Genomic DNA, 144,179 nt, shown 5'->3' with positions numbered 1-144,179 from the left:
GTAAATGGTTTCACAATAACCGAAGCCCTCATTAACAATCGTATAATAACGGAATTTATGAATTTTTGCTTTAAACAGATTATTTCACACTTAAACACTCGATATATTATTGTTTGTGTAATAAGGGTTTCGGGCTCGTACACACTAGCCACCGTAGCACCACGCAAAGTGACATCACATTTTTTTAAATAAGGGGGTAAACGAGCAAACCTGATGGAAAGCAATTACCGTCGCCCATGGACACTCGCAACATTAGAAGAGCTGCAGGTGAATTGCCGGTCTTTTAAGAGGGAATGCGCTCTGTTCTTGAAAGTTAGGTCGTATTGGTCCGGAAATACTGCTGGTGGCAGTTCATTCCAGAGTTTTACAGCTACAAAAATGCATATGAATCAACGCGACACAGTCGCCTTTTTTGCCTCCGTTCAAACTCAAACTCAATTTTTTTTTATTCAGAATAATTTTTTGCAAATATTCTCTGAACGTCGGGTCCACACTGGTGCCTACCACCGGTTCGGGAACTAATCAGGCGTGAAGAACCGGCGTAAGAAGGCGTCGTTTTTAATGGAAATGCCGCTTCGACATCTATCTTGGCTTTCAGATAATAAATTAGTGAAATTAGATTCCTAAATTGAAGGGTCGAAACACATAACCGCGTTGCCACACTACAACGACAAAAGTGTCGAAATGCTTCAGTTTTTTATCATGAGTTTTGACCGATTTTACTGCCGATTTTGTCGGTGCGATGCCGCAACATGGTTATGTGTTTTGGACCGACGGCAATAATAAATATTATGTATATTCATTAACAGCAGTTTATCAAATAGATAAACTCTTATCAAAACCCTCATAACAGGACCTTAACGGTGCTAATGTTTTTTCCCGCTCATTTTTAATTTCGAACTTCGCAGTTGCAATTGTCGAAAACAACTTGTCTACAGTACTTATACATATTACATAGCCATGTACTTCATACTGTATAGCCTTAGACAAGTTGTTTTAGACATTCACCAAGTGCGCAGGGCTCTCATGGCAATATTTATTCATACACACGATCAATTACAGTATTCTGTCGGTACATATTTGCGCCATACGTTTTAAAATTAAACCGTGCATCGGTAATGTGCAAACATGGCCGACCTGTGTTCTTGCTGTATGTTAGACGATTTAATATTTTATGTTGTATGCACATCTATCTACATGAATTTTAATTCGTGTTGTTAGTCTCGCTCAAACTCGAGAACGGCTGAACCGTTTTGGCTAATTTTAGTCTTCGATTAATATACAGAATGTCACATAACTAAGTGATACTACCAGGGCTCGGAACCGGTTTGAAAATACCGGTTTATTTCGGTTAAAAACCGGTAAATATATCGTTCTTTTATTTAACGGTTAAACAAGCGAACGGTTTTTACGTAACCCAAATGGTAAAGGTTACCGGTTACTAACACACAAAGGATTTTGAAAACCCAAATTAACCGGTTAATTCTTCGATCGCGCTTCTTGGAAATCTATTTTTATCACTTATCGCGGCCCGCTTGGGCCGCTTGGGAGTTGATAAGATAATTTCGCAATTATTTTCACTTATCTTTTTTTAATTTTAGAATGTTTTTTTTTTTTTAATTTTTTTATTAAAAAGAAATGTTAGATTTGAGATACAGAGATCTAAGGGCCGGGACAAAAACACGATACGATGTTGTATCGTGTTTTTGTGTCCCGGCCCTGAGGGCCAACGCTAAAACACGGGCAGATACGGGCGCGGGCGCACGCGTCGAAAGACCGCCGCGGGCCACGAATCCGCGAGCGTTTTTAAGTTAGAAATATTAAAAAACGATTATAAACAATGAAATATTGTTATTAAGAAAAAAAATTGTTTCTGAAAATCATAATATTTTCAAGAGCATAAAGTTAAGAAAAAATTTTTTTTAAAAGCATCGAAATAGTCCATTTGTTTATACAGTTTTTATAAACAAATGGTAGATTTTTTTTTAGTTAATACATGTGTCTTTCATTGATATAAAAACAATTATGTGATGATTAATGAAACCAATTTTTTATTGACAATATTACTTGGATTTATAGTTTTTTGTTCAAGTTAAAAAATTATTATAAACAAAGCATTAATTTTTTTTAAACTTTTATGGCGTGATCTTGTTAAGTATGTTTGTATAATATACTAGATGTCACGCGCGGCTTCGCCTGCGATAATTAGGAATTTTACAGAAACCTTATATTTTCCCATAAAATATAGCTATACTCCCTTCACGTAAATATTGCCATAAAAATTGTTCCAGTAGTTCGTAAGATAAACCCTTTCTAATATTTCCCCAGTTATTTTCACATTTTCCTGAGTTTCTTCAGTCGTATTAGGTTAGCGTTATAATATATAGCATTATTCGATAAATGAGCAATCTAACACTGAAATAAGTTTTTAAATCGGACCTGTAGTTCCTGAGATTAGCGCGTTCAAGCAAACATACTCTTCAGGTTTATAATATTAAAGTATAGATTTTTTAAATTATCGCTTGATAAATTCGAGTCTCGATTCAAAAGACTATGAAAAGTACCAATAACAGGGTCATAATAGGCTCATAATCATGGGACGATGCATGGTATAATATGGTAGTGATGATGATGATGATGAATGTAATTTGCATAGTAGCATATGCTTTCCGTTCTTAAAACAACGCCGAAACTCCCAAACTTGTATCTATAAAGAATCAGGAGTTCTCTCAGTACCTTCCGAACCACGGTATACCAGGTATACCTCGGTGCAAAATCTTACTTTTTTGTAGCATATGCTTAGAATACTTCTCACGAAACCGAAGTCACCACATGTTTTCCTATAAATTTTGAGGAGCTCCCTCGATTACTTATGGATCCTTCATCAGATCACCACTTTTGTGAATATAATACCAAATTGAGATGATACCCTATATACCAAAAGAAAATTTTTGAAAATTCGTTAACAAGCGGTGGAGTAATCGTTGAACATAAAAAAACGAACATAACATTCCCCATTTTGAAAGTTGGTTAAAATTGTAGCCTATGTGTTATTCTGATGTATAAGTTATATTATTGTAAAGTTTCATTAAAATCTGTTCAGTAGTTTTTGCGTGAAAGAGTAACAAACATCCATACATCCAAACAAACTTTCGCCTTTATAATATTAGTAGGAAGTAGGATGTTTAGGGGCTCCACGAAGTGAAAATTTTTTACGAAAATTATTTTAAATTTTTTTTTTATGTACAATGAGGACGGAAGTTCAAAAAAATTTCGTTAGTTAACATTTGTCTAATTTGTTGAAAAATTAACTTTAAGTTAAATTTCCAACGGGAGCAAATTCTTTAAAGTGTTCGGAATACACCATAAGTTTTTAAATTTTTTAAATTAATGTTTACAATATTTCGCGGTCCGAAATTCGACCTTTCGCGGTCCGCACACGGACTGCGGTCCGCCTGTTGCCTGCCGCTAACTTAGACTCAGGCGCGGTCGCAGCCTGAAATTTTTGGGGGGGGGGTCACTCCACTACTTTTTTTTATCTGCGCCCTCAGACGGTTCTGGGTTTTATTTTATTTTCAATTTTACCTTAGATTTTGGGGGGGGGGGGGGTGTCATGTTCCCTGTGACCCCCCCCCTCCTTCGGACCGCGCCTGCTTAGACTATAAAACAAATACACTTTTTAAGTCGAGTAAAATAAAAAATAAACACTACATTTTTAACTGATAGTTGTTAAATACCTAATAGAAAACTAATTACCTATTAAAATCTGTATAATCATTTTGTAAACATCAAAATTGTCTGAAACGAGATGGTTGCCGATAACAGGCATAAATCATAATATTCATCCTACAGCACACATACATACTACATAGTAATTTCAATGGTTAATTTTCAATACCAAAACCGAAATTAAAGAAAAACCGAAATTCTGCGTTTACCGGTTTTTACCGGTAAAGTGCAACCTTTAACCGAAATCGACTTCGGTTTGGGGTCAATAACCGAAACCGGTTTTGTTCTGCAACCGGTTTCCGAGCCCTGGATACTACTTTAAGCTGCATATGAGTTCCGTGTATAAAGTTAACTGTAAAAGTAGCAGTGCTGAAAGATCAAATTTTTCTTTCACTTTTGTATGCAGGAACGATCGTGCCCCAACAAATCACAAAAAATTTTGGTCTTTCAGCGCTGCTGCTTTCACAGTGAACTCTCTACAAGTAACACGTACACACCCTAAAGTATTATCACATAGTTTTGTTAAACCCTGTATATAAAATATTCGTGGAAATCCAGGGGAGGTTTATATTAGAAGGAAAGTGCATGGGCGTACCCAGGTTCTGGGCCAGGGGGGGGGGGCAAATTACCCAGGTTCTGGTGCCGGGGGGGGGGGGGGGGGGGAAATCACCCAGGTTCTGGGCCAGGGGGGGGGGGGGGAAATCAGATTTTTCATAAGCTAGGTGTTTATAAAGAATAAATTAATAATTTTTGGTTGTAAAAATATTGTATTGCAAACAAATGGCAAAAATTCGTTCTTAATTTTTAATTTTTATAGATAAAAGTACTAGATAATATACTTAGTAGGAACGTCAACATGATCCGGGGGGGTCTCGGGATCTCGGTACGCCCATGGGAAAGTGGATCAACAGTGGGCCTAGACAAGTGGCAAGCGATTATCGTAAATGCCAACAAAATGTATGGGATTTGACATTAGTACCTATTCGCTAGCGAAGCGATGACTTAAGTCAAATCGCATACATTTTGTTGGCGTTTACGATAATCGCTTGCCACTTGTCTAGTAAGGTAGGTCATCTAGTATGAAATATAATAGTAAGTCAGAACTGTACAAATAATAATAATGATGATGATGATGATGATGAAGTTAATGAAAAAGCTAATATTTAACCAAATATTTTACTCTACTCGTAATAAAGTTAGCGGAAACAAAAGAGGCAGAAGAGCCGACAATTATGGCGGACTCATAGCGGAAATAAAAAAATAAAAAAAACTTTCCGCCTCCATTTTTGTATTTGTTTCAGATTTACCTTACCGGTCTTTGATACAAAATGCTTAATTGAAGCCCGTGTACGCTTTGTAACAGATATAGGGTGCTTCACGAATACAGGATGCTCCAAACGCAACGGATATATGGTGCTCCAAACGTAACGGATAGTGTTGTCGAGGGTTGTCACTTTACGGATGCGATTAAGGTGGACTTCGGTTACGGATTACTTTTGAAGCATATTTCGAAGATCTCATTAAAAATAGTGACATTAATTAAACATTTACAAGTTTAATACGGTGAGCAACAGAAAGCCAAATTATGACGTGTAATTTTTTTTTTCAATTAAACTCTTCAATTTAGCTGTACAGTGTGCTAGAAAATTTATTATAATAAATGTCATATTATATTATTTTTAGAATTTATGTCATCAATGATGTTTAAATATGAAAAACGCAAAGTATGTCATGCTGTTGAATTAAAATAAACGCAGTTTAATTAATAAATTCATTTCAAACTTTTACGAGTTCTTTTTATTCCACAAATAATGCCGAGGGCATTATTTGCGGAATGCGGATAAGGATAAATCCGAATGCGAACCCTATTTCGGTTACGGATGGGAATTACTTCTCTGTTGTGTACAATTCATACAGGATGTTCGCAACATGCTTTGTGTTTTTGTATACTATTTTATGAATATTTCCGAGAGAATAAAGTAACACATTTTTTATTTCGCTGAAACTGTATTGAATACTTTATTCGAAATGTTTTTAACTATGTTTTTTAAATCTTTGTATAATATTGTCTAGCGTAGTATTTACATTAAACTATTTGAGTTGACTTTCGAGCTACGTTTCAGCTGTGTTTGAATCATTTAGGGTTCCGTACCCAAAGGGTAAAAACGGGACCCTATTACTAAGACTTCGTTGTCTGTCCGTCTGTCCATCTGTCCGTCCGTCCGTCCGTTCGTCCGTCTGTCTGTCTCCAGGCTGTATCTCAAGAGCCGCTATAGCTAGACTTCTCAAATTTTCACAGATTAATTCGATACCAATAATGGTTAATTATTATACGTCTCTTTCAATAATTTAAAATATTATTAAGATAAAATAAAAATTTAAGGGGGGCTCCCATACAAAAAACACAATTTTTGGCTATTTTTGCTCTTTAATGGTACGGAACCCTCCGTACGCGAGTCCGACTCGCACTTGGCCGATTTTTAAATATTTATCATACTATCAATAACATTTCTGAAGTGATGGCCGGTTTACACTATTCCAATCTAATTAATCCAATTCAATCCAGCGCTGGATTGCTACTGTAATTTTAGTGGCGTCACGAACGTTCCCGTATTGTAGAAGTGAATACATTACAGCAGTCATCAATTATCACCACGCAGTAGCAGAGATGTAACTTCCTGTTATAACCAACCAATACGACCTACAAACCTTCAAGAGGAGAGCATATTCCCTTTTAAAAGGCCGGTAACGCAGCTCTTCTAATGTTGCGGGTGTCCATGGGCGACGGTAGTTTCTTTCCATCAGGTAACCCGTTTGCTCGTTTGTCCTCTTATTTTATATAATAAAAAATCGCGCCGGCGGTCCACTCTCCTTACAAATTTTTATACATGTAAAAATTAAGTCACCCATCCCAAAATCCCAAATTATATACATAAATTAAGTCACCCATCCCAAAATCCCAAATTATATACATAACTACAATTAATGTTAATATTAATTAAATAATATACATTTTTGCAAGTATTCTGTGAGTATTTTATGAGTATTTTGTTAGTATTTTGTGAGCATTTTGTGAGTATTATGAAAGAGTCGTGAGTCTAAGTCGAGGCTGTTATTAGCCGGAGGGTGGCGCGAGCAAACCCGATCTTCATAATATACCCAAGGACGCGTTCACAGCGACAGATTTTATTGAAAATGCATATTTTTTTGCATAATTAAAAAAATATGTTGCATATTTTTTAGTTCAGCGTCCTTAAAAATACATGTTGTACTATGATATTGTATTTATGATCAGTATATTATTTCTCTATTCAATTATGCTTAAGTAATTACTGTTTGTTGGCTTGATGTAATACATGTTTTACCTTTTACATACGAACAATAATGCGTCAGCAAAATGAGAAGCCACATGTCTCTCAAGTCTCAAGTATTAGTTATACATGTAAACTTCATATTGTCCATATTACATTTTTTTCACTTAGGTTGACATCTAAAGGTTGTGTGTAGTAAAGAGAACACAGGGACACACACACATTAATATAACATTTACTTTGTCTTTGTGTAACCGTGTAACCAGAAGATCATTAAATACAAAATGTATGTGCATACAGTTTATTTCACTTTACAGTGTAAATTGAGGGTGCATTTATTTACTCCTTATGCACATGGCGTTACGAATATGACATAACCGAAATGTTCGGTGCGAGCGGGCTCATTACGCCAAGGGTTGACTCCCACCCCGGGGGTCGTTTTTTACCGTCTGAAGTGCAAGGGTTAAGTCTATACCAGCTATACTCAACCTGCGACCCGCCGGGACTTTATAAGTGGCCCGCTTAGACATTTTGAGTTTCACGTCCACCGGTTAAATAGTGTGTCGTGAATTTTTTTCCACTTTTAAATCGCTAATTTTCAAGAACGGAACTATTTTAAACCTAATTTTTTTTGGTTGCGGCCCGCGACACCAAGATTAAAACGTGTTGAGTACCACTGGTCTATAGCCTCCTACTAATTTAATTTTTTTTGTCAACCAAGAAGTTTTCATTCAAAGTTGTGAATGTGCATTCTGAAGTTTGCATTAACTTTTGTCTAGTATCTAGAGTCAGTGTTTTTAAGAGGATACCACAGCGGCTAGAGAAATGAAAAAAAAGTACGTGTAATATCTATAGCTGTCTCCCTTACCTCAAGCCTATACCGCAGAACGCGATAGAGACAACTGCAGAAAATCCAGAAAATCAACGATTCGTTGTCCCCTGATTCCTTCTCCAAAACTTAACCGATTTAAGTACTTTTTTCATTAAAGATTAAAAAAAGGCTTCAGCTGTGTTCCTATGTTTTGCTTTTTTTGTATAATCTATCCAAATCTGTTTTCTGGACGTTTGAACACAGTGGAAAATCTGGCCATTTTTTTGGGTTTTTGAACGTTCATATCTTATTTAATAATTAAATTATGAAAAAAAAGAAAACATAGGGACATTGTATTAGTGGCCGTAGATATTCAGGAAAAAAATTATAACTCTACTTGCATTATCCAGGGAGGAAACAGGGGACAGCGTTTGTATGGAAAAAATGGCGGTGTGGAATCCTCTTAACAAGTGTAGTACGATTTTGAAGTCGAAAGGATATCGTGTCCAACCGTACATGTGTGCAGTGCGCTATACAAATATGACAAAAATCTAATGACTAAAATATGCAAAATAATTGTTTATACGGCCGGCAACGCACCTACAGCTATTCTGATGTTGCGAGTGTCCATGGGCGACGGAAGTTGCTTTCCATCAGGTGACCTGTTTGATCGTTTGCCCCCTTATTTCATTAAAAAAAAACTATCTGTTCGAAACGCAATGTGCAGGTATTGTGATTGGTTTACCAAAATCACCCTCGATATTATTTCAGTTGCAATAGAGACATAACAATTTGTGCGCATTTGCGTTTTCTTACATTGCCTTCTCTCCGCGTTTGTCTATTATAAGTATGCGGTTGTCTATAGAATTCACAATAGATATAGACGAACTAGATATGGTTCGTTAATCCGTTGCGCCATTTTTTTTATCGAGCGGGAACCGTTAAGTTTTCCGAAATAAATATCCTATGTCCTTTCCCGGGACCCTAAGTATCTCCATACCAAATTTCAAAGTGGTTTGGGCGTGAAAAGGTAACAGACAGACGGGTAGACTTTCGAATTTATTATATTATGGATATTATGCTTCTCCCTACGTTTGAAATAGCTTGTATTGGTCTGCTAAGGGCCAACGCAAAATAAGCATTTTGCTGTAATAAGTTTTCAAAGGCTCTGTCCTTTAGTGTGAGCTAACCCTTAATCTATATGACGTCATTATGTAAACCATATTGATGTATTAGCGGTGCACTAATCCCTCCCTCACCCCTCCAACCCGGCGAGATTTCCCCGGGGAAGGATGAGTTATAGCACTTTTTATAACGACTGTACCTGCACTTTGGTGAGAGGTGGTCTGCTTTCCACGGATGAATTATTATAACTAGAGATCGCCCAATGGTCGAAATTCGACCTTACTTGCAACGACATTAGGACTACTACCTATATTTTGTAAAAAATATTGACTTCATCATAGTTTTTTTCTATTCTTGTCTCTGGGACACGGCTGATCTCAGACTGGCCGTTTAAGCATTGTCTAATAGTATCTTAAATTAAATAAAAAAAAAACAATAATCCATTTTCAATTTGTCAACTTGTTGTCAACAGACTTCAACCATAAATAAAAGAGTATAATTCGTATGTATGGGCTTGTCACTCAAAAATCTGTCATTTTTCCTAGTAGTAGTGTCGTAGTGTGTGTAACGTTTTATTTGGTAATAATATATATGATAAAAGCATAATTTTAAAATAATATTAGCTCGATGCACTCCTTTACCATATAAACTATAACTGTGCGAAATTTCATGCACCTACGTTTCCCCATTTTTCGTAAAAAGGGTTACAAAGTTTTTCTCTCACGTATTAATATATAGATGTCACTTTTTATTATGACTGTATCTACACTTACTAGGAATTTTGTACCATTTTCTTATAATTTCAATTTTTCTAACGGCTGTACCTGCACATTGGTACTGTTAAAAAGTGAAAAATTAAATGATTACCCATCAAATGTTATATCACTTTTTATTAGGACTGTACTTCACCTAGAATTTTGTACTTTATTAACCGACTTTCAAAAAAAGAGGAGGTTCTATATTCGGCTTAATATTTTTTTACTGCTATGCGAAAAATAGTTACGTTATTTTTCGGATAAGAATTATCTTTCGCCTACGTCGCTACGCCGTAGCGAGTGTAGAGGTACTACGTCATACAATTAAAAGTCAGATTTGAATTAATTTAAAAATGCATCCTACTGCGTTTCATTATGAACTGATCCAAAAATCATATTAAATCACATACAACTAAATTCTTATAAAAGTCCCCTAAACAGCTCATTCGTGCCGGTAACAGGAATTCATTTAATACTACCGCTCATTTCGAGCGTAAATAATAATATAATATATAATAATAAAAAAAATATGAAAAAGTGAGGCAATTTCATAAAACAGGTTAATTACACAATGTCTTCAAAGACAATCTCGAGAGCGAGACGGATATATTCATATCTACAAGAGTGAAAGAGATGGGAAGACTTTTTTAATTAACTGCTAGCAATTAGTAAATTCCCTTCAGTAATTAACGGTAATTTAAATTTACTTTCATAAGGGCCTAATTGGGAAAAATGTTGATTGCCCTATAGGGCCATAACTTCGCTATTAGCAGAAGGGCATGTTTGAATCCTATTAAATGGTAAAGGGCAACGAGAAAACGGATCGCCTGATGGTAGTACGAAGCTACGAATAATTAATACTACGGAAAAGTAATTGAGTCGAAAAATAGTTCGACGAAATGTATTTACTTTTAGTACGAAATGTATCGTACTTTTAGTTGCTCGAGTAAATTACGATAATTAAAGCTATATTTGAGTAGTTAAACGCATAAGGGTCAATTCAGACCGCAACGCGACATAGATGCATTTCTAAATTTGTACTGAATTAACAGATTTCAATAGCGTGAGAGTTGAGACTCTACGAATAATAAAAACTAAGGAAAAGTAACTCCGTCAAAAAACATGCTCTACAACAGTTGTCAAAAATGTGTACCAGGTACACATTTCAATACATTTGCAATATGTAGGTGGCCTCGAGCGGTATCAGGTTGACGTTACACTACAGTTCGAAAGGAACCAAAACGGTAATAGTATGGGAGTTACGTTTCCTTAGTTTTTATTATTCGTAGGCAATGTTCGTAGGTGAGACGTCTTGCAAATCTGTTAAATGCATCTACGCGTCGCCTTGCGGTCTGAATTGACCCTAGTATCTAAACACACTAGGCCGAAAAAACGCGGCTGAAGTTCACCATGATTACGCCTGCAATGTATTTTAAATTAATAATCACACACCATGCCGAAATTACGTCGCGTTATATTGTATGCGTAACGCATTGCTGGCGAAATCATGCCGAACTTCGGTCGCGTATATTCGGCCTAGTGTGTTTAGGCACTTAGAGCAGAGTACACAGAATATGTCTATTGTGATCATAGTAAGTTATATAAGCGTACAGAAATCAGCAGTTTTTGGGGCTGACCAAAATTCAAATTTAGAAACAGCGCTCACATTTTTTTTCAATGCCTACTTTAATAAAAGCAGCAGTTTTTGGGGCTGCCCAAAATTTAAATTTAGAAACAGCGCTCACTTTTTTTTTCAATGCCTACTTATATAAAAGCAGCAGTTTTTGGGCCTGACCAAAATTCAAATTTAGAAACAGCGCTCACTTTTTTTTTCAATGCCTACTTAAATAAAAGCAGCAGTTTTTGGGGCTGACCAAAATTCAAATTTAGAAACAGCGCTCACTTTTTTTTTTCAATGCCTACTTAAATAAAAGCAGCAGTTTTTGGGTCTGACCAAAATTCAAATTTAGAAACAGCGCTCACTTTTTTTAACAATGCCTATACTAGAATGTAGTATACGACATCGTCATAAGGGGTCTTATCTAATTACCTGGTCTGGGAGACCCCCTGCATCATAATGGGCAAACGCTAGACTCTTTGTTTTGGGGTTGCTTGGGGTTTACAAGCACTCGTATTTAATGATGCATTTTTAAAATGACGCCCGCTGCTCGTGGTGTATTAGTTATTTGTATGTTGGGATTATTAGTGGTATGTTTTGTCTATGATTTTAATATTATAACCCGACAAGGTCGAGTTTTGAATATATTTAAGGGCATTCCTTTTGATAGCACTATCGAATAAATTGATTCATAGGCAGTTGACGGACCTACGTCATTTGGTTTGTATTATGTCAATTTAATAGTCGCGGTCTACGAAATATGTTTTGATGTAATAATATATTATTTAAGCTTTTCGAGTAATATGATGTACTATGTATGTGTTTTGGCACATTATGAAGTCTTAATATCTAGAGCCTAAACTAAATCTTCTAAGGTTGTGTTTAAATTTTAGAAGAATATTACATCTACAGTGTGTAACAAAAACAAGTGATAATACTTTAGGGTGTGTACGTGTTCCTTGTAGAGAGTTAACTGTGAAAGTAGCAGCTCTGAAAGACGAAATTTTTTTTTCACTTTTGTATGGGCAAGGGCCCGAGCGTCACGAGTTTCCCCATACAAAATGTGAAAAAATTTTTTGGTCTTTCAGCGCTGCTACTTTCACAGTGAACTCTCTACAAGGAACACGTACACACCCTAAAGTATTATCACTTATTTTTGTTACACCCTGTATAATATTCAGATTCCTATGATAAAGAGTGGCAAAATACAGCAAAGGATAAAGACATGTGGAAGGAAAGAGGGGAGGCCTTTGCCCAGCAGTGGGACACCATCGGCTATTATTAATAATAATAATAATATTCAGATTCGTCTTTTCTGTGAAAGTGATATTGGTTATAATTAATGATTAATAATTGAGACAAGGAGTTGCACATAAGAAGGCGCATAAAATTCATGTTATTAGGGTATTTGATGAAGGAAAATTTTAAACTCTTTCAGTGAACTTTATATAAGGGACACATACAAATCTAAGGGCCTGTTTCACCACTTTCTGATAAAGTGTGCCGAATAGGCTATTCAGAACTTTTTTGACAGATTCTCCATACTTGATCTGTCAAGTTAATTTGTGGATAGCCTTTTCGTCACTTATCAGGAAGTGGTGATACCGGCCCTTAAAGTATTTTACACCCTGAAAAATGTACTGCTAAGTAGTAAGAAGACAAGTTTATCGATAGACGTTAAGATTGAAACAAACAATACATCTTAGTTTACAGTGGCTAATAGATAGCAAAACATAAGCTACGAGTACAACTAACAGTCGCTGACCTTAATCGAATCCTGTACATAAAGCAATATATTCACTGTACGACATATAAAATTTCCTCTTAAAATACTGTACGATGGTTTGGTTCCGTACAGAGTAAAAGACAAGTTATGTTCAATACGTTTATTGAAATCTTTACTTATTGTTCATACATTTCAACTGTCCCGCTCTAATTTCATGAAAAATATCGCCATCTCACTCACACGTATGAAAACCTGACAAGCGTGGCCTACTAGATGTCATGACGTCATCCGCGACCAACTCGGTTATAGGAAAATTCTAGAAGGAAACAAAAGAACGAGTGGCGGTTCAGAAGAAAATTATTCGACCTAAATATTCAAACCAAGAAACCACTGATGAAATACTCAAACCAGATATTATGTTACCACCGCGCACGTTGTGAAGCTTCAAATACGGCCCAATTGGGCCGTCTGTTGTTTAGTCTGCATCGAGCGCAGTCACGAACGTGCCGCGTCTTGTCTTACCTAAATAAATTGAAAATGACGTCGTGCGTGTTTCGAAAATGTACTAATAGGCTACTTGACCTATATTCAATTTCATTGAACAAATACATATTTCTAGTAGAACTTGGCCTAGGAAACCGTATTTCACCCTTATCATCAAATAAAAGCTTATGATTGATAAATAAAGTCGATTTGAAAATATAATTTTATGAAAATAGGATTTGTACTGACGAAAACGCTTTTGCGGTACTTCCGAATTGGATGTGACGTCATTCTATTCGTAATTTAATATATTTTATTTATCGCGCTCGTTATATATAAGTTTATTTTTACATAAATAATAAAAATAAGCCTAGAAATATTTGTAAAATATTTTTTCTTGAATAATTGAAATAAAACATCAGTTTTATAAATTATCTCCATTTATTGTAGACGGAAAATGAAATAGCCAAAACTTTTCTCCAAAAGTTTTCAACATTACAAATGGTTTCTAATTTATTATTTAATTGTTTTTTAATTTTTGGGCACTTTTAGACGCGTACATTTAGCATATAAAAAAATGTTCAATAAAGAGAGCTTAAAATACAAAACGTATGACGTCACACTATGGCGGACAGTGTTTTCGGCGCCATTTATAAGGCATATTTTTCAATTAACATGTTTATGGGTTTCTACTGTGTAAAATATTAAAATATTAGTTTTTTTTTGTAATAATGAATGATTAAGAAGCGATTAGCATGAAGAAAAAAATGAGGTCAAGTAGCCTATTATGACTCGAAAGTAAACAAAACACATGGAATCTCTTACCACATGTCTTGATTGCAATAAATACCTCGAATATTTACATTTTCAATTATTTTTTTCGAACAATCTCGAAAAATCGAATTTTCGTCATAGCTCAGGCGAAGTAAGAGACAGCGATACGATTCGACGTTCAAAAATAGAACTGTCTTTTTTATGTAAATGGTTTTCGTATCTTTTATTTTTTTCTTATCTGTCAAATTTGTCAATGTCTGCAATTTTGAATTTGAAAATTGTTCGGAAGAGATTTAAGCCGGAAAATAGTATAGATGTAACATATCTGTATAAGTAGAATATCATTGCAAGAAACGCGTTTTTTTCACACATTGTAATATACATACGTCTGTACATAGCATTTTTATTCGAAGACAATACTTAAGGGCCGCGCTACACCGCAATGGCGGCGGCGAGGCGAGCACTTTCAGTGTCATATGATTTTAAACTTTATCTTCATTATTGTAATGCATAGTATCGCTTGAGAAGGCCGCCTGCGGCCACGATTTTTCAAGCAATACTTTGTATTACAATAATGAAGATAAAGTTTAAAATCATATGACACTGAAAGTGCTCGACTTGCAGCTGCCATTCCGGTGTAGCGCGGCCCTAAAACTTATGCTAAAATGGTTTAATGGTAAAGGTAAAGAGAGCACGCGAACCGATTGGCGGCTTGACGCGAACTGGTTAATTGCTGGTTAATTAGAGTAAATTATAATAACGCGTTGCGGCGTATACGCTGACAGTACGAAAAGTATAATACTATTCCATAATACAGTGTGTTTACTAAATTCAAAATTTGTTTCTAACCCCCCCCACTAAAAAAAGGAGAGTATTATAATTTTGACTTGTCTGTCTGTTCGTCTGCGTGTGTGAGTGTGTGTGTGTGTCTGTTCGTCAAATCGAAGCATCTTTTTTTTTTATGAAAAAGGGAACCTGATGGAAAGCAACTGCCGTTGCCCATGGACACTCGCAGCATCAGAAGAGCTGCAGGTGCGTTGCCGGCCTTTTAAGAGGGAATACTTACTACTTCCTACCCTCCCCTATTACCCATAGGGGATAGGAAGGAAATAGGGGAGGGTAGAGAAGGAAATATGGGAGGTTAGGGAAGGGAAAAGGGTAGGATTGGGCCTCCGGTAAACTCACTCATTCGGCGAAACACAGTGCAAGCACTGTTTCACGCCGGTTTTCTGTGAGCCCGTGGTATTTCTCCGGTCGAGCCAGCCAATTCGTGCCGAAGCATGGCTCTACCACGTAAAAACGTAAAAGCTAAACGGATTGTACGATTTTGATCTGATCTTTTTCTATGAAAACTGACAAGATCGAGAGTGTTTTAGCCCTATTATCGTCATCAGCTTGCTGGAATGGAATAAAATGCTCTACAATATTACTAATAAGGGGTGACAACGTGCGAGTAAGTACGTGGACTTATGACTCGACGATCTTAATCGCCTGTGTGTCAGCAAAGAGCCACAAGCCGCGAGCCGCGAGCCGCGAGCCTAGGGGCATCATGGTAATCCAGTGTGAGCGATTCTCGTGTGTCACCGACGCGAGCCGAGTAAGTTCGCGAACCTAAAACCCACGTGCTTTAAGTTCGTACGTCTATCAGGCCTTTAAGTCAAAACTTGTTGGGTATCCTCACTTTCTATCGCATGGCGATCTACACTCTTGGAAGTATTTTCTAATTCTTGCCTCGAGTCGCACCTGAATAGCCGCCTTAAATATACAGGTTGATAAATTGAGGCGGAGTTGTATCTACAGGGTGTTTCGTTTTGCACTCAACATGATGGATCGGCCGCACAGTCGCCAGTTAGTCAGACTAAGTCGTTTGTCACGGTGGTACCGTCGGCAGAATAACGCCTTCTCAAACGCGTCTTAAAGTTCCTTAACTTTAAAACGCGTTTGAGAAGGCGTTATTCTGCCGACGGGTCGTAAACATATTTACTACTTACTACTAGATGTTCCACGTGGCTTCGCCCGTGTTATTTAGGAATTTCATGGAAACCGTACATTTTCCGCAAAAATGGCCTATGTCCCTTCACGTGGTCTATTCTTCATGTGTGCCAAACAATATAAAAAATACTCCAGTAGTTTTAAGATAATAAGCAATTTCAAATAATTTCTCCCGTTTTTTCCACATTTTCCTCCATTTCCTCGCTCCTATTAGTCTTAGCGTGATTAAATATAGCCTATAGCCTTCCTCGATAAATGGGCTATATAACACTGAAAGAATTTTTCAAATCCTGAGATTAGCGTATTCAAACAGACAAACTCTTCCGCTTTATAATATTAGCTATCAACCGTTTTATGGCTGTTCAAATATTTGTTAAAGTTATCAGTTTATGTTACATGGAGATCTACAATTATAGTAGATATTTTCATAATAATGGATAATATCATAGTAAATATCGCTCTTTCAACCCGATTTTCTAAGAGACCGTAGGATTGCTACTTATTAAGTTTTATTCCTGCCGAAACACTTCTCTGTTCCGGCAGAAAACGTAAAAAAAAAATATACTTAGTTGACTTTTTGTGTAACTCTTTAATTTGCTATCCATACATCTTTACATTTGGCTAAATAATTACTACCCGGCAAAGTTGAGGAGACAGGAAAAATCACTTTTACAACAACAACAACATAACTGATGTGTGTTTCTGTAATTAGTTGCATTTTGCAATTTGTTAATGTTAGAACGTAGTCTTACATTAAATTTTAGCGTTTCACTACTGCATTTTGCTCTAAACTATTTATACTGGCAATTTTTAATTTTTAATTCTTTCGTAGTACATAATATTGTTAATTTATTTAGAAATAATAACTATTAGGTACCTTGATATAATCCTGAGTGTGTCCGGTTATACAGTCACACTGTTAAAAACTCCGAAGCAAAATAACTACGAACATTTTTTTTTATGCAATAAGGGGGCAAACGAGCAAACGGGTCACCTGATGGAAAGCAACTTCCGTCGCCCACGCACGTTCATGGACACTCGCAGCATCAGAAGAGCTGCAGGTGCGTTGCCGGCCTATTAAGAGGGAATAGGGTAATAGGGGAAGGTAGGGATGGAAAGGGAACGGAATAAGGGAGGGAAGGGAAGGGAATAGGGTAGGGGTTTGGGCCTCCGGTAAACTCACTCACTCGGCGAAACACAGCGCAAGCGCTGTTTCACGCCGGTTTTCTGTGAGGACGTGGTATTTCTCCAGTCGAGCCGGCCCATTCGTGCCGAAGCATGGCTCTCCCACGTCGAACATAGTACTCCTTAGCCAAGACGTTCTCTTTGTTGCTTCTTTATAGAGTCGCCGATCGGAATGTATGGAATTAACATAACACGAGTCGAATTTCGACTTCATATTATTATCGAAAGCTTATGTCAATTCCTTACATTTTGATTGGCGATTCTATAAAGAAGCGATAAAGAAAACGACTTGGCTAGGGGCTAAGATTACAGTCCTATAAGAATAAGACGTACGTACATACAAAACTTAGCAAATAAGTTTCACTTGTCGTAAACTATTTACGACAACCGAACGGGCCATCGTAAAAACTTGTAGTATTCGTATTTTTTCTATCAATAAAATACTTATTGCCTAAATCATTGTCGGCCATGTTACGTTATTATTTGATAGTACTTTTTAGCTCTTTTTTGTGGGTTGTAAAGGGTGGTCAGTTGTCATATATTTTTATGAGAAATTTTATGTTATGCATTACGGATTTGTGTTTTATAGATTCTATGATTATGTCGGTTGTAAAAATATATTTCACACCGTATTTTGGACTGGACTTGTACACATCTATTATACATATAACTGTTGGGCCTAGAAAAATGTAAAAGTGTTCCCTTACTGGGAGCATTCGCGTGTAATGTAACATTCGACTTTGAGTATTCCATAGTAAATTGACTTTACTGTCACGTAGCATTGATGTTACAAGTTGTATCAAGATATTATTACAGTGCTCCTAAAGTGATAATGCGCATAGAAATTTTCGTAATTTTTCGGCAACGATCGTATTTCCCGAGCGTTGGAAGACGTCGCTGCAAGCGCTGTTTTAAACTTAACAGCGCTTTGCAGTGGCTTAGAGGCGCCAGACGTTGCTTGGACGTTACCATGGTAACGCCGCGATGGCTTCCCGGCACTTATTGACGGACCACGGAGCCACCGGCTATGTGATATTTACTTCTATTTCCTTTGAACAAGGTGCAAAATGCAAGTTTCATAGATTCGGGTGGTTTCGTGATTACGACAATTAGCGATTCCATGCGCATTATTAATTTGGGAGTACTGCACTAATTGTATCATTACAAGGCGCACATTGTAATGCTCGGTTCTCTTCCCTCACTGATTGAATGCTCGACTCTGTAACGTTACAACTTTCATTACAGGCGAATGCTCCCGGTGAGGGAGCACCGTAATGAAAAAAAAAAATGAGCAATATAATCCCAGAAAATGTTGAAATCTTTCTATTGGTAAATAGAAGGAAGTAATGAATTTAGGAACTTTTGTTTCAAAGCTGTAGGGTCTATTAGTTTATCAGTTATGAGTTATGACACACTTTGGAAACTCAACACTCATAACACTACTTTTACATAATATCGTCCTCGCCATTATGGTCACAATCGAAGAAAAAACATCTATATCATCTGGCTACACATGAAAAGTGTGCATTTCATGTGTAGCCAGATACATTAGCCAGGTGATAAAGTAGATACCTAAGTTGCTAGGTTTGTTCAAATTATAAAGGAAAAAGTGAGTAAATGAGTATGTCACAAAATGTTATATCTACTATACTAATCTAATCCTACTTCCTACTAACATTATAAAGGCGAAAGTTTGTTTGGATGTATGGATGTATGGATGTGTGGATGTATGGATGTGTAGATGTATGGATGTTTGTTACTCTTTCACGCAAAAACTACTGAACGGATTTTAATGAAACTGTACAATAATATAGCTTATACATCAGAATAACACATAGGCTACAATTTTAACCGACTTTCAAAATGGGGGAGGTGTTATGTTCGTTTTCTTATGTTCAACGATTACTCCGCCGTTTGTTAACCGATTTTCAAAATTTTTCTTTTGGTATTTAGGGTATCATCCCAGTTTGGTATTATATTCACAAAAGTGGTGATCTGATGAAGGATCCATAAGTAATCGAGGGAGCTCCTCAAAATTTATAGGAAAACATGTGGTGACTTCGGTTTCGTGAGAAGTATTCTAAGCATATGCTACCAACAAGTAAGATTTTGCACCGAGGTACACCTGGTATACCGTGGTTCGGAAGGTGCTGAGAGAACTCCTGATCCTTTATAGATACAAGTTTGGGAGTTTCGGCGTTGTTTTAAGAACGGAAAGCATATGCTACTATGCAAATTACATTCATCATCAACATCACTACCATATTATACCATACATCGTCTCATGGTTATGACTTATGAGCCTATAATGGCCCTGTTATTGGTACTTTTCATAGTCTTTTAGATCGAGACTCGAGTTTGTCAAGCTATAATTGAAAAAAATCTATACTTATAATATTATAAACCTGAAGAGTATGTTTGCTTGAACGCGCTAATCTCAAGAACTACTGGTCCGATTTAAAAACTTATTTCAGTGTTAGATAGCTAATTTATCGAGTAAGACTATAGGCTATATATTATCACGCTAAGACTAATACGACCGAAGAAACTCAGGAAAATGTGGAAAAAACGGGGGAAATATTAGAAATTACGAACTACTGGAGCAATTTTTATGGCAATATTTGGCACAGATATAGAGTAAATAAGACCTATTTTTTGTGGGAAAATGTACGGTTTCCGTAAAATTCCTAATTTACGCGGGCGACGCTGCGCGGGACATCTAGTATATTATAAAAAATAAAAATAGGTCAGGTTTTCCTTCCTGAAGCTATAACTCCAGAACGCTCAAACCGATTTCCATGGTTTTGCATTCGTTGGAAAGGTCTCGGGCTCCGTGAGGTCTATAGACAAAAAAAATCTGAAAAAACTTAAAGAGAAAAGCAGGAAAACAGGGAAAATCATTTTTCACATACAGCGCCATCTCTGATACATAGCATGTTCTACAACGGCGCCAGTACGTGGTGTGTGAGTATCCCTCATGAAAAATAAGTACGTTTCATTTTCAAACGCGATATAACCGATATCCACGCGGGTGGAGCCGCGGGCGGAAAGCTAGTGTTATATAATATCATGGTTATATCTATCATGGTCCATGGACCTTAAAAATTAAGCGCCACTCAGATTCTCTTTGTTACTTAAGCAGCGATCTAAGGGGCCGCTTCGCTTCATTAAAAACGTGTTAAGTATTTAACTAAGATCCCGCCGCCCGCGTATAACTCAGGGGTAAGCAGGTGGAACCGCGGGATAAATCAATTTCCGAGATTTTAATTACACCTATAAATATACGGAGAAAGGGGAACGCACCTTGGAGTTAGGCTGGGGATACGCGGAGGGAAGGTAATACTACAATAGGGAATATTGCGCAAAGGGCGCAGAGGGCGCTACTTGCACGTACAGTAAATAATTCGACTGAAATTCGACATGTTGCAGTCACAATAGACATAACTACCAGTAGTTCGACTGCAAAGAAACGGACAGGTTTCAATATCTGTCCAATCCGTCGGGTTTCACTAGGATTATGAACGGAATGTGCCTTGCGCTGGCTGATATAAGTTATTTTTAAATATTTAAAATAAAGATTTCAAAATTGGACTCTGACAATTTTAATCGCATGTGTCAAAACCATAGACTTAATATATACTGTAGCATTATAGGTTTATGGTCAAAACACAAACAACAATACGACCAATGAGGAGCACGTCCAGCGAATATGTCATAGTTTTGAATTCGTAGTTAACAAGTTAACAACCCTAGCGACGATTTTCGTCATAATACGTCAAATTTAAAAATTCCAACATCAGTTCTAAGTCGGCATACTCTATAATTCTGTCTACTCTGTTGCAGTTGTGTAGTTGTCTGAATATTGACAGAAACGTTGTCAAACTTCGAACAAAACTTTTTTTTACCGCCTCCATAGTCGACGCTGCGAACTGCGAAAACTCTGCGAAATATCAATAGAGCGAGATGCAATATAACGCATTGTCGTGTGGCGGATGAGACAGTAAATCGGTTCGCCGCTGTTTCGCAGTTGGCAGCGTCGGTGGACTAGAACGTTACTCTCTGTGCTGGTGCTGCCTGAAAAAAATGCAGCAATAATATGTCCTATTACACTATGTAAAGAGGTAAAATACAATTCTAAAAAAAATTAAGTTAAACCGTAGTAATACTTTAATCTGCAATTCTGTAGTAGCACCAAAACGTTCAATCTGCCTATAATGATCGAGATGTCACATAAGTAGCAGCCTTCTGAAATAACACTACATTTTAACCTTTTGGTTATAATAAAATATATTTATTTTTAAATTTAAAACACAATCCCCCTTACTAATAAACGCTGTATAAGCTTTGAATAGTTATACAGTGTTTTGTCTTCTTCAATCCAATTAAAAATGTCACTTGTGTGACAGGAACAAAATACTGTATAACTTATTCAAAGCTAATACAACGTTTATTAGTAAGGGGTATATACTATAAAAATACAACTACAAATAAATAATAATATACTACTGTTTCAATTAATTTTCAACTGAATGTGAATAAAAATTGGAAATAGACTAAATTGTAATCTCTATATTTTTATTTCGCGGTTAATAACTTCGATTGACAGTATAATGAGCTATATTTACATTTAGTTCAAACGAATTGAAGCAGTATTTAGTAGGTCGTGTGCACATCGCCTAACTTTAATCAAGTGTATACGCACATAAATAAGGATATCAGGTAATCTCGGCCACGGTGTGCGTTGTACCCTCCCCCGCTTCCGTACACTAACATACATATTTGTTTATCACACTAATGTATACAAAAAAATCTATAAGGTATAGCGAGATGATTTTATAAGAGAGAATATAATGTATCCCCCAACGATTTCGTTGATCGTAGCAGGTTTCATTGAAACCAGCCCAGGCTGCAGTATTTTTATGGTTTCCAAGTACGTGTAGTACACTTATAAGTTACAACCCTTTATTAGTGAGAGATTTGGAGTAGGAGCGACTTTTTACATGCCCAATCGACGCATGGATCATCTTACTTGTCAGGCAATCAGGTGATCAGCCGATACGACCTGCAAACCTTCAAGAAAAGAGCGTATACCCTCTTAAAAGGCCGGCAACGCACCTGCAGCTCTTTTGATGTTGCGAGTGTCCATGGGCGACGGTAGTTGCTTACCATCAGGTGACCCGTTTGCTTGTTTGCCCCCTTATTTAATAAAAAAAAAAGCCTGCATTGCATACATTACAATTGCTCATGTAAGCTTGTAGTAATGAAATACACTATTCCTTGGAGCATACGTAGAGATGTTTATTTGTCCACTATTTATGATTAATAAAGTACAGTGAGAGACAAAAGTGGTACAAACAAAAACAGAGCGTAAATCAGGAGGGGAGGGGGGACAAGTTATTCAGATGTGATCCGAGATTATGGGCCGGACAGAGTTAGTTATTGTCATATTATGCCGGCGTAATGTATGTCCGAGCGGCGCGAAATATGGCAAATATATGCGAGGAGTGGCGCGTGGAAAAGTGACATTTTTATGAATTTAAGAAATTAGGTGATTCGGATTGGCGGATCGAAACCATATCGTTCGATTTGAATTTGGAGTCGAGAAAGATATACGCAACATTACGAATAATAAAAACTAAGGAAACGAAACTCCCATACTTCAACCGTTTTAAATTTGGTTCCTTTACGCACACTAAAAATGGGAATAGCAACGAAATACTAACACTCAAATTTACGAAATAAAGCTATTGATTGTCATTAACATATTAATAACTGACATTGATGAATTGACATAAATTGTCACTTCTATATTTACACAAAATTGTGTACCGAATACATGCATAAAGTATGCATGTATTCCGGTCACGCTTTGAAGACTCGTGGACAAATTATTAGACACTGTTACTCTTCACAGTAATAATATACACTTTTCATGCACTTTTTCCACTTTTATTAATAACAATTATGTTTTACACGACCGGTTTCGATAAAATCATCATCAGGTGTAGTGCAGGTAATTTTAAATTTTTAAATAATGAACCGGTCGTGTAAAACATAATTGTTATTAATAAAAGTGGAAAAAGTGCATGAAAAGTGTATATTATTACTGTGAAACATGAATTTCCACCAAGAAGTTACGGTACATTCAATATCATATACAGTTTACTCTTCCTCAGTTTTTATTATTCGTAGACGCAACAGCAAAGACAAAACAGTAGTCAAGCTTTGAGTATTTCCAAATTATTTCATTTTGAGTGACACACTACATTTTGTCACTCAAAAATCAAAATGAAATAATATGAGATCACAAGGTGCCTAGAGCATCTGTACAGACATAGCAGAATTTTTATTGCTCTCCAAATCTTTTCAGCCGCGCTTACTACGCAGAAAATTGTCTATTTATTTCTTTGAGAGGCAGATTTATCATATTATATAAGAGGTTTTTGGTTTTGTCTAAGAATTTAGTCACAAATGGAATACCTTATACGACTTACAAAACTTCATGAAGAGAGCGTATTTCTCTTTTCTTCTTTGAGGGCCGGCAAAGCACCTGTAGTTTTTCTGATGTTAGGAGCGCCCATGGGCGACGCGGACGGTGCGCAGTTGCTTTCCATCAGGTGACTCGTTTGCTCGTTTGCGGTGCGGTACGGTTTACAGTAATAAAATTAGGTTTGCCACCTAATTTTATTACCGTGCTTACATATTTAAGACAGGTATAACTTCAGCATCTTAGTCAAAAACTAAAAGCGTATTTTATCAACACTTTTATACACACCAGTACGTGAACTTAAGATAATGTGAAAAGGAATAAAAATGTTAGATCGAAGCGCTAAAAGTGTTTAAATCATACGCGGGCCTGATTTATTCACCCCACGCCACACCACGCCACACCACGCCAGCCCACGTTTCCACACGACCCTGATGTGAACTATACAATATACTTTTATAGGTTTTTATTCAATAACTTTGGGATTTTTAATTTTATAGCATAGTTACTCATAAGCCTTATCGCACTGTTTGCGGGCAGGGCGATTGCGCGGCACTCATAGGCTATATTTACTATTACTACACTGCCTGGCTGACTTCATACTAATCTGACCTATTCTTCATAGGAAAATCGTTATAACTTCTAAACTATCTCACTTAGAGCATTGAAGTAAAGTATTTCGACGGTCCCTACGTATAAAGCGACATGTCAAAAGTAGTGGTTTTCAGGATAGCGTTTTTAAGATTCAAACTGTTACTGTAGATTATCATAAAACATTAACACAATGTTTTGGTTGATTTGTAAAGCTTAATGTAGGCCGTTTCTAATGATATAACACAATTTTAAATATTTTCAATATTTTCGCCAAAATTACAAGATGACCGTTTTTACGCTGAAAATTCAAGACAAATTCAGTCTTGAATTGTCTGCGTAAAAACGGTTAAGTCGTACATGTCCGTTTTTACGTTGAAAAAATAAAAATATTATATTAGGTCCTAAATTCATTCAGCACTTTATAAAATGATTCTTATTGTCATAATTTATAAGTTTATAATGTATGAGTAATATAAATTCTGGCTCTTCAGTAAGAAAAACTAAAAATACTGACATATCTTTTTATACGCTGCTAATTTAAGAAGTTTTTTCTATGTTATAATGAACGAATAAAAGGACATGTCATCAATAACTATAGGTCTAAAATGAAAAATTCTAATGAAATGTGACTATTTGATAAGTTATAGATTTTAAAAGTCTACAAATTTTAGTATCAATGTGTTAACTAATTCTGTTTTCACTAAAGGGTAAAACAAAAACATCATTTCTTCTTCTTGGTCTTTTCGGATACGTCTTGAGCAAGGTCAATTTCTTTTCCAATTTCCCTTCCCTAGGTGACCATTGACGACCTTAGACTTTTATTGCATCTTACATGAATAAATTATTTGAGGCTTCGTTATAACTTCTACAAATTTACAGTGGACAAGTCTGGACGGTAAAATATTATAATTCTGAGTCTATTATTATATTCAGCTTTTACTGACTCTTTGGAATATAATCATGAAGGTCGTAATTTTGAGCATTACCATTGAATACAGAGCAACTTTCGTCGCCCATGGACACTCGCAGCATCAGAAGGGTATATGGGAATAGAGGGGAATAGGGGAGGGTAGGGAAGGGAATAGGGTAGGGGATTGGGCCTCCGGTAAATTCACTCACTCGGCGAAACACAGCGCAAGCGCTGTTTCACGCTGGTTTTCTGTGAGAACGTGGTATTTCTCCGGTCGAGCCGGCCCATTCGTGCCGAAGCATGGCTCTCCCACGTAAATTATCTATTCTAATATTATTGAGCTGAAGAGTTTGTTTGTTTGAACGCCCTAATCGCAGGAATTACTAGTCCCATTTTGAAAATTCTTTTAGTGTTAAGTAGCTCATTTATCGAGAAAGGTAATAGGCTATAAATTATCACGCTAAAATAAATACGAGCAAGGAAACAGAAGAAAATGGAAAAAACGGAGAAGATTATTTGAAAGGGCTTATTTACCATCGTTAATTTGTCTATCGATCGAACAAGGAGTGTTATTTATAGTTTTTAATTAATGTTACATTATTTATTAACTGTTTTAAATAAAATAAATAACATTTCATTTAATACATAAACAATCTAACGCCTTTTGTTCGCAAAACAAATATGCAGTCGAAACTCATACTCAATGTTCTTGCAAAGCCGCAAACATAAAGATATTTTATTTAATTTTTTAAATAAAGTAACATCTATACATATAATAAAACTGTAGAAATGACAATTCTGTACATTAAAGATATCCAAAAAATAATAAGCGGGGGCTGTTACTACATCGCTATAGAAGCCAAAACTGTGGTTAGGTTTTTGTCTGTCTGTCTGTCTGTATGTTTGTTCCAGCATCACACGAAAATTACTGATCCGATTTGAATGCGGTTTTCGCAGATATATTTGTCTTCTCCCAACTTAACATCTGGTGTACAAAATTTCCCCCCCCACCTCTCCAAGGGGACCAAAGAAGGGGTCAAATTTTGTATCAAACTATTTTCTTCAATGGACTAACTTCATATTATTAACTGTATTTTTCAATTTAACATCTGGTGTATGAAATTTTTCCCCCACCCCTTTAAGGGGGCCGAAGAAGGGGTCAGATATTGTATCAAACTTTTTTTTAACATGAAAACTACTGATCCGATTTGAATAATTATGGTTTTCGCAATATATTTGTCTTCTTCCAACTTCATATCTGGTGTATAAAATTTTTCCCCCCCAACCCTCAGAGGGGACCAAAGAGGGGGCAGATTTTGTATCAAACTTTTTTCTTGAATAAACTTACATCATATTATAAACTGTATTTTCCAATTTAATATCTGGTGTATAAAATTTTTCCCCTCACCCCTCTAAGGGGACAAGAGAGGGGCAAGATTTTGTATAAAACTTTTTTCTTTAACACGAAAACTACTGATCCGATTTGAATACGGTTTTTGCAGATATATATGTCTTATTCAAACTTAGCATCTGCGCCCCCCCAAACCCCCCCCCTCCCCCCCTCCTGGTAATGTTGCTAAGCAAAATGGTGTTGCGTCGTTAGTGTTGAGTTTTAATTCTCCTTCTTTAGAATCAAAGTAAGTTATTTATTAAAAGTGAAATTAATGTAACCAAAACTAAACATGCAGATTTTGCGTGTCGTTTGATTAATATGCGGGAGACTTTGCCCCTGCCCTTACTGGTAATGTTGCTAAGCAAAATGGTGTTGCGTCGTTAGTGTTGCGTTTTACTTCTCCTTCTTTAGAATCAAAGTAAGTTATTTATTAAAAGTGAAATTAATCTAACCAAAACTAAACATGCAGATTTTGCGTGTCGTTTGACTAACGTGCGGGAGGCTTTGCCCCCGGCCGGTACTTGGGGGGGCGCAGCCCCCCCAAACCCCCCCTCCTGGTAATGTTGCTAAGCAAAATGGTGTTGCGTCGTTAGTGTTGAGTTTTACTTCTCCTTTAGAATCAACGTAAGTTATTTATTAAAAGTGAAATTAATCTAACCAAAATTAAACATGCAGATTTTGCGTGTCGTTTGATTAATATGTGAGAGGCTTTGCCCCTGCCCCTACTTGGGGGGGCTGAGCCCCCCCAAACCCCCACCCCTCCACCTGGTAATGTTGCCAAGCAAAAACGTGTTGCGTCGTTAGTGTTGAGTTTTAATTCTCCTTTAGGATCAAACAAAGTTATTTATTAAAAGTGAAATTAATCTAACCAAAACTTTACATACAGATTTTGAGTGTCGTTTGATTAACATGCGGGAGGCTTTGCCTCCGGCCGGTACTTGGGGGGGCTATGGCCCCCCATACCCCCCCCCCCTCCTGGTAATGTTGCCAAGCAAAAACATGTTGCGTCGTTAGTGTTGAGTTAATTCTTATTCCTTAGAAACAAACTAAGTTATTAATTAATAGTGAAACATGTGAAACATACAGATTTCGAGTGTCATTTGATTAATATGAGGGAGGCTTTGCCTGGATATGGACAGACGGACAGGCTGATATTATATCTTTGTAATCGGGTTCCGTTTTTTACCATTTGAGTAAGGGACCATAAGAAGGAGAGAATTATCCATTTCCGTTATTATACTATTGTAACGCCTACGGGAAACAGCTATCCATACTAATATTGTAAATGCGAAAGTGTATTTGTTTGTTTGTTTGTTTGTCTTTTCTTCGCAGCCTAACGAAGCAACCAATTGACTTGATTTTTGGCATCGACTTAGTTAAAAGGATAGAGAGTAACATAGGCTACTTTTGGTCTTGGAAAAACATCATGTTTCTAAAGGAAATTTGCAAAAATATTCGTATTGTACACGATTTTCGAATTCCACGCGAGCGAAGCCGCGGGCAAAAGCTAGTAATATAATATTTTTAAGCTTTTGGTTTCCGTGATTAATAATTGAAAATGGGAACCTATCAGACTTCGCTTTCTATATGTGGTCCGTCCGTCTATCGCCGAGGTTCATCTCAAGAACCGCAGTAGTAGAAATATTCACCAAATCACGTTTTTTTGTTGTCGCTTTAAGAAATATATTTAAATCAAAATAAAATAATGATTATTATGGTGCCTCGAACAACAAACGAGATCTTTTTGCTCTATGTCCATACCGGTAAGGCCCTAATGGTTGTTCATGAAAAGAAGCCTCAGCTTCCGTTGCAGCCATTATTTCACGTCACTGATTATTTATAACACTTAAATATTGATATTGGTTAAAATTTGATTGAATGTGTGGCACTAGTCCCACTGAAAACAAACAAAAATCTCATAATAACTGAACGTAAATGATAACAAGTCTATAAATAATTCTCTACCTTAGAGGTAGAAACGGACATGTCCGACATGTCGCGGGACGGTGCGTAATTTCCAACGCGGTACAAGACGGCAAGTATAGATATCCGCATCTACCACAGTAAAATCTAATAAAACGCCCAACTTGTCGTCATTTACGTCTTTTTATCTTTGAAATTACTTGTGATAGAAAAAATAATAATGTAGGAATATGCGTCCCATTATATGGAAGTGCATGATGCAATAAATTTTTTTTGCTATTTTGGACATGACCTTTTATACGTAGGGACCGTCGATTTATTTAAGATGATAACATTTTGTTTTCAACTTTGGTTTTTCTATGTTTAACTCCACGAAATTTATAACATATTGACTGTGAGCCAAAGACTTCTATTTAAACTAAATAGAATTCTTTGGTGTAAGCATAGTCCGCAAGTTTAGCTATCAAATGAGACCTTTTTTATCTTCATATTAGGATATTTACATGAGGAGTAATGGTCAGATTAGTGTGAAAGTCCGAGAAAAACTAAAATGGCTGCCATTTTACAACCGTAAAAGAGAAAAAAAAATTGAGAGCCAATTTGTCGATAAAATATGCCATAGATAATGACATTAAAGGATCGGACACCGGTGTCGGGACACATTGTATATGCGTCCGCGAGAACCAACGGTTTGGTAGCTACACTTCGATATCACAAAAAATAGTATGTAATGATTTATTTAAATAGTGGCGTCTGTAATCTCGCGGCGCCAAACCGCGCGTTCGGACGGACGCTTAAAAATTGAGCCTAAGTGAGGGCCGCGAGTTCGGCGCGATCAAACCGCCTATACTCTACAATTGCGAGTGTGATAAGGCCCTTAGCGTTTGCGACTGAAGAGCAAGATTTTACACATACGTACAGCATACAATCGACGACAACCTTAAGCAATTAAAGATGAATATTTCTGTAGTTTCGTAGTCGACTGTTTCGTAATTGTCCATGATGGACCTACGTATAGGGAAAATTTCCAATTTCACAGTCATCCTATTGTTGCCTTAGATTTTTGTTTGAAAATACAAGGAAAGTAAGTAATATAATTTTCTGGAGTTCATCTCTTCAAGTGCCAATAATAGGGTGTTTTATCTTATTTAGCGTAATATTTAGCTAAGACTGATGACGATCGTTAGCCGTAATGATGCAAGCGACTGTCCTCAGGGCGAACTCGTGTAAGACGAACGTTCGTAATTAACCAAAACAAATCTTCTTAATTAACGCGATTCGTTAAACAATTTTAATTTGCAGTAATTCATCGCTAGCTTTTAAAGCCACGGTTCAAAATTGGCGCAAATCATAGGCGGCGGCGAGAGCGAGAGCGTTTTATTTATATTGCTCCTTCCTAAAGAAATACAAAGTAAATTACTTAACAAGGTCTGCTTGGCATGTTAGAAAGACCAAAAGACAAAAATCTTTATACGCATAAATATTTGTATTCAGACTAAGAAGGTACATATTATTGTTAGACAATATCGTCCTCGGCTACGCTGGATGTCGCTTGAGATACAAGGACCAAAAACCTCAAAAAGCGGATAAAAACCACACTCTTATATCAAGAGCTTTTCTTAACCATCGAACCAAGGCAGAGAAATTACTCTTTATTGGTACGTGGGTTCAGCTGTATTGCCTGTATTATATAAACTAGCTGTTTGACCGAGCTTTGCTCGGTATCCGATGAAAATGACATTTTCTAGAAATGATTCCTAGCTAGATCGATTTATCGCCCCCGAAACCCCCTACATACTAAATTTCATGAAAATCGTTGGAGCCGATTCCGAGATTCCAATTATATATATATATATATATATATATATATATATATATATATATATATATATATAAAAGAATTGCTCGTTTAAAGATATAAGACTAGCTATTTGACCGAGCTTTGCTCGGTACTCGATGAAAAAGATATTTTCTAAAAATGATTCCTAGCTAGATCGATTTATCGCCCCCGAAACCCCCTATATACTAAATTTCATGAAAATCGTTGGAGCCGATTCCGAGATTCCAATTATTTGCTCGCTTAAAGATAAGATATACAATACACCTGAATCAAACTTAAGCCGCACAATCCCATCACTTGGACCACACAGAGCGTTTTCAGTTACATCATTGGAATATTAATTTTTGCCTTTGGAAGCGTTTTGTGATGAATTTTATTATCAACGTCGTTTCACGCTGAATTCAAATAGAGTCATTATTTTAAAATTGATAACACACGGCCGGGGCCCCGGGTCACTGGTGGGGCCACGTCGGTGGGGCCCCAGCGCCCGGGGCCCCGCGGCCACATGCAGTGGCCTTCATGAATGAGGAATGAATTAATTATTACTTTGACGTTTGTGCAAAGTTACGATTTGAGTATTTGTCGTTATCGCGAGTAACAACCTTAAGAGGATTCCACACCGCCATTTTTTCCATACAAACGTTGTCCCCTGTTTCCTCCCTGGATAATGCTAGTAGAGTTATAATTTTTTTCCTGAATATCTACGGCCACTAATACAATGTCCCTATGTTTTCTTTTTTTTCATAATTTAATTATTAAATAAGATATGAACGTTCAAAAACCCAAAAAAATGGCCAGATTTTCCACTGTGTTCAAACGTCCAGAAAACAGATTTGGATAGATTATACAAAAAAAGCAAAACATAGGAACACAGCTCAAGCCTTTTTTTAATCTTTAATGAAAAAAGTACTTAAATCGGTTAAGTTTTGGAGAAGGAATCAGGGGACAACGAATCGTTGATTTTCTGGATTTTCTGCAGTTGTCTCTATCGCGTTCTGCGGTATAGGCTTGAGGTAAGGGAGACAGCTATAGATATTACACGTACTTTTTTTTCATTTCTCTAGCCGCTGTGGTATCCTCTTAATATTTTAGTATGTGCGACTGTCTTTATAGCTATAAAAATGTTTATATAGGTAGACTATCGTACCTTTCTTAAAATACATGGAATACTAGATGCTGCCCGTATAATATTGGTACTTTTGGTAAGATAATATTGGTAGAATACGTTTATCACACGAGAACCTTATATTATCTACGAAATCGGTTAGCGGTTTAATTATAAAGAGAATATATAACAATCAGATAAAAACACTTTTTCTTTCAAATTGTATTGATTTATTTTATCAAAACGTAGATAACTTATACAAAACTTTAAGCTTTTCGTAGCAAAGACTTAAAAATTACAACCAAATTACATTACAATACCCCCTTACTAAAAAGGTTTTTACGCAACTTATTCAAGGTCCTCTGCCTTTCTCCGTCACTTCCGATGTGCCAGACAAATACAAACAGAACTTGTGTATTTCGTATATATATATATTTTTACAAGAGCCTCTTATATGAGTATAATGTTACTTGATTACTTGTTAGTAATAGCCCCGCATCACAAAATGTACATTACTATTAACGATAATTTGGTGTAATGGTTATAATATATAATTAATAATTGGATACATTACATAATCCCAGGGTAATGAAACTAGCAGTATCATTTAGATCACTGATAATGATATTATGTAACTTAATGGATAATAATCCATTAAGTTATTGTACGACTTGTTATAACTATATACTCAGAAATTAACGTCATTATATTGTAGTAGTAGAGGGTGCTATTTTTGTAGTCACTCGAGCGTCATGGAAACTTAGTAGGTTTTGTACATTAGATAAAACTGATTAAAAAATAATAAGAGCGTTTTTTTTTTATATGAAATAAGGGGGCAAACGAGCAAACGGGTCACCTGATGGAAAGCAACATCCGTCGCCCATGGACACTCGCAGCATCAGAAGAGCTGCAAGTGCGTTGCCGGCCTTTTAAGAGGGAATAGGGTAATAGGAGAGGGAAGGGAAGGGAATAGGGGAGGACAGAGAAGGGAATAGGGTAGGGGATTGGGCCTCCGGTAAACTCACTCACTCGGCGAAACACAGCGCAAGCGCTGTTTCACGCCGGTTTTCTGTGAGAACGTGGTATTTCTCCGGTCGAGCCGGCCCATTCGTGCCGAAGCATGGCTCTCCCACGTATAACGTTAGTGGGGGGTTTAGAAACTGCAGCCATTTTTAAGTTTTGAAAAAGAAAATATATACAGAAAATTACTTATTTAAGTCAGTTATAAATATATTTTAGACAGCAAGGACTAAATCATTTAGTTTAGCGCAAAATAAAATATCTGCGAAGCTTAGTTAGGAAAATATTATGAAGCTTTACTTTTTTATATTTTAAAATGTACCTACAGGCTTACCAAACCTTTGAATCGTCAGTGCTTTATATGGAAGCTTCTTTGGGGTATGCTAAACAACTAAACATGTAAAAACAAAATGTAAAAAAAAAAAAAATTAACCCACCACATGAGAAATCTGATTTCTATACCATGACAACTAGACACATGTCGGAAGCCTATGCAAGCTTAATCTGACACGCTGGAGCTACTCCCAAAATCCCCTACTCCTAAAATCCCCTCTTCCCCTCCCCAACTATTGTATTAATATGACGTCAAGTTATCAAGTATTTTTACACAGAACTAGTGACCCGCAACTCCGTTGTATCAACATATTTTATTTATCGCAGGAGCCGTACTATCCGGAAATTAAATTAATAGTATCCTATGTCCTTACCCGGGACCTAAAGTATCTGGTTGGGCGTGATGATGTAGCAGATAAACAGACAGACACACTTTCGCATATGGATGAATTTTTTACAAAATATCCGCGTCTTCATGACGCCTATCCAAACGATACATGGACTGAATTCAGCGTCTCATTGACCGCTCTCTGATCGTCGGCACCTGCACTGAAATGTGTGAAACATTAGTGCAGACCGCTACGCGTTATTCAAAAATACTTCCTACAATTCATACATCTCGGGCCATCAGTGCAGACGGTACGAAACTGAACGGCGTAGGACAGTCTTGGAAGGAGTTTTCGAAAAATATTTTTGAACTTTTACTATGTTAGCTTACAATTTTCTCAAAGATGATGGACCGTTACAAGCGATCACTCGAGTGTCCAATACTGCAAATCCGTTATTGATTTTCCATGTTTGACGTTTGTTCGAGATTCGCAATCGTAGTGCCTATCAATGTTATCCATAATGGCTAAACGTGGAGAAGAGCCTTCATAATATTAAATCCTAAATATATTTCGATTTCATATTTCTAACAGATCTTTAGAGCATTGATGTCTAGGGCGGATAGGGCTGGTCTAGGGCGGATGGATGGGAAGAGGCGCCATTCAATTTCCTGAATCTCATCGCTTATTCAAAGGCCCAATGTTGAAGTTATTGATACAGGTATAATATTCCCTTTTGCGTAAAGATGTAGGGAGAGGATTGAAATTATCAAATAATGTGACTTGTAAGGTTTAGTAAAACTAATTTTATTAATATTACTTTAGGGTATCAATAATAATTTAGAGTGTGTACGTGTTCCTTGTAGGGAGTTTACTGTGAAAGTAGCAGCGCTGAAAGACCCGGGAATGGAACATTTTTTATCCCGGAAAAAATGCACGGTTTCTGCGTGATAATCGAATTTTGGCGCAACGGAGTTGCGGGCATCTTTCAGTAATAAAATAAGTACAAAATAAAAGTTATTATCAATTGCTTTTGCACAACCCTACTCTAGGGTCACCACTTACCGCCCTGTTTTTGTTGTGCAAGGACATTTCTATTACACGGCGTCGCATAAAGAGCATACGCACGAAATACGAGGCAATAACACAGAATACGCCATTAGCATGCAAAACACGTCCCGACTAACAATATATCAACGTGTGCGCAGGGCTGCCACTAGTTATGGGACATTCATTTAATGCTGAATATTATTTTATAGCTACTGGTATAGTTGATAGGTCTTAGGGCCTAGACAAGCGGCAAGGGATTATCGTAAACGCCAACGCCAACTCCAAATATTGTATTTGATTTGACATTAGTATTCGGTAGCAAAGCGATGAATCGCATATCAATCAATCGCAAAACAAAATCGCATACATTTTGTTAGCGTTTACGATAATCGCTTGCCACTTGTCTACTAGGCATTGTTTTATAATAGAGCATAGTAAAGGTCGGAGCAGAGGGCAGTACTAGCACATACAACAGAATCCTATTTGTTGCTCACATCATGTCAGAATATTGACAGAAACGTTGCCAAACATCGAACAAAACTTGTTTATTGTCTGTGCGGTGCTTCTAGCGTGAAAACGTTTTAGTAATATATTATTTTTGATTTTGAATAATATTAAATAGGGCAAACGTTGTTTCGCCCATATTATTTTATTGAAGTGACTAAATAAGTATGTCACCATGGCAACGTCTATCGCTATCCCATCGCACAAACAATGGTCGCCATCAGTCTCGATTTGTATTAATTTACTATTATTTATTAAAAAAATATACTTATCAATATAAAAAGTAGCCAGTAGCCGATTCTCAGACCTATATAACTGAATCTGCATATAAAATTTGGTAAAAATCAGTAAAGCCGCTTCGGAGGAGTACGGCAACTAACATTGTGACACGAGAATTTTGTAAATAAGATTTTAAGTTTAATAACAAACTGATCACGACTTAATATGAAATGAATTATATACGTTGGATGGACATGTAAAAGTCGGTTCTGCGGGGCTAAAATGGTCGCTTTGAAGAATCATGATATGAATCATAATATGATTCATTTTTCTAACATCGCAAAATGCAACTCTGCTTGCAATTCATTTCTGTATTTTTGTACTGATTTGACATTTGTCAGTTTGACAGTTTTGACAATTCATTTGCTGAATTGTTTGCAAGGAATTGCTAAATGTGACCATTTTAGCCCCACTGAGCTGTGCTCTTTTGCCAGTCGGGTCGGTTTTGGTTTCGACAGTGGAAAAGAATACCGACACGAGTTCGATTAACCCATCAATCCCCAAGCGGCAGCCGGCCGCATAACAATTGAAAATCTATTGTATCTGCGATACCCACGATGGAGGTGTTAAACTACTGAACACATTTAGATGACTACAGGGAACCTAGTAGTCCCTGGCATAGATAGTTTTCCGGAAAAGTGTCAGATCCTGCCAGATAAATGTAGTGAAAACTATAATTTTAGAAACTAGCTTCTGTCAGCCCTATCGGCAATGGTACCGCGGTGCAAGTGCACACAGATAATCGCCGAATACTAATCCATGATAACTCTATCTAGGCTACCTTTTGTGGGTAATACAATAACTTGGACAAAGCTATAATAACCACTAACTAGCTCAGACTGAGTAACTACTTTAGCTTATTCAGGTACAACACACTGTAGAGAGCGATTTTGTATAACATTTCTGCGATTTTCGAAAAGTTGATGTTATTATAGTAAGTTCGTATGTTTGTATCATAAAGGTAATATGCCTAGCGGAATAGAGAAACAATGGCCTGAGCAAGAGAGATGTCACTATCTAGACGTGTGGTACATGACAGCAGCACTCTTTTTTTGACGTCCAGTCGGCACGTGTCGCACGTTGACAATTTAATCTCATAGAATTCATGTTCAATCATGCTTGTGTAAGTGTATACGTACACATATTTTTCACATAGATGAAAATCAATTTTGGTTTCGTTTGACAGCTCGAGATTGTTGCTCTATTCCGCTAGGTATATTAACTTTATGGTTTGTATACAAGATGTTAGTGTTATGCGACCCGGCCCAGCAATAGTGTGCTATAGCGCATTTTGCGCTGCGCTGAGCCCCGATCCGCCCCGGCATGCGCCGACAAACTGTGCGCGTACCTTTATACAGTGTGTTAGTGCAAACACCGTTAACACACCATGGTTTCAAGGATAACGGTGTTTACACTAACACACTATTTAAACATACACACACACACACACACACTATTAGATTTATGTTTGTATATGTGTATGTGCAATGTAGGATGTGTAATGGGAGGTCTTTGCCCAGCAGTGAGACAGCAATAGCTGTTAATAATAACAATAACTGTGTATTAGTTTTGTTACACCCTGTTACATAAATGATTCTATTTGAGTGTTGTTAACCGATGGCAATTCGGGTTCATAATATAATATTACGGCTTCAGCAATTTTCTCCTATGATCGAAAACGTTACGTTAACATTTTCGATTGATATCAAAAATGTTCTCACATTTGTAAGATATTTCGGTAAACATATTCCTTTACAGCTGTCATTATTTCTTTGTTCCTAATGTGTCTATACGTGGGAGAGCCATGCTTCGGCACGAATGGGCCGACTCGACCGGAGAAATACCACGTTCTCACAGAAAACCGGCGTTAAACAGCGCTTGCGCTGTGTTTCGCCGAGTGAGTGAGTTTACCGGAGGCCCAATCCCCTACCTTATTCCCTTTCCTACCCTCCCCTATTCCCTTCCCTTCCCTTCCCTAACCTCCCCTATTACCCTATTACCTCTTAAAAGGCCGGCAACGCACCTGCAGCTGATGCTGCGAGTGTCCATGGGCGACGGAAGTTGCTTTCCATCAGGTGACCCGTTTGCTCGTTTGCCCCCTTATTTCATAAAAAAAATGTGGTATTTAAGGGTCAGATTGCATCGAATCGTGACGCACCGAGAGTATGCGATGATTTATCAGATCCTGCCAGATAACCATACCATAGCTGGTACAAAATCAAGATATGCGGCGTCGCGTTGTTCCATCGAAGAAAGCGATAGGCAGTTGGTAGACCTAATTTATTTGGTCGGGTTATGTCAATTCAATATTAGGCTGGATTTGGCATAACGCGACGAAATTATGTGGATCCGTCTTTTGCCTATAAATAAATTTCTCTGATAGTACACTTTGTGCATATTATACTATACCAGCAGAGTACTCGTTAATATCAATAAGGTATTAATTATTAGGAGCTTTACGTAGAAATACTGTACCCAGAATATTAATTAATTTAACAATACCTAATATAAATCATATTGGTAATAGAATTAGTTGTAAGCAGAATATTATGGTACTTACCTAATTGAATATTAGAATATGTTAGTACCCGGAAAATGTGGTTTTGCCATACGTTGTGGAAATGCTTGAAAGCTGCAATGTAAGGTGCTTCAAAGTAAGATATTTTGAGTTAAGACATATAAATAGCATTCAGCTAGTTTTCGTCTTATTTACGGCCATTCCCAATATTTGATCTATCTCTGGTTTTGCCCTACTAGAGATAGGAATAGCTCATAATTGACATAAACTAAATGTCTCTAATGTCTAATGTGAGTTATTCCTATCTCTAGTAAGGCAAAACCAGAGATAGATCAAATATTGGGAACGGCCGTTAGACGGTGTTCGGCCCACCACACATTCCCACCACTGTATCTCCTGTGAGTTACAGTAGTGGAAATGTGTAGTTAGGGAGAGCGGTGCCGCTGCGGCGCCCTGCATATAAAAATGGGCCCAAAAATCTGATTTGCACCCCCCCTGGCCCAGAATATGGGTAATTTGCATGATGAGCACCGCACCGTGTGGCATACACGGTGCGGTGCTTACATTACATAATATACATTTTTTTCACTTTTGTATGGGAAAACTCGTGACGCTCGGGCCTTTGCCCATACAAAAGTGAAAAAAAAAATTCGTCTTTCAGGGCTGCACGTACACACCCTAAAGTATTATCACTTATTTTTGTTACACACTGTATATTATAATATTATAATTAAATACGTAGAATATTCATAAATAATATTATTTTTCTGAAATATAAACTTAATTATGTTCTTATTTCATGTTAATTTTATGTTTGATAGCATTTTAAATAAAATAAAAAATATATGGCGAATATTCGAATAATGAAATCGTCGAATATTCGAATAAAACGAGTATTCGAATATTCGAATAACATACCCTAATTGCAAACAAATGGCAAAAATTCGTTTTCTTAATTTTTATAGATAAAAGTACTATATAATATACTTAGTAGGGACGTCAACATGCAGCTGCCCCCCCCTGCCCCCCCCCCTCCTGCTCCCCTGCCCCCCCCCCCCTCGGTACGCCCATGTAGTTAAAACCTCGGCTTCACCGTACAAACGGATTACTTATTTATACATTTTGGGTCGGTATGAGCAACTAGAAAGTTAACGGCCGCGCCGACTTAACAAAGAAAAGTTCCTTCCCTAACGAAACTGTCACCGCCAGCGATCGGGGATTGGGGCACACGAGTTGTGGATATTACCCGACTACGAAAAAAGAAGAAAGGTTTTTCAAGGGTATTTGGCATACATTATGAGCTGGTATATTATGTTCTTAAGGTATGATGTGATCAGTGATGCCAACTCAGTTACGTCGAAATTAGCCTACCGCGCGAGAACCATACATTTTTCCGCATTAAAAACTATGTGTTTTCCCGTCTCTCCAAGTATCATCATACCTTTGTCAAAATTGTTTCAGTGGCTTAATGAGCGTAAAGAGGTAACAGACCAACAGGTATACTTTAACATTTACAATTTTAGTAAAGTAATTCATTAAGACCTTTCTAAGTTTGTTAAAGAAAGTGTTTTTTTCCATGTCCACAATTTTCGTACCGCGCACTCGTCCGAGGCGCGAGACAGACCAAATTGTTTCTCTAACTACCCTCTTTGTTTTAATAAAACTTCAACGTGGTTTGAGGATATTTTTTTATTTTAGTAACTAGGTAATATAGAGATATTCGTCGCGACGAGTGTTATGTCTATAAGATATCTATTATTTATACATAAGTTTTCTTTGCACATTAGGTTCAGTTATCATTTTAAAATGAGTCACCAAAGTATGGGCGGCCCACTACCGTTGGCGGAAAATCGATTAGTTTAATGTGTATTTTTCCCTTAAAGCTGGCCGCATACACACGTTTTCCGCATACGATTTCCGAATTCTTTTTCCATATTCCGAAATCCGAATGCATAGAATCAGTAGAACGTTCGCTTTATTCTAAACGGCACGGATTCCGCACGTACGCTTCAAGTGCAAACCAGCGCGTTCGCGTGTTAAAAAAACGAATTCAAATAGAACCTTATGTGCTAAGAAACCTTCATAAATTTCTTGAGACACAACATTATACACCCTATATTCTATTCTTCTCAAAAAAGGTGTACTTAACTAAGTACTTCCTAAGCTACTTATCACTTCAGACGCCATAAAGAATTCATTGCGGTGGCAAATTAAAACCCAAATGTCCAAGTGCAGGTCCACTAAGTAGCCCGAGAGCTGGCTTAGTCCAGGAGCGCGGCGGAAATGGATGAGGTAATTTATTGAGTGTGTTTACTCAGATATGTATGATCTTATTATAAAAGATCTACTTGTGAACTCTTTGTTCTGTACTATCAAAAATAACCACGTATAACTTTTACTTACACTTTGAAATAGTAACCAATAATAATAGTAATTACAATAAAATTTCATCAGCTATTGATGCTGCATATTAAGTAAGTTTTGACTTATTATTTGATAATGATCTCTTAGAACTTCTGCTAACACTGACATCAAAGTATATATTTTTAAATATTTTTACAAGGCCAAACATAAACTAGGAAATCTATTTTTTTACACACCTCGATGGGATTCAAACCTGTGACCGTCGCTTTATCTTTGAAGGGCTAGCCAACTGTGCCATTGTCTCAAAGTAAAACTCAAGTAAAATTATTAACTTTCGTCTCACATTTTCGTATATTCACGCTTTACACCACAGCGTCCGCAGGCGAAATTCAGCAATTTTAGGCGGTAGCAAGATATACTCAGAGGTCTTAACAATTTGGTACACCTCTTCCACTCATATAATTGTAAGAGAAAATATTTGTTGTTTCTATATATTACTCGTATATAGGCTTAAAAACTAGATTGAATTCTATTTTTGGCACGGTTCTTGCAGGATTTTATGTATGACGTTTCGGGAAAAACTTTTTCTGTTACTAAAATTACTAAGATTGATAGCTGGTAATGAATGTAATTCTCTACCTACATGATATTATGATTTGTACATTCCTAATTATGAAACATTGAATAATTAAATATTACAATGAACCAAACGTTCAAAATTTTAACAAAAAAATACACAATATTATATGCAGATCATAATAATATCTAGACTATCATTGAAGATAATGAAATGGGTCATATCTAGTATATAGATATGAAGCAATGAAGGCAAAATAATTGCATTAAATATAATACAGATGCAGGGGGAGTGTTAGGACGAGGTCGCCCCGCTGGATATCTAAACTCCCACGATGTAGGAGCAACAGACAGACAGAGTGGATAGTCTGTAGTAAACAATATCTATGAGAAGGTATTTCCTACTCCTATCTTATTCTAATTAATTTCGTTGCGGGTCCCAAGACAGCTGTTAGGTCACAGCACATATAAACTCGGAAAGGGATCGTCACCGTATCGCCTTTCGCCTCGCCGTCAACCAGGCGTCAACCTCGCGTATGCACGTCAACTCGGCTACGGCTAGGCGACTCCTCGCTTACGGCTCGCCGACCGCTGTCCCCTTCCGGGGCGAGGCGATTACGTTACGGTTCCGCTTAGTGTGCGTTGCAGTTGGGAGTTTCATACAAACAATATTGAACGGCTCGAGGCGATACGGTGTGTTGTGTAAGCTGTGACCTTTAGCATGTCCTTCGGGCTCCCTGAGATCATATTAAAGGGTTTTCGTGGTTGGATACCGCTGTCGATCCTGGCGACACAGGAGATACGAGTAAAGTGGTGGGATTATATAATATCGTAAAGTATGTGGTGGGCCAAAGCCCGATGAAAAATACAATATTTACGATACTGGAAACAAAATAAAAGCATTCGAAATTCGAATTCTAACTCTGTTTGAAGCAAAAATACGCTTTTTGAATACTTAAGTAAAATACTCAACTACTAGTAAGGACCCTGAGCCATGTAAAGCCAATCTAACGGGAAAATGCTTGTTATTCGTTTATTAACCAAATAAATTAAGAAAACAAATTATCAAGTAATGCTCTGTTTCATAAGGTATCATATTATAAATCTCTTTTTAACCTAGCTTCAATAGCCATTCAATAAACTTAAGTTTTGCTAAGCTCTTCCAAATGGCCTCGCAAGGTACACAGCTCCAAACAAGGCCAATGTTATACATCAGTCGCTTAACTTGAAAATAGAGTTACAGTTATTTATTTATTTGCTTTTACTAAAACGACATTATGATTTCTTTCAATTAAGCAACACATTAAATGCTCAATATATTTATATCATCTAATAAAACTATAACGAACATTGCTTGAACATCATCTTATAACTAAGAATATTATGGAAATTCTTTAAAAATAGTAGCAATGAATATCACATTGACATATTATAACTAATTGCCAATGCGTTTTATAATACGCCACGCACGTGCACGCAACTTATAGGCAGAATGTTGGATCCATTTAAATAATATTGTAAGACCACATTTATGCAATAAATTATCATTATTATTATAATTATTAAAATACAATCAATTTTTTTTTATCTAAAATGGCCTTCTTATGGGCCCGTTCTTTATAAGGCCATAATGTTCAATATGCGTGTATAAGTTTAATAATCCTAATAAGTAAAGATGTTTTAAAAAACAACATTATTGTAATTGTTACGGTACGCATTTATAATTAAAAATAATTGTTTATATGATAATAATGTTTAGATGTTCCTTGTATAGTTTATATTCCCTAGCTAGGCCAACTATCAAATCTTTGGTTGGGCCTTATAAGGAACCACCGGCCTTCCTAGGAACATTACCAATATGTTAACGTAAATCGAGGCAAAAGTAGATTTTCTTTTATTAGTACCATACATATATCCCTATACGATAATCCCCTGCAATAAAATTTGAGATAGATATAGGTTATGTAACTAAAATTGTAGCCTCGACGACCAAAGTCTACAAACAGTGAGATCTCACTGCCACAATAGCGGCGTGATCGACTCGCCGCCGCGTTTGTGGCCATAAGTTTGATGGATCTAAGTGTGTAGTAGAAGGAAAATTCTATTCTTTGTAGCATTGCTAAAGTATTCGAAAAACTTATCCATCATGAAATTTATCAATTCGTCAGATTAAATATCATTCCAGAACAACACGGTTTTATAAGGCAAAAATCTACATCAACTAATTTAATAATTTTTACAAATTATCTATTTAAAAACATGGATACTAGATCACAAACAGACGCAATTTATACAGATTTTAAAAAGGCCTTTGATCGAGTCGATCATAAAATTCTGTTAAACAAGATTTCGTATAATGGTATCAAAGGAAACTTATTTCGCTGGCTTCAATCTTATATTAGTAATCGTATTCTAACTGTGGTGTGTAATAGATTTCAGTCAGACTCATTTTTGGCTACTTCGGGTGTTCCACAAGGATCAATATTAGGTCCATTACTATTTATCTTGTATATTAATGACATCAACACATGTTTCCGCAATAGCAGGTTCTTGTTGTACGCAGATGATCTCAAAGTGTTTAAAACCATTAAATCCCCAGAGGATTGCTGCCAGCTTCAAAATGATTTAAATAGATTGACCGAATACTGTATTGAAAACAACCTCAAGTTAAGTATTAGTAAATGCAAATACATTAATTTCACAAAAAACAAAAAAAACTTTTCAATTTCACTATTCACTATGTAACGAAATATTAGTTAGAGACACCCAAATTTGCGATCTCGGCGTCATTCTAGATTGTAAGTTACACTTGAATCTACACGTCGATAAAATAGTTGCTAAAGCATTCCAAATTTACAATTTCGTTATGAGAGCATCATCTGATTTTAAACTCGAAAATACCTATCTTTATCTTTTTAACTCTTTGATTCGCCCACAAGTTGAATACGCATCTATGATATGGGACCCGTATTATGCTAAATATGACAAAAAAATCGAGAGAATCCAGCGAAAGTTTGTTAGAACCTTGCAATATAAATGTCATTATAAAAATCATCATCAGACTATATTACCGTATGAGGAATCATTAGCCAAATATAATTTACTAACTCTTAAGTCAAGACGTTTGTTGCTTCAAACTATGATGCTGCATGGGTTAATAAACAATAAAATTGATTGTCCAGAATTGGTTAGCAATATTTTCTATATTGTCCCTAGGACAGTAATAAGACGAGAGACGCGCGCTTACCCACTGTTTGCAACGTCTACATGTTTAGTATGTAATTTCTTTTGTGATTTCTTAGTATACTTGTTTGTTTTCCTAATAAAATAAATAAATAAAATATCTTTACATGACGATAACTGCGGCTTTTTGTTAGTTGGCCTTCAAAGGAACATGGCCTTACATGGCTCAGGGTCCTTACTTAACATTATTTTATCGAAAACCATATTATAGATATAGATTTTATTATACAAATCCCAATTAATTCACCCTGCAAACATAAATGTACAAAAAATCCATTATAAATGTACTTTTATGTCAAATCTAGAGAAACATAATATGATAAATAAAGTGACTTTAATCTCGTCTTAGGTACAAATAACTACATAATATTGAGGTCTCTCTACGCCATAATCTTTGTCGCGCATAAAAATAAGTGCATAGACGATGTAAGTTAGATTGGCAAATGTAGCCAGAGGGACCTTGTGCAAGGCCAAGGCTTGTACTTGGATAATATCAAGGCTGCTCCACTTATTTTATTGCATTAAACACGCATTGTTTTCTACTAGTTGCCTGTGACCTTGTTGTGCAATTATCGCGCAAGAACCGTACGTTTTTGCGATAGAAACTTTTCGATATCCTTCTTCGCAACTGTCTTTATAGCAAACGAGCTTTTGCCCACGGCTTCGCTCGCGTTAAGAAGTATTATTATATACAAAATTTCATCCCCTATTTTAATCACTTGGGAATGGAATTTATCAAAATCCTTTCTTAGCGGATGCCTTCGTCATAACATCTACCTGCATGCAAAAGTTTAGACCGATTCGTCCAGTGGTTTGGGCTGTGCGTTGATAGATCACCATGTCAGTCAGTCACCTTTGAGTTTTATAATATAGATTTAAGCAAGACTAAGCAAATCGATTTGAGTACGAATAGGTAAAAAACAGTCATGCAAAGTTATTTATATGCACACCAACACTGGTAACATTATTTCGAAAATTAGTATAAAGGTGGTAATAAAATATATTCTACGAGTATTAATTAGCTTCTTAAATATTCTGAAACCCATTATTCGCTTTTATTAACTCACAGTATTTCTAGGCACCACATTAACGTAATATAACATCGACTTTACAATTTACAACATAACATATTTTCTTCTCTAATTAGCATAGTGGTTTAATTTTGAGCTCATTTCCAGTATGTTATATGCCGGCGCGCTCCCCGCCGCCTCTTGTCAAAACAAATGCCTATTTTTCCGTCGCAGCCTCCATCTCGTGTACCCTCAGGTTTTTACTTCAAGTACAAATTAAAAAAGGCTTGTGGGGTTATTCTGGAAGCCTTCGATATTTAAGTGAAAATATCGAAGGCGTCCAGAAGGACATAATGCTAAGTTTGATGCTGCGATATTATCGATTTAGTTTCTTTTGAATTTATATGTACACTAAAATACTTTTCATTTTCTTACTCCATGAAACATTATATTTTACTTAAAGTACTTTACTTAAAATAGTAATGGTGTTAACTTAGCTTCGGCAAAAATCTTAGGTACCTATTATTTTTATAAGTCTGATGGATTATTATTGCGTTGCCATTATAATTCAACCATGAGGCCTAATTGGTATTTTATTTGAACATTGCCAAGATAATTTTGTTAGACAAGCTAGTACTTTTTTTTCCTGTAGAAAATTTAAATATCTTTTACAAGTCTTTATACCTACGTTGCGAAAATTTTTTTTGCTATTCCTCTGTTACATTTATATACGATAAGAAAAGGTACCTAGTGATGTCCTATTTTGTGATCGACATAATATTATAATGTTTATAATTAAATAGTTATTTTATTATAATTAACGCTATTTTATATTATTTAATAATAAATAAGAAAAGAAAAGAGGTAAAAATAAATCACAGTCAAAATAAAATGAGTGACTAAAATTTATAACATTTAGATTTATAACTATAGTGTAATTAAAATCACAAATTCATTACTAAAAATACAAACTCATCGACACATTAATTCCACTCAGTGTCGAGTGTCGACCAAATAATTACACGAGGGGTTTAGACAAAATATCGACCGGTGAAATCATATCGCACGCTTTCGGAATAGCCCCCGAGCGCGGTCCCTCATGTAAGTTACACCCTTCGCTAATGAACAAGAGATTCTTTTTCGATTTTCATTCGAAACAAACGGGGCATTATTTCGGCAGACGCGCGTCATATTACTTTTTACTGCAACGCGATAGCTGTTATTAAAAAATACATTTTATATTTTAATAGTAAAAATAAATTAAAAGATATGAACGTGAACATATCTGATACAAAGTATTTACGCTGATAAACTGGGTTTTCAGACAAGTTGCATTCGATAACTAAGTCTGTAACCCAGGGGTTCTAATAGTTCTTTTTAACTACTTTATCAAAAATAACTTTGTATATTTTACTAAAGAACATTTTCTTTGATTGAATAGTAAAAGTATATTGAGTACTAAATATTTTCTATTTAAGCTCGACAACTCGAAAAACTTGCCAATTTATTTAAGGTAGATTGATTTTATGGAAAAACTAAATTAACAATTTAAATACATTGAAACATTTCATTTATCAAGTATACTACAGCCAAGACCATGGACGAGACGTTATTTATATTGACGATCTTTCAAAAACCCTGTAAATTCATTAAAATTGATTTTAAACAAAGTCTTAATACTTAAGGGTATGTAATTATGAGTCCCTTGTGAGCTGTGTAAAGTTCAGTGTGAAAGTAGCAGCGTGGAAAGAGTTACTTTTTTGTCGGATTTCCATGAATTTTCCCATCATACTAAAAGATACGATGGGCAAATTCATATGGGCCAAGATGCCTGAAAAAAAATAAAAATATTCTTCGTTTCAATTCATTAATGTGGTGATAGTGCAGTATGCCTATTGCCTATACCCCAGTGGGTGTCGGCGAGCGATCAGTTCTCGCAGTAATTAGCCGGATTGCATTTATATAGATTCCATATAAATCCAGACCCGAGTCAGGGGAGACGACGGTAGGGCCACTAAAATATCGGATAGTCAACTAAGATAATATAATCAAAATAACGAGGAACAGAATAAATATCAATAAAATTTTGGCATCTTTAAATTATTAAGTTTTTTGCCTCGGTTTGCCATAGTTTTAATTAACGTGCATATTTCGTGATAAGTGTTTGTGATTTTTTACTACCCTCTCTTGTTTTGTGGTAAAATATTGTGAGTTTCACCTTAAACCCAACTAATCTCAATTATGATTTAACAAAAAAATATATTATATTTACATAATTAACCCTTCAGTAAGTGCCAAAATCTTTGCAAAAATGTAGGGTACGTGATTTGCAAAAAAAAAATGGCGCTCGGCCTACCCTCTTTGTACAAATAATGTAATAACCTTACATCTAATCCATATTTTATGTTTGTGTGAAAAATATTATAATATATGTTAAATTTTCTATCTATCAAGCCATCATAATATAGTATTTAGTCAGATGTGATATTTGTCTCATCACTGTAAACTTTGAAATCTATGTTTCTAACTATTTCGCAACAAATATATTAATACATTATTATAATCTCAATAACACAGAGCTATACAAACTGTTTATGTAAACAATTCTTTGAAATAACTTAACTTGTTATCAATAAACAGATAAGAGATAAGAGTAATAAAAACCGGTTTTGGTATTATACACAAGCAAACTTCGTCCTTAGTGCAATACAAATAAAGTTCAAAATGGCCGCGGCCGGCAAAAAGCCGTTATAAATAGGTAATTTTTATCTTGATTATTTTACTAAAACGATACTATTATATACTATTACTAGGATCTAAATCGTTTTGTACACGATAATATACGCTTTTAACGTCAATTATTTACAAAAATATTAAACAAATCGCGTTCAAATCACATAAATAACAACCAAATTTTCTCGTGTAAACTAGAAGTTATTACGATGTAAGTATTTCTTTCAAATGATTATCTAAAACTATTTATAAATTATAATTAATAAATTAAACTATTTTACTACTTACATTCGTTAAATCCATCAATAATATCAAACAAACAACACAACATGGCAGAACACACACGAAACATTCACGATTTTCAAATGACTGACAAATATTCGTCGACCACAGATTGTATAATATTTTGCATTCAGAATGTGGCAAATTTATCGTAGATCATAACTAACCAAACTTCTTCATACAAAAGTAGTCTCTAAGTCAACGAAATACGTAATTCAATCGAACGAAAGAGCGCGGCCACATCCGGCCGCTTGGGTGTAGACGGAATGGCTGCAGTATAATCTGTGGCGGCCGGATCCGGCCGCTTGGGGATTAAAAGGTTAATAACAGGCATAACACAAAATAACAACAGAATTTTATGTCGCAAAAGTAAAAAGTATTTTTATCTAAACGACACCCGCAACTTTGTTGCTTCGAAGTTTGTTTATCGCGAGAAACCATATTTTTTTTCGAAAAAAAAACCATCTTAATCGATTCAGTCATTTGTTTTGGCGTGAAGAGGTAACAGACAGAAAGACTTTCGCATTTACTATATTAGTAAAAGAACTATTTCTCATAACACCGAATCCCGCGTATTTCATGGCCCCGCCACGTACTTAGCGACATATCTTTTACGTGATTTAGTTCTATAGTCCCGTAATTAACGTTTCCTGGTCCCGGGTTCGATTCCCTGAATGTATTTGGAGTTGGGATTCTATGTTAATGAAATATAGTGCGTTCAATTTAAGGGAGAGAACAAGCATAAGGGTGTGCATTTTAGATGTTGTAAAATTGAGAGCGTATTCGTAACGTTATAAAATATGTCGTAACGTTATAAAATATGTTAGCTGATACGGCAAACATTGTTTTGCCATACATAGCGTGGCCTCGCTCAGTTATATCATCCTTTGAGGCTCTCAAGTATATTGATACTCAAAGGATAAGGATCAGGTTCAAAGATGATCTAACTGAGCGAGGAGACTAATTATAGACGTGAAACGTCACGGCGATATTAGAAACTTTGATAGCGTGATTGAGGATAGGGCGCTGTTAGTCTGCTACAACGTTATTTGGGGTAGGTATGAAAAATATATTTTCGCCTATTCTCAAATATTAAAAAATGTACACCAAATCGGTCGAGCCATTTCAAAAGAGGTTGGCAACGAACACCTTGACATGCGAATTTTAGATATACTAGAGATCGCCCAATGGTCGAAATTCGACCTTAGTTTCAAAGACATTAGGACTACTACCTACTTATATTTTGTTACTTATGTTTGTATAAAAAATATTAACTTTATCTTTTTTTTTTCAACTCTTGTCTCTGGGACTTTATCTTTTTTTTTCAACGAGTCTGAAGTTCCAGTCTGAGATCACTCAGACTGGCCGTGTAAGCATTGTCTAATAGTATCTAAGATTCAATAAAAAAAACTATAATCCATTTTCAATTTGTCACCTTGTTGTCAACAGACTTCAACCATAAATAAAAGAGTATAATTCGTATGTCTAGGCTTGTCACTCAAAAATCTGTCATTTCTCATGTGTGTGTATTGTAGTGTGTGTAATGTTTTATTTGTTAAAAAAATGTATGATAAAAGCATAATTTCAAAATAATATTAGCTCGATGCACTCCTTTACCATATAAACTATAACTGTGCAAAATTTCATGCACCTATGTTTTCCCATTTTTCGTAAAAAGGGTTACAAAGTTTTTCGTTCGCGTATTAATATTATGATTTAAAGTAGTTGACGCCCGTAACTCTGATGTGTTGATATTCGTTTATCACGCGCTATGTCCTACCCCGTCCCTTATAGTCAGGGTTCCCTAGAACAAATTTTTTTGTTTACTATCAAGCTAATTTAACCTTTAAATTACAAAACTATTAACCTATTAATATACAGAAAATCATCTTATAAGGGTTCCGTTTTAGGGTTTAGTAGTCAACCTAGTTTTGTTAATTACAGAACCCTAAAACGGAACCCTAATCAGCAGATTTTTTGTATATTGGTAGGTAAATAGTTATATAATATAAGAGTAACATTGTTAATGGAATCAGGCGTTACTTTACGGAAATCCATAGTTTAAATTTAATTTGTTATTATTTTTAGCAATATTCCGCGAAAACAACTTCCACCTTTAAGTAAATGAGTGAGTCCGTTAAGACTTAACGGACGTTGTTCGTAGAGTCCACATCCTGAGGATGCTCCGGTGTTGGGGCGAAACGCGCGTCGAGGTGTTCAACCTGCATGGTGGTGAGGGGCCTTGCACGGATTTGCCAACATTATTGCTTGTGTGGTGGTGGTGTTTGCAAGTTCTTGCATGCGAGTGTACGCATAGGCAGTGTGGGAGGAGGGAGGTGCTGTATGCATGCCTATGCGTACACTCGCTCATTTACTTAAAGGTGGAAGTTGTTTTCGCGGAATATTGCTAAAAATAATAACAAACTAAATTTAGAGTAACATTGTCCTACAAATATTACAATCCATATTTTAGAACCATCAAATCAAAGTATGAAATTCATTCTATCTCTGTTATACCACTTTCGAGATTTTTTTCAAATAAAGTTGTTGTTCGTTTTATCAAAATGAAGCTCCTCACAAAAAATTTACTTGATAGTAATAAAAAAAATATTGTACTAGCGCTCCCGGACTATTACAGTATCTCCATGCCAATCTTTTCATCTAAATCTGATAAGTTGTTTAAGACTGGATTTCCCAAACCGCTTTTTTGCGTGGCAAGGCTAAAAACTATCTTATTTTTTCAAGATATCGTTTTCATTTTTGATTTTAAAAGTAAAACATAACGCTTATAATTTGGGCCTATCCTTATTTTTTAAAAATAATTATTATTTTCCAAGAAAATAAACATAAATAGGCGATTTACAATTTTGGTGGCTTGTCGCCGAACTATTTTACTTCATATCTAGACCGATTAACAGAAAACTTGATACTGGATTTGATTTTTATTTTATGTAGTCGTTTTATATAGTTGACTCTTCATAATATATGAATTTTATTGTACTAACCTGTAGTTGAGTTTTTATGACACAGTTTAGGTCTGTCGCCGAGAATTTTTAAATTTTGGTGGGATTTACGAAATGTTGTTTCTACAAAATACGATTGATCCCTTAAGCATGAAAAATACGCCATTTACTTCATTCAGCCACACGCTGACCAGTTTAGGAGGTGGCTGTGGGCTGGGTCGTACCAGTTTCCAGACAGAAATGAAAGAAAACCGTTTTATCACAAAACCCCCGATTTTATGCAATTTTGGTGTACTTAAGTTATCCTACTTGTGACAATAATATCATGTTGTTATTTTGAATATCGATAGAGTTTTGGTTTGTTTATAGTTAAGTTAATGTGCTAAAACTTTAGTGCACGTAGTTTTTCTTTTAAGATTATTTTTCTCGGAAATTACTTTATAAATTTTGGTGGGTAAGAGGGTGTGTAAAATATTATTTTTACAAAATACCATTGATTCTTGAAGCATAAAAAATACGCCAATCACTTCATTCTGTCACAAGCTAACTCTTCTTGTCTAGGTGGGGGTTGTCGTACCAGTTTCCCGTAAACACCTAATCCCCAATTTCGGTGGAAACAAATATTTCCACCAAAATTATATAAAAAATGACAAAATGTTGAAATCCACTCTTAACCGTAAAGAGCTCACAGACCAACACATTCGCATTTTTATATCACAGTTAGGATATTTCTAAGATTTTTCTTGCTTTTAGTTACTAAATCTAAAAATAGCGTTTGAAGTCAGAAAATACGACGTTATTCTCAATAAGCGGAGCGGGTCACGGACCATGTTAACTCATACCCGTCGCACACAAACGACATAATTATAGAAACGAAACGCCCGCGGCTACGGGCTGGAGTAAGCGCACACTATATATTTTGTGTTAAAGTTTGTAAGGACAGGTGGCTGGATGGTAAGCAGAGTGGTACCTAAGCTTATTAGTTAAAATAACTTAATAGGTTACACAATTTGCGAACTTACGTGGGAGAGCCATGCTTCGGCACGAATGGGCTCGACCGGAGAAATACCACGTTCTCACAGAAAACCGGCGTGAAAAAGCGCTTGCGCTGTGTTTCGCCGAGTGAGTGAGTTTACCGGAGTCCCAATCCCCTACCCTATTCCCTTCCCTATCCTCCCCTATTCCCTTCCCTATCCTCCCCTATTCCCTTCCCTTCTCTACCCTCCCATAACCCTGCCTTTAAGAGGGAATAGGCTAACTATTCCCTCTTAAAGGCCGGCAACGCACCTACAGCTCTTCTGATGCTGCGAGTGTCCATGGGCGATGGAAGTTGCTTTCCATCAGGTGACCGATTTGCTCGTTTGCCCCCCTTATTTCATAAAAAAAAACTTAAGTTAAAATAACTTAAGCTTGCAAATTGTATAACCTATGTTATAAACTTATGACTTATGATAAATATTAAGAATCTCTTGATATCTCATATCATCGCACTATCATCAACAACGCGCTACGGCGACGCAATCTATTTTTTTTACTGTCACTTACTTACTGTTCGTATAAAAATCAAATAAAGATAGAGTGTCAAAACATAAAGAGTGCTAATAAGTAGTTGAAGTCGGCTAAAGTCTAAAATTATATAAAAAGATGCTTTGTAAAGAATTTTCTATTTTTATGAAAATACGTACGCACGTTCAAATAGAAAGATTTTTAATTCTAAGCTGTACGCAATTTTCTTCTAAAATTAACTGGATTTTTCCTCAACAGTGTACGCTGTACCCAACGTCACAAGTACAATAATAACCCTCATATCTAAGCTATACTTTTCAAAGCGACCTCTCCACCTGAGCAGACCGGAGCCCTAGGGCTTGCATCATGCGGGTGCTTCGCCCTAGGGCTCCGCTGCATGTTTCATTTCAAACTAATTAGCGCTTTAATGATACAAAAGATTCTTAAAAATGGCTGCAGGTACTTGTTGTCATATTCTTTATTCTGAAAATACTTTTTCGGACGAAATTCTCGTGATATTTTTATACGCTGGAACGAGGGTTGTGTTTTTTATTTTATTTGGAAAACAAACAAATATACAGATATAGGTGACTTTCCACTTGTTTTCAAGTTTATTTACGTATTGACGAAAATATAAATATAGAAATTGTTGTAACGCGTTTTATTATATTAAATTGACGTACGTACATCATTCACTACACTCCCTACATCCATACTAATATTATAAATACGAAATTGTATCTGTCTTTTTTTATGAAATAAGGGGGCAAACGAGCAAACGGGTCACCTGATGGAAAGCAACTTCCGTCGCCCATGGACACTCGCAGCATCAGAGGAGCTGCAAGTGCGTTGCCGCCCTTTTAAGAGGGAATAGGGTAATAGGGGAGGGTAGGGAAGGGAAGGGAATAGGGGAGGGTAAGGAAGGGAATAGGGTAGGGGATTGGGCCTCCAGTAAACTCACTCACTCGGCGAAACACAGCGCAAGCGCTGTTTCATGCCGGTTTTCTGTGAGAACGTGGTATTTCTCCGGTCGAGCCGGCCCATTCGTGCCGAAGCATGTCCCACGTATAGATATACTGTCTGTCTGTTACCTCTTCACGAACAAACGACTAAAATGATTTGGCTATTTAATTATTATTCAGATACTTTGGGTTCCGATAAAGGACATTAATTATTATCGGTTCCTGCGCGGTCTACGAATTTTTGCGCTAAGGAATTGCGGGCATCATCTAGTAATTTATATAAAAGTAGTTTACGTATAGTATTTACGTATAAAAGTGATTCTAAATTACACAAGACATGCATATAGCAACATAAACCCACGTTAATCCCCCACTAACGACATACAAGTCGGAGTGCGGACTTCTTGTGACGAGACACCCGCGCGCTTAATTCTTTTACTTTGTTGCTCGTTACTTGTATGGAGCTGTTAATTCAATAACTTAAATATCTGTTTTGGATTGAAGAGACTCCATCAAAACTATTTGACACATTTTGCCTATGAACGTGAGAAATAATAAAGGGTACTTTTTACTACCTGGATATTGTTACGGTTATTACTGTTTTATATTTTAATGTCCAAAAAAAAATGCATTAAATATTTAACAATGCTTTAATAAAATAGAGTTAAAACTCGTAGAATAAATGACGTAGTTTTTCCTAATTTGAACAACTTAAAGATGGACCAACCTTCTCATACAGTCGTTGATCACAATCCGCAGGTGTTTTTAGTGCGTAGATTGGCGCCTCCAGACCACTCTGGTATTATCTTATCTTACCCAGGGTACATCCCCAACTCGGAAAGGGCAGGAAGATTAAGGGCCGCGCTAAACCGGAATGGCAGCGGCGAGGCGAGCACTTTCAGTGTCAATTTGATTAACTTTATCTTCGTTACTGTAATAATGCAGCCGCGATTTTTAAAGCGATACTATGTCTTACAATAATGAAGATAAAGTTTAAAATCATATGACACTGAAAGAGCTCGCCTCGCCGCTGCCATTCCGGTGTAGCGTGGCCTTTTATGAGATCTGTCTTGCAAATATTAAATGATTGTACAGTTAAATGATACGATTGATTGAATTCCTGATGACAGATAGAGGAATTGATAGCGAAGTTCAGGGTCCCGTTTTTGCCCTTTGGCTATAATGGAACCCTAAAAAGAGACGTAACAGCTCCATACATTACTGTGCACGTGAGGCGGCAGTTCCGTTAGTTATTCATACCGCGGGCGGAAGACTTTGATCCCGCGCGCTAATAACCTTATTTACTAATACACGACTTTCTTAAGGCGGACTTAATGTACGTGTGTTGAGTATTTTGTAGGAAAATTAATCCCTATAGCCCAGTCGGTAAACCCGTACAAGTAACCCGTACAACTTAACTTTTTTTTATATAAAATAAGGAATAAGGGGGCAAACGAACTCTCTTATTTTAATAAAACGAAACGGGTCACCTGATAGAATGCACTGCTATGGAGGAGTGATTTTTAGTCTCCAATATAAGCGCGGTATACACTGTCTTCTTTTACTCTCTTTATCTAGTTGAGCGTATGGATCATCTTGATTTTCAGACAATCAAGTGTTACTCGTGTCTCAAATAACATTTTTGTTGGGAACAACAGTCTTTCCAATGGCGGAATCGAACTTACGACTTCTGAGTCAAGAGCCACGTCCTTAACTACTACACTATGAACACGGAGGTGTTATGTAATTATGTAACAACAAATTAGCCACTGCTGGACATAGGCCTCTCTCAATGTAATAACGCACTTAATAATCTTTAGTATAAATAAGTGCTTTTATTTAGTACTTAGTAGTAACTAGATGACGCCCGCAACGCAAAATTTCGTTTTTTTCGCGGGAACCGTGTATTTTTTCGGGATCAAAACTATCCTATGTCCTTTCCCGGGACTCAAAGAATATCCATACCAAATTTCAGCAAAATCGGTTCAGCGGTTGAAGCGTGAGGAGGTAACAGACTGACAGACAGACACACTTTCACATTTATAATATTAGTATGGAAGTGTGGATTAGTGATTATATTTAGTACTTAGTAGTAATGTCTTGACGGTACCTCAGTAAACGCGCTCTCACATAATACGCTAAATTACCAAGTTATTCCTTTGTCAACAGACTTAATTACTGGATAATTGAATCGCGGCTACATTTGGCTCAGCCTTCGTTAGGAGATGTGAAAGGCAGACAAACGGAGTTGACTCTTGTTTTGTATATAACGTGAGTACATTAATGAAATCTTCATTAATGTACTTATTTGTGTTTTATTGTTGTGTATGTTATTAGTGTTTTGTATGTATTACACGAATTTGTGTAGTCTACTTTCCATAATAAGGTGTGTCTCTCTTTCCGCTTTTTCACATTTTACCGCTGAACCAATTTTTATGGAGGTACATCAAGTCCTTGCTAAGATCATAGGATTGATTTTATTTCAGTAAAATGTAAAGTTTCCGCGTTATTTTCGCTATCGTCCCACGCGAAAAACATACCATCCTCATCACCTTGATGAGTGGCAGTCTTCCACAGTGCGTTTTCCGCGTAACTTTCTGGTAGTGGCGCGCACAGTAAAACTCTGGAATGAACTGTCACCAGCAATATTTCCGGACCGATACGACCTGCAAACCTTCAAGAAAAGAGCGTATTCCCTCTTAAAAGGCCAGCAATGCACCTGCAGCTCTTCTGATGTTGCGAGTGTCCATGGGCGACGGTAGTTGCTTACCATCAGGTGACCCGTTTGCTCGTTTGCCCCCTTATTTAATTTAAAAAAAAAAGAAATGAGAGGAGGATACATTCACTTCTCCTTCGGCAGTCTACCATCCCTGCAGTATTTAACGTATTTTCGACAATGTGTCCTGTTAGAATAAGATCCCAGAGCGATCAGACGTAAGTTATTTTTACATAGATGTAACCTTAGACTCTCAGTAGTGCCTCATGTATGTACTTACAATACCTGCGTGTTTGTGCAGTTTCATCCATGTGCAAATATGTTATGCCTGATCGCTCTGGGATCTGGGACGATGTGCAAACCTTCAAGAAAAGAGCGTATTCCCTCTTAAAAGGCCGGCGACGCACCTGCAGCTCTTCTGATGTTGCGAGTGTCCATGGGCGACGGTAGTTGCTTACTATCAGGTGACCCGTTTGCTTGTTTGCCCCCTTATTTAATAAAAAAAAGAAAGTTATAATAGTTTTTGCGCGATAGAAGTTACACGCTAGCGTAGCACGTCTCCGGCGTAGCTGTGCTACGTATTTCTTTTTGAATTAAAAACTTCTTTATCTGTGCGCGTTGACTTTCTGTTTGGGCTGGGGTAGGGACTGGGTAAATAATAAATAAATTAGGAATAAAGAGCCTTCAGCCCAAATAAAGACGGTTTTCCATGCTTCATGCAATTTAAGTATTATATTAATTTATGATTGTTCCAGCTATACTAACTTCACAATGGTGAGAATAAAATATGTTTTAAGACTAGATGACGCTTGCTACTCCTTTGCGCAGAAATATGTTTAAAGCGGGAACCGTACATTTTTCCGCAACAAAAACTGGCCTATGTCCTTTCTAGTCTCTCGCTCCTATAGCATTTAAAGCGTATAGAGGTAATAGCCAAAAGCCATACAGACACACTTTCACATCTATATATCTATATATATAAAACTCAAAGGTGACTTTTATTATTATATTGACATAGTGATCTATCAACGCAAAGCACAAACCACTGGACGGATCGGGCTGAAAATTGGCATGCAGGTAGATGTTATGACGTAGGCATCCGCTAAGAAAGGATTTTGATCAATTTTACCCCCAAGGGGTTAAACTAGGGGATGAAAGTTTGTATATAATAATAGTTCTTAACGCAAGCGAAGCCGCGGGCAAAAGCTCGTTTATAATATTAGTCTAGAATCTAGATATTGTAGAAGTCTAGTGCAGTCTGAAGTCAGGCGGTTGTCAGTCGCGGCACGTACCGCCGTGAAGTATCAGCAGATGCGATTAAATTGGAAAACATTCACTCAATTTCCTGCCCGAAAGGGGATCTGGCTCCTTTAACTTCTGTGTAGCGTCCGCAAACAAGTCTTGAATTAAAAATATTTTTAACTACATAACGCCTGTAACTCTGTTACGTCATAATTAACTTATAGCGCGGGACCGTACATTTTTTCAGGAAAAATCATGCTCCTTTTCAGAGATTCAAATTTTCCCTATTTTCAACATTCAGCCATATCAGTTCAGCGGTTTGTGCGCGAAGAATTAACAGACAGACAGATGGGCAGACAGATAGACAGACAGACAGACAGACAAACAGACACACTTTCAGATTTATAATATTAGTATGGATCAATTTTAAGGCGCTCACAAGTCTATGTATTGGAAGGCTGCCTACGTTGTTAGTGGTATTTACGTAAAACTGTTCGTTTGGCTTTTAAGCATAATATTTTATTAACCAGCAGCTTTGTTGCGCCAATATCGCGCAAGGCCGCACAATTTACCGGGGTAAAAAATATTTTATGTCCTTTCCCAGACATGTAAATATAATATTTAATTGATGACAAAATGATAACGATATTTCCCTAACTAGTAATGACACCTGATTTACGGGACAATTAATTTATAAAATGAGCACTGTACTATAATTTTATTTACTAATTGATTCATATGCAGATATGGAGTCTATGTTGGTCGGGATATGTCAAGTCGATTTTACGGCTGAACTTGACATAACCCAACCCTGTTAAGTAGATCCGCAATCTACCTGTAATTCAATGTTCTAATAATTTCTAATAATCTACGGAGGCACACCAACTCTGTCTGGTCCCACGCTAAGTACAGAACTTGTGTTACGAGTAATAAAGCACAAACGTATTTTTTATCTGATAAAAGGGAGGTTTTAAAATCTTCGCCTTTTTTTCTATCCCTCCCCTACAGTAACAAGCGGGGCACGCGGCCCGTACAGTCGCTACGTTTTTAAATTACAATCGATCTGCTACATACTAATATCTTCTACGTACTCCTAATGATACTATTTTTGCATTTAACTATCATCATTTTTTTTTTAATAATAATATCTATGGACGCTTCACACCACGTCAGTCTGGCCCCGTGCTAATTATCTAAAGGACTTGTGTTGCAGGTACCAGACAACGGAAATATATTTAATACTTTTATACTATACATATTTAATACACATCCAGACCCGGGAACATTGAAACTTTTTGTTTCGTCGGCGGGATTCGAACCCCTGAGCCACAGAGGTCGTCAAGTCAATTATTGAATCATTAAAATTTACCCTTTATAAATAAAATCAGGGTGCAAACGAGCAAACGGGTCACCTGATGGAAAGCAACTACCGTCGCCCATGGACACTCGCAACATCAGAAGAGTTGCAGGTGCGCTGCTGTTGTCGACTTGCCATAACGCAACCAAATTACATACTCAAATAGGTGACCGGTGACGGTGAAAAACCGGATCAGCGGCTTGGGAATGAAGAGGCAACCGACACTCTTTTGCATTTATATAAAACTAGCTGTCCCGGCCTGCTTTTCTCTTGAAGTTTTTTCTGATTTTTTTTTCTATAGATCTCACGGAGTCCGAGACCTTTCCAACGAATGTAAAGCCGTGGAAATCGGTTCGTGCGTTCCGGAGTTATAGCGTCAGGAAGGAAAACCCGACTTATTTTTATATATTAGATTAGTAAGGATTGTAATTCAGATTCATGACTAAAATTTACTTGCCACAGCACAACTGACCATCTACCTATAAATTATTTTCTAATGTTAGTTGTAATCAGTAGGGCTACTACTATACTATACTACTATTATGTAAAAATTATAAAGGAACATAATATTATGTAATCTGAGTAAATAAATAACTTTTTACTTTACTTACTTTACTTTACTACGAAACTGCTACGAGACTCAAACCGTCACCCACCGGCGTGAAACAGCCAAGCGCTATGTTTCGCCGAGTGAGTGAGTTTACCGGAGGCCCAATCCCCTACCCTATTCCCTTCCCTTCCCATCCCTACCCTCCCCTATTACCCTATTCCCTCTAAAAGGCCGACAACGCACCTGCAGCTCTTCTGATGCTGTGAGTGTCCATGGGCGACGGAAGTTGCTTTCCATCGTGCTTATTTCATAAAAAAAAAAAAAAACAATCGGACGAGACTGCCGCGTCCTGCTCTAACAACGTCATTTCACGTTTGTTACAGTAGGACGCAGCATTGTCGTCCGATTATTTGAGTCTTAAAACAGTTTCATGGTACAAGGAATCCACCGTCTGCATTTGAATCAATTTATTCGATGGTAGGTAATTACTTAGCTCCTCCATCTGCCTAAGAATCAACTTCTCTGATAGTACCTACATAAAAGTAAAAAATACAGTAATTGAAGCAATCGGTCGTTCTTATTATTTTCTTACAGGTAACGCCTGTAAAATAAATTACTTAGGTATATCAAATTGTTAAAACATTGTATACGCAATAAGCAATTGTCACGTATGGTATTCTATAAAACAGAATAAAGTTTTCTGTTAACATTTCCGTAGATTATTAGATAATATACAATCAAAAATAATTAAAGACATGATTAATGAAAACTTGGGTAAGTAATATTTTACAACATAAGTAAAGTACTAATTTTTCCCTTATAATTTGAACAAACCTTGTAACTCACCTACCTCATCATCTAGCAGCTAGCTAATATATCTGGCTATACTATCATCCTCATTTTTTAAATTTCAAATCATTTTATCGCCCCTAAAGCCAAATAATTGTTGTAGCGAAGAATTCGCTAAAATTGTTCACTGCAAGCTTCGAATTTAATCATTGCTATTTAATTTTCGCAGGCGTAATATTTTCACAGCACGCTGTGTTTATAAAGCCATTATTTGTTATTTATTAACGTGCGATTACATCGCACTTAGTTGATTGTGGCTTCCATTTTTCATGGCCTGCTAATCCTGGAAGGACTTATGGGAATATCACATTGCACTTATAAAATTAACATGGCTAACTTATGACGGTAATTTTTCAGTTGTCCCGGTTGATTCGATCGATTTTTAAAGTTATTTTTATTTCCTATTTTATTTGTAGATTTTAATGAACTTTTTAGTTTAAAAGTTTATCCGTGCTAGTTTATTATATACGCCGGTTTTCGAACCGGTTGCAGGTACAACATTTGTTTTTTTTATTCAGAAATAAAATAATCGAAAGGTACTTGTTTTTGATTAGTATTAAAATAAAACTTCCCGGATTTTCATAAACATGCTGTTGGCTCTTTATTCAATAAAACCAGATTCGTAACATATAGGATAAAATCGTATTAAAAACATAAAGTGTCAAAATTATTATCCGTATGGCTTTGCCGTGGTTGTGTGAAATTACAGCCGAGCATAGCACTTCATTTTTTTTAAGTCAGTTAAATAACAAACGACGCCGAAACAGCTGATAATGTCGAATTTTTTAAGTGTTTTACAAATGAGACGAAAATTAAAACTCCAAACAGTCATTAAAAGTAACAACTTTTAACAAGAAAACTTATTTCAGATACAAGAAAAAGTAAAATATTTTTGGTTATGATATATAGGAAGATGAATGGCATTATAATTTTTCCGTGATATATTTGGGAGAAATTGAACGTGCGAGAGCCACGGCTCGGCACGATCGGGCCGGCTCGATTATATTATTATCATAACTTCCTCATAGTTAACCAGTCTGAAACAGTGTTTCGCTGAGTAGTACCGAAAGTATTTGCTGAAAATGTATTCAGAAAAATATCTTTATATATAAAACTCAAAGGACTGACTGACATGGTGATCTATCAACGCACAGCCCAAACCACTGGACGGATCGGGCTGAAATTTTGCATGCAGGTAGATGTTATGACGTAGGCGGATGCCTACGATGCTAAGAAAGGATTTTGATATATTTCGATCCCAAGGGGTTAAAATAGAGCGAAGCCGCGGGCAAAAGCTCGTTTAATAATAAATACACACTTATCGCAAAAACTAAATAAATAATCACTATATAAATAGAATATCGTTACAGCTTATTAGTAACATAATATTGTACACAATTATAAAGTTAAGAAGTTCAAAAATATAAAAAGAAACATTTTTTTATTTAGCTACGGTAGGTGTAAGTGCGGATCAGGAACGAAATTTAAAACCAAAGAAGTTATACGGTTACTTCTTTGGTGAAGCGAAATGTCGATAGTACTTGACACACAAGACAGACAGCAATATGCAGGTTTGAAGCCTTTGTCTTTCCCAGCACTGCCGGGGATGCATAAATGTCATTATGCATCCTCGGCAGTGCTGGGAAAGACAACCGGGGTATGTGGGACTCGCTGCGGCCGATGAGATGGTAAGTGACGCAAGTCTGAAGCCTAGCCTTGCCTATTTTAGCTGAAATCAAAATTAATTACGTAATAGTAATCATTGATAGAGCTTGTCTAACTTGAAATGATGCGTCCCACTTCTTTACTAATGGGAAATTTTGTACTGTGAATACGAAAGGCGAGTGCGTCATTTGAAGTTGGACCATCTTTACCACTATTTTAAAAACTGCTTTGGTCACACTGAAGCTATTCGATTGAATTGAACATTAACAAGAATTAACTTTTTGTAATCCGTTAAAGGTGTAGTAAAATATTACCACGTTTATGGATGGCGAGTTAAAAGGTTGTAACTGGATTACTGGCAGTTTTCCACAAAAATACATAAAGCTCAACCCCAGCCGAGCTTTTTGTGCTTACACGAGCGCGCTTTTTCATAAGTGCGCCTCGAATTTTGTTACTTAAAAGCTTACAGTTTACAAAATTGTATTCCAGTGTAATTCACTCGGAGTTTTCATTAATTACGAAAGCTATCGTGGAAGTTTAAAGGTCAATGAACACTCAGAGGAAACGCGACGATGCGTACTTTTTAGCGATATGGTAAAGGTAGCCAAGACCTTAAGTATGAATTATGATATCCTACTGTGTAGCGTAGGTATGTATGTAACTGCAGATCGTAAGTCCGTTGCACCAAAATTTGCTTATCACGCGGGAAACGAAAAATTTTCAGGGATAAAAAGTGATCGATCTCCTTTACCGGGACTCAAAGTTTATTAGTATTTAGTACCTTTCAGCAACATATTTTAGCAGTAGAGGTAACAGACACACTGTCGCATTTAAAATTTTAGTATAGATATGGATGACACAAACATCTTTTACTAACACTTCAACACATCGCTAAGCTTGATATTCATACGTGCTTACAAATGCAAAATACTACGCTACTATATGGTGAGTAGCCGACCAAAAAACCAGCCTAAATTTTTTTGTTTTCGGAAACCTAGAGAAGATACTTTTTATTAGAATTGAGGTTGGCGCATCAAGTATTAAGTAAATTTCAAACATCAATCTCCCAAGTTGTCAGAATTAAACCCTCAAAACACTCAGACATTCCGAACTACCTCTCGCTCGGGTTTAATAAGATTAAAATCCGTAAATCTACGCGAATTCACGCTCATAACCGGCATATTACGTGATATTACGGGCAATATAACGTAAATAATTCCGCAGGTACGTCGCGCGGTATTTAAGCTCGTTCCGCAAAAAATACAAATGAAATATGCTGCTCGCGTCTGACGGGTTAGGGCGTGTGTACGGTGATACTAAATCTGCACTTTTACATTAAAATTACTATTTAAATTATTATTTAAGTGTTAAGTGCCATCTTTCTGTCTATTACTTCTACAGGCTCAAGTTGATGACGATTGGTCTAGACGTAAAGGATATAGAATAGTTTTCAACGCAGAAAGAAAATACGGTTTTCCCCCAATTATGTTTTTTTTTTATGGGCTCTGCTCCCTCAATTATGTTGGTAATTAGTATCGTTGTTATTATTTATTAATACCTTTATAAAAACAAAGGGTTACACTCCGTGAGTGCCCGTAGAAGTAAAAACGAAACAGCAAGAAATGAGAGGAGGATACATTCACTTCTCCTGCGGCAGTCTACCATCCCTGCAGTATTTAACGTATTTTCGACAATGTGTCCTGTTAGAATAAGATCCCAGAGCGATCAGACGTAAGTTATTTTTACATAGATGTAACCTTAGACTCTCAGTAGTGCCTCATGTATGTACTTACAATACCTGCGTGTTTGTGCAGTTTCATCCATGTGCAAATATGTTATGCCTGATCGCTCTGGGATCTGGGACGATGTGCAAACCTTCAAGAAAAGAGCGTATTCCCTCTTAAAAGGCCGGCGATGCACCTGCAGCTCTTCTGATGTTGCGAGTGTCCATGGGCGACGGTAGTTGCTTACCATCAGGTGACCCGTTTGCTCGTTTGCCCCCTTATTTAATAAAAAAAATGTCGAGAATTTAACGAAGTTAACATTTAACCCATCAAAAATAAGTGCATAATTCTGACTTAGCAGTTTTAACTTAGAAATATTCAAGCCTTTATAAACGCGGCTCAACACAGCACATGTCGCTAGAGTGGTCAACACGCGAGCAAGATTGATTTTTGTTTGACGCCTCGCCACACGCCACGCCACACTACGCCATGCCACAACACGTGGCTTGCTGCCACCATGGCCGTTTGTCACATTGATTGCTAGTGACGTCATCGACTCTTTGAATTCAATAATGGTCTATTAATAATATTTTACTATGTTAGAAAAAAGTGAGTATCTTCGTTCTTTGTACCATCGAAGAAATAGATTCATAGGCGGACATACGTCATTTTTTTTAAATCTATATTTAATTAGGGATTTTTATCCGAAGATATATCAATCCCATTATACCCTTTACTTAAATTTACACTTATATTTAAATTTACACTGTATAGTCGATATTGGCATTAAATTAAGAAATTTAAAAAAACCCCCGCCAAACAACTTTAAAAAGTAATGAAATAATATTAACTGCCTTTAAGTTCAAATAATTCCTAACTTGTGTAAAGTAATATTTTAGTCCATAGTTGTTGTCAAGGTGTGTCGGGGGACCGCCAAGTAAACTACAAACTACAACCGCCAAGTCGCTGATTATCTCGATTCAGTTCGCTGTGAATTGATCCTTAAACTTGTTATGTGAAATCAAACATCTATATAAGCGGTCCTCCGACACACCTTAACAACAATTTGAATGTTCGTCGAAACGTCATTTCGTTGGATTATGTGAATTCATCGTTAACCTTGATGTGGCTGGGTTTGACAATGCGACCAAATTACGTAGGTCCACATCTCTGATAGTACAATCGGGGTACTCAGTGCTGTATCGATAAAAATGTGCACTTCCTATCCCGTTTCGCTGTTCCCAAGTCATGTAAATCCATTTCGGATTACTGGGAATCGGCTCTAATCTCCTTACGCGGGCTTACGCGGTTTTAGCGCCTCTAATGCCGCACCCGACTTCGCTGCTTCTTTTTTATACTGTCTGCTGGGACAAACGGGTAGTTATTAGAGATGTACCGATCATGATTTTGGCCGACTAGCCGACTAGCCGATTAGTCGGTTGCAAAGAAGCCGACTAATCGGTCGACTAGTCGGCCAAACCGATCGTGGTTTCGGATGTTTCCGTAACGCTTCGTTTAGTACTGCTTATTCGCAGGATGCGCAGCATAATACGCAACCTGCGAACGTGTTGGATCGAGTGATCGTCATGATACAGTTGATGATTTTCAGGACATATTTTTACTGTACAATGTACATCATGCGTAACATGCAATCTTGCTCTAATAATAATTAACTAATTTGTTAATACAAAATCCGAGTCTTATATATTTTAAATAAGAATAAATTTTCGCTACCTATTAATGTTTATTAAAGAAGATATTATTTTATCGTTCTGTACCAAAGTATTATTAGATAAAATTTTTATTTAATAAATTATGACTTAGAAATTTCTTTACCAGCAAGTAATTTCAGACACAATTCATTTAATTTCAATCTAATCAAGGTTTTTCTCAAATGTAATTTCAATACTAGTAAAATAATAAAAAGCCGGATAGTCGGCGCTTTTTGCCGAATATTCGCCGACTAGTCGCCTACTACAAAAGTTGCCGGATAGTTGGCACATCTCTAGTAGTTATAGGTCATCTCTTATTTTTCGCATTGAAAATAGTCAACGTTTGTCCTGTTTAGATGAGCTCGACATACAAGGCCGACAACGCACCTGCACCTCCCTAATGCCACCCTAATCCACCTCCTTAATGTTGGGGGACGGTAGTCGCTTTCCATCATGTGACCCGTTTGCTCGTTTACCACTTTTATAAAAAAAAATAATCCGACTATTAAACGAGTTTTGGCCGACCGCTGTATCTCCTGTCTCACCATCGACAGCGACATTCAGTCACGAAAAGTTGAAAACCCTTTAATATGATCTCAGGGAGCATAAGAGACATGCTAAAGCTGTCTAGAGAAGATTCAAGGTATGAGAATATGTCTCTTACCATGCAGATCTTCTATGACCATTGACCAATGATATCATATTGATTTAAGCATAGAAACTTAAAAAAAAATTAAACTGAAAAAAGTACCGTTCACTTCAGTTAAAATGTATTTTTGCGAATAAGAATCAATCACCATGGGTGATTTCAGCACAGATTCTATACAAATCTAGTAGACGGTCTACCAAACACTTGCCGCTACGTAGGACGTAGTACGGTGTGGTCGCGTGACCAGTTACGTATACATTATAAATGGTCAGTCGTCAACCGGCTTAAGGGGGCGCTTTAGACTTCACGACTACGATGTCTTATGTCAGGTCATGATATTATAATTTTTATAATAACCAATAAGCATAAGATTAGTAAAAAGTCATACTTAGCACAAATTTATAGCTTTAGAGTTTAGACTAATGCTAAGTACTCACATACCGTTTTCCTCGATAGTTTTACTCCGAATCGAAGGAAATGATATATTTGACATATTTAATTCCATCGAGCCGGCTCGAAGCGAGCCTTCGAGCTGTCAGTTTTGCGGTCCACACGGTGGTTATTGCTCGATTTGGATTAAAACTATTGAGCAAAACCGTATGTGAGTACTTAGCTTAATTATTATTGGTTTAGCGTCTTGGCTTGTACTATATAGAGTCGTAGTATCAAATCGAATAAATAGATTTTCTTGAAGTTTGTTTTGCATGAACTAAAAGTGTCATGAACTTAATATGACTGCCTGGAGAGTTATAGAAAATGTTTAAATATATTTTAATTGAACCTAGCTTCTCCTTTTTTTTATGAAATAAGGGGGCAAACGAGCAAACGGGTCACCTGATGGAAAGCAACTTCCGTCGCCCATGGACACTCGCAGCATCAGAAGAGCTGCAAGTGCGTTGCCGGCCTTTTAAGAGGGAATAGGGTTATAGGGGAGGGTAGGGAAGGGAAGGGAATAGTTGAGGGTAGGGAAGGGAATAGGGTAGGGGTTAGGGGATTGGGCGTCCGGTAAACTCACTCACTCGGAACACAGCGCAAGCGCTGTTCCACGCCGGTTTTCTGTGAGAACGTGGTAATTATCCGGTCGAGCCGGCCCATTCGTGCCGAAGCATGGCTCTCCCACGTCTCCTTGTGATTATTACCTCACTGAGACAAAAAAAAAATCGACCCTGAATAGAGTAAATCATCAAAATGAATTAAATCATCTCAGTCATTTAATTTCTTTTGATTACTTATCAAGTAATCAAAAGAAATTAAATTACTGAGATGATTTAATTCGTTAGGCTTTCAGAAATACAAAATAGCTAAGCTATGTAGGCAACAACATTTTGCCTTTTTGGTCTATGTGTATTAAAATAATCTGTTTTCTTTTACATCTCTAAGTAAAAGAAAGAGTCAATTTACATCTATTTCTTTCTACTACCAGTTTATTCGTGGCAAAGCAGCTTTCCAATTCTAAAAATATCGTATGTGATAAAGAGATGTCGTAAGGCAAACATAAAAATGGAGTTAAAAAGCACTTCACTAAGCGGCGTAACTCGCCGGCCGCCGATGCAATATTCACGCTGTTTATTGTACAACAAACACATCTACAAACAAACTTCATAATATAAATGTCTGTCCGTCCGATACCCCATCATTAAGTTGTTGAACCGATTTAGAGTTGGTATGGAAATGCGTTAGTCCTGAAAAAAGATTGTTACGGATACGGACACGTAGTGCCATCTTGTTGAGTGGAACCACTCGGGGAATTAAAACAACATAAAACCCCTACTCAATACTAGATGGCGTTAGGCTTTCAGAAATATAAAATATTCCACACTTGTTTACGCGAATAGGGTGTACCCTATTTGCATGTAAACATACGTGATTTTTTGGCTTTTTTGCTCGATATAAATAATGACAACATGTGAAAATGTCAAGTGCCTACCCACTTGATATTTTCACATAGGCCTTAAATATTTATGTGCTTAAATAATAAATACTAATATTTCAATAAATAAAAGAGAGGCTCCCATACAAAAAAACACCATTTTGGCTTATTTTTGCTCTATAACGGTACGGAACTTTTTTTAATAACTTCGTTCCATCCGGGTGTCCCTTGACACCTAATTTTTGAGACCCAGATTGGTTCAGAGCTTAAATCGTGAAGAGGTAACAAAACTACTTACAGATAGATAGACGAACTTTTCTACTTGATATAATATTATTACTATTAAGTGTAGACGTGTCACGTACACCGTAGTGGTTATAGATGTGGTGCTAATGTAAGTTATTTATTTCGACTTAGGTTTTGTGTCTATTACTATAATTCACCAATCCCCCCTTCAAATCTTTTCCCCCTATCCGAAAAATGCATGCATCAACCGCTCTATATATCCAGAGCATAATATTGTATTCAATATAATTTTTACAGTACACCTGTAAAATATAATACTAGCACTGTACCATGCTAGCGCCGTGCATTGCACGCGTAATTATTTGGGAGTGCTCGAGCCGGAGTTAAGCACCTTTTAGCCCACGAGTGGGCTTATTTATTGTGAATCTGCAGCTTTCGTTAGCAACTACACGTTTGTATGAAACTTTAAAGCTCGCGTCGTACTACAAGCTGCAATACATGATACGATGCTGTATTTTGTTATTGGTTGTGAATCTTTAGCTTTCGTACATGAATGTTCATATTATGTAGCTTGAGAACTCGCATCGTACTGCAAGCTATAATATGTAACATCTGCTTTTTCAGGGAAACCCAAAGAATAATAACGGGACTCTATTTAGTAGATCAGACTTGGAAGACTTCACAGTATTATCGCGCATAAGCTATCTGTCATCTGGCTGTATAACAAAAATTACAATAGCTGTAAACAATTGAAATTTTCTTTATTTATTTTTTAAATTAGGTATACACACTATCAAGGCGCAAATATTTTTATTTGTTACATTTTAATCACGTTCATAGCTTAACATTTCTTCTTCACTTTTACTTTTTCACTTCAGAACATACAAGATCTTTCCCGTAGCTCGTTAAAGCAGAAGCAAACAGCCTTTCCCGCTTAAAAAACCTCCAAATTTATGAAGATCGGTCGAGACGTTTCGAAGGAGTATGGTAACAAACATCGCGATGCGAGTCTTTTAAAAAGTTAATTACTTTTATTATTGTTACCTATAAGTTTTAAATTAATTACTGTAATTAAATAAAATTATAGCCACCAATTATAGCTTTGGTTACTCGTCTAGCCTTAACGGATACGCCACACTACATCGCAGACGTAAGAGGATTATAATATTGAGCTCGCCGTGCTAAGTCTCCGGCTAATGCAAAATTGTTTAATAAACAATCTCTCCTTCTCTCTTCCTCTCTTTGTTTGTCTCTCCGAGTTTCCTGTAATCTGTATCATTGAATACACGTTGGTTTGGTTTCTTTAAACTCAATTAATCTATCAAACCCCAAGCGGCAGCCGGCTGCCAGCATAACAACAAGCATAATAACAAAAGCAACTTCCGTCGCCCATGGATACTCGCAGCATCAGAAGAGCTGCAGGTGCGTTGCCAGCCTTTTAGAGGGAATAGGGTAATAGGGGAGAGTAGGGATGGGAAGGGAAGGGAATAGGGGAGGGTAGGGAAGGGAATAGGGTAGGGGATTGGGCCTCCGGTAAACTCACTCACTCGGCGAAACACAGCGCAAGCGCTGTTTCACGCCGGTTTTCTGTGAGAACGTGGTATTTGCTCGGTCGAGCCGGCCCATTCGTGCAGCGCAAGCGCTGTTTCACGCCGGTTTTCTGTGAGAACGTGGTATTTGCTCGGTCGAGCCGGCCCATTCGTGCCGAAGCATAACACTCCCACGTATAAAAAAAATGTCAATCTAAAATGGAGTTAACTATCAGGAACGAAGCAATTTATTTGGCGGGGAAATTAAATATGCATACTGTGCTTAGTTCGTCATTAGTTTGGTGCAATTAGTGGATTAACTATTAATCATAGCATGCAACCACCGATATAACGTGTTTGCTTTGTGGAATTAGCTTGTAGGCTGCTTTACAAACTTTTTATGGTAAATATAGACACTGCAGTTATGATGACAGCCTAGAAGTTTAGGAACCCATGAACAAATATTAAAAAAACTTGAGAGGTGTCAAGGGACAACCGAATGGAACGAACTTATTTCTTATGTTCAAAAAACCTGTATACAAAATATACACTCAAAAAATATTACAAAAAGGCCATCTATTGACGCCCAGGAATACTAACAATGCGTCGCTGTTTATTTTCAAAACACGCCATCTAGTTGAGAAATACTATTAACGCCCTCTGCGCCTACCATGCAGGTACTAATAATAAAGTGCCGAGGTCAAATATCGTTCTGTCTAGCCTCCTTTACGCCGAAAGCGCGCAAAAATTTACGTGTAAAGGATTTGTAATAGTTTTACGCCGCGGTAAAACTATTACAAATCCTTTTAATATCAACTTATGCAATTATAATTCGCATACGTCTAGTCGCACGCACACAAACACCGTGCTGAAGTCTGTCGAACTAAAACGACGCAGAAATAATTGACGTTTAAGATTTTTTCATATTAGGGTTAATTCGCAACGTGACGCGTAGATATGCATTTCTAAATTTGTATGGATTTGACAGTTTTGCAAGACGTTTCAGAAACGCATCTACGTGTCGCGGTCTGAATAGATCCTTATACACACATCTATGACCTTAAAAACTTTTAGTTCCCTGCGCGGGATTTGATGCCGCACCCTTGTAGCTTGAGCCGACGTGCTAACCAATTACTGAGACACAGAGGGCGTCGTAAAAATTTGTGGCTGCCCTTACGCCACATCCGAGCACATTTTTGCTGGCAATAAATATCCTTCGAGATGAAAACCACATTTCTTTCTCGAGACAATTAATATGAAGCTGCATCAAAAATACACATCGCTTTTTGTTGAACGTCCTGAATATTTGTTGTTTCGGAGAACCTGGTGCACAATCCGTCAGCGGATCAAAGGGTTACGCATTATTACCTTTGATTTACTTCGCGTTAAAAAAGAGAGTTATAATATTCGATTTCTGGAACTCAGTTTTTTTTTTAATGAAATAAGGGGGCAAACGAGCAAACGGGTCACCTGATGGAAAGCAACTTCCGTCGCCCATGGACACTCGCAGCATCAGAGGAGCTGCAGGTGCGTTGCCGGCCTTTTAAGAGGGAATAGGGTAATAGGGGAGGGTAGGGAAGGGAAGGGAATAGGGGAGGGTAGTGAAGGGAATAGGATAGGGGATTGGGCCTCCGGTAAACTCACTCACTCGGCGAAACACAGCGCAAGCGCTGTTTCTCGCTGGTTTTCTGTGAGAACGCGGTATTTCTCCGGGCGAGCCGGCCCATTCGTGCCGAAGCATGGCTCTCCCACGTATTTATACACGGGACTAAGTTTCAGCCTCTTCTGAAACACAACAAAGTGATAATACTTCAGGATGTGTATAGCAGAGTTTACTGTGAAAGTAACAGCGGTAAAAGAGTAACATTTTTAAATGATAATATGGGCAAATTCATGACGTTAGGGCGTTTCTCACAAAAATAGACGTGAAAAGTAACTCTTACTGCGCTACTACTTTTATAGTGAACTTCATACTCTTTTGTTACACTCTGTATATTCACTATTTCTGTCAAATTCTATACATTTTTAATTGTTAACTTTTCTGAAAGTATAATCACCAAGTTCATTCGTCACTTCTACGTCCACTCACCAGTACAGTAAGTTTAATTAAAAAATCTGATTCCGTGTACTATTATAATATTACAGCCTACAGGTAACAATAATTATAACCGTAAATGCAATAATATCAGCTATTATTCCGTGGCCCACATAAGGGGCGTGTGAGACAAAGGAACATGATGCATTTGACATAATTACTATAACTGTGACAAAAATATCTACAGCGATGAGCGTCTGTCATTTGTTTTGTCTTTGTTGTGAGTTACGCGGCGCACGCGCATATTCTTTTTTTTCTTATTGACGTTACTCATAAGATTGATGTTTTAACATAATTATAATAATTTCTGCCGCAGATTTTCCTTCGTAACCTTCTGGAACATGATTCTAGAAAGGATTTTTTATTTCTGTGAATATAATATTGTAGTTACACTTTTATGGTCTCAACCGTAAAATGATTAAAAAAAATATAAGATTGTTTTCACCATAGTCGTAAATATTATTAGTTTAAATACTATAGTCCATAGGCACTTATACTAACAATTTAGCATCAAAAAATTTAAAAAAAGGATATGGAAATAAGCGCTTTTTATTTATATTTTTTATTTATACTTAGGCCCTAAGGCACTTTTTATAGCTACTAGATTTAAAAAAATAAAGTTACTATACGGTATAAAAAGCGATAAGCCGGGGTGGTTTACTAGTATGGTGCACTTTTATAACCGATTGTGTAAATATGCCCGGCCATGTTTCAGCGTTCTGATAACGCTGCGTTTCCTGACTCATGGATTCACAGGCGCTGGACAAAGTACGAGCGCTAGCGATTTATATTTTAATTCATTGTAAAATCGTTTATCAGAGATATATCAGATATTTCAGAGATTGCGTACAGCTTCCCTCACACGAACATTCGGTTAAAAGGCGGGGATCGATACCACAGTCTTGATACCACATGTCAAATTTGATTGATTCAGAAGTTTATGCGTAAGGTAGCAGACGGATCTGTTTCAATTTATATAAATCCAAATATAAACATAATTTAAAATAAATCGAACAAAATATTTACATGTTATTATTATAGTGTATTCTTTCACTGAGCTGCGATCTGAATTTATGGGGTTTGCTAACGTTTTAAAAATCAAAATGAAGAAAAAAAAATGTTTAATTAACGTTTTGCCCAGTAGTTAGCTGGTAAGATAATGCCATAAGGCATCCAGTCTGCCTTCGCACTTTTAGTGCATTAATTGTTTTTAATAATATTTAATCGCTTCTGCCTTTAACTTTCACCAACATGATGCGTTTAGTGAGTATAGGGTCAGCAAGTTAAGTGAATTACGGAATTTGTTTATTACGGTCGGTTATTTTACCAATATTGCGGAAAACTGATGTAAGCTCATTACGGGCAAAATTCGTTAACCCGCGTTTAATGATGTTAATTAAATTGTGTTGTTAAAGTTTCCTTATGGGGTGGAGCCGGTCAGATTGATCGGAGACCCGACCGGACTCGTTTTGTGCATAGAGTTAGGGGGCAAACGTGCAAACGGGTCACCTGATGGAAAGCAACTACCGTCGCTCATGGACACTCGCAACATCAGAAGAGCTGAAGCCTGCAGGTGCGATGCCGGCTTTCTACAGCATGATTTAATAAAATGCAAAAATTGTTTGTTTGTCTATTTGTCCGCTTATCTATCTATCTTTTACTTCATGCTTACTGGCGAACTAATTTGGATGAAGTTTGTTATAAATTATATTAATTTAAATGCTAGAATAGATCACATAATCACGATAGAAATGTGCGATCCCGTTCTAGAATCCACACTAATATTTTAAATGCGAAAGTGTATTTGTTTGTCTGTCTGTTACCTCTTCACAGCCAAACAGCTGAACCGATTTTGCTGAAATTTGATATGAAGATACTTGGAGTGCCGGAAAAGAATATTGGATACTTTTTACCTCGGAAAAATGTACGGTCCCCGCGTGATAAGCGAAAAACGGAGTTGCGGGCGTCATCTAGTCAAAAATAAATCAACACCACGTTAGGGCGCGTTCAGACATACGCGTTTTCTGCACGCGCGGATTCAGTTTGCGAGTTTTCTCAAACGCTGCAGCAGAAAACACAGAGAAAACGCACAGAAAACGTACCGAAAACGCGCACATCTGAACGCACCGTTATGATTCTCACTTAAAGCGTTATTTTACAGTGAAACCTTTAGGGAATTCTCTCACCTTGATCTCAAAATGGAATAAAGAAGCACGTGTTGCGATGAAAAACTTTGTACTATTATGTAGAGGATATTCTCTGCAGTACTTTGAATGTAGCAATGAATGTTATTTTATTCTCCAGCCCTTTTTATATTACCCAAAGAAATAGTTACTAAGGTTCTCTCAGTGTAACTTGGCGGTAAAAAACTTGTCATTTTCTATACAAAGCCGCGATTGACAACATCTGACACCTTATTGTCAATCGCGGTTTATATAGAAAATGACAAGTTTTTGACAGGGAGTCAATGACTGCTACCTAGTGAACCTTAGCTACTTTTGCACCGAACAGGCCTCGAAATAGCACTTCGGGAAAGTGATGTGGGATCGTGCTCAAATGCTGTGTAATCGACAGTGAAATTGCGCCATTACGATGGCACCTGCAAACACCGCTGCGCCAAAACTGTTGCCCCCAACTCCGTTCCCGTCTCTCAAAGTATCTTGTGGTCGTACCCACAATTAGCGCCCAATCCTGCATCGCGCTATCGAAGTTTCTGAGCACGGCGAGATGCTATATGCAATGACGAAAATCTGCACAAAAACTTGAGAGGTTGACACCCGAATGGAACGAAGTCGTTTCTTATGTTTAAAAAACCTCTATACATAATATACACTCAAAAAAATATAAAAAACGACATTTATTGACGCCCAGAAATACTAACAACGCGTCGCTATTTATTCTCAAAAAATGCCATCTAGTTGACGCACAGGAATACTAACAACGCCCGCTGCCCCTACTATGCAGGTATTAATAAAAAGTGTCGAGGTCCAATATCGTTCTGTCTAGCCTCCTTTACACCGAACGCGCGATAAGGAACTTCGTTATAAAAGCGTGCTATCTCGTTCGATCGGAAGATTTTTCTTATCGGCCACCACGCATATTCGTAAAATTCGTATAACAAATTTTATTTAAATCACTCCAGTAGTTTAGCGCGAAGAGGTAACAGACATACACTTTTACATTATATTAGTAAGGATAAGTCATAATTTGCGGACGGTACATTAAGCCGACTTAAGACAGCTTTGCATACAGAGTGATCGATGGCTTCCTACGAGTACGAGGTAGACAATAATGAGTCACCTTACGACACGATTACTTCTTTGTTGCTAATTACATGGTCTTTGACCTACAATACGAGTTCTTATTGGTACTTGATACGGGCAATTACAATTTTATCGTCTTAATTTCTCAAGTTTGTTGACAAAGAATTTATGTTCCTTTCTTTGTATGCTTTTATTTATAGAATTCACAAAATCCTGATGTTTACCTGGTAGGTAGCAGTAGGAGTGAAAATATCATAATAGTTCCCACACCTTTTTCATTAAAACCAGGCCAGCCACACAGGAGTAATTTTATAGTGCCCAAGTGTGTGCGCAGTACACAAGAGCACTCTCTATTCCTTTACTCTCATAACCCAGTGGGACGGAAGACCGACACGACCGGCGAGAGATCAGGCGCAGGACCGACTTTTTACATGCCCATCCGACGCATGGATCATCTTACTTGTCAGACAATCAGGTGATCATTCCTGCATTGTCCTAACCAAACTTGGAAATAACATGTTTCCGACGCGGGAATCGAACCCGCGACCTTCGAGTCAAGAGCCGCGTTCTGTACCACTAGACCACGGAGGCGTTAATGAAAAGTGGGGCACCGATGTGCTGAACGGTACATACTGTAAAACGCCTTTTAGTATAATACGTTGAAGCTTGGCTTTGACAATGAATGCTATCTTCAAATTTGTCAATATGATTGCCTTGCTACAAGCATACATGAGCATAATATTCGTCTTCTGTGAGGTACGGTGATGTGTGCTTAACTGTCCAATAAAACGGACCGAACGACTGCATTGACGAGAAAGATGGACATATTTCACTGGAAAGTATTGAAAGAAAACAAAAGCTGTTGATAATGATAAAGAATGAAAATATATTCGAATGAACAATAATCGAATGAGGCATAGAGTAGGAATAGAAACATAACAACTGTAAAAACTGCACAGGTCTAGACGTTAACAATCCCGTACATTCTTTCTTAATTAACACATTTTAGAGCGCAAAAAGTGTGGAATGTCCTGAACGGCAAACGTGAAATAAAAACCGGTTTTCATATCTCACAAATGTCAGATATTTTCATTCGCCGACCAAACGGTGGATTGGCTGAAAAAATTTCATTATGACCATTGACCAAATTGGCAACGGCAAAGGTGTGACGATGGTTTCAAGCAAAACGTTATACAATGCGTTTTATATATGGATCTGCCTGAAAATTTGTAGTGCGAAAAGAAGTATAATTATTGTTTATTTGTATTTGCAATTATAAGTATGCAAAAAATATTGTAAAAGGTACACAGCATTTGAGGCAGATTATTATAAAGGAATGTTTTAAAACTGACTTCCAAAAAGGAGGAGATTATAATATGTTCGTCTGTTTATATTTTAAAAGATGTACTACATATTTACGTTTGCTTCAATGATCTAGTTCAAACTTCTCGTATCAGCTTTCACTTAATGAGAACTTGCATTTGACGAACCAGCCATTATAAATAAGATTGAAAGGAAATTTAAAACATACAGTAGAGGTCAATTGGCCGCCGATGATGACGTCAGAGCGAAACTTTAAAAATTTATTGAGAAAAAACTAGCCAATGAATTTCAAAATTATTCAATTTATATTCTTAAAATACCCTATTTTAACGAAAAAAATTTAAAAGTGCATGTGATTTTTTTTGGAAAATGCCCATTACAGCTTTAACTATTATCATCAAAACATAAAGCCCGTCACAGACTTAGCTATAATATATATTAATATTTTCATAGCTAGGCATATTACTATATATTTTCTATACTCATTTTCGCGTGACCGCACATTCAGCTATAATATATATTTCTGGTAGCTACTATAATATATATTATAGTATGGTAGGTATATTAATATATATTATAGCTAAATCTGTCACGGGCTTAAACGTTTTTGAAGTAATTTCGAATACGGTTTTTGTTTAATAGTTTTAACTCTAGTTGGGTAAGTAGCTATGAATAATTTCAACAAATTCTGAATAAATTTAATAAAGAACCAAGTCCATTTGCAATTTTGCATATAGATGGACTTGGCCGCTCTCAGTAAAACTTCATGTCTTAAATTAATACTAATTATTTTATTCTGGCTATTTTGGTCATAAAGAGTGAAAAGAAGTAACCTAAATTGTTATAGGTTGGGTTTAGGTTTCCAGTTAGATGATTGCAATTTTAATAAATACTTATTGTTGCAACTTTTTTGGGAACAATTTTGGTTATCGCATGGAACTGTACATTTTTACCCGACAGCCAGAAACGGTTATGTTTTCTGTATTTTTATTAAGAGCCTAAAAGTATTTCCATACTTCATTCATCAATATCGGTTCACTGCGCTGATTTAAAAATGAAGAGGAAACGGAGAAATAGTTAATACACAGACGAATGGATACACTTGGATTTATATTATACTTACAAGATGTTAGTGTAAACACCGTTATCCTTGAAATCATTAAATAAGCCCGTCAAAATGAACAACTTTTTCTATGAGAACAGTGCTGGGAACTCAAAAAAATCTGTCTTCATAATATCCATACAATTGGTACCCATACCATACCCATATGAAGACGGCATTTTTTTGAGTTCCCAGCATTGTTCTCATAGAAAAAGTTGTTCATTTTGACGGGCTCATTTGAAGGTTTCAAGGATAACGGTGTTTACACTAACACACTGTATATTAATATTTTTTATCATCATAAAATGTATGGTGATTAAAAATATTAATTTAATATAAATCCAAGTGTCTCCATTCGTCTGTCTATATAATAATAATAGCTCCCACATAAGTTTCAGTGACGGTGACCGGTTTCATTGAAACCAGGCCAGCTACGCAGGAGTAATTTTATAGTGCCCAAGTGTGTGCGCAGTACACAAGAGCACCCTCTATTCCTTTCCTCTCATAACCTAATGGGATGGAAGACCGACACGACCGGCGAGAGATCAGGCGCAGGACCGACTTTTTACATGCCCATCCGACGCATGGATAATCTTACTTGTCAGACAATCAGGTGATCAGCCTGCATTGTCCTAACCAAACTTGGAAATAACATGTTTCCAACGCGGGAATCGAACCCACGATCTCCGAGTCAAGAGCCGCGCTCTATACTACTAGACTACGGAGGCGTCTGTCTATATGAAAACTGGAACAGTAAGAAAAGTAGACATGGATGTGCATAGTTCACTGTGAAGGTAATATCGCTGAAAGAATAACTTTTTAATACTTTTCCACCGGAAAATGTAATGGACACTTACAAACCCTACAGAATATCACATTGTTTTGTGACAAAGACAAACAGACTGATTTGTTTAATATTAGTATATAACCATTAGTTCCGATTAGGTAATGTATAATGTGCTATTATTAAAAGCCAATACTCCTGAGTGTAGTATGAATTCAAAAAGAGCAACATAACCCAAGTGACCATCTCTTGGCAGCCTCGCTATCAGCCTCCCAAACTTATATACAGCTTAAATACACCTGCCATATGATAATGAACTCTGAATCCCGGCAATAAGGACGGAGTATGGTAGCTAAACGCAAAACGAAGAAGTTATAGGCAAGCTAGAAGTGTTAATAGTTACAATTGTTATTTTTGCAGCCAAAATGTTGTTCGAATAAAAGTAATTTTGCACTAATGTGTTATACAAACGTATCTAAAGTTGGTGAAATGAAATGAAAAGGAAAATGTTTTATTTTGAATTTGTTATAAAAATTTTCAGGAAAGTCTATGTTGGCTATCATCTTACCCGGCAAGAAAAACCTGCGTAAGAAATTCTAAAAGTAGAAGTTACGATTTTAATTCAGTTTTAATACTGACGTGATTAAGAGTGTACTGGGCCTCTATCATGAGCTCTTAAATCCATTCTTTTTACGTCATTGTCTGACTGTATAACGACGTAAAGTGAATGGATTTAAGAGCTCATGATAGAGGCCCTGACGTGATATCCAAAGATTTTCTTGGTTTCGAATTTACTCGGTTGTTTCTTTACTCGAATGCATGCTTCTTATTTCTAAAAAGGTGTAGCGGTTTCTACTATTTCTTGTTGTGTTTGTATGTGTTTGTATGTTGTATGGTGAATGGAATTAAAGATGTAAAATGAATGAAAATTTTCCGTCTCACAGCATCGTAATTTTCAGCTTGGTAATTGCTCAGTAAAGGGAATTACCAAAAAATAATCTTTTTTTTTTACTTGTTTTTTTTTTTGTTTCAGAAAAACATCGTGATGGTGCACATATAAAAGGAGAGTCTTAAAACACAATTAATTTTATTTAGCACCTCCCAATAGCCAAATTTACCGTTAAACTTTAGATAAGTTAAACCTAGTTTGCGTACAGCCAATGGGGTAATTTTTATCGGACGATTTATTTTAATGCGGCGAATAAGTCGCGGGCGGAGATTACATCTGTCTCACCTACGCGTCTTCAAGCACCGCCGATATATCAACTTAACTCAGCCCGTGACTGTACTAACGACATTACACTTACACCGTACGATACGATGTGTCGTTGACGAAAATTATGATATTTAAGTTTTGAATATATCTTATTGCACCTATAACGTATCTTCGACTGAAATCATGGTGAAAATGACTAGTAGTTTTTCGCTATAATAGCGATTAGGTATAGTTTCCAAGTTCCTCTTTTGAATACTCCTAAACATCTAAACACTAAAAGTTATACGTAGTTACGCGTCTTGTATCTTATGATAAAATGATTAATAAAGCAAATTTCCTCGTATGATCGAGGAAACTTGCTTTATTAATAACCTTTTGTGTAATATTATGTTGTAAAACATTGTAAGATACCTTAAAATAATCTTAATTAACATGTCTTCAATGCACGAATCCTATGTCCAAAAGATTCTAATATAGATTTCAAAATTCATACGATATCGTAACATAGTTGGAATCCCGGAAATCACTACGATATCGTATCGTACAACCTAAAGAGCAGTAGTTTGCGGTATACCACGTACCTCCGCCAGCCCCGCCCATCAATCTATGCTCTCCACAATGAATGGACAGCCTCCATGCGCTACCACCACTACCTTATCCAATTCACGCTAAACTCAACCTCATCGGTATAGCCATAAGGCAGTATCATCTGCACAGATATCCTCGCCGAGGCGGTCTCGAGTCGAAATTGATAGTGAAACTCTTATTGTGCTTAATGAGAGAATTGAAATAGATAGAAAAGCAAATGGACTTAAAGAAGTTCGATAGATCGCTGCCAAACTCCCGATTGTTTCTGAACTCATCATCATCAGTCAATTCCTGCTAAAACATCCATATTGCTGTACATGTTAAACGAAGAAGTATTTTATTTCGACAATAATCATTTATCCTGTTACTAATCTATGTCAACAACACGCATAAAAAGTTTAAAAAAAGGTGATATTATTGGCTTTACTTCACTGCGCGGTCTACTTTCCTTCTATCCTACAAAATTGCGATGTCAAGTTACATACAATAAAAGTTCACAACACCCACAGACATAGATCAAGATAGATACCGCATGTCACTCCATTTGTATGAAAACGATCGTGCCACTTTTTTACGGTTATTATTAAAACGTTCTAATTTAACAGTAATATTTATGATAAGAACCGATAATAAGAACGATTCCGATAGCAGACTAAAGAACAGACTTTCGAAAGATGAGCATTACTCGTCGTTTGGGACCCGTTTTTTTTATCAAAAGAGCGCAAAAAGGTAGAGTCAAATACCTAGATCGATTAGCCTGGATAAGCTATGGGTATAGACATAGCTCTGCATACAGATAGTAATTTTAGCAAGCTAGTCTCCGACTAGGTATTACAGGTAACTGACAGAATTTTCTGGAAAGACGCGACGTAATCCCCGAGTCTAGAATCTGATAATCCTGATATCAGCGAGATTTATCGAAATTATGCGGGCTAACCATGAAGAATGGACTTTTCTCATACATTTTATCTTAAGGTGCTCTTATAGTTGAGACGAGTGCGAGATAGTTAAAGTTCATTTAAAGCACTACATGTTATATTGTAGAAAACGTTTGATTTCATAGAAACCAGTTCATACCAGTTAAAGTGCTTTAGCCCGGCCGTACATTATCCGAATTTCTGATCAGAAAAGTTCGGCTGCTCATACATTTTGACACGTCAGAATTATGATAGTATGCGAGGTCCACAACAAAATTTATGAACAGAGTGCGTTCCGGCGGGCGTCCGAATTTTTCTGATCAGAAATTTCGGATAATGTGCGGCCGGGGCTGAAGAAACTGGTTCATACCAGTTCATTTTAATAGATTTCCAAAAAGGAGGAGGTTCTATGTTCGGCATTACATATTTTTCTAAGAAACCAGTCAGATCGTTTCAATCTGTCGCAAAATTGTAACCCTTATTCTCATTGAAATTAAAGCTCCAAAAATTGAAAACCCCAGTCTTCTGCACAATTTGACTGACGAATAAATATTTCACTTAGTATTCTAATGAAACAGCGAGTGGCTGGGTCTGGGCGTGCTCTATCTTGTCTAGATTTGAGTTATGATAGCGGAGCACTAACACTTTTAATTTTCTTTTATTGCTGGCTGGAAATGTTTAAGATACTTGCATATTCCCAGGAGTGAAACGAAATTTATACTTTAGTTCTTTATGCGAGATGAAATTAAAAATGGCGTTTAAATTATTGTTTCACAGTCACATAGCATGGTTAATTTTGTATGTAGTATCCATTTTTACCCGACTACGGCGAAGCAAAAAGGAGGGTTATGATTTTGGACTGTATGTATGTATGTATGTTTGTATGTATTTATGTGGATATGGATGTTCATCTGTTCCCTCGTAACTTTAAAACTACTTAACGCATTTAGACAAATGAGGTGTCGTTAGAAGCCTCTTGACTGTCCGCTGGTTATAGGCTACATGACATCACGTTAAATTGACTGTAGCACCATCTAGGGGACTGAAAGTAAAGAACAAAAAAATATATTTTTCCTGACAATGTCGTGTGGGGTATCAAAAGAAAGAGATTTATTAGCACATTTCAAATATGCAAACATTATTATCAATTTCTTACGGGTTTACGAGCAATCACCTGATAATTGCAAGAATTCATAAATCTTTTCAATACAATATCTATACAAATACATATTATAATAAAATCGGGATTGGAGGGGGGGATGGGAATAGGAAGGGGAGGATCGAGGGGGGGGGGGGTAGGAGAGGGGGGGGGGGGTCGGAGGTAAATGTTACTTATATCAAAATGGTGTGGGGAGGCCCGAGTTTGGTACAGGCCAGAGGCGAAGGCCCCTTCGCCTCTGGCCTGTACCAAACCTCCCCCACCTGGAAATGTAGTCGCGTCGTCAGTGTTGAGTTTTGATAGGAACGAAGTTATAAATTAAAGTGAAATTATCGTACCCTAAACTAAACATACACTTTTTGACTATCATTTAATTACCAATATGGAGGGCTAGGCTGGAACTGGAGTTTTGATTCTCCTTTTTTAGGAACAAAGTTATAAATTAAAAGTAAAATAATAGTACCCTAAACTAAACATAAGTACACTTTTTTTGGGAAAAAAATATCCATCTCTTTTAAAATTATTATACTATGCTAACGCGGACTAAGTCGCGGGCAACAGGTAGTGAAACAGAACCAAATAAATTGTTAAACATCCTCATGATCCTCGATCATTTGAGGAGTTGGGTTGTTAAAATTATCAAGTCACCGTTTTTAGGGTTCCGTACCCAAAGGGTAAAAACGACCGATTATACTAAGACTTCGTTGTCTGTCCGTCTGTCTGTCTCCAGGCTGAATCTCAAGAACCGTTATAGCTAGAGTTCTGATTTTTTTACAGATTATGTATATCTGTTGCCGCTATAACAACAAATGCTGTAAACAAAATAAAATCACTATTTAAGGGGGGCTCCCATACAACAAACATGATTTTTTTGGCCTTTTTTGCTCGATATCAATAATGACAACAGGCAGGCAGTTGAAATTTTCACATAATCCTTAATCATATGTGTACTTTAATAATTATTAATAAAATTAGAATAGAAATAAAATTTAAGGGCTCCCATACAAAAACACAACTTTTGGCCTTTTTTTTTTCTCTATAACGGTATGAAACCCTTCCTGCGCGAGTCCGAGTCGCACTTGGCCGATTTTATTGTAAACATGGTATCAAATTCGGGCAATCTATACAACAAAAAAAGAATTAAAAAATCTGACCACAAACAGCAAAGTAAACATTAACTCATCCTTTTTTGAAAGTCGGTTATAAAAAAGTATCTAAGATGTTGACCAGGGATGTAAGGTATCATCATGCCCATTGAAATCGGTCCAGCGGATTCAGAGATTAGCCTGTACAAACAGACAAACAGACAAACCGACAAACAGAGAAACAAAAATTTCAAAAACAGTTAAAATGTGTTCTATTACTCTTCTGCTATGCCCCTGACTCGTTTTTTCAAGTTTATTTTCAATGTACAAAAATTTTACCTCTACGATTTTATTATAAGTACAGATTAATATAATAAAGGGCATACATACGACCACGGCTATCCTTTAAACATTTCCATATCCCTATAAACTGTTTTCTTGTTTCGTACTTTTTAGGGCGTGTTTTAGTAGTCGGGTTTTAGTTTTTTAATCTTTATTTTTATCATACTAATATTGCAAATAAGTGTCTTTTTAGGGTTCCGTAGCCTAATGGCAAAAAACGGAACGGTCTGTCTGTCTGTTTGTCTGTCTGTCTGTCCGTATGTCACAGCCACTTTTCTCCGAAACTATAAGAGCTATACTATTGAAACTTGGTAAGTAGATGTAATCTGTGAACCGCATTAAGATTTTGATATAAAAATTGAAAAAATATTAAAAATTTTAGGGGTCCCCATAGATACAAGTGGAAAAAAATATTTTTTTCATCTAAACTATGTGTGTAGGGTACCTATGGATAGGTCTTCAAAAATCATATTGAGGTTTCTAATAATATCATTTTTTCTAACCTGAACAGTTTGCGAGAGAGACTCTTCCAAAGTGGTAAAATGTGTGTACCCTCCCCCCCCTCTAACTTCCAAAGTAGGGGCATGATAATTCTAAAAAAATATATGTTGTATATTACTATAAAAACTACCAACGAAAATTGGTTTGAACGAGATCCAGCAAGTAGTTTTTTTTATACTTCATAAATGGTAAACGTTAATTTAACTTTAATATCATCTGAAATATAAAAATTAATCAAAAACCTTTTGAATTCATAAGAATAAACCTTATTGCTGCTGCGGAACCCTTCATGGGCGAGTCCAACTCGCACTTGGCCGCTTTTTTATTTTCTTGATGCACACTGAACCAACTTAGATGATAGAGACATTATTGTCCCGGGAAAGGACATATTATGATAATCTTTATCACGACAGAATATACCCACATTCAATGTTGTAGGTAAATGAAATTTTTAATTATTAAAGGCTCTGACTATATCTTTCATGTGACTTTTCTAATAATATACGAAGAAAACTGAAGCAGACCTTGTGTAGTTGTTCGCTGTGTAAATATTTTATTAGTAAGGGCGTAAAACTTAAAATAAATTAATGAAGATAATATGTGAAGTTAATTTGCGATATGTGAGCATAAAACGAATATTTGTAAGATGTAATAAAATAAGATGTTAGCCACATTTTCCCTCTACATCTCCTAATAATAATATTATGATAATGGTGTATTAATAACTATGAGATTACATGAATATGTATGCTCACTTTGGTATCCTTTTGATCTATAGAAAATTGTATGACTATGTGTTTTCGGATTAAGAAGAAAATTGCAGTGCGCCGTTACAAAGAGCTTATTTATTACAACAATAAAGAGAGAAAGAAACAGACAGAGGGCAAGTGAGAAATGAGAGAAAATGTAATAGAAGTATCCCAGATATAAAAAAATGATTTTGTACGTGGGCTAAATCAGAACTAACGCCGTCATTTTGAAAAAGACATCTGTTTCAGAGACATGCCTATCGGTAAATGTCATGGAAGCATCATTATACATGGAACCCTAATGGAACACCTACGAAATACGAATATTAAAAACTAAGGAAACATACTCGTAACTCCCATACTACAACCGTTTTGAATTTGGTTCCTTTTCGCACACTAAACTATGACAATAGCTACGAAACATGAAATGCCACTTACATGCCACACAATTACGTGGCACTAATTAAAGGCGATAATGCTATAACATGTTTTAGAATTAACGCGATAATTAACGGCGTTTGACGTTAGTGTGGCCAGGGCTTTAGAATGAGTTAAAAATGCAAATAGAAAAACTGACACATTTTAAGGACAAACCGATAGATTTTCTCTGTCAATCTCTTATCAGCGGGGCTCAAATGGTCACATATTTTAGCAATTCCTCTCAATCAATTCAACAAATTAATTCTTAAAACTGTCAAACTGACGTATGTCAAATTATTACGAATTGCTAGACATGAATTGCAGGCAGAGTGACCATTTTGCGATTTAAATGAATTATAATATTATGATTCTCCAAAGCGACCATCTTAGCCCCGCTGTTTTACCGTACAAAAAAAAACTTTTTATAGCGCCATGCTAAGCGTGCTAGAATTGAACATGCCGACTCTGCGTGATTCTATCCACTGGGCCAGACACCTCTATCTTGTAGTAATTATTGGGTACTAATAGATGCAATCATTTTTGGACCAGTTCTTCGTTACAAGTCCAAGATACCTTTCGGCTATTACAGTGTGACCCAGAAGCTGAGATTAGCCGGAATTAGTAAAATATATGTTGAGATTATTGTGTAGTGAGTTATACATTGCTGCTTTTGAGAGTTTGGCAGGCTTTTATGGATTGAAACGCTTAGCAATAACAGGCAAAGTAGGTAGAATAAGTGTTTAAATATTGTGGACGTAGTCTTTATCCAGGATTTTTTAATAGAAGAAAATTCCAAAAGTCCAAAAGAGCCCTTTATTTTTAGAAGAGAGGCTGCTATCTTCGACGTTTTGTTCGAAATTGTTTTTACCATGTATTTACATATAATATTATCTAACTATTTTAAAAAGGAGGTATTTCTCTATTTAAACAAATTATTATTAAAAATGTAAAAGTGTGTCTGTCATCGCTTTACATTTTAACAACTAAACGATTTAAAATGAAATTTGGTTCGAAATTGTTTTTACCATGTATTTACATATAATATTATCTAACTATTTTAAAAAGGAGGTATTTCTCTATTTAAACAAATTATTATTAAAAATATAAAAGTGTGTCTGTCATCGCTTTACATTTTAACAACTAAACGATTTAAAATGAAATTTGGTAACAGTATACTTTGGACTCGGAGAAAGGACATAGGATAGTTTCTATACGATAGTGCGACAAAGTTGCGGGCATCATGTAGTTACTAGCTATTTGACCGAGCTTAGCTCGGTATTCGATAAAACACGAATAAAATGACATTTTCTAAAAATGATTCCTAGCTAGATCGATTTATCGTCCCCGAAACCCCCTATATACTAAATTTCATGAAAATCGTTGGAGCCGATTCCGAGATTCCAATTATGTATATTACAAGAATTGCTTAAAGATATTAGATAAATAAATGCATGTAAAGTGTAGGCCGTAATGTACAGCATCCACATCTCTTCCATCGCGGAGAAAGTCGCGCGACGGCGTAATGATCGAACGCGCGGCGCCGACTGCGGCCGTTTACACCAGCGTAAAAACTCTACCGTACACTTAAGTGCTAGCCCATATTAAACTGTCTTATTACTGTAATTGTCCTAATGTTATTAGACTACCGTTTGCGCAATGGCACGCGTGTTTATCAAATTGTTATTGTCTCTGTATCCGTGAGTTTAAAGGCTAAGCTGAGGCACGTGACCCTTACTCTACTTATTTCTTACATTGTCCTTATTGTTACCTCTTCACGCTTTTTTCTAAACCGACTTTGAGTCCCGAAATAGGATATAAGATAGCTGATTTTATCTCAGAAAAATTTGCGATTCCCATGCCATAAACTGTATCTGTAACCTTAAATATTTGTACTACTTATACTTTGAGCCCGAAGAATTTACATGGGATAGAAGAGAATAGATTTTTTTGTACAACAAAAAAAAATAAAGTATGTACAAATAGGCGGTCTTACTGCTGACAGCCGTTTTTACCAAACAACCTTTTCAGCATCATGCGATAGTTTTTATTACAGGAAAATTCATGTTAATTATACTACGGTACCGCTACATGACCTTTTTCGGGTTGCATTCGATAATTTCGACACTGATGCCTGTTTTCACCAACGGTTTCCCAACGCTTAGTGTTCTCTAGCTATTTTTGCCGGTCAAATAATATCTCTTAAAACAAACACATTTAAAAAAAAATAATGATTTGCAAAAGTTCTTACGCCCTAAGGACGAACGTGACACACAAAAATTCGTGAAATCTTGAAGGATATGTACCCTTAATGGCCGCTAGGGGACCACTTAGCGTTAGGAGGCGGTTGGTGAAAACAGGCATGAAAGTCAAAAATTTTTGCTATTTGACATGAACATGTCGTGTTGTCGTCGTGTTGCGCCATGTCATTTTAGCGATGAGTCGAAAAATTCCATTTAGTTTCGGTTTCTAACTTCGCTATCGAATCCAAGTATTCAGTACTTCGCGCCACTTTGCCGTAATGTGGCGCAACTATTCGCATAATATAAACAAGGCATAATTGCAATTTGGCGTATACAGTAAACTGATTAACCCCTCCGCCATATATCCTCATTACCGCCGCGCGCGTAACTCACGACCAGTCTTCAAGACGTAGGGGTGGCGATTATAACAATTATTCATTTTACATAATACAGGGTTGACACTGCAGAAAATGGGAATTAAAGCATAGTATTCTGGCAACAACAAATTTAAATATTATGAGTAGGTAACAATATTTAAATTACAAGGGTCATTCTCAAAGCAACGTGATGAGGCTATGCGATGTATTGGGCCATTAAAAATTTTGAGCTTTATTAAGGCCCAGTAGTCCCTAAAATAAGCAGGTCGATGTCTGTCAGTACGAATATCGACGTAAAGGACATTAAAATAACATTCATATCAGCGCGCCTTGTACAGTGGCTGTTACGCGCTCGCCGCGTGCCTTGATAATAGAAAATAGGAGTAAAAACCTTGTGTTTTTAGTATTACACAAATCAAATATATCAAATCGGTTTTATCAAATATATCAATTACGTTAGGTTACGACACATATTATACTTACTACATTTTTTGTTTTTTCTAGAAAGTGTGTAATTTAGCCATAAAATGATTTAATTATGAAAAACAGCGTTATAACAGTCATCTTTGAGATTTTTTTCTATCGAGCAGAATTTTTCAAACTGTGTACTGATATACCTTTGCGTATAGGAAATTTTCTCAATTTTAAAACTGTACTTATTTTATACTTAAATAATGACATTTCCTTTACTAAAAACATGTTTTAAAAACCCATTTTACGTAGTTGTAACAACCACAGCGTCTTAAGGCCCTTTCCCTACGGAGATACCGTAATTTACCGTATTTAGAGTCTCATAAACTCATAATTTGGAAGCTACAAAGTTATAATAAAAATACAGCAATATTCTTCAGTATATCAACATTCCTTTCCCCGTTTTAAATTTTCTATTTTTGTTTATTATACTCATGATATTAGCTTCCAAAGTAATACTAATTTAATAAAATTTAAGCATACTTTCAGCAGCTCCCAGGTATTTATAAATTACGTTTATTTGAAACACACGACAATAGATAGACAATTTCATTGACTACATATTAACCGTTTTAATTTTTTTAGATCAATTTTGAACTAAGATAAGTAAAAAAAATATTTATTTTTGTGCGATCTCGGCAACGCATCAAATGTATGATCAAGGTCGCTTGCTCAGGGGACGGCCTTGACCAGACAAGAAAACTTGCTGGTGTCGAGCTGTATGGGGTCTACTAGTGACATTTTCGTAGAACGAAAGGTTGTTCTACGAAAATGACAGTAATTTTCAAATTAATTCCTATTCTATAAAATACTATTGGCAAAAATTTATTTGAAATATAGGTAAATAAAAATTAATAAGTTTTTGTTTCTTATACAAGCCATACACGCTACGGTCCACAGGAGAAGTCAGCTGTGCAGGAATGCCAGATGTCGGTCGAAATAATTGATTTTTGAATATGCGCGGTCGCCTGCGCATGTCCAAAAAACTGCACACGTCTATTCCCACACAAATTCCGGTCTATCTGCGTAGACATACCTGTACAGGTAGACCTCTCCGATAGACTGTTGCGTGTATGGCAGCCATTACTTACATAGGGTAAAAAAAGATTTTGCTACTTTTATTTTCTGACACAGAATTCAGTAAAATGTGTATGACATTTACAGTTTTTCCAAAGTGTTTTATTTCCATAGTATTATTTATTATAATATTTATATATTTTAGCAACCCTAAACTGCTCAATGTCTGATACATTGGTAATCGGATTAAAATGTCTCAAGTTGTTCATTGTTGTGTGTTGTGTAACAGATCGGCCAATTTGTCTGGAAAATTATTGAGATGAAGCCCCTTTGCTGTCGACTTGAAGTTATTTCCGAGCTCATTTTGTAGTTACTTTACCTGCTTTAAGTGTTTGGTTTAAAAATTAATTGCTTCTTCATTTAAATATAGAAGTTGCGCGAATATGCCCGCATAATAACTCTATGTTTATGTCATTAAATTGGTCCAATAGTTTTAAAGCCTTTTTAACGCAAACAAAGTGTACCTCTTTATAATTAGTAAAGGTAACAATCAAACCATAATATGCATTTTTTTCAATGCGGTAATTATTATTTATTACGAAATTGAAAAAATGCAATTATTTAGAAGCACTTCCGGTACGTTGCTTTATTGACTATGTTGCTGATTTGACCCGGCGTAGACCGCAGCGGTCATTTATCATTGGGACGTGAGCGCGCGCGGTTGTGTCGGTATACAGTGTAAACAACTTGTATGCAGTTTATGTGATTAACTAGAGAGCCAAATTGCTTGGATTTCCTGGATATATTTTTCATATTCTATTTTATAAGTTATACGACTTTAACACGATTTTGTGCTAACGGGAATATATACTTATTTTTAATCCATTTTGTGTTTTGTCCAATATTCTAAAAGTATGCTAAGCACATTACTTAAATATCCATAGATGTTTTCACAAACAAAATAGATTTCCTAACACAAAACAAAATGGCGCAGTGGAAACGAAATAAGCAACCCGGGATGATGACATTAAAACCTAATTTGCTAAATGTATATTCCACAAATCAGAAGATGAGAGCAATCGTTAATAAGGTCGGGCTACAGCCTCTGTCGAGCGCTAACTAAAAACTCTTAAGATAATGCATTATTATGGCCACATCTTTGACGGTTAAAGGACAGTTTCTTTTTTTCTTTTCTCTTTCTTCTTAGGGTTTCGTACTCAAAGGGTAAAAAAGGAACCCTATTACTAAGACTTCGTTGTCTGCATGTCTGTCTGTTTATATCTCCAGGCTGTATCTCAAGAACGGCTATAGCTACACTTCTGAAATTTTCACAGATTATGTATTTCTGTTGCTGCTTTAACAAAAAATACTTAAAACAAAATAAATATTTAATTTCCTACACACAAAAATATAATTTTTGGCCTATTTTTGCTCTATAACGCTACGGAACCCTTGGTTTGCGAGTCCGACTCGCACTTGGCGGATTAATTTGTATTTCTCTTTCGTCCCTTCTTTTGTTAGCGTCGTCTTGGGTTCACCCTTGTTGGTGGAACCTTTCTTATAGTATTGGATCCGACCGTAAAATCCTGCAGGAATCGTTTTTTTCGATCAAATATATTTTAAAATAATCTTTAGAACGTATAGAATGGATTAATGTTGGGTTGCCTTGTCAAAAGTAGCCGCAAGTACCTTTAATTAAGTTTAATGTTCATGAGATAAATGCACAAATTTGCATGTATCTTTTTTTTTCAGTAAATTTTACATCATTTGAAAGAAAATGACGTGACAAAATAAGGTATAAATGGTTGCCAGCTCTAAGTCGGCCGCAACCTAGGGTTGCCAGCCCGTAAACAGACATAGTTCTTCATCAAAATCGAAGCATCGATTTGTTTAATAATTTTGGTACAAAATTAAAGATTTACGCATTTTGTACATGAATATCCATGGTTGCCACTTGCACGATAGCCATAAACTGGGGTTGCCATCACTTTTGTATATGACAAATGTTCAGGCCTACAATTAATATGCCTAGCTTGATTTGAGGACGTCGAGAACCCGCAGGATTGCTATTTTTATTTATCAGGCGTTTTTATTTTTATGCGTAGTGTCCTGTCATTCTTCAATGTCATTCCTTCTTAGTTCTTACTTTTCTATTGAATTTCATTTTGCTCAATTAGAGGTTACTTTTAACAAGGCAACCCAACATTGATCCATTCTATACGTTCTAAAGATTATTTTAAAATATATTTGATCGAAAAAAACGATTCATACAGGATTTTACGGTCGGATCTTAGGATATTACCTTAAGCTTATAGTATGAACTATGACATTGGCATTTACTACTAAGTAATCTAATGGCCTCACTCAGAGATCTTTAATGATTACTTTACTTTAATTTAATCAAAGTTTAATAAAAAATATATCAGTGACAAACACACACATACATACACACTTACTACATATTATATTATAACATAACATTATATTAACATATTTTATCCGTAATATTTCCACATACCATCTTGGTCACCCCAGCTTGGCCGGCGCTGCATTTTTCCTCACTTAACTCTTCGTCTAACACATCTGTTATTTTTCAATTAACTGTCTCCTATTTTAAGCGAAAAGCACAAAATGATTTGAAATATTATGACATTCAACACAATACTAAACGTTGGCTTCTTTTAGCAGTTAATGTTTAAAAATGGAAGTACAAGGATAATATTATGTTATTCTTCAACGTATTGTTTTGATTTTATTTATTTATTTATTTATTTAAAACACTTTATGCAAATATTTACATAGGCGGGCTTAATGCCGTGTGGCATTCTCTACCAGCCAACCTTAGGGTGATGATGAAAGTGTAGAATAGGCGCATTCTAAGACTGAATTGGTTTATTTTGATTTTGTTTTTTTTTACACACAAAATACAGCAATTACAATAATGAAACAATCTCCCTCAGAGCATGTTATATTGGCAATGGTATCTATCACTTTTGGGTCACTTTTTTAGAACAGTTACATTTTCTGTAGTATTCTTGATGCCAAAAAAATATATGATACTACTAAGTCTAAGGTATGCTTTATGTTGTGGGCAGTGGGTATTTTTTTTTTAATGAAATAAGGGGGCAAACGAGCAAACGGGTCACCTGATGGAAAGCAACTTCCGTCGCCCATGGACACTCGCAGCATCAGAAGAGCTGCATGTACGTCGCCGGCCTTTTAAGAGGGAATAGGGTAATAGGGGAGGGTAGGGAAGGGAAGGGAATAGGGGAGGGTAGGAAAGGGAATAGGGTAGGGGATTGGGCCTCCGGTAAACTCACTCACTCGGCGAAACACAGCGCAAGCGCTGTTCCACGCCGGTTTTCTGTGAGAACGTGGTATTCATCCGGTCGAGCCGGCCCATTCGTGCCGAAGCATGGCTCTCCCACGTATAATATGTTATGGGGTATATTATGAATGACTGTGTAATTTTTCCCGAATTTTTCTTGGTTCTAGTAATAAGTCTAGTGGATTCTGAGCAAGTGTTCATCGACCCTTAACAGACGTGCTACGATTCCGTAGCAGTGCTACGATTTTTTTTGTTTTCCAAATATTTATTAATAAAACGGGTTGCACTTTGGGAGTGCTGGCAGCAATGATATTCTATGTTACTAACGTAACTAGATTGGAAGTTTACGGTAGCAACGCGTTGCCACTTCAAAGATGCCTGCAGGCATATCTCACATACATAAGGACATAACGAATATAATATGACTTGACATTGTCTTTTGAACAAAAAATTGGTTACGCATTTCTGAGAATCTTTTGTAAGACATTGCTACTCTAGTATTTTAGAAACTCATTGGCTGGCAGAAGTTAAAACGAAACAGCAGAAATGTACATTTATGCCACGCGGTAGAAAGAGAGGGGAATATTATTTTTTCTCCTACGTAGACCATCTACTCTACTCCGTCGTCTAACGAATTTTCGATCAGTCACGTGTTTTAATGCAAATATAATATTAGTTTGCTCATCACAAAAAAGTGAAAAACCTTTTCCATTCAAAATCCGTTTACTTTGTTTTTTTTTTAGTTTTGTAACTAAATAATCTTTTTTAAATGAAACAGTAACTTGACTTATGATCGTCGAAAAGAAAATACCTGTAGTTAGTAAATTTTCCCACTCGTGGTTCTATCCGTGGGTTTTAATCTGTGGAGCTCGGCTGTGAGTTGACGTAATCTATGAACTTCACATAAGCCGCATCAATATCGAATTCAAAGCCTCTAAAGGGAACGCGACTGTGAAATTAGTTGCCTATTCAATCGCTAGGACCGACATTTCGGTGTATTCCACTTGGCGCTGAGGGATTACTATGAAATTTTAATTTTTTTATTAAAGTTATTATAATGACAAAGACAGGTTACATATGAGCCCTTAAAATGTTGTGTAAAAAACATTAACATGTAGGTGAGATTAAAGCCAAGTCTTTTGTACTAAAAGACATCACTGTACTTCTCAGACCTATCTATTTTTTCAGTACAACACGCGATTTCGCGCTTCGCAATGCTTTAACGTTCTTACGGCCGCACTTAGAGATATTATTTTACTAACTTTAATATAATGAACGTTGTGACAAAAACACTATATACGATTTCTATCAAAATATTTGTTGAATTAAGGTTTATTTTATTTTATTTATTTATTTAATAGACTCACAAACAGAACAGCATTTGTGACATTTTAAATTTGTGCATAAAATTTGTTTACAGATAAAATATGTTCTAATGACAGGTGAAGTACAGCGTGCGTATGCGACAAAAATTAGACGAGATGAGATGTAGTAAATATATAAAATAGGTGATAAATGATAATGATAAAATATGTGTGTAACAAAAAAATATTTTTTTTACACATATTTTTAAACAAATAATACTTTGAAATAAAACTAATACTAATATCAGAAAAAATTAAATTATAACTATATATGTACACCAAGTAGTTAATTAATCTTAGGTTAAATAATCTTTAAAATATCGATGGTGGAAAGGCAAAAGTTACCAAGCGACACTAGGGGTCAAAATGAGTTATTTATATATTCGGAATCAGCGAATTTTTCTCTATCGATTAGTCTTAGTCCCATGTCTCTACGAGCACTTTTGATGTCGCTTAGGAACTCCGTGGAAACGGGTATTTTTCTGATTTTCGGCGACCAAGCGACAACTATATATATATATATATATATATATATATATATATATATATATATATATATATATATATATATATATATATATATATATATATATATATATATATATATATATATATATATATATATATATATATTTATTATAAATCACCCCCGCTTGATGAGTAACAATAAAAAAAATTGGAACTGACTAACTGACTTCCTCGGCAAAAACAAAATTAATATTCTTATGAATCAACTAAAAAGTGTTACTGTTCTTATTTTATATTAGTGCCTTACGGTTCCGTACCCAAAGGGTAAAAACGTAGACATCGAAGTCTTAGTAATAATGTCCCTAAGACTAAGACTTCGATGTCTGTCTCCAGTCTGTATCTCAGGAACGGCTACAGCTAGACATCTGTAATTTTCACAGATAGTGTATTTCCGTTGCCGCTGTAACAACAAATTCTAAAATATAATAATTTTCAAGGGAGGCTCACATATAACAAACCTGATTTTTTGACCTTTTTTGCTAGGCAACAGCTAGGCACTTGAAAAGTTCACAAATCAATATCATTTCTATTTATACTTTTATAATTAACTAGATGTTTCGCGCGGCTTCGCCCACGTTATTTAGGAATGTCACGGGAACCATACATTTTTCCGCAAAAAAGAAACCTATGTCCTTTCACGTGGTCTATTTTTCATGTGGTCCAAATAACATAAAAATTGCTCTAGTTGTTTCTTAATAAATTATAAGCAATAAGCCATATCAAATAATTTCTCCCGTTTGTTCCACACGTTCCTCTATTTCTTCGCTCCTATTAATCTTGGTGTGATAAAATATAGCCTATAGCCTTCCTCGATAAATATACTATCTAACACAGGAAGAATTTTTTAAATCGGACCAGTAGTTCCTGAGATTAGCGCGTTCAAACAAACAAACTAACAAACTCTTCCGCTTTATAATATTATAGTATAGATAATAAAATTAAAATAAAATAGATAAATATGGCTCCCATACAAAAAAAACCTGCCTATTTTTGCTCTATAATGGTACGGAACCCTTCGAGTTCTGCACGAGTCAAACTCACACTTGGCCGATTTTTACGATTGGCCTAAGCCTAAACTATATTATCTGTAAGTACTCAATCTTCATACGTTTTAGAAGTCGGTAAGTAAGTTACGGTTCATTGGAATACTGAATATTGTTTTTACCGAGGAACTCGGCATCAAATATTTGTTTGAAAATAATTTATTCAAAGGCATCTTTCAAATATTGTATACTTGATAGGTTTTTCTTCAACAAAACAATTACTTACACTAACAGAATTTTATTTGTCGTATAGTAAACATTGCTTGTTATAATAATAAAATATTATGTAATTTATACCCCTTTGCTTGTTCAATTAAAAAAATAATTCTCTACTTATCCCTTTTTGCTTCGAACCATTTGGAAAAAAATATATATTTAGATATCTTTACTAGATTGAAAGATAAACGTTTTTGTCGGTTGGTAACTTTTACCTGCTTCTAAATTTAGGTAAATTGTAACCAAACGCCACTTCTACGCTAAGTATACAGAAATACCCTTTTTTTAATAAAACAATTAATAAAGGCATTAAAATAGTTTAAAAATCCGTTGGATTTTTTAAAATATCTCTAATCGCTAATTTTCTACGATTTTTTAAAGAAAAAAATGAATCTTTAAACGGCTCTCCTGTAAAAATAGCTTTATGGCGCTTGGTAACTTTTGCCTTTCCACCGTCGATATGTATCTGAGTGCGGCAGCTAGGCCCAAGTGGAACGCACCAGCACGAGCCCTTTTACCTGGTGTAATTCATATTGGATATAATAACCGCGGCTCATCCCGTCTTATCGCCGTTCGCCGGTACACAAACTCTTTCATTAAAATGTGTACGTTATACCTATATTGACGACATGTTCCATTTCACTTTGATCTAAATTCTAAATGTAAAGACGGATAATGCTACCGATTTAAATGTTGCATATTCGTCGCAGAATTCAAATGATGAAAATTTGGTAGACTTTTGCCTAATAATGAGATGAATTTATATTCAGTAGTAACTTTGTATGCTCAAAATTAAATCCCCCAGCTGCAGTAGCATGGTCACCATAGAAACGGTTTCTTTCTACGGAAGAATAGACAAAGTGACAGTTAGACAATGGAAATCCGCCATTTTGTCGATAAAATCTGTCAGTATGTCGATGCTTTTCCATTTCTATTGTTGTTATGCTAGGCCTGCAGGAACCGTAAACCGCAATGTTCTGGTCCTTGGTCTTCTTTATAATATTATGTGCATTTAAAATCATCAAAATGGGTCAGCTGTTCACGCATGCTGCAGATACAGCTAGCGACAGCCTGCAGCGTATGCCAATGAAACGCAAAGTGCGATTTTTCGGGATAAAATAATATATTTTTTAATAATATTAATAATAATATAATAATATTTATGGACGCTTCACACGACGTCAGTCTGGCCTCGTGCTAAGTACCTGAAGGACTTGTGTTACGAGTACCAGACAACGGAAATATATTTAATACTTTTATACTATACATATATTTAAGATTTTTATTATATGATACATATTTTTAATACAAATCCAAGACCCAGGAACTATTGAAAACTTTTTGTTCCGTCAGCGGGTTTCGAACTCGCGACCCCCGGATTGCGCTACCAACAGCCCACCAACTGAGCCACAGAGGTCGTCAAAAGTATTATACTTTTATACTAAGTATAATATACTTAAGTACTAGGTACATATTTAAGATTTTTATTATGTCATACACATATTTAATATACATCCATGACCCGGAAACTTTTGAAATTTTATTGTTCCGTCGGCGGGATACGAACCCGCGACCCCCGGCTTGCGCTACCAACAGCCCACCAACAGAGCCACAGAGGTCGTCAATAAAAGAAACCTTTGTTACAAAAATCAAAATGTAGTTTAAACTTAATTAAAATTTAAAGCAAACTTAGTACTACTTACGGCCGTTCCCAATATTTGATCTATCTCTGGTTTTGCCCTACTAGAGATAGGAATAACTCACATTAGACATTAAAGACATATATTTTATGTCAATTCAATGTTAGCTGCGATCGGTTATATGTCAAACCAGAGATAGATTGAATATTGGGAACGGCCGTAAGTAGATATTTAAAATATATCTGTGGTCAATTATTCTTGTTTCGAAAAAAAAAATCACGTTCTGAAAAAGTTTCCGGAGCAAAAAAATTCTCATTGAAGCCCGCATATTCCAAGGGCGATGTTTAAAATTCCAGTTTGTGCATTAAAGTAACTACCGGAAAATAAAAATCTAGAATATGTTTTATCATTTAACCCCAAAGAGCTTGAAAGTTTTCAAATAAACTTTTATGTGGTGTTTTTTGGAAAAAAGATTTTTTATAAAACTTTTCAATTCCAGAGCTTTTATATATAAATGGAAAAATTATATTCGTAAACCCCAATAGAAGCTGAAAGCTACGTTTTTATTTACGGCTGAGTTTTATAATGATGCATTTTTAAATATAACTCGTATAAAGTGAATCCCATTTGAAAATCTCTGAAGCTACGGTGACCATTAGCTGTGAAACAGTAGGACATTATAAAATAAAGAAATTTCGATACATAGAAAATATAGCCTAAAGCGACGTGGGAGAGCCATGCTTCGGCATGAATGGGCCGGCTTGACCGGATAAATACCACGGGCTCACAGAAAACTGACGTGATACAGCGCTTGCGCTGTGTTTTGCTGAGTGAGTGAGTTTACCGGAGGCCCAATCCCCTACCCTTTTCCGTTCCCTACCCTCCCCTATTACCCTATTTCTTCTTAAAATGCCGGCAACGCACCTGCAGTTCTTCTGATGCGGAAGTTGCTTTCCATCAGGTGACCCGTTTGCTCGTTTGCCCCTTATTTCATAAAAAAGCCTTCCTCGATAAATAGTCCATGTAAACCAAAAATAAGTGTCTATTTCAAACCAATGGTTTCTGAGATAGTACTTCAAACAAACGTAAAAAAACTCTTCAGTTTTATATTAGATTTCGCAACTTTATTGCGCCAGAATACGCGCGGGAACATAAACTTTTTTTGGCACAAAAACTGTCCTAGCCCCTGTGTCTTCTCCCGGTACTCAAGCAAAATATTATATCCATTTATCTACTAAATTTAATCTAAAATCGTTTAGCGCAAAAAACATAGTTCACATTCATGGTGGCATTGATATGATCAATCGTAAAGAGGTACCTCAAAATTCTTACCACAATCGTGGTCACCCTATATGTAGCTCAAATAGCAGATTAACGTTGCATTCGTAAAAAACGTTCGCTGCGTCCGTGTGCGAGTGAGATGAAAGATGTGCGAGTGAGACAGCCGACGCTAATTAAAAACAAATACGCGGCTTATTTATACGGGTTATGGTAAGGGTGGGTGCACACTGCACACTGAATACCCTCATATACTAGAATTCCGCAGTGTTGTTATTTGTGCTAGGTGTAAGGGTATTTCAAGATATTGTGTTGGAATCTGTATTTATGAATATGAATCCCTTTTCCCTTGGTCATTATGCGTGAACAGCTGGACCAATTTTGATGAAATTTGAAAATAACGAGAAAATCACGGAAAATATAATATGATGCCCTCTCCCGTGGTTTTCACACAACGTATATATTGGCGACACTGTTAGACCGGTAAGTCATATTAGGGCTCATAATAGAAATAATTTATCTCTGGGTTCGCCGTTATCGAAATCGACAAGGAGGACTGTATATTGGCGAAACAACTTTGCCGGATCAGCTAGTAATATAGTACCCATACTAAGGCTCATAGTATATAATACGATGTAAAGCAATATGATATATCGCTCATAGCGTACGCCCGGCCTAAGCTGAAGTGTTTACGTCCGTATGATTTATAGTGTGTGCAGGCTTACGCCGCTGAAAAGTTGACTCCATGCTAATATTGCCATGTCTGTTTGTATCTTAATAGGTTGTGTAATCCTTATTTGGTGTTTGATAGAAAAAATATGTCTGTATCTGAATAGGTTCTAAAACTGTTTATATTTGAGTTAAAAAATATGTATTTTAAGTCTTTATTATCAACTAGATGATGCCCGCAACTCCGTTGCGCCAAAACTCGTTTAACGCACGGGAACCGTACATTTTTTCGAAACAAAAAGTATGCTATGTCCTTTCCCGGGACTTAAAGTATCTCTATGCCAAATTTCAGCAAAATCGGTTCAGCGGTTTGGGCGTGAACAGCAGACCTGGTAACAGACAGACAGACACACTTTCGCATTTATATTAGAGATGTGCCGACTAGTTGCCGACTAGTCGGTAAAGCCGACTATCCGGCCACTTTTGTAGTCGGCGAATAGTCGGCAAAAAGCGCCGACTAATCGGCTTTTTACTTTTTTTGCTATTATTGAAATTACATTAAAGAAGAACCTTGATTATTATTTATAATGTGTAGTATTATCACTCTCCATCAGTGTTACACATTTTAAAATTAAATGAAGTGTTTCTGAAATTACTTGCTAGTAAAGAAATTATTTTTGTAAATATAATCTTATCAACAAATTAAGTATGTATTATTAAATCGAGATTTCATGTACATGAAATAGGTATTTAGTGAAAATCATAAACTGTATCATAGAAACAAAATAAAGTAACGTAAGCGAAGTACCTAAACATAACACGATTCGTCATTCGACACGTTGCAGGCGGCGTGTGCGACTTACCCGCGTAACAGCAGTAAAAAAGCGCTACGGATACTTCCGAAACCATGATCGGCTTGGCCGACTAGTCGGCCGATTAGTCGGCTTCTTTGCAACCGACTAATCGGCTAGTCGGCTAGTCGGCCAAAGTCATGATCGGCACATCTCTAATTTATATAATTTTTTTTTATGAAATAAGGTGGTAAACGAGCAAACGGGTCACCTGATGGAAATCAACTTCCGTCGCCCATGGACACTCGCAGAATCAGAGGAGCTTAGGTGCGTTGCCGGCCTAGGAGAGGGAATAGGGTAATAGGGGAGGGTAGGGATGGGAAGGGAAGGGAATAGTGTAAGGGATTGGGCCTTCGGTAAACTCACTCGCTCGGCGAAACACAGCGCAAGCGCTGTTGCACGCCGGTTTTCTGTGAGAACGTGCTATTTCTCCGGTCGAGACGGCCCCTTCGTGCCGAAGCATGGCTCTCCCACGTCTAATATTAGTGTGGACTAGATGACACCAACTCTGTTGCGTTTAATTCGTTTTACAGTACACATAACACTGCGGGGCTAAAATGGTCGCTTTGAAGAATCATGATATGAATCATAATATGATTCATTTTTCTAAAATCGCAAAATGCAACTCTGCTTGCAATTCATTTCTGTATTTTTGTACTGATTTGACATTTGTCAGTTTGACAGTTTTGACAATTCATTTGCTGAATTGATTGAGAGGAATTGCTAAATGTGACCATTTTAGCCCCGCAGGGCACTTTGTTACACTTTGCATAATTGCATCCGAAAATTTTATCAGCAGAGTATCAAAAATGAAGTGGATATTTTGGCAGTGAGGCCCAATCCCCTACCCTACCCTACCCTCCCCTATTCCCTTGCCTTCCCTACCCTCCCCTATTACCCTATTCCCTCTTAAAAGGCCGGCAACGCACTTGCAGCTCTTCTGATGCTGCGAGTGTCCATGGGCGACGGAAGTTGCTTTCCATCAGGTGACCCGTTTGCCCCCTTATTTCATTAAAAAAAAGTGAATAGATCACAATGCCGCTGTCACACATCAGTCACTGATCGTGCACCGCAAACTTTACTAAACCAACATTAGTGATGATAATGATTATAATAATGACGATATAAGGTCACCTGTAAAACTCATTTGGATACAGGTGCGATGTGGGTATTTTAACCGCCCGTTAAACTGAGATCAAGTTTATGACGTAACCTAAACATCGGGTCGTAAACTGAACTACAGTTAAATTTAACGTCGAGTTTGGGGCGCAGCGCAGACGAGACACATGTGACATGCGATTTTATTACAAAATTTGGTCGTCAGTGGCTCTTGACTTAGGTAAAACTTTGAAAAAAGAAATTTCTAGTTTGGTAAGGGCTACGAATAATAAAAACTATTTATTATTCGTAGGGTAAGGGCAATGTACTATCAGAGAAGTTGATATAACATAATTATAGGCAGATAGCGAACCTACGTAATTTGGACGAGTTATGTCAAATCCAGCCAAGAGATCACAGTTAACATTAAATTGACATATAATAATCCGAGGAATCTAGGTCTGTCAACTGCCCATTAATCATTTTCTTTGATGGTACATAATTGATCGTCATAATATCTCGCTACTCGTTTTTTTTAATGAAAAAAGGGGGCAAACGAGCAAACAGGTCACCTGATGGAAAGCAACTTCTGTCGCCCATGGACACTCGCAGCATCAGATGAGCTGCAGGTGCGTTGCCGGCCTTTTTAGAGGGAATAGGATAATAGGGGAGGGTTGGGATGGGAAGAGAAGGGAATAGGGGAGGGTAGGGAAGGGAATAGGGTAGGGGATTGGGCCTCCGGTAAAGTCACTCACTCGGCGAAACACAGCGCAAGCGCTATTTCACGCCGGTTTTCTGTAAGAGCGTGGTATTTCTCCGGTCGAGCCGGCCCATTCGTACCAAAGCATGGCTCTCCCACGTCGTCTCGTGTCGGTCTTCCGTTCCACTGGGTTATATGAGTAAAATAAGAGAGTGTTCTTGTGCTGTTTCTGTGGAAACTGCTTACATAATACGGCACTATAAATTTCTAGTCCTGCCTAACTGGTCTGGTTGTTGAGGCTACTATTATTATTGCACGTAGAATTTTTGTATGAAAAAGTCACGGTTCTTGAACCAATTTCTGCGCGAAATTTCAGGCAACCTCAAGTCTATACAAATAAAAATGAATTCGAAAAGTGAAAACTCGAGAACGGCTCAACTGATTTGGTTAATTTTAGTCTTGAAATGTTTGGGGAAGTCTAGGGAAGAAGGAGGGCAGTGATATGAAGTTCACTGGGTATGAGAGTAAGGGAATAGAGTGTTGTGCTTTTGTGTACTGCGCACATTCTTGGGCACTATAATATTGCTCCTGCGTACCTGGCCTGGTTTCAATGAAACCGGCCACCGTCACCGAAACCGGTGTGGGGGGTATTATTATTATAAAGAAAATCTTGTATCTGAAGCACGTCCGCACCGACCATTACCTAAAACCCATACATTAAGCTTTAGTTATTATTTAATTTGCTTTTAACAGTTTGACCTAAAAGGTTACGTGCGAGGTGACAGATTAACGAGTTTAAAGTTACAGTTAAATATTAACTGATTTATATCACGGTTACCTAATGTTAAAATAAACAAAGAAATTATTCTAGTTAGTTAAAGGATAAAAAATATGTTATGAATACAAATAGTAGCTGTGCGAAATTGGTAATTATCTTGCTATAAAAGGGTCATCAAGTCCTGGCAAATCCCACCACAGGAGTTGCCCTGTGTAGTATATAACGGCCGGCAGAAGAAAAAACAAAGCAGTGGTAGGCATCGTCCCCAAGTTAAGTGGAAGAAATAGTGGTATGTCACATCCTTACCTACACCGCGCCAGCGGTCTACTCTTCCTATGTCTTACTAATTTTAGATCAGTTCACACGTCCTGACGCGAGTTCAACACTTATTGCAGTGTACAACGCCGATAAAGAAGGTTTTATATAAAAAAATGTTTTTATTTTTTATTTTAAATTGTACTATTCTGTATCTTCTAAAATAAACATACATAATTGGCAAATTCTTTAGCTTAAATAATCATATTTGGCTCTAGCCAAAATTATGTTACGGGAGGCTTGCCGATAGTTAATTTATTTCCTATATAAAATTAAATTAAGAAATTTTAAAAACCCCCGCCAAACAACTTTAAAAAGTAATGAAATAATATATTTTACTGACTTTAAGTTTAAATAATTCCTAAGTGTAAAGTGATATTTTAGTCCATAATTGTTGTCACGGTGTGTCGGGGGACCGCCAACAGTGTCTTTTGCATTTTGTATCGCCATGTCCCTGATTGTCTCGATTCGGTTCGCTGTGAACTGACCCTTAAACTATAATGTTATGTGAAATCAAACATCTACATTAGCGGTCCCCCGACACACCTTGACAACAATTATGGACTAAAATATCACTTTACACTTAGGAATTATTTAAACCTAAAGTCAGTAAAATATATTATTTCATTACTTTTTAAAGTTGTTTGGCGGGGGTTTTTTAAAATTTCTTAATTTAATTTTATTTCATGCTTTTTAAACTTGTGTTGGTTAATTTAATTCCTATCAACAGGATCATATTATATCCCAATGAATACCATAAAGGAATGCCCTTTTGGATGAGGCCGTCAATATGAGTCCAAACATGAAACCTCCACTTTGGGTTCATACGACGCTCGGCAACTATAGAAACCAGGTGAGGCTGCAGCAGCAGCATGCAAAAAATTATTGATTTATCTACGTCTAACTGGTTGTCGCAATTAAAATGAGCCTAAAAACGAAACCATTGCTCTAAGGTGGTGAGGAGTTGGGTATCCTATTGATTACCAGGTGATGCTGCAGCACCAGGTCAACTTTCCATTAAAGTGTAAATATTCATAAATGTCACGAACTAGAATGCAATAAAACCCACCAAACGACTGCAAGTTGCTAATCGGCCCTTCACGAACCAGATGAACCGCGATTTTTCAGCATGGAGCAGGCTGATGATGATGAACTATAGCTAAGAACACTCTCAAGTAAGTCAGCTTTCAAACAAAAAAAACTAGATCAAAATCGGTCCACCCGTTTGGATGCTACGATGCCACAGACAGACAGACACGTCAAACTTATAACACCCCTCTTTTTTGTCGGGGGTTAAAAACTAAAGTCAAACTTACCTTATATTAAGGTTTTAAAGACATCCAAATCAAAACTGAAACTTGTAGCAATTTTGTAAAACCTAGATATTTGAAACCTTTGGTCGGATACTACTAAAATATAATAAACCGCCATTTTACATCATCAAGGTAATGTTTGTAGGATAAATTACATATTATTTTATTTTAATGGGCGCACGGTACATTAGGGTTCGGGCAGCGGTAAGATGGGGGAGGGTGGGGTAAGATGGGGTATATTTAGCGGCAGTTAGGGCGATTATCGAGGCAGTTGAGATAGATTTATTTTGTCAATAAAAGTAAACACCGGGCCTGGAGCTCGCGCCATTAGACCCGAACCTCGGTTAGAGTGGTCCAAGTTATAAGATTAAACGTCTTTGTTGTCCAGTGCTTAGAGCGTTGCTTAATTCGGAAGCCGCAAATACGTTTCCCGCGTTGAATACAAGTTTTCCAAGAATACAAGTTAAATCTAGTACCAAATCTAATACCATGTAAAAGTTTGGTATTGATATCTCGCTGGTTATATCGGCCAATCTTCCCACTTGGTTATAGAGCAAAGGAAGATATAGTGTTTTAGTGTACAAAGCAACACTTTAAATTATTACTCCTGCCTAGCTACGCAGCATTAGCAAGCCAGCTGGCCTAGTTTCAACGAAAATGGCCACCGATAGTGAAACGAGCGTAGAGATCTTTATTATCATTGGTAGTTTGCGACACAGAAATGGGCCAGCTCGACCGGTGAAATACCACGTTCTCACAGAAAACCGGCGTGAAACAGCGCTTGCGCTGTGTTTCGCCGAGTGCATGAGTTTACCGGAGGCCCAATCCCCTACCCTATTCCGTTCCCTACCCTCCCCTATTCCCTTCCCTTCCCATCCCTATCCTCCCCTATTACCCTATTCCCTCTTAAAAGACCGGCAACGCACCTGCAGCTCTTCTGATGCTGCGAGTGTCCATGGGCGACGGAAGTTGCTTTTCATCAGGTGACCCATTTGCTCGTTTGCCCCCTTATTTCAATAAAAAAAAACCACAAAAAATACAATAATGACTACGTTAGAATAACCAATCGCTGCCTCCTATGCCTTGCGTCTATACTATTAGCTGATGGGTCAGGTTCGGGCGTTTTGGACTCAAACCTTTTGATTGTCAGAGGAAAATGGAATGGAAACTCAAAAGAAACTTGCGGCCAGATAATTTCTTGCCGAATCTGGCGGAACCCAAAACAACGGATAAACTCGGCCAATTTACACGCGGTTTCCCTGTTTTGGGACCGACTTTGGATGATTAGAAATGTCGGGTATCGCTAGAAATCCCTACTAATAATGTAATGTAATTGTAAGTTTGTTACGCTTTCACACAATAACTAGTGATTGACATGTAATTTTGTACACAAATTTTTTGAGGTCACAAGTAATTTGTCACAAAAAGGCACCAAAAAGAATTAAAATGTTTTGAAAAAAAGGTTATAATAGGTAAATATTGTTACCCGCGGCATTGCTATTCTATTGACACCACATTTGTTACATCCGGACCAGTAGTTGCCCGCTACGAGGGCACAATAATTATACATACCTATATAAATATCTTTTTGGTATATACTTTATAGTATTTATCACAGTAGATAGTTTGAGTTCAAATTGACTATATTTCCGCTAGAGTTGGCTCCGTCATAAACTGAACCCTTTTCGTGGAAATTTTAGTGGGCGATTTTTATATTAGTTTAATCAATAAAATATCACGTAGCGACTATGAATGGAGAATATTGGTAAAAAGTTTTTTTTTTATTTTATTTTCAGCTCTATGTGAATAATAAGTATATAAAATATTCCTTAAAAAGCCCATAATATTTTTGGTGCAAAGTAAATCATAAAAAAAAAAATAAATACATAAAAAAATTGTCGTGTTGCGGTGATTGTTGCTGAACTCCTCCGAAACGAATGGACCGATTTTAATAAAGTTTTTGTGCTTATCAGTCTAAGAATTGAACACTATTTATCTTTTTTGCCTACCTCTATCTATTTTTCATATCCCGATCCCCGTACTATCAAAACAATGTTTGCCGGATCACTCTCGAACCGGTGGTAGCCCCCAGTAGCATCTACGTTCGGAAAGTGTTTGAAAAAAACCTATTCTGAATAAAATTTTTTGACTTTGACTTCGTAAAAAAATGAAAGGCAAATCAGATTGACTGATAGATCAAGCTAGATCATGCACAAGCCCTAACTAGAAGAGAACGTGTCCCCTCGCGATTCAAACCTGCGATCTCCGGCTTGAGCCACAACTCATTAACAAACCCTTAGAAAACCAGAAGGAAACTTTTTGTCACCTCGGCTTCGCCGCGACCTCCGTCTCCATCAACTCGCTGCGCCACAGAGGTTTATGATGAGCCGGCAGTTTTCATTGGCGACCATAACTCGGGGCTCGTTGGGGGTGCGGTGAGGGGGCGAGGGGGGTGGAGGCAGGGGGGGGGGGGGTCGTAAAAGCGGGATTAGAGCGGACCGCCGGTGGACACTTGTGTATGAGTGTGGCCATAAGATACTTCAGGACTTGTGGCGAGCTGGGTGAAGCTAATTGAAGATTAGATATAAGAAAATTCTATAACGCCTTCGTGATCCAGTGGTTAAGAGCGTTGCTCTTGACGAGGAGGTCGTGGGTTCGATTCCCACGTTGAATCATGTTTTTTTCAAGTTTGAATAGGACAATGCAGGCTGATCATCTGATTGTCTGATAAGTAAGATGATCCATGCGTTGGATATGGGCATGTAAAAAGTTGGTCCTGCGTCTGATCTCTCGCCAGTCGTGTCGGTCCAAGGGTTATGAGAGTAAAGGAATACAGAGTGCTCTTGTGTACTGCGCACACACTTGGACACTATAAAATTACTCCTGCGTAACTGGCCTGGTTACAATGAAATCGGCCACCGTTACCGAAATCGTGGTGGGAGTTATTAATATTGTGTTTTTATTAGATTAGTGGTGACTATGAAATTCTCCATACTCTATCCGTCAAGTAAAGTGGTGGATAGCCTATCCGACACTTATCAGGAAGTTATGAAACATGCCCTAAGTATCGCGACACTTCTACGCTTGGTCGTCCACCATCCGCTCTGCTATTCGTTTCGCTGTTCGCTTCCGCTATTCTTTCCGCTATTCGCTTCCCTATTCGTTTCTCTCTCGTGGCCCAACATTACAAGTCCCGCAGTCTATCGCCGAAACTATAAAACTGTGCAATAAAAGCAACCCTTGTGCCAGCATTAATGATTTGTACAACATACACTGCCCACTTACCATTAGGCTTACATATAAGAGACCGTTTAAAACCATCAGTGGAGGGAAGAATAAGGGGAATCAAAAGATAAGACTTTTTTATCTTTATTGCGTCTTTGTAACTATTTTTTCCTTTGAAAATAGTAGCGAAATTAATGGCCATGTTGATAACGGCTAAATTATTATAAGCGTCTTACTATTATTGTTACTCATAAACATTATATAGAAGACTGTATTTCCCAAACCGCTTTCTTGCGTGGCAAGGTTAAAAACTATCTTATTTTTTCAAGATATCGTTTTCATTTTTGATTTTAAAAGTAAAACATAACGCTTATAATTTGGGCCTATCCTTATTTTTTAAAAATAATAATTATTTTCCAAGAAAATAAACATAAATAGGCGATTTACAATTTTGGTGGCTTGTCGCCGAACTATTTTACTTCATATCTAGACCGATTAACAGAAAACTTGATACTGGATTTGATTTTTATTTTATGTCTTCGTTTTATATAGTTGACTCTTCATAATATATGAATTTTATTGTACTAACTTCTGTAATTGAGTTTTTATGACACAGTTTAGGTTTGTCGCCGAGAATTTTTAAATTTTGGTGGGATTTACGAAATGTTGTTTCTACAAAATACAATTGATCCCTTAAGCATGAAAAATACGCCATTTACTTCATTCAGCCACACGCTAACCAGTTTAGGAGGTGGCTGTGGGCTGGGTCGTACCAGTTTCTAGACAGAAATGAAAGAAAACCGTTTTATCACAAAACCCCCGATTTTATGCAATTTTGATGTACTTAAGTTATCCTACTTGTGACAATAATATCATGTTGTTATTTTGAATATCGATAGAGTTTTGGTTTGTTTATAGTTAAGTTTCATCCCTCCATTGTTTTTTAAGGAAACGGCATCAGCTATATTTCTACCCCTTCATATTATATTTAATGTTTGCCTACAGGAAGGCACATTTCCCACTATATGGAAAACGGCCAGAATTGTCCCAGTCTTTAAGGGTGGTAACAGGAATAATATAGAAAATTATAGACCTATTTCAATTTTACCAGCTCTGTCAAAGCTTTTCGAAAGACTAGTTCATAATAATATCTATCCTCTACTACATAGAATCATAATGCAAGAGCAGCATGGTTTTGTATTACGGCGTTCTACAACTACAAATTTACTGGTCTATGTATCAGATTTAATTGAAGCTCTGGATTACAATATACAAATAGACAGTGTTTATACGGACTTTCGAAAAGCTTTTGACAGAGTTGATCATAAAATACTGCTAGAAAAATTATCCTTTAATGGCATTCGTGGAAATTTATGGCGATGGTTTAAGTCTTATATAACTAACCGCACTCAAAAAATAATTATTAATGGATTTCAATCTGATTATGTATCTGTTACATCTGGAGTACCCCAGGGATCTATTTTAGGCCCGTTATTGTTTGTCCTTTTTATTAATGATGCACGTCTCTGTTTTAGGTTTTGTAAATTTTTACTCTATGCTGATGACCTTAAAATATATATGCGTATACAAAATATCGACGATCATACAAGACTCCAAGAAGACCTAAATAGATTTTCTGATTATTGCAATAAAAATAAATTGTCACTTAGCATTAGCAAATGCAAATCCATAACGTTTACAAGAAAGCGTAATATAAGCAAATTTATTTATACGTTATGCAATCAAAATTTAGAACGTGTAGATTCCATAAGGGACCTGGGAGTAATTTTAGATAGTAAATTACATTTAGATTTGCATATTAATGACATTATAAGCAAGTCATATAAAATGTATGGTTTCGTAATGAGATCATGCAAAGAATTTGTGCACTCTTCAACACACCTTTATATCTATAAATCTCTCATTCGGTCACAACTTGAATATGCTGTTGCAATTTGGAACCCATATTATAAAAAATATAGTAACGCAATTGAAATGGTCCAAAAGAAATATCTCCGCTCAATGCAATATAGATGTTGTCGTTCCCGAAAACCTTACAATATTCTGTTAATGACACACAACCTTCTCCCACTAACATCTAGGCGAATCCAACTTGAGTTGATGCTCCTTTTTGACCTTTGCCATAATCGTTATGATTGCATTTCCCTAAATAATAAAATATGTTATAGGACACCTCTCACAACTCATTCTCGTAGGCCACATCAAACATTCTCTACTGCAGTTTGTCGTACTAATATTGGTAAGCGTTCACCACTTTATAGACTTGCTGACACATATAATAAAAGATTTGTATCTGTTGATATTTTTTGACAATAAGAAAGCAAAATATAAAAAAGAGATCTCTAAACTATTGCAAAAACCACCCTAGTAACCCTCTATTCCTGTCTGAATTTCGTTGGCAACACATGATATATATATGTATGTGTATGTGTGTGTAAGCGCTGCGCATGTGCAAGAGAAGCGAAACGACTACTTACTTACTTACCTACTATTTACTGTAATATTAGTTTTACTATGATATATTTTATCTTACTAAGTATAGGCTTAACTACCTAGTACAGTAATTTAGACACTGTGTACTTGTCATTTAATTCTTCAAATCTACAAATCACAAATCATATTTTGTATTACAATTTGTATGGATATGTTATATATAGTTTATCTTCTTATTTATTGTATATTTTGTCTACATCTGCCCCTTTACTGAGTGCATTGTTTTAATTATTTATTGTAGTAATTTGTAGTTAACGTTGTTGGTACCACAGTTAATAAGATTGATTTGTATACTCTTTTAAGGAATATGTACTTTGGTTACTGTTTGTTGACTCTAATAAATAAAAAAAAAAAAAAAAAAAAAAAAGTTAATGTGCTAAAACTTTAGTGCACGTAGTTTTTCTTTTAAGATTATTTTTCTCGCAAATTACTTTATAAATTTTGGTGGGTAAGAGGGTGTGTAAAACATTATGATTACAAAATACCATTGATTCTTGAAGCATAAAAAATACGCCATTCACTTCATTCTGTCACAAGCTAACTCTTCTTGTCTAGGTGGTGGTTGTCGTACCAGTTTCCCATAAACACCTAATCCCCAATTTTGGTGGAAACAAAAATTTCCACCAAAATTATATAAAAAATGAAAAAATGTTGAAATCTACTCAGAAGATTATAATAGAATTGAATAAAATGATTTATTGCATAAATGTGGTACATAAAAGTGTTACATTATTATGGTCATACAATATTAGTTATGTTTTGTTCTTTTTAACTAACCCTACACTTTTTTTAAGTATGTAATACTAACCAATAGACCATAGAGTAGTCTCCAATAAAGATATTTGTATTTGTACTATGGAGGTATTTATGCAATTTATAACTTTTTTTTTATGAAAGAAGGGGCAAACGAGCAAACGGGTCACCTGATGGAAAGCAACTTCCGTCGCCCATGGACACTCGCAGCATCAGAAGAGCTGCAGGTGCGTTGCCGGCCTTTTAAGAGGGAATAGGGTAATAGGGGAGGGTAGGGATGGGAAGGGAAGAGAATAGGGGAGGATAGGGAAGGGAATTGGGCCTCCGGTAAACTCACTCACTCGGCGAAACACAGCGTAAGCGCTGTTTCACGCCGGTTTTCTGTGAGAACGTGGTATTTCTCCGGTCGAGCCGGCCCATTCGTGCCGAAGCATGGCTCTTCTACGTATAAAAAACTATTTCTATAACTATTTCAAGTGTGTCTTTTTCTGTCATGATTTTTTTATATTATGTAAGACAAAGGCAAGGAAACATCACCAAGCTAATAAAATAACGTATATTATTGCTGTGTTAAACAGAAGCTTGTTTTTCGTAGACTTTTTCGTAGCAGCTCTACAAATTATTGGTCATGTCTACGACGTAGCACTTAATATGTTGTGTATGTCCTTAATAATGTTGATAAATAAAAACGATTATGTGGTAGTGAAAATAATAAACATAATATTATGATATAAACTGTAAAGCATAGGTTACATTCTTAAGAGGAGTCCACAACGACGTTTTTCCATACAAACGTTGTCGCCTGTTTCCTCCTTGGATAATGCCGGTAGAGTTATGAATTTTTGCCTGAATATCTATGGCCACTATAATAGCATGTCCCTATGTTTTCTTTTTTTTCATAATTTTATTATTAAAAAAGACAAGAACGTCCAAAAACCCAAAAAATGGCCAGATTTTCCTCTGTGTTCAAACACCCAGAAAACAAAACTGGCTAGAATATACAAAAAAAAAGAAAACATAGGAACACAGTTCAAGCCTTGTTTTAATTCTTAATGAAAAAATACTTAAATAAAAAATAAAAAAAATACTTAAATCGGTTAAGTTTTGGAGAAGGAATCAGCGGACAACGAATCGAAGATTTTCTGTTCTTTTATTAGAACTTTTGTCGTATTGTCTCTGTCGCGCTCTGCGGTGGGAGACTTGAGTTTGGTGAGACAGCAATACATTTCTCTCGTCCCTGGTGTATCCTCTTAATTTGGAAAGAAACATTTGAAATCCTATGGCAGTCCGTAAGTGTGACTTGAAAAGGGTAATAGATATTTCAAATTTCTTTTTAACAATTTAAATGTCTTTTTAATAACTTGTAAGCCAGTTTAACAAATTTACGTCATTTTAACAGTTTTCAAGCCTTTTTAACAAATTTTACATCAATTTTAACAGCTGCAAAGCCATCTTAACAGATTTAAGCCTTTCTAACAAATTTTACATCACTTTAGCAGCTTAAAAGCATATTTTAAGAGATTTCAAGCTAGTACCTTAATGAATACCGCATTAATAACTAATACTGTGTACGCAATTAGCGATGTTCATATCGGGACTTGATTACACCGACGGTATTCGCCACTTTGAACTTCCCATCCAAAATAATCTCTATACATCAATATCGAAAGGTATTAATAGCAGCCAATCAATATTCCACTGTATAATCACAAAATAAGGGCCAATTTCCTTCAGCAACAAGGGATTAGTTTGTGAAAACCAGTCGTGCTGAAAGCAGGTGCCAGTTGAAATATGAAATGCTGTAATTTGAAGCTTATTTGATTTTTTTCGGTGAGGGAATTGAAAAATACGGGTTTTACATTCGGTTCATTGCGATTGATATTTTGTTTCGGCTCCAGGGAATTTCGTAAGTATATTTTGTATTCGAGTAATATTCCGTGGTTTCAGACGCTCGTATCGTTTTATAAACAATATTAAACTTGTGAAGACACAAAAAATGTTTTTATACGCCATTACAATTGCTGCTTACATTCAAATCAAAATTAATTATTAATTTTGATTTGAATGTAAGCATAAAGTGGAGAATTGGCAAAATAATACGTCACTCAAATATTACTCTACAGCGTGGTTAATACGTGACGCTAATCTTAGGGAAGAAGGAAATATACAACTTCTGAAATTACGTCAGCGGACTTCGGCTTGACCGAGCATGCTACCTCGGTCGGTCGAAAAATCTTCCTTTGGGGTCGCCAAGCATATTCCCACGCCTTAATAATTTTTCAATTTTTCTCAGGACTCAAAGTTTCAAAGACACAAATCTTAATCAGTATAATATAAATACAGATAGAAATTTACCTCTTACATTATATTAAACGTAACACAAATATACGTTACACAACGTAAATATACACAGTAAATAAACTACCGACGTACGATAAAACTCACAACACTAAAAAAACATCGATAACCAAAACACATCACTATCGGTAAAAACCTTTTGTCCATTAAAACACAATACCAATAACTCAATTCGAGTATCCATCAACAATATGGAACCCTATTCTCATGACTCGAATGCCGCTTCGATCGCAAGATTACTCGAACATGACTTTTCTTATTGGAACGACCTCGACACTTTTTCATTAGTATCTGCATGGTAGGGGCAGAGGGCGTTGATAGTATTCCTGGGCGTCAATAGATGGCGTTTTTTTAATAATTATTTTGAGTGTATAATTATGAATACCGTACAGGTTTTTTGAACATAAGAAGTTATTTCTTCGGGTGACCCTTGACATCTCTCAAGTTTTTTATATAAGACTAGATGTCCCGCGCGGCTTCGCCCGCGTAAATTAGAAATTTTACAGAATCCGTAGGTACATTTTCCCATAAAAAATATTTCCCCCGTTTTTCCCACATTTTCCTGAGTTTCTTCTGTCGTATTAGTCTTAGAGTAATAATATAATATAACCTTCTCGATAAATGATGAGTCTTACTCGATAAATGATCTATCTAACACTGAGATAAGTTTTTAAATCGGACCTGTAGTTTCTGAGATTGACGCGTTCAAGCAAACATACTCTTCAGGTTTATAATATTAGGTAGATATAGATTTTTTTTAATTATCGCTTGACAAACTCGAGTCTCGATCTAAAAGACTATGAAATGGTATAATATGGTAGTGATGATGATGATGATGATGATGAAGAATGTAATTTGCATAGTAGCATATGCTTTCTGTTCTTAAAACAACGCCGAAACTCCCAAACTTGTATCTATAAAGAATCAGGAATTCTCTCAGCACCTTCCGAACCACGGTATACCAGGTATATCTCGGTGCAAAATCTTACTTGTTGGTAGCATATGCTTAGAATACTTCTCACGAAACCGAAGTCACCATATGTTTCCCTATAAGTTTTGAGGAGTTCCCTCGATTACTTATGGATCCTTCATCAGATCACCACTTTTCTGAATATAATACCAAATTGGGATGATACCCTATATACCAAAAGAAAAATTTTGAAAATCGGTTAACAAACGGCGGAGTAATCGTTGAATATAGGAAAACGAACATAACACCTCCCCCATTTTGAAAGTCGGTTAAAATTGTAGCCTATGTGTTATTTATTTAATATTTTAATCAGCACATGAATTGAATAACAAAATTTTTTTCAAATTAATCGTAGCACCATCTGTCAGGACAAACTAAAATTGAAATAGAATAATATTGAATGCGATGATAGCGCCGTCCGCCGGATCTAATGTAAAACATTCCAAAATCAACAACTCCTTATAAATAAGAAATTAATTGAAAAAACATTTTCCAGTAGACCAAACTGTAAATCTAAACCATTCTCGAATCTCCACGAACACACACAAAAAATTTCATCAAAATTGGTCCAGTCGTTTAGGAGGAGTTCAGTCACATACACACGCACACAAGAAATATATATATTAAGATATACAACCTAACTTAAGTTATAAACATCATTAAAACCACTGATATGATATTAATCTTGTGTTGCAAAGGCTGCAGTTTTAGGGTCAGTTTACATCGCAACGTGACGCCTGCCTGTTCCAATTTTTAATGTATGTTCCAGATTTATGGGTATGACTTCGATTCGACATTCGAATCATAAGAATAGGTGAAACCGTAAACGCGTTCCTAGTCAATAGTATCAAATTTAATTACGCTAGGGATGTTCTCTATCGATGCTAGTTTTTTTTTCAATTTCACACAAATTAAGTTCAGAATTTTATTTCTGGGAATAGCTGTACTATTTTTATTTTGTATTGAAAATTATTTTTTGTGCAGAGAAAAACTTGCTGTAAAACTAAATGACAAATTGAAAGAAAAATAATCGTTTATTGCGTGGGGACCGTACATTTATCTGCGTTCATTTAAAATATTTGTCCTATGTCGGGACTCAAAAAATCACCATACTAAATTTCAGCAAAATTGGTTCAGTGGATTGGGCGTGAAGAAGTAAGAAACAGACACACTTTCGCGTTTATAATATTACCAGCTGTCCCGGAAAACGTTGTTTTGCCTAATAAAGTATTTCGATTTTCGCCCATATTATTTTATTGAAGTGACTAAATAAATATGTTACCATGGCAACGTCCATCGCTATCCCGTCGCACAAACAATGGTCGCCGTCAGTCTCGAGTTGTAATAATTTATTATTATTTATTCAACAAAATATGCTCGCTAAGATTCACGAAAATAGGTCCCGTTTCAGAGGATTTCAACCACGCACCCCGTGACACGAGAATTTTATATACGTGGGAGAGCCATGCTTCGGCACGAATGGGCCGACTCGACCGGATAAATACCACGTTCTCACAGCAAACCGGCGTGAAACAGCGCTTGCACTGTGTTTCGCCGAGTGAGTGAGTTTACCGGAGGCCCAATCCCCTATTCCCTTCCCTACCCTCAACTATTCCCTTCCCTTCCCTTCCCTACCCTCCCCTATTACCATATTCCCTCTTAAGAGGATACAACAGCGGCTAGAGAAATGAAAAAAAAGTACGTGTAATATCTATAGCTGTCTCCCTTACCTCAAGCCTATACCGCAGAACGCGATAGAGACAACTGCAGAAAATCCAGAAAATCAACGATTCGTTGTCCCCTGATTCCTTCTCCAAAACTTAACCGATTTAAGTACTTTTTTCATTAAAGATTAAAAAAAGACTTGAGCTGTGTTCCTATGTTTTGCTTTTTTTGTATAATCTAGCCAAATCTGTTTTCTGGACGTTTGAACACAGTGGAAAATCTGGCCATTTTTTTGGGTTTTTGAACGTTCATATCTTATTTAATAATTAAATTATGAAAAAAAAGAAAACATAGGGACATTGTATTAGTGGCCGTAGATATTCAGGAAAAAAATTATAACTCTACTAGCATTATCCAGGGAGGAAACAGGGGACAACGTTTGTATGGAAAAAAGGGCGGTGTGGAATCCTCTTCCCTCTTAAGAGGATACAACAGCGGCTAGAGAAATGAAAAAAAAGTACGTGTAATATCTATAGCTGTCTCCCTTACCTCAAGCCTATACCGCAGAACGCGATAGAGACAACTGCAGAAAATCCAGAAAATCAACGATTCGTTGTCCCCTGATTCCTTCTCCAAAACTTAACCGATTTAAGTACTTTTTTCATTAAAGATTAAAAAAAGACTTGAGCTGTGTTCCTATGTTTTGCTTTTTTTGTATAATCTAGCCAAATCTGTTTTCTGGACGTTTGAACACAGTGGAAAATCTGGCCATTTTTTTGGGTTTTTGAACGTTCATATCTTATTTAATAATTAAATTATGAAAAAAAAGAAAACATAGGGACATTGTATTAGTGGCCGTAGATATTCAGGAAAAAAATTATAACTCTACTAGCATTATCCAGGGAGGAAACAGGGGACAACGTTTGTATGGAAAAAAGGGCGGTGTGGAATCCTCTTAAAAGGCCGGCAACGCACTTGTAGCTTGGCGACGGAAGTTGCTTTCCATCAGGTGACCCGTTTGCTCGTTTGCCCCCTTATTTCATTAAAAAAAATATATATATATAAGTAAGTATTAGATAGAAATTATGACAACTGATGATGATGACATGGCAAGCTTATTCAAGTTGCAGTCGATTTTGGAGGACATTAAGCAAATTCCGAATTCCGATGCTTTGGATCCGTAACGTCATTTTCAAATATACTAATGCTTTTCAAACTCAGTGGAATAAGATGGATACCGCAGCTAGGGACGGTAACATTTAATTTAGAAACATCGATAAAAACTTACACTTACCTCGGTTTTTTGAGTCGCATGTCCTTTCTCACTTATTGTGGAAATATTTGACATGCAAAGGAACTCTTGTCAACAAATACACCAAAAGTATTTCTATCTATCTGTCTGTCACCTCTTCACACCTAAACCGCTAATTTTGCTTTGAGATACAGTGAGTCCCGGGTATACTTTCTATCCTGAAAAAAATGTATGGTTCCCATGCAATAAACATGGCGTAACGAAGGCTTTAGCTTAATCTAGCATAATATAATATTTTACTTCACATAAAGACTATTTTGCATAACATTGTATGTTTTTTGCAACTTTATTATCCGTATAAATTACGTAGTATTTTAATTCTTTTACAAAGAACGGGTCATTGGACGAATAATTTTAAAATAGATAATTAAGGCCACCGTACGATTATGGTAATTATGTTTTTTTAATTACCAATTTATTTGCGTGTCTGTTTAATTTAGATTGTTATCCGTGGTATCTTTGTAACTCTTTTAATTAAATCACATCTGCTATATTTATCGTGTGAAACATTGACATATCATCTGTTGGATGTTACGTTATTTTGTTGCGCTGAATTTTGGAATCATTTCGGGATTTTCTATGTCCTTTTCTAGGACTCAAAGTACCTAATATTCTCATCGCAAATTTCATAACAATTATGTCTGCAGGACAAACAGATAAAATTTCTCATATTTTCAATTTATATAAGTATTACTGTGGATGTTAAATGATAATAATATAAGGCCATAAAACGACTCTTGGATACTAGTCGATGCTGCAAAATAGCGGATGCTAAGTAGAACAATCTTTATTTTCACAGTTAATCGGTCATAGAAAACCTTATTTTGTTATGCTACTAACCACAAGAAAATCATAATAACATAATCTATACAACTGTGACTTCTTAAAATTGAGTAAATCGATGCTCATTTTCATTTGTTAAATAAAAAACTAGCACCTGCAGAATCTGATATGTGAACATATTAAAGGTGTTGTTTTAACTTATAGCTGTAGTTTTAACAATGAACTAGATTGTAGGCATGATAAGCTATTGGTGAATTTTGATTATAATATATTAACCTAAAATTTCGCCAACAGCTGATATTGGTAGATAACTTTTTAACAATCAAATATAGATAAATCTACTTTTACATCGTGATAATGTTAGAACAGAACATTGAATCAAAAGTGTATCAAATAACCTCATCTACATTAATTTATTGGAACGTAGTTCCTTATCGCGCCTTGCGGGGGCTAGACTGAAAAAGTTGTAACGACACTTTTTTATTAGTACCTGCAAGGGCGTTGATAGTTTTTTTTTAATATTGAATCTTAAATACTGTTAGACAAATAATACACGGCCAGTCTGTCATCACTCATCATCTTAATTAATTTGAGACTGTCGCACATAGAGAAAAATAAACATATATGCAGGAATAATAATAAAGTCAATGTTTTGACAATAGAATATCAATAGAAAAGCGTTGAAATTTTTTTTTTATTTGAGGTCGAATTTTGACCATTGGGCCATCTCTAGTATTGAGAAATAGATTCCTATTTATAACTTCGTTTCATCTATGTGTCCCTTGACACCTCTCAAGTTTTATTCTTGTTGAACAGGGTTATAAAAGTATAAGAAAATACTCTCTCTTCCTTTATATTTAACCCTGTGTGATGAATGACTGACACGATGCGAGAGATCAGGCGCAGGACAGAATTTTTACAGGCGCATCCGAGGCATGGATCACCAATGTCTGCCAATCACTGATCAGCTTGCGTTATCCTAACCAAACTTGGAAACAACATCTAACGCGGAAATCGAATCTACGATCTCCGTGTCGAGAGCTTTAAACCACTGGACCATAGAGATATTCTCGATATATCGTTATCGATATCAGTCCAGCCCTATCACTAAGACATAAAGCTATCAAAGGCTGAAGTTAGCCAATTCCTGCGACTGTGCCTGTTACACCGAATATGTATACTGACCACCTGCATCTTTATAATATTGAATGTATGGTCAGCAAATACTCTCGAACGTTGCGTTCTTGGCTGTTCTATACGTTGTAACAACATAATATTATTATTGTACATCTTAGTGAAAAAAAACGAGCGTCCGTGGCCTAATGGGTAGACCTTCGGTTTGCACTCCTAGAGGGTGCAGGTTCGAACCCGGGTGGAGGCGTGTACCTATGAGACATTTTCTGATCTCAAGTACATAATATGGACGCTCGTACGGTGAAGGAAAACATCGTGAGGAAACCCGCACATAGTTGGTCCCAGACGTATTGACTAGTTCTTTCCTCTGGACTAGGCCGACTATGATGCGAGAATGCCGTATGCGCTTGGGCAACCATACGGACATTTAAAAATCTTGTCCCAGGCACTACAGTATGTGAGGAGTGGTTACTTCGCTCTGAAAAATACTGTATAAATCATCCACAACGGATGTAAACGCCTAGTTTTTACTAAAAATTTGTGCACTCAAGCTCCGCTGAATATTCTGTCTGCCCTGAGATTTTTAGATAAGACATGCAGACCTTATTCAGTTATTCGCTCTTTAAATGTTTTTATTAGTTATCGGCCGGGAGCTGATCTAATAAGTACCCTCACACCAAGCATGTATTTTTGATAAAAATAAATAGTTCAAAAACAAAAATTTCGAAAATCGGTTCACAAACGGCGGAGTAATCGTTGAACATACAGAAATAAAAAAATAAAAATAAATATATCCACAGCCGAACATATAACCTCCTCGTCTTTTGGAAGTCGGATAAAAACTATAGGAATTTGAGACGGTAGGTTTGCGTAAATTTGCAAACATGTTAAAAAGATTCAATAAATGTTTTTCCTTCATGATGTGAAGTGGTGTCCCTAAAATGTATTCGATAGAAAATTTATTTATCTTTCAGGAACATGGGCCTAGGGCCAAGGGCCTAGGGAATTAGGGCCAAGGGGGATTATATAGGGACCGGACGGTAACTTCGCGACCATAATATTTCTTACATAATATTTTAATTATCCATAGATATGGAGTAGATGTTCGCTTCGTGCATTAATTACAAAGAATTAGGAGCTAAAGATGGTGCGTAGCTTTGACTATGACTTTGACCACGGCTGTCATAGGCTGCAGAAAAATGAACGGTTCCCTTAGGATGTTAGTTTATCCTTTGCTGGCTGTATATCATCGACTAGGGCCGCAAGACATCTTGAGATATTGAAACGTCATCAGCTTTGTACCAAAGCCCCAGGACTTTCTCGGAATTGAATTGAATATGCATGTAAAGGATTCTCGGTACCGTCACAGGGGTGACACTATAGATGACAGTTCGGGCGTACGCAAATGCATATTGACGTCTCAGGATACAGAAGTGATTTAATGTTTCTCGAAGGTACAAGCTATTAACGTTTAGAGGAAGATATTCGTCAATGATTGTCTAAGATCGACTTTGATTGTGCTGAAAGCTGCGCAATTATACGTACCTGTGATGGTCATTGGTTACCAAAATTAACCTTAGGGCTCCTACACAAAACTGTGCATTCGCATCTCATCGCGTCGCAATGTCATTTTTAGCATGAGTGTTGTTACAGATTTTTGCGATGCGATGCAAATTCGTAGCTGTGGTTGGGGTGTAGCCCTTACGTTGAAAAATTAAAAGTCGAGGCTTTACAAAAAAATCTTTCGAACACATGCAAAATAACAATATCTAGATATTATTCGGTCGAAAATATACTAAAGCTAATTTCACTATTAGTAACAGCCTTTTTGCATGGCCATGCTCCCATTTCTTTATGTTACTCGCTTAGTAACTGTTTGATTCTGTGGGTTGCTTCAGGGCAGTTTATGGTTTTTAACAGCCCAAACCGGTAATTTGGAATACTAGTCTAGATTTAATTAAACATTGTAAAATTTTTCTTATCAAAAAACCTCAAAACTGCGATGAATAAGTACTAACTAACAATCCATAAAAGTTTGTCGCTCCGTTAACAAGATACTACATCATGCTAACAGAACATATCACTCACTCAACAAAGGGGAAAACATAGACAAAACACCTATTCGTGTCAAAAAATCACGCGTACCCCGAAAAGGGGTTGTTATAACCCCGAAACATTTAATGGATATTATGTCGGGATTGAAAAGCCTCTCTCAAAAGGCCACTCGCCCCCTCCGTCCCCCCTCACCCCCCGCCGGTGACAAATACGACTCAATAAACGCGATGTAGACGACCGAGCCTTCTGTTCTGTAGGGTTGTCACGAACAGGTATTTTTAACACGTTTTTATAAGCTTGGGCTGTATGTAACGGAATCTTTGAGCGAGATTTTCACCTATCTCCAGTAGTTTAATTAATTCGAAGCTTTGCATACGTATTAAGAGGCAATTTCAATGCAATAATTTAATAAAAAAAATCAAAAATAATAATATTTTAAAAAGATAAAACAGACTTCAAAATTGTACGTAATTAAGAATTAAAATTCCGTATCTTAAAAACTACTGAACCGATTTTGATGAAACTTGCAGTATTCCCTTAGTGAAAACATACTTTGTACAACAAAAACAAGTATTACTCAAATCGGATTTGTGGTTCCGGAGATATGCGAACACAAACATAAAAACATACATACATACAATATACTTACATATTATACACTTTTGAAATTTGGCACATTTGTTCAGACACTTATGACACTGATACTAACATATACAAAAACTGGGTAAATCTGCAAATATTACATACATACGCGTCAAATTGATAACCTCCTTTTTTTGAAGTCGGTAAAAAAAAAACAAAAAGAAGCGTATTTTTTTTAACTATTAATTATTTGTTTTGGGTTGAATTATTTGAGATTATTTCAGTGGCAAAAATTTCAAATATTTATTTCTTCTTGTTCTTCAATGAAAAAAAAAACTTCATGTTGCTCGCAACGACTTGCGTAGAACTTTGCTTATCGCACAGGAAGCCCCTATAGATATTATTATATAATTTTTTCCGGGACAAAAAGTATGATCCCACTTAACATGGAAATCGGTACGATTTATTTAAGAACTAGTTGACGCCCGCAACTCCGTTGCGCCAAAACTCGTTTATCGCATGGAAGCCGTAAATTTTTCCGGGACGAAATGTATCACATGCTTCGGCACGAATGGGCCGGCTCGACGGGAGAAATACCACGTTCTCACAGAAAACCGGCGTGAAACAGCGCTTGCGCTGTGTTTCGCCGAGTGAGTGAGTTTACCGGAGGCCCAATCCCCTACCCTGTTCCCTTTGCTACCCCCCCCTATTACCCTATTCCCTCTTAAAAGGCAACGCAGACAGATTCTCCATACTTGATCTGTCAAGTTAATTGGTGGATAGCCTTATCAGGAAGTGGTGAAACAGGCCCTTAGTCCGGTCTTATTCTTCATAATAATATATTTAAGGCCAATAAGGGATAAAAATAGAAAAACACTTTTTTATACTTTTTTTTTAATATTTTCTCGTCGACAACCCTACCGCGAGACGGCAGTCGGTACTTTTAATCTCTCTTTATTTCTGTCTGTACAAGAAAGTGTTGTGTGTTGGCCTTTTGTTTTCCGATCCCGACACCCCGACAGGGCTGCCGTCTTCACACTAATGTTTATTCTATATCAGCTCAATGATTTGGCACTTTTAGTAATTACTAGTATTTTTCTGAACGAATTTTGTTGAATGTGGTATATTAGCATGATTGAAATCGGTATTTGCAAGGGGAATGGTACGATTTAACGAAAATATGACGATGAGAACAATTTGCCTAAGTACCATCCGAGAATTTGTTTGCTAGGCATTCGGTGGACCATCGTTATTTGGTCAGGTTATGTCAAGTCAATTTTAGTCGTTATCTGTCAACTGGAATTCTCATGATCCCATTAAATTGACGAAATGCAGCGCAACTCGGCCTGCGTAAAAAGTATCACGTCTTAAGCCCGTCACAGACTTAGCTATAATATCTTATATCTTTAAACGAGCAATTCTTGTATATATATATAATTGAAATCTCGGAATCGGCTCCAACGATTTTCATGAAATTTAGTATATAGGAGGTTTCGGGGGCGATAAAGAGATCTAGCTAGGAATCATTTTTAGAAAATGTCATTTTATTCGTGTTTTATCGACCGGGCAAAGCTCGGTCAAATAGCTAGTATATTATTAATATACCGTACTATAATATATACATATTATAAGTATAGTAGCTACCAGAAATATATATTATAGCTGAATGTGCGGTCACGCGAAAATGAGTATAGAAAATATATAGTAATATGCCTAGCTATAAAAATATTAATATACAATATAGCTGAGTCTGTAAGGGGCTTTAATCGCACATTTTTGTGTCACAAAGTATCCTACGCCCAGTCACCCGTACTCTATGTATAATGTATATGACAAATTTAATCAAATTCGGTTCAGTGGTTTTCGAACAAACGTCAAAACAAGCTTTTCTCTTTATAATAATTATTATTGGTATATAAATATAAACATTAAGTATATAAGGTATTTTAATACACATTGTGTATCTTATTATTATCAAGGGGTATAAAGGTAAGGGACCTTCGTTGCACAGTGTAAATATTGAACAAAGGGTGACAGACTAACCTACATAATTATGTACTTATTAGTTAACTTTCTGCAGTGCGCAATTTTTATCTACCTGCGGACAAAGAAAGGTGAGTCATGTGTTGCGCAGTTGTGTAAAGGCAGACTTTTATTATAGTTAAATTTATAACCCATATTACTAATCCTTACTAATTGAAATGCAAAAGTTAAAGATTAATCTTTCTGTTAACGTTGTCTCTTTACGTTTAAAACGCTGAACCAATATTGGTGAGATTCAGTATGGAAATACTTTGAGTCCTGGTAAGAGATATAGGATAGTTTACATTATTTGATAAAACGCCCGTTTTAACAAAATTTAACCGACTACAAGAAAGGAGATTATCAATTCGACGCGTATGTAGGTAATATCAGCGTCTGAAAAAATGTGACAAATTTCAAGTGTATGTATGCATGTATGTATGTTTTTATGTTTGTGATCTATATCTTTGTTCAACTTCAGGTTCAGTAGTTTTGGAGATAAGGAGTTTTTCTCAATGACGTACAATTTTGATAGTTTATACTATCTTGTGATATTATAATGTATGGAGAACCCTGTCACTAACAGTATTTCCAGACCAATACGACGTGCAAACCTTCAAGAAGAACTCCTAAAGGGCCGGATATGCACCTGCAACTCTTCTGATGTTGCGAGTGTCTATGGGTGAATATTGTTTTCCATCGGGTTACCCGGTTGATCGTTTGCCCTCTAATCTATACATCTATACATCCATCTATACATCTATACATCTATACATATAAATAAAAAGTCTGTTTGTAATATTGAAAGAACCGTTTTTTACTACATGCATATGAATCTATATACGATACATACACCAAATCAACATTTTTTACTATTTTTGTCTGTATGTCTGTTTGTCTGTCTGTTTGTTCCGGCTAATCTCTGAAACGGCTGGAGCTATTTTGCCAGGACATTTTTTGGTAGATAGCTAATGAAGTAAGGTGTAACTTAGGCTACTTTTTAACCGACTTCCAAAAAGGAGGAGGTTATATTTTACTTTTTTCATATTTGTTAGCGGACTATCCATCTTTGTTACTATACTATGTTGACGCGGACGAAGTCGCGGGCAACAGCTAGTTTTATATAAAAAAACCCTACAATAAAGAATATTATTATTTTAGAACAATTCAATAAATCAATCAAAATCAATTAGAATTTCGTATGTTCAAGTAAATTTATTCAAATATTCTATCACACTGAAACAACAATCGAAACCGAACAACAACACTGTTGTTTATTTAATTATAATAACAACGATAGAATAAACAGTTAACTAAAACTAAGAACTAAAACAACAAAATATGAAAAAAACACACTGAAATAAAAATAGTAGCACATTTTATAAATCTGTTGTGTATTATGATAGTGTTCCACAGAGTTAAACAAGTGATAGATCTCTGTCTATTTTATTAATTTATTTGATGAAAGATTAATGAAGTTGTATAATGTTTTGAATATTTGATGCCACTTAATAAACTTTTTAATGTTAAAAACTTATTTTACTTAACCACCCGAAATTTATTGTAAGTAGGTAGGTACGTAAGTAGGTAAGTAGGTAGGCGTAAAGTATCAGAAGTGACAATATAAGATGGTTCCCGGTTTTCGACGCATTCGAAATAAATATCTATATATTAATACGTGAGCCAAAAACTTTGTATCTCTTTTGACGAAAAATGGGGAAACGTAGGTGAATGAAATAATAATAATAATAATAATAAAATGTTTTATTCAAACATATGCACTGCACACACTAAGCAAAAAAAAAACAAACAATAAACCAAAAGAAAAAAACTCACTGACTCCATTATATAATAGAGGTCAGTGAAAAAACTGCTTAACTAAAATAAAACAAACAACAACACAAAATAAATTGGCATCATTAGACAGTGCATTGCATAATGCCGAAAAGGATACCCTATAGAATAAGGAAATACACATTCTACTGTAAGAGCATTGTAAACTTTTACAATATTGACATTTTGCTTCCCAAATAATTTTTACAATTTTAACGCCACATCTAACTCTTCCTTCGCAATCTGCAGTTCCGGTAGGAAGACGAGCCTTGCGACCTAGATGGGCTAATTACAAGCCCTAATTGGGCCCTAGTGCACAATAGACGTGACTCACTGTAGGGCAGTAGGGCAAGCTGCAAGGTTGCCGGTTCGATGTCTGTAAATACTAAATATTTATAAACTATTATGTAGTCTATTGAAGGAACACGAATGGTTGAAAATAAAACGCCCTAGTACGCAAAGCTGACATATTCATAAATTTTCATATCGACGGTGGAAAGGCAAAAGTTACCAAGCGACATATAGCTATTTTTACAGGAGAGCCGTTTAAAGTTCGTTTTTTCTTTAAAAAATCGTAGAAAATTAGCTATTAGAGATATTTTAAAAAATCCAACGGTTTTTTAAAGTATTTTAATGCCTTTATTAATTGGTTAATTAGAAAAAAAGGTATTTCTGCATACTTAGCGTAGAAGTGGCGTTTAGTAACAATTTACCTAAATTTAGAAGCAGGTAAAAGTTACTAACCGACAAAAACGTTTTATCTTTCAATCTAGTAAAGATATCTTAATAGGTATTTATTTTTTTCCAAATGGTTCGAAGCAAAAAGGGAAAGGAAGGGTAGGGTAGAGAATATATTTTTAATTGAACAAGCATAGGGGTCTAAATTTCATAATATTCCATTAATATAACAAGCAATGTTTACTATACGACAAATAAAATTCTGTTAGTGTAAGTAATTATTTACCTGCCGCCAAATAAATTTGAGCTAGAACTCAAAAATTTTTACTTTTTAGACTCAGTGAGGAAATTTGCTCAGTATAGTTATGCTGCAATCGAAAGTAACTGAAGTTAAACTGTTGAAGAAAATCCTATCAATATATACAATATTTGAAATATGCCTTTGAATAAAAAAAATTCAAACAAATAATTGAAGCCGAGTTCCTCGGTAAAAACAATATTCAGTATTCCAATGAACCATAACTTACTTACCGACTTCTAATGTATGAAGATATATAGTTTAGGCTTAGGCCAATCGTAAAAATCGGCCAAGTGTGAGTTTGACTCGTGCACATCTCGAAGGGTTCCGTACCATTATAGAGCAAAAATAGGCTAAAATAGGTTTTTTTGTATGGGATTATTTATCTATTTTATTTTAATTTTATTATTAATCATAAAAGTATAAATACAATTGAGTATTTTGTGAACATTTCAAGTGCCTAGCTGTTGCCATTATTGATATCTAGCACAAAAGGCCAAAAAATCAGGTTTGTTGTATGGGAAAATTATGTTTTTTAGAATTTGTTGTTACAGCGGCGACGGAAATACACTATCTGTGAAAATTACAGATGTCTAGCTGTAGCCGTTCTTGAGATACAGACTGGAGACAGACAGACAGACAGACAGACATCGAAGTTTTATTAATAGGGTCCCGTTTTTACCCTTGGGGTACGCCGTACGGAACCCTAAAAAGGCACTACTATAAAATAAAAATAACACTTTTTAGTTTATTCATAAGAATTTTAATTTTGTTTTTGCCGAGGAAGTCAGTTCCAATTTTTTGTTTGAAAATAATTTATTTTTCTCTTTTTTACGGCTAGTCAACAAGGAACCCTTATAGTTTCGGTCTGTCTGTCTGTCTGTCCATCTGTCCGTCTGTCTGTCCGCGGTTTTTCTCAGAGACTATAAGGCCTACAAAGTTGTAATTCGGCATGAATCTTAATCAAACCGACAAAAATAATGGTAAGTATATAAAACCTTTAAAAAATTTTGTGGCACCTTCGATACACATTAAGCGGGCGGGGGTGATTTATTTTTTCCGAGTCCACCCCACCGTGTGGAGTGTCGTTGGATAGGTTTTTTTAAATATTATGAGTATTCAAAGACCATTTTCCGATTCATTTGTGAAATATGTAGTTTTAAAGATTTAGGGATCCATTTGTGAAATATGAAGTTTTAAAGATTAAGGGATCCATTTGTGAAATATGAAGTTTTAAAGATTAAGGGATCCATTTGTGAAATATGAAGTTTTAAAGTAGAACAAATCGTTAGGGTCTAGTGTCCCCCCCTTCTACCAGCTAAACGATTGCTTTTGTAAATGTGAAAAAATTCACGGGGGTAAGAAAGATGCTGAATTTTAAAGTAAAACTATCACGGCTAAGAAGACATTCAAGAGTTATTGAGTAATAGTCGATCAACTAAAAAAACTGTATTCGCAGAAGTAGTTCAAACTTCAAATTCCTTTGAATTTAACTGAGATGATGTTGTTAGTAATGTAAAACACGTTATAAATGTGCATTCAGTAACTATACAAACATTATGAAAAACTAGTGGTACTACGGAACTCTATATTGCGCGTGGCCCGACACGCACTTGACCGGTTTTTTTTCGTGTCCATACCGAAACATTTTCATTTCAAAAATTATTTTCCGATTTCGGGGTCCATTTGTGAAATATGAAGTTCTAAAGTGGAAAAATACGTTAGAGTCCAGTGCCCCGCCCCCCCCCCCCCCATTCTACTGTGGATGTGTCTAATGAAATGAAAAGTATAAAGGAATTTTTCGCTAAAATTCCTTTAAATGTTACTGAGATGGTGAAAAATTATCAAAAACTAGCGTTACTACGGAAACCTATATTGCGCGTGGTCCGATACGCACTTGGTCGGTTTTTTTTAGTTATATAGATGTCTATTACGCATATTATACGCAGTCAGTGGTGGATAATTGTATCTAAGTGTATATAACTACCACAAAAGTTAACTGTACCTGGGTGTATTTATAAAAAATACACATTATTTTGATGTGATTGATTGATGACCATGAGAAGTACCAATAATAGGGTCATGATTGACGGTGCGTGCATCGTGGCATAATAACTTTATGGTGATGATGATGACAATTGATGAAATTGATATATTGGCATATTATTATGCTTAAATTAGTTGTTTAAATGCTGAAATCCCTGAACATCTATCGATGAGGATTGAAAAGTTTTGTACAGCACCTTCGGAACCAAGGTATACATTTTTGCAGAATGTTATTTTTTGGTAGTACATAATATATTATGTTTGAAATCCTTCAGAAAAAGTCAAAATCACTATAACCCCTGTACATGTTTCCTTACAAATTTTAAAAAGTTGCCTCGATTCATCGTGGATCGCATCATCAGATCACAAATTTTGTGAGCGTGGTACCAAATATACGTGAGAGAGCCATGCTTCGGCACGAATGGGCTGGCTCGACCGGAGAAATACCACATTCTCACAGAAAACCGGCGTGAAACAGCGCTTGCGCTGTGTTTTGCCGAGTGAGTGAGTTTACCGGAGGCCCAATCCCCTACCACATTCCCTTCCCTGTCCTCCCCTATTCCCTTCCCTCCCCTATTACCTCTTAAAAGGCCGGCAACGCACTTGCAGCTCTTCTGATGCTGCGAGTGTCCATGGGCGACGTATGTTGCTTTCCATCAGGTGACTCGTTTGCTCGTTTGCCCCTTTTTTCTTAAAAAAAAAAAATTCAACTATGTCCTATACAACAACAGAAGTATCTATCTTAAAAATCGGTCTACAAATAGTGGAGTTATCCGCAAACAAACATAACTAAATAAAGAACATACTATCGAATTGAAAACCCTCCTTATATTTTGGAAGTCGGTTCAAAATAAAAAGACGATTCTCATTTTATAATCAACTTTTACTACGGAATCAGTAAAATATTTGGTATGAGTTTATTATAAAACTTAACTTACCACATCGGTAAGTTCTTATATTCAAAACAGAAAACTCAAAAAAACAAATTAGCTTGAAAATAATAATTTTAATAGATACCAAGTGTCGTATCGCACAAAACATTAGTAAGGAAATGCGCGAGGGAGCGCACGCTGGTTGCCTAAGCGACAGTGGAACAACGACTGATCGAAAAAACCGTTACTATCCACCATATTAGGTATGATTTAAAGCGGGGATAAGCGACAACGCGTCAAGTGTTTGTTTGGGCTAACCACATTTAAAATTAAATAATTATTTCAGCAATTGGTATCCAAGTAACAAAATTTATAGATAAAACGGCAGGTAAAAGGTTACCAAGCGCCACCTATTATCTTAGTTTCGGCGAGTAAAATTTACTATGTCGAATTTTCGATATAATTACGGTTTGTTAAAAAATACTTAACGACAGAAAAAATATCTCAAGGGCTTGTAAAAGAGTCCGAAATGCCATAAATAAATAAATGTATTTTAGGTAAAACGTCCCAAGTACCTAATTAATACCATCAGTGAAAAGGCACATATTACTAACTGTAGTTTGAATTAAAAACGTGTAAAGCCAAAAATTACCAAGTAAAAAAAGAAACATGTAGATATTACCAAATGCGTACTTTTTAAAAAGGTGTCAAAAAGTTGTCGCTTGGTCGCCGAAAATAAGAAAAATACCCGTTTCCACGGAGTTCCTAAGCGACATCAAAAGTGCTCGTAGAGACATGGGACTAAGACCAATCGATTGAGAAAAATTCGCTGATTCCGAATATATAAATAACTCATTTTGACCCCTAGTGTCGCTTGGTAACTTTTGCCTTTCCACCGTCGATATATTTTTATTATTATTGCTAATGTATTTTGTTTATTTTTTACCTGTGACATCTCGTAACTTGTAATAATTATTCTGACTAAATTAGATTCTATTATTATTATTGCTAATTAGTTTTAACCGATGACAGCTCGTTACTAAACTTGTAGTTATTCTCACAAAAAATTAATTGTATTGTTTTTTTTTCTTAATTGCAATGAAATAAAATTAAATATTAGTTCTTCTAATTAATTGTTAGTTTGTTAATATTAATTATTACATTAAATATTATAGTAAGTTAAGCATTTCTTATGACACACTTCTAGTAACTTATTTTGAATGTAAGGAGCAAATACCTCTAAAACAGTTGCATACGCTTGTAATTAACTATTGTGTTAGTTTAAAACAAAAATGTATTAGTTTTTAAGTTATTAATGTTGTCACAATATGTTGTTGGTGTATCTTTAAATAAATAAATAAATAAAATAAATCCCACGAAAATTATTCTCCCTGATACCATAGAGTAGGGTTGTTGAGGAAGTGATTATGAGGAAGAGGAGGAGGAAGAGGAATTGTCACGCGCAAATTTAGAGGATGCGGATGAGGAAGAGGATATTTTTTTGAGGAAGAGGATGCGGATGAGGAAGCGGAAGAGGAAGTACGTCCATATAGTACAGCGTTTCCCAATGTGGGCGATTACGCCTCCTTGTGGGCGCTGAAGGTCTAAAGGTGGGCAGTGTGGGACTCAGAAAAAATGGCGGCATTTTGTAGAGGCTGGGGGGTTAGCCCCCCCAGCCTCTACAAAATGCCCCCATTAGCGACAAATTTGTGGCAAAAGCCCCTTAATTTAAATTAGGAAAAAAAAGTAGGTGAAACAATGGGGGCACTTAAACATATTTTGTTTTCAAAGTGGGCAGTGGACAAAAAAAGTCTGGGAACCCCTGATATGTTCATCTTATAATGCTATCAATACGGCTTACGACATATTCTCTGGTTCTCTTGTCTCTTCTAAAAAGTATCTTATGGGCATCTTCGGTTAGGGTAATGGCTGTCTTTTTTTTCCTTTTCTTTTTGTAACTGTATTTAATTTAGTATTTAGTTGATACAACTCTTTTATTTTGTTATGTGCATGTTGTGTTCACTTCCTAGAGAGGTACATTCCCTAGTATTAGTCATTTTTATACTCTATTATTTATAACTGTATGTATTGTGAATTGTATCTTGTTTTGTGAACCAAATAAAAAAATATATATAGCACTACACTTCGGTCTCATTTCGATTTTCGATAAAAGAAATCAAATTATTAGATTATTCGCACTGCGTGCGTTTCTGCGTAGTGCGTACACGCGTAAACAAAACTTGCTATATTATGTCAATAAAATTAAAACAAACCAGCAAGGAACAGCGCGGGTGGCGAGAGGGTAGGTCTCGCTCGCCCGTTCGGTCCGGCATCGCGCTCTGGCGTGTGCGTTGCCATGATTAGATACGCGACGCGCATGCGCAGTGAAATTCCTCATAAATTCCTCCTAAATTTTGAGGAAGCGATAGCGGAAGAGGATTTTTGTATTTTTATTTATGAGGATGCGGTAACGGTTGAGGAACCCAAATTATTGCGGAACTTCCTCATTATGAGGAAGAGGAAGAGGAATCCTCAGCAACCCTACCATAGAGGAATAAAATAGCTGGTCTCTGGCTGGTCTCTGCTGATACTAATCAAATCTGATATTTTGATAGATTACATGAACAGATAATTATTATAGTGCACCCATAGACTGACGGTACCTAACGTAAACATACTATACTAGCTATTTGACCGAGCTTTGCTCGGTATTCAATGAAACACGAATAAAATTACATTTTCTAAAAATTATTCCTAGCTAGATCGATTTATCGCCCCCAAAACCTGTACACTAAACCTATATACTAAATTTCATGAAAATGTGTGTAACAAAAATAAGTGATAATACTTTATACGAGTGTACGTCTTCCTTGTTACACCCTGTATATGTATACAAGAATTGCTCGTTTGAAGCAATAAGATTATCTGTAAACGTTTAGTTCTTTTCAATTTTGAGGAGGATATAGTATGAATTGAAAGAGAATTTTATTAAAAAATTAAACTTTCTCTGACTCTATTTTTTGCCCACGTTTAATTGTGTCGATTACAGAACCGTTATAACCAGAATATATGAAACTTAACTTTAGGTTATTGTATGTATTATGAACTAATATTGTACTTCTCTAAATTTTAGGCCCAAAACTTAAACCCCCTACCCCTGGTACGCTGCACTGAGCTAGCGGGTCAATATTTGCGGCGTGTAACAGGTCTGGGCGAGCGCTGATCCCCCGTGACACACGGGCGGTGCGTAGTGCGAACAACGAACATAGGGCTGGAAATATTTGACAGTTATCTCGAAGAAGAATCAATATTTGCACTTAATAACGACTTTATAGCAAACTTTAATTAAGTGATAAATGGGTGTTCTTTTGTCTGCTAGTTTCAATATAATGATCATATCATATTATCACTGTTATATTTTTCGATATAATAACTGTGTGAAAGATAAACTGGTGACTAATTAACTAAAAACTTCATCATCATCCTCTAAGTCCAGTCCCTTCGTAACGAAGCTCGATGGTCAATAAGTCTTTCAGGCTTGGGCTAAGTTCTTAAAATGCCAAAAACTTGCTTTAATTTTACTGATGTGACTTCGTGTGATGACTGATGAATGATGGTTGAGGTCGAACAATGGCTTGATGAATTTGAAATTCTATGTTCAAATTATTTTTTTTATATTTTTCAAACCATTCAACCCTTGGGTTAAATGGCTCTTGAGCCAGCTACAGACTTTCATCATTTTATAAAAGCTGAAAAGTTTACCTGCTTATGACCCCTATAGATGTAAGAACGACCAGCAACTATGGTGTTTCGGTCTTGGTTACTTTAGGAGGTATCCAGTTCTGAAGCAACCGCAACCGAAACTCCATGGTTGCAGGTCGTTCTTACGTCTGTAGCGGTCTGTAGCTGCGTCCACGCTGTGCCTTTTTTGTTCATCAAGGGCATGCATCATAGCGCAGTCAACAGCGCACGTGAGGCATGCGCTCTGACAGTTGAAATCGTAGCGTTCGCTATGACACTTTTCTTTCCAACGCAGGTGGATTTCGACGCATTCAATGATTGCAAGTGCCAAACGAAAGTTGAATATAAAGAAGATGATGAAAATTGAAGATGAAATTGCATAGTGTGGACACTGGACATAGTTAATGCGTAACTTTCATGTATTTTGATAGCATCTCCAAAGGTTACGAAAATATCCCTACCGCTCATCGCTCTTCCCAGCCGTGTGTTAACCAGCCAGACAGACAAATGTATTCCTTCGCCTGCAGAACAGTTCAGCACTCGATACTTCGCATCACCCCAACTGCCTTCATTACACCAGCTGCACTTACCCCAGCTTCTAGCAAATCTAGTTTAGGAACTGTTTAGGACTGATCGCCTCAACCCTAGACTTATAAATTATTGCCTATGAATTGTAAGCGAATCTTCTTGGTCTGATTTGACAATTTAGATTTTAGAGAAATCCGTTTTGTAGTTACAGTAGATCAACTAGGACTATGATCGAAACTAAGAAACTGGTCGCCAAATTCGATAAAAATTGTGATATTTATTGTTTTTTTTTTAATGAAAATAAGGGGGCAAACGAGCAAACGGGTCACCTGATAGAAAGAAACTTCCGTCGCCCATGGACACTCGCAGCATCAGAAGAGCTGCATGTGCGTCGCCGGCCTTTTAGAAGGGAATAGGGTAATAGGGGAGGGTAGGGAAGGGAAGGGAAGGGAATAGGGGAGGGTAGGGAAGGGAAGGGAAGGGAATAGGGGAGGGTAGGGAAGGGAATAGGGTAGGGGATTGGGCCTCCGGTAAACTCACTCGGCGAAACACAGCGCAAGCGCTGTTTCACGCCGGTTTTCTGTGAGAACGTGGTATTTCTCCGATCGAGCCGGCCCATTCCTGCCGAAGCATGGCTCTCCCACGTATGAAGGTATGAAGTTTTGTGAAATTTCTCGAGGTTTGAATTATAGGTAACGTGACCAGACGTCCCGTTTTATAGTTACGTGTCCCGGTGTCCCCGAAATGATCTCTGGGACGCCGAATTGTCCCGTTTTCTGAAACCACGCGAAAATTTTGATTTCAATTCGATTGATTATTCTGCCATATTTTTCTCGATATCAATAATGGTAGATATACAGGTGTAACAAACGTAAGTGATAATACTAATAATTATAGGAGTGTAATGTACTACACTGTAAAAGTAGAGGCGCTGAAAGAGCAATTATTTTTCACATTTGTACGGGAAAATTCGTTACGCTGGAGCACTGCCCCATACAAATCACAAAAATTTTTGGTCACAAAAATCTTTCAGCGCTTTGGTTTTCACAGTGCGTACATATTACATATGGGGGGGGTTTCCGCTTCGTAGATGTCCCGTTCTGACAAAAACGATAAATGGTCACGTTAATTATAGGTGAATAGATTTTCTGGCTAGACGATCCATTCGTTGGACGAGCAATAAATAAGTCCTGTACCCAATCTCTTTTCAATCGTATCGGTCATCTGTAAAAAATCTAAATATTGTAATAATTATAACCTTCTTATTTTTACCTCAATTAACGTCTCTATTATATTGTTTATGCTAAATCATCGAAAAATAATTAATTCATTATAATATTCCAGAATGTTGAGTTTTATCGTGGTAGAGCCATGCTTCGGCACGAATGGGCCGGCTCGACCGGAGAAATACCACGGGCTCACAGAAAACTGGCGTGAAATAGCGCTTGCGCTGTGTTTCGCCAAGTGAGTGAGTTTACCGGAGGCCAAATACCCTACCCTCCCTTCCCTACCCTTCCCTCTTAAAAGGCCGGCAACGCACCTGCAGCTCTTCTGATGTTGCGAGTGTCCATAGGCGACGGAAGTTGCTTTCCATCAGGTGACCCGTTTGCTCGTTTGCCCCCTTATTTCATAAAAAAAGAAGACAGACAGATTTTCTTTGATCATATTTCACAGGAAAGATCTAAGGAATATATGAGTTTCCTCCTAAACATATCTAGTCGTCCTTCAGGTCATTCTAGTGAATTCTGTTAATAAATACAATTCCTGGCTATCCGGAAACGCGCGCTGCCAAGGAATGTTCAGATAACATCAATGTAATGTAAAACAATTTTGATATGGCACGCAATGAATTTTATTTAAATAAAAAGACGGCTACCTTATCACGTAAAATAGTGATCAACAATCCACTAGCAATAATCGCGCGAGCGATTGCTGGGTGTCATGAATGTCACAAACAATGGTGTCATGTATAGTGATCGATTGCAATCGTATTGTTGTGGCTGAAACGCGATACGAAATTGCGATTTTGGAGCAATCATCGCGCAATAATTGCTATCGCATTGCTCTCGCAAGATACGTGATACGGGGGCGGGTTGTCTTGGAGTGACGGTAGAATTAAAAACGAAACAATTTCAGCAGGCATATGTTTTCTACTTAAGGATAGGGGATAATATTACCTACTTTCTACTTCTTTCCCTCCCTCTTCCGAATTTTCGATCAGGTTACGTTATCTCAGGTCAGGCCCTTAAGCTAAGACGTTTTCTTTATTACTTCTTAATAGAATCGCCGATCAAAATATATTGAATTGACATAGGTGTTCGTTAATAATATTATGAAGTTGACATTTGACTCGTCTTTGATCGGGGATTTTATAAAGAAGCGACAAAGAAAAAGTCTTGGCTAGGGGCTGGTATTCATTAAAGAATACAAATAAAACATTGTTACTCATTTAATAAGTTTTCTCTGAAATAGTAGTACCAATTACATTAACAATTTACATGGCCCAATCAATATACCTAATTATTACGCGTATGAAGTTCTCAGAATTGACGATAACGGCATGGACATTATCTAAAACAGCGGTCGTCAACCTTTTGGTAGGTAAGGGCCAAAAGGTGGCAAAACAAACTAAAGGCGGGCCGCAGGCCTCATACTCGTATTAACCCTAGAAGCTCAGTATACCTACACATAATGAAGGGAAATAAGTTTAGTGTTTGTTATAAAACGACACAAACAACTACGTTCTTAGGCTGCGTTTCCACTGAAGCGAAGCGGAGCTCAGTAGTGCCGAATTTACCAATCACCATGCTCGAAATCTTCGCTGTCATTCCGCTGAAATAGCACGATTGGTCAATTCGGGCACCGCTAAGCTCTGCTCCGCTTCAGTGGAAACGCAGCCTTGAGAGGCAATTACTACTGGCAATATTAGAAAACACTGTTTTTGATACGTCATATAACTTATTCATAACACATTCACGGGCCGCAAGTAAGACGTTCGCGGGCCGCATGGGGCCCGCGGGCCGCGTGTTGCCGACCGCTGATCTAAAAACATTATAGCTTTTCCCAGTATTGGAACAATGATGGAAATTTGGGGCACTTTTGATCATTATCGAGGTATATTAAAATGGTTAGTGAGAACTGACCATGACGATTGAATTTTATTTATATAACTTACTAAAAAAAGTGTTCAAGAATACTTAGTTACTTTTTTACACCACGGTGACTAGCAAATGGTGTATTAATATTATTGTCAAATGTAAATGATTATTGTGTGAATGTCTTTCGGTCACCTATCAAATCTTTCCGCTTATAGGTACTACTGGAGCATTTTTTTTATGAAGCTTTGTATGGAGAGAAACTAGGGGGATTGGAAAGAACACAATACATATTATTATAACGATAGTTTACATTCCGCCTAAACATTGAGTTACTGCATTGCGCTGTTAATCTGAACAAGAATAAGATTTTCTGATAATTTTTGACTGATACTTGAATTAAACTTTAACTGCGAATTGAAAAGATGCGGCTACTGTTGATGATGATGAATAAACACGTTTATTTCATTTAAGCTGCACATGCGTCCAGAATTACCGCCAAGGCCGGGCTGCTATAAATTGTTAGTATCATAGTCTTTTTACACTTAATCCCAAACGAGCAGGCTAATTTGGATTTGATTCTCGGGAAGGGAAAATTGATTTCCCTTCTCGAAAATATAGGATAGATAGATAGATAGATAGATTAGGATAATCTAATCTAAATATTATATATATAATATACCTAACTCAAAGGTGACTGATTGACTGACTGACTGACATAGTGATCTATCACCGCACGGCCCAAACCACTGGATGGATCGGGCTGAAATTTGTCATGCAGGTGAATGTTATGATGTAGGCAACAGAGCCCTAAGCCAAGGCGTTTTCTCTATCGCTTATTTATAGAATCACGGATATGGGATCGACGTAACTTGAGTTGAACGACGATTTTATTTTATCGAACGGTTTTTTCAATATCATACATTTTGATCGTCGATTATATAAAGAAGCGATAAAGAAAACGTCTTTGTTAAATGCGTCACTATACTGAGTTATATTTAGAAATATATCCAATGGCAGTCATTTAAACATGTTTATACGTGGGAGATGCCATGCTTCGGCATGAATGGGCCGGCTCGACCGGAGAAATACCACGTTCTCACAGAAAACCGGCGTAAAACATCGCTTGCGCTGTGTTTCGCCGAGTGAGTAAGTTTACCGGAGGCCCAATCCCCTACCCTATTCCCTTCCCTACCCTCCCCTATTCCCTTCCCTTCCCATCCCTACCCTCCCCTATTACCCTATTCCCTCTTAAAAGACCGGCAACGCACCTGCAGCGCTTCTGATGCTGCGAGTGTCTATGGGCGACGGAAGTTACTTTCCATCAGGTCACCCGTTTGCACGTTTGCCCTCTTATTTCATAAAAAAAACAGTCAAAGTTAGAATTGTAAGAATTCCTCATACTATTTAGTAACGGGTTAACCCAACGGTATCGTTTCCTATGTTCTAGCAATAAACTCAGTGAACCTAACTCATCAACAAAAGAATTGTGTGATTAACAAACGCCATTTTGTTCATAATAAAATTTACCTCTCATTACACAGTTGGTTACACACTTGTTTGGCCCTTTGTGAGTGGGAACGTTCTAAAATTAACTCTGCTACTCGAAAATAAGGTACGTTTTCGAATGGACGGCAGATGTAAAAGTGATTTACAAGAACTAATTTAAATGTATGTTATCAGCGGTCTAGGCTTCGCTAGAGGGCATTTCATCATCATCATCAGAATAACATGTATCGACGTAAATTTTGGACATTATACACTATTAGATGACGCCCGCAACTCCGTTGCGCCACAGCTCGTTTATCGCGCGGGAACCGTACATTTTATTCGAGACAAAAAGTATCCTATGTCCTTTTCCGGGACTCAAAGTATCTCCATGCCAAATTTCAGCAAAATCGGTTCAGCGGTTTGGGCGTGAAGAGGTAACAGACAGACAGACGGACAGACAGACACACTTTCGCATTTATAATATTAGTATGGATTATCACTTTGTGTCGTAGCACCTTATTACCTTTAAAACTACGAAATTAATTTTGTGACGGTTTTATTCATATTAATCTTACTTACCTTTTCATGCTTAAGCTGCTGAACCGATTTTAATGAAAGTTAATCCGGTAGTTTGAGTCTTGGGATAGGATATAGGATAGCTTTGTAAAAATGCACGGTTTCCGCGTGATAAACAAACTTAGGCTCAACGGAGTTGCAGGCGTCATTTATTCAAATATAAAGGTTTACATATTACTATGTATTATAGAGGTATATCTATACATAATACATATTTCTTAAAAAGTCGCTTTTTTCCCTCATGTCCCTTTGTTCCCTTTAATCTTTAAAACTACTCATCTGATTTTGATGATTCTTTCAGTGTTAGATAGCCCATTTATCGAGGAAGGCTATAGGCTATATTTTAACACGCTAAGACTAATAAGAGCGAAGAAAATGTGGAAAAACCTGGGAAAATTATTTGAAAGGGCTAACTTGAGCGCGCTAATCTCAGGAACTATACTGGTCTGATTTGAAAAAAATATTTCAGTGTTAGATAGCCTATTTATTGAGGAAAGCTATAGGCTATATTTTATCACGCTAAGACTAATAGGAGAAGGTGGAAAAAGCGGGAGAAATTATCTGAAATGGCTTATCTCGCGAACTACTGGAGCAATTTTTATGATGATTGGCACAGATAAGAAGTAGACCACGTGAAGGATCGTAGGGTATCGATTTTAGTCATTTTTTCAGTGGCTATATATTTTATACCCGTGCGACGCCGGGGCGCGTCGCTAGTAACATAATATATGCCAAAACAATGTTTGCCGGATTTGCGGCAACACTAGCGCGAATTTTAGCACTATGCGTTAGTGGCCTGCAGTGTTAGGAATTATTTTTAATTCGTCGATCTCTGCTATTGAAATACAATTTGGAGCCTCCATTGAAAACGTGAGTGGCTTTGATTGTGGAAACCGAATTAATACTTTGTTTGTACGGACAGAGCTTTTGAATATTAGATACGGCGGGTTTTAGATTCATTCCAGCGTGACGATTATTTATCCTTATCCTGGATATGATAATTTATAAAAAGTAAAGGACAATAAAGCAAACGACAATACCTGTTTTCTATTGTCAATAAATGTATTTTTAAATAATTTGTCCTTTTGGGCACCCTAAGTTTTTTTATGAAATAAGGGGGCAAACGAGCAAACAGGTCACCTGATGGAAAGGTGAAAGCAACTACCGTCGCCCATGGACACTCGCAACATCAGAAGAGCTGCAGGTGCGTTGCCGGCCTTTTAAGAGGGAATACGCTATCTTGAAGGTTTGCAGGTGTATAGGTCCGGAAATACTGCTGGTGACAGTTCGTTCCAGAGTTTTACAGTGATAAGTGAAATAAAGGTACCATACTGAAGTATTTGTTTGCTGAAAAATATTTTTTTAAACTCTAGATAGGGGGTGCCATAGAACCAAACATCCATTTGGCGCAGTAGGATAAAAAAACATTTTTCCTCAATCACAATAATGTTTGTCGTATCTCTACTTTTCTAATCTGTGACTTTATAAGCACGTTCCACACGCCACGTTTCCAGGAAGCCTTACACCAAATAACGAAATCTCCTCGAAATCGGTGAGTGTAAAACCATTTGCTGAATTCAGTATCGTGTAAACCGCTAGCAATTCCTTTAAATCGGAAAGTGTAAAACGATTTTCATAGAATTTTCCAATTGTATTCCCCTTTCGCCGTCCCGTATATTCTTGAAATTAAGTGTAAGAGCGAGGTCTTATTGCGTTTTGCATTGCGTTGTTGTGACGAACCTTTGCATTGCATGACTTCGTTGCTTTGACGCGCGAAAACCTAATTTAATGTTGCGCAATGACGGAAACGTTGCTTAGAAGACTTCTCAACGTAATGCAATAGAGAGGTTTCCATCTAAACGCCGTACGTATGTTAATAATTATTAATTTATTACGAATATTAATTTATGTCCGTGGGAGAGCCATGCTTCGGCACGAATGGGCCGGCTCGACCGGAGAAATACCACGGCCTCACAGAAAACCGGCGTGAAACAGCGCTTGCGCTGTGTTTCACCGAGTGAGTGAGTTTCCCGGAGTCCCAATCCCCTACCGCGAAATGCCGCAGTTGAAAAACAATTTGTTACCCCAGGAGGGTACCAACTGCGTTGGAGAATCCCTCTCTGGACGTCCATGGGCATTTTCAAAAAAACGTGTACCCTTGCAAAAATATGTCTATATTTTTTAAGGTCATTTATTTACCTTTATTTGAATGTCATATACAAGGAAAAATATTGAACTAATGGAATAAGTTAAAAAGAACGCTGAAAACGTTATATTATTCTGATATTATTGAAACAAAATCGAATTTTCGACGAAATAGATTCCGTTGTGCGACTAAATGTAAAATATAATTTAATACAAAAAAATACAGCAATAAATGGATTTCTTCGTTAATTTAATCTAATGAAATGCATATTTAATTGTTTATTAAAAAAAAATTTGATAATTTCAAGGATCAACAAGAGTAGCAATTATTTTTAATCCATAGTGTGACTATGTGACCTATCCACTAGGTTATTTTTCATTTTTTTACATGAGTAAGTAATATTTAACATATATAAAGAAGTTTTTATAACACAAAAACCTTTTCTTTAAACATTTTTATTGTTGCACTACTTATAAAAGTAAAAAATCCTTTGATTTCATAGATTTAACTTCATTAATTAGAGGGACGAACATCTCATAATCATAAAGATGTGTTCACATGTCTACGAATTCCTAAGTTATTAATGACATCGAATTATATGCACGATCAAAGTGCCGAAATATCCATGCAAATATGCACGAAAAATGGTCGAAATATGCACAAAATATGCACAATCAAAAGTCACTTAATATTAAAATTTATTATTTTTTTGAAGACTTTTCCGGTAGTGACATTAATAAAAGCGCCAATTTTTATAATTTCATAAAATCCAGGATTTTTAATTTCTTGAAATAAAGACTTTTTATTTATTTGTTATACGCCAATAATAATTTTCTACCAACATTTTCCGATTGCAATCTTAATGCCCATGGAAGTTAAACTACCGAAATATGCACTATCGCCTAAAAAGTGCATATAATCAAATGCATATAATCTGATGTCTAGTTATTATAAATCTGCAAATATCAACGACACAAAATGATTTTCAACTTTACTGATAGAAAAGTAGTGGAAATAAAATCAAAATTATTTAAAAAAAATAAAACTTTTAGGTACTTACTTAAATTTTAAATAGTATATTTGTTATTGTTAAGTAAAGTCGACGCCTTTATAATTTGGCTGTAGCGATATCGATTTTTCTCAGCAATGACTAAAGCTAAAAAATTAAAGTTCATTGTCAGTATTTAATCAATCAATCAAAAGTAACTTAATATTAAAATTTATTATTATTTTTAAGACTTTTCCGGTAGTGACATTAATAAAAGCGCCAATTTTTATAATTTCATAAAATCAAAATTTTTAATTTCTTGAAATAAAGCCTTTTTAGTTTTTATTTATTTATTATACGCCAATAATAATTGTCTACCAACATTTTCCGATTGCCATCTTAATGCCCATAGAAGTTAAACTACCGAAATATGCAAAATTGCCAAAATATGCACTATCGCCTAAAAAGTGACATTATAATATGCATTTGCATATGCAAGTATGCAATGCATATAATCCGATGTCTAGATGCAAAGAAAACTAGCAATCTAAAACATATCCAAAACGGTTTTTTACTTTAACGCGGCGTCACCTTAACACATAAGTAATAAAAAATATATTTGTACGTTAATCGTACCAGTTTAAAAATCACCAATTTTCTTAATAAAATCTGTGAATAAAAAAATAATTTATTTAAAATGTGAACTAAGCCTTATGCTTTCCGCCTGTTGTGACTTGTCCGTTCCATTATATGTGACCATACGAAAAGTCACAAGTCGGAAGTCACGTAATATTACTTTCTTTTACTTTTAAAGTGTTTGTAAATAACCGATAATAGTTATCACAATTTCATTTTTTTACTAAATACTAAGCTAATTTTGCAACGTGTCAACAGTAAAAACAGTTGGAGAAAGTATAATAATGCTTACAAAATATGGTCACTTATCTGAACAAATAAACCGTTCCTGAAGAACCATCCAACCTGCGTCCGCGTCTTGTAGCAGATTTTTAACTACTAAATTCAAATTGAAGTTTCTCGATGTACAATGAAATATAGTGCTATCATTTAGTGCCGAAAATATTTTTGTAGTATGTTTATAAAACTAAAAAAAACGGTCACTAAACCGAACATTCCGGCCGGGTTGTTTTTTCATGATTATAATTTTAATTAATTTGTAGTTAAATTATGTTAGATTTTTCAATAACAAGAAATAACAATTGATACATTAAGTATTTAGGAATCTAACATATGTTTTTTAAGTAACTTACTTTAAGAAAAAAAATAGTTATTAAAGATTTTGTTACAACTTCTGGGAAGGGGACAGGTGAATTTAATAGGTTTCGGTACTTAAAAACCCTTATAAATCTCATACTAAATAAAATTTTATACAAACGTGAATGTATTTTAATAAAAGAAAACTTGTTTTTGCTCCTACATTAAAATTACAAAATGTTAGTATGTAATTTTTTACAAATAATCTGTAGCGAAGTCAAGGGACAAGGTAAAAACCAGGGGTACACATTTTTTTGAAAATGCCCCCATGCTCAGGAACCCCTGGAACTGAACGTGGACGTCCAGGCTGCCCCTCGTATTCTGGGGAGGGCAAAACTGGGCTCCAATCTGCTCGGGGCAAGAGAAAACACACAAAGGCACCCCCCTCGATATTAAACATGGACTTTTGTAATATCAGGGGATTACACTCCAACCTTAATGCCGTCCATTACCACCTTGAGACGGCAAAGCCGGCTTTGCTCTTTTTAACCGAGACGCAGATATCATCGCCGAGTGACACATCACACCTTTCCCACCCAGGGTATTACCTCGAGCACTCCTTTCTACCCAAAGCTGGAGTGTGTGTGTATATCAGAGATGATATCAGCTCTCGCCGCCTCAGCAATCTTGAGGTCATGGACCTATCAAACTTATTGCTCCGCATAGATTGCGACGACCACCCTCGCGTCTATGCGTGCCTATATAGGTCCCATAGTGGTGACCCCGAGACGGACCGACTCTTGGAGCACCTGCAAGCTGCTTCAGATTTTGTGCAGCGTCAGTTCCCATCCGCAGAGATCATAATACTTGGTGACTTTAATGCCCACCACGCCGACTGGCTCAATTCCAGTAAAACTGATCATGCGGGGAGATCTGTCTGCAACTTTGCCCTTGCGAACGACTTGACACAACTGGTTACTACGCCTACGCGAA

This window comes from Aricia agestis, chromosome 20, assembly GCF_905147365.1.
Source record: "Aricia agestis chromosome 20, ilAriAges1.1, whole genome shotgun sequence".
Classification (NCBI taxonomy): Eukaryota; Metazoa; Arthropoda; class Insecta; order Lepidoptera; family Lycaenidae; genus Aricia; species Aricia agestis.
This window is presented reverse-complemented; position numbering follows the sequence as displayed.